Raw genomic sequence first — 108,756 nt, 5'->3', positions numbered from 1 at the left:
ACCAGCATTATTTTTTCTGGAAAGAGCCGTGTGGTTACAACTTCTAACCGAGCACTTTCCTCCCATCCTGTCCCCTCAACATCTGAACTGAGATCAGAATGGTAAGTCCATTCCTGGGTACTGCTCAGTGTGCTACTGTCCTACAGGGGCACTTCATGCCTCCCTTCATCCTCCCATACCTCCCTCAGGCTGTATGATCTTTGGGGCTGGCATATGTTTATTTTCTCCTGTCCTGATTTGTTAAATCTTTTTAAATCTATGTTTGTAAAATTCCTTCTATAAAGCAAGGCCAAAGCACCTTGCCTTTCTTTTCTGATGCCATAGATTACTATCGCTTGAAAGCCCTAAATCAGAATTAGCATTTCTTCAAAGAGACACTCTTTACCCTGCCAAGAGGAACTATTTGAGGCAGGAATTACTGGTTGGAGATTTCTGGCTAGTAAAAATAGAGATAATCTGTCTACTTGGTGGAGGTAAATCTTATTCTAAACATGGATAGTTTTACAGTGACACTTCTTGTGTGGTAATGTCTGCTCATTACATACCTATTAGCCTGCCTAATGCATGCCAGAAACACAGTGGGGAAGTTCAGGCCTCTCTGGTGATTAATTTTTCATTTGAAAACACCAGGTACATCCCGGAGCCCTGGGCTGCTCTGACTAGCTGATTGAAAAGTCCTATATAGAGCTCCACTGTTTTCTTCAATGCAGGAGCTGGATTTATTTCTGTCAGTGCTAATAGCACTGGCATTAACAGACCTGTCTGGAGCTGTGAAGTCAGTGTTGTTCCCCACCCACTAAATGCTTGTTGCTACCACACAAAGCATGAAGCTAATGTGGGAATGCAAGGAGGGGCAGTGAGATGAGTTTACACTTTGGATTAAGCACCAGATGTAAACTGCTAAATGAGCATGTATCACTGGGATGCTGCACTGAGACTGTGATGATGTAGCTTTGAATCCTCTCATTAATCTGGACAAGTGTTGGTCTCCCTTCCCAGCTCTTGTTAGCTCATCTGACTTTTCATGTCGTGTTTGGTGTGGAACGCAGCTGGGCCCCAATTGTTGGGAACATGAGGGGTGATTGAATTAGTAAAGCACTGCACTGCATGAAGGGAGTTTTCTTTTCTCACTTACAACCTCTTGATATGCTGACTTGGGGTACAGCCACTTGTATTCTTCTGCTATACCTGTAAGACACCTTTCTTAGGCTCTCCTTGCAAAAAAGTTGACTTCAACAATTTTATTTTTAAATAAAACCTCAGATTCTCCTTCATGTTTTGAGTTGATTTTACAGATGTGAAAATTAAGCAAAGCCTGACCAGCTGGCTTGCTCGTGGTTGTACAAGAAGTCTGGAACAGAAATAGGAAATGGACATAGTTTTGCTGACTTCTCATTATTCTGTGATGTTTCCGTTCCTATGTCTTAACCACATGCTTCAAGAACCTGACTAGGTTTCAAAGTTAAAAGATATCAGTGGTTTTCCACTGCCTGTTTGCTGGCCCTACTGCTTTCTCTCACATGGTTCAGTTCTTTTCCTGCCCCGTCTTTGGGTGAGGAGCTGCACATTTGTGTGCTTAGATTCCTACTCCTGGTTTTGACTTGGCCCCACCTGAGGCCATGGCTGCCGCTGCTGCTCCCCTCTGGGACCCCTGCAAGCTGGTGTCCTTTGCACCTAAATAATCTGACAGAATTAATCAGTGGTAAATACCCTGTCTCTGAGTATATGCAGATGTTAGAACACAATTAAAAATAAAGCACACACATGCTTCTTGTAAACTCTACCCTTACAGTAACTCTGGGTTCTTCAGTTCCCAGTAGAACACCAGATTATGCAGTACTGATTCATCATATTGTTGTCCGAAAAGCGGATTCATTGCCCGGTGTGCAATAAGCCAATAATTACACACTCAGGAGAGACATTTGTTTATTTATTTCAGAGTTGCGCAAGCCTGGGTGCTCAGTGGTTTCCCACAAATTGAGCACACCCCCCCAACTTTTCAAGTAGCATTTATACAAACAAATTGCCAGATTTGCGACTTTCCCTTTTACACTGACTGGTTAGTGATTTCTTCATTCCCTGGGTCCCACCCCTGCTTCTCAAGGTCCTGGTCAATTAACACTGCCCCAGCTAGGTCAGTAGACGTTATCTCCCAAGGTCCTGAGGAAGAGGACATAATCCAGACCCCTTGATTAACACTGTTTCAACAGTGAGAGGAGGCTTTGCTTCCCAAGGTCCTGGCGCCCAAACAGGCCTTATTTCACAGCCTTGACATCCTCCCTTTTGGAGAGTGGGGCACAGGAATGCAGACTGCTTGTAACTCCCTTATCTTTCCAGCCTGCACCAGCTCTGGGGCCCTTTCTTACCGAACTAGGAGCGCGGCCTAAGGCTTCAGCAAATGTAGCTACTCATGCTAAGCAAGTGTGCGGCTACTCATGCTAAGCAAATTCTATCTAAGATAGAAGTTATCCAAATCTACCTACTTCAAACATTCTTTCTGAGCTTCTCAGGGTTGTCTTGTAACAATATGATCTGCAAACATGTTTTTCCTCCCAAAGCATCAAATTTCTATGTTTGTTTGCATATACAAGGGAAAAGGAAGGAGTTTTATGCAATAAATCCTGCATTCTGTACTAATTCCTTTCTGGTACATGTATCTACATGTTTGACTCTATATGCAGTAGATATATACATGAACACACACAGAGGCAACAAAGCAGACAAGGAGAGAGTCTTTCCACAAAAAGCCTTATTTATGCTATTGGTTGCTTTGTTTGCAATAGCAGAGAAGTCATCCTGTAAATCATGCTGGAAGCTGAAAAATCCTTGGGTACTGCCTATTATTGCAGACTTGATTCCTATAAATTGTTCCTGGACAAAGTATTTAAGAAGCAGTGAGGTGGATCTCGGAGCTCCTGTTGGGAAGCACAGCCCTCAAGCCATCATTGGAATGAACGTGATTTTTACATTAAGGTGCAAGCGGTCTAAGGGCATGGCAGAGCAGTCTGAATTTGAGCTGTGGAGTTTGGTTCATTGCAGTATTACATTTATATCTGTGGAGGTCTGAGGGCCAGCTATGCAGTTACAGAGTCTTTTAAGATCCCTATGTTTATATACCTTTGGTGTGTTCATTAAATTGTAGCTACTAAAAACAGTGTTTTGGGAGTGCACACTACTGTTGTCCGAAAAGCATATTCGTTGCCCGGTGTGCAGTAAGCCAATAATTACACGCTGAGGAGAGACATTTGCTTATTTATTTCAGAGTTGCGCAAGCCTGGGTGCTCGGTGGTTCCCACAAATCGAGCACCCCCCCCCCCCCCCCAGCTTTTCAAGTAGCATTTATACAAACAAATTGCCAGGTTTGCAACTTTCCCTTTTACACTGATTGGTTAGTGCTGCTGACGGATGTGTCTTCATTCCTCGGTCCCGTCCCCGTCTCCCAAGGTCCTGAGGAGCAGGTGGAATTCCAGCAATTAGCACTGCCCCAGCAGTGGCAGTAGGTGTCATCTCCCAAGGTCCTGACGAGGGGCAGAGAGTCCAGACGCCCTAATTAACACTGTTCCGGCAGCGAGAGGAGGCTGTTTCCCAGGGTCCTGGCGCCCCAGCAGGCCTTATTTCCAAGCCTTGACATCCTCCCTGTCAGAGTGTGAGGCACAGGAATGCAAACTGCTTGTAACTCCCTTATCTTTCCAGCCTGCACCAGCTCCGGGGCCATTTCTCACTGAACTAGGAGTGCGGCCTAAGGCTCCAGCAAATTCAGCTACTCATGCTAAGCAAGTTTTATAGAAGTTGTGCTAAGCGGCTACCTCTAGACAGCTTCAGTTCAATAATTTACAGTCCAAGTCCCAAAGTCTTCAGTCAGGGATACATGGACCTCCAATTCTCTTGCCAAATTGGCAGTACGTACTTAGAACATTTTGATTTAATGTTTCTTTTAGGGCTTTAGCAGTTCCAGGATGCCCTTGATGAAGAATGCTTCTTTTCAGAAAATAGAGATAGAAGTTGTCCTAATCTACCTAGTTTAAACATTCTTTCTGAGCTTCCCAGGGTGGTCTTGTAACACTACCACGTAAAGGATCTGCTCTCCCCGGCAGTTAGGACAGGGCAGCGGCGCCAGTTCTGCGCCGATCCGATGCAAACGTTGCCGCTCTCCGTGGGGTTGTTACTGCTGCCAGCCGGGGCGGGCGGAACGAAGAGCAGCCTAAGGACGCGGCGTCGGCGGCGGGGCAGGACCGCTCGGGCGGCCCCTCCTGCTGCAGCTCGCGTCCGCGCCCGCGGCGCCACCCGCGGCTCCCCGCGCCACCGGCAGCGGCTCCGCCGGCCGCGGCGCGGCGCGGGCTGACGACAGCGGAAGCCCCGCGCGGGGGCCGGGGCCGGGCGGCGGCGGAGGCGGTGCTGCCCCGCCCGCCGCGGCGGCGGTGCCCTGCGCGCTGCCGAGCGGGGCCCGGCACAGCCCAGCCCGGGGGGGCGGCCGCCGCCGGGCGCCGCGCCGCTCTGAGGCACCGACCGAGCCCGCTCCGCTCCGCACCCCGCCGCCGGCATGTCGGCGCCCTGCTGCGCCGGGCAGGTAGGGCGCGGGGCGGCCCGGCGCCGGGGGGGCGGCCGGCGGGTCCAGCGCGCCGCGGCCGGGGGCAGCGCGGCAGGTGCGGCCGGGCCGCGCGGGGAGGCGCCGCCGCCGCCGGGGGCCGCTTGCGGGGCGGGCGAGCGGGGCCGCTGCGGGCCGCGCTCCCGGGCGAGCCGCCCCCGGGGCGACGGCGGCGCTGCCGGGGCCCGTGTCGGCGGGGAGCGGTGCGCGCGGCGCCGGGGAGGCTCGCGCTGTGCCGGCCGCGGGGCCCCGCGCAGCCGCCCGGGTTTCGCGGCGGCGGCGTTGGAGCGCGGCTGGGCAGCGCGGGGTGCGCGCACTTACCGCGCTCGTGAGCGCCGCTGCGAGGAGCCGCAGCCGGGCAGCGCGGCGTGGATGGAGACGCGGTATTGAGGAGGAAACCTTTGGGAAGAGCCGTAAAACGAAGAATAATTCCTGCAGGGGAAACGCCGGCAGAACTGCCTGACACGCACCGAGCTAAAAGAGGGGCTGCGTGGTTGTCACTGATACCCGTTGGGGCAGCGAGACCCCACAGCGTGCGAGAAGGGGAATGGCCTTATTTCTGTGGGCCGGCTCCCGGCTGCCCGGCACCCCCGGCCCTGGTGCCGGCCGGGCCCTTCCCTGAGCGCCCCCGCATTTGGCTCGCGGAGGGTCCAGCAGGTGCCGGTGCCAGTGCTGGCGGGGATGCGAGCGACGGGGCGAAGCACGGGGTGAGGGGGCGGCGTGGGACCTCCGCCTTCCGGCATCGAGGAGGTGGTAAATCCGTTCGCTGCATCTTATGGAAATACCCGTCTTGTTGGCTGTGCCCGTTGTGACGGGTGAGCGGTGTGGGCCTGGGGAAGCGTGGTCTCCCAGGGTCCCGTCCAGACCTGCTTCGTCGTTGCGCCCCGTGGAGGGACTTGCGCTCCTGCCAGCGGTCTGCCCGGCCTGTTGCTAGACTGCGTCTCCCCAGGCACTTTATTCTTGTGCTTCTTTTTCCCAGATCTCTGTTTCTGCAACAGAAACCCGTTGTTACCTGTCCTGTCTGCAACAGAGCAGCCAGAGAGCTTATTCTTTCTGTTTTACACATTTAAAGACCTGAACAGTCCTCATTTTGTTGGTGTTCCCTCCCTGGTTGCTCTGCCCACCCTCAGCTTGCGATTATTCTTATTTCTGTGTGCACCATCTGGAACAAGCTCAGATCTTTCTTGAAGCGTGAAATCCCAGCTAGGTTTGCTCTTCCAGCTGTGGTTTTCTCAGCGCCCGGCGGGCCGGGAGGACCTCCATGTGTGCCCGCGCCGCGCTCCCGTGCACGCTCCTCTGCACCTAAGCACACAGCTGTAGGTGGCCACGGGTGAAAGCGGTAACTGCGCCTGCTAATACCGCTGTTAGAGAAGGGGCTCTCCTTGGCTGCTGCCTCCCATGTATTTTGGCAGCATGTGAAACAAGTTTTAGACCGGCTCAACCTCTGTTGCACAGTGTGGAAGTAACAGCAGTGCTGCTGGTAGGCGCTGTTCAGTGGCAGGTCGTGGCTGTTCATGGCACCTTCACTGCTTTTCTGCTGAGACTCCTGGTGAATGATGTCATTTTAGTGTGACCAAACTTTGAAGCATTTTAAAACTACTGTTACTATCTCGTGTAGTAGTATCCATAGTAATGTTTCATTGATACTGATGTGTCACTTAAGAGTCTGGAAACAAACTAAACTCCGTGGTGATGTTGGAGTCTAAGCAAAAGCCCTAAAGCAGTCATAACACCAGAATTATGCAGTACCCTGGGGAAATGTATTCTGCTGGCTCAAGCATTATTTTTTGATGTAAGACTTATCTATGCCAAATATGGCATATTGCTGGAGTTATACCAGCAAACTCCTACTGCGGATGACCTATCTCTAGGCCGAGATAGCTGACACAAAGTGCGTTTCAGCAGTGTGCAATGGAACTTTTCTTTAAGAAAGAACGATCTTTGCATTCACAGGTAGGTGAATCTCAACCCTCAATGGGGTGAGGTTGCTTGTTCAATATTTCTTCTAATACACACACAAAAGGGACAGAAGTTTCTCTTTCTCTGTCAGCCCATCTTCCTCAAATGTTTTATAGGTAATGTTAATCCAGCTAGAAAAATGAGAAGAAATTTAGCCTCTTTTTAAGTCTTCTCCAGAGTATGAAGTTAATCCTGCCTTCAGATATGGAGATGATGTGCTTGAGGAAGGATGAACTTTATACAATGAGTCCTGACCAATACTGGTGGTGTATCCCTCCTTTTCTCCCTGAAAAACACTAGTTCAACTGGTTTGGTATCCCATGTTTTTTTAGTACGAAGTACTCTTGCCCTGCACATCTCTGCCTTTCTCCGTTTCTGTCAGTGTGCTTTCCAAGAGCTTGCTGAGAATTTTGGTGTTGTCCTTGCGAGCTGTAAAAGTGCAGCTAGCGTACTTGGATGTCTGTGGCTGATACCAAAGCAATATTGTGAGTTAATGACTTGGCTGTCCATTTTCTCCATTGTTAATGCCAGCAAATTTTCCTGGTGAGAAGTAGATGAGTTATTATTTTTGTTTTTGGATCAAACTGTGCTAAACATCCACTCAATGATGGCTCTCTGAATAAATGCATTCAGATTTCTCAGAATAAATTCCTGTTGTTAAAGAAGACAGTGGCAAGCTGCCAGACTTCAGTGTACTTCAGTTGTGCTGATTTTGCACTTGAAAATTATTTAAAATAATCTTAATTAGCATTACTATGCAACTTGCATCCTTGCCAAGTAGACCCTGGGAGCTTGCTCTTGAGATACTTGGCCATTTATAAACTTTAGCTTCTGCAACTGGTTTGTGTCGGGCAATGTCCAAACTTACTTTAAAGAGGATTGCAATTTTTAGGTTTCTTTGCTGTGAGAAACTTGCTACATATTTCTGCTTTTTCTAATCTTTCTTTGGTAGACTCTTTTTCAGAATGCGATGAGGGTACAGTCTAGTTTGGGCCTCCACGATATGAGTTTGCTTTTGATTACATAAAAACATCTGCTTAAATTGACAGGAAACAGGATTTTACATTTGGCTTTTCTTCTGTAGTTATTCTCATGAGAATAAAGTTGAGATCATGGTTAAGAAAGCAGCTGTTGCAGAAAATCTTTATTACAATGAATGTTTTTTCCAGAGTTAAATAAATGTAATTTAAATATTTAACATTTAGGTGTTAGGTGGCAATCTCTTGTAGCTGGGTTGTTCATGAAGATGTGTTTTTCAATTAGAACTGGTAATTATTAACATCTAGGAACAGTCCAAAGCTAATTTCATTGGCCTAGCAAATCTTGAGTGCTTTCTTTAGTGCTATTCAGCACTTAGAAATCATATCATGTGATAAATTCAGTAAGATGTGCCACAAGTAGAATATCAGGTTTTTGTTTTATACCCAGACCTCTAACTCTGAGAGTTTAAAGAAAATAAAAAAGCTTTATTTAAAATTATGGCTTAGGGTAGTCTTATGACTTCGGGGGCTTATGGCTTTTGGGTCAAGGGAAAGGCTTTTGGGGGTAGGGAAGCAGAGGCTTCAAAGGGGCGCTTTTCCCTCCGTCCTGCCCTCATGCTCTCCCCCTCTCCCTGCACCGTGCCGTGGCGGGACGGGCTGCAGCCCCGGTGCCGGCACGGTGCCTTCGCCAGCGCCCTCTCGCCACGGTGCTCCAAGGGCCGCCTGCTGCCGGTGGCCTTCCTGCCGCAGAGGGCTTGGGTTGTCGCACCTCACCTGAACCTTTCAGTTTAGGGGGGAAAAAAGGTGAGAAGATCAGTTACGGGTTTTAACCACAGTCACAGCTGTCTTTCCACAGCGGACAAAACACCGCTCTGTCCCACCACCTCTTGTCAGTCGTGATTTAAGATGAAACTACTTAACTGAATCTGAGGTCTGATTTGGAATATCGCCGTGTCCTAAAGGGCTCTTAAATACACTGAGGAAAAACAGGGTGGGAAGGGACTTTTTTCCCAGTTTGCAAAAACATACAGATTTTATTTTGCACAAACGGTTGTCTGAGCAATTGAATTAGCAAAGCCTGGTTTTCTACAGCTTTGTGTATTGAGCTTGGTATCTTATGTCGATTCCTTTTCTAATAGTGACGTTATGTTGCAGCTTTTTCTTTGTTTGGGGTTAAGAGATCATTTTCCTCTGCTAACCCGCTTGCCTGTTCTCATGGAAATTGTAAGAACTTAATATTTTTGAGGCCCCCATCTCTTTGTCCTATTTGGACAAAAATTGCTGATGTATTCACAAGCGACTGGAAAGGGAGGCCAAAGCAACCAGCCGACAGCGAGGTCACAGTAGTGCTGTATCGCTTGACGCTTGCTCTGTTAGATTGATTTCTAAGTAATCCTGTCTCTGGGAAGACACAGAGGCAGAAGATACTCTTTCTCCTATCTGTTGCTGCATAATTTTTCAGCCTTTACTTCTCATGTCCCACAGTGATTGTCACTTGGTTGCACTGTGGTTTTAAAGAGCCCACTGAAATACCCATCGCTCCACAGCCGCAGAGCAAAGGCTGTGTAAGGACAGGACCCTTATCTTTAAGGGCAAGGGAGTACTTCTCTGGGAATGGATTAAAATCGTATTGCTGCTTTTCTGCGAGTGGAGGTGTTCTGGGGTGGCCTTTTTCATTGCTGAGGCTTGCAGTAGAAAGCGTGCACTCATAGTTGCCAGCGCAGCCGTGCTCGTGCCAGGGGAGTAATCGAATGAGAGCATTAGCTGCGACGGCAGCGTGAGCTGAAGGTCCCGTCTGGAGCTGGTGGCCTCTGTGGTCCAAAACGCACACTGGGGTCCAATGATGTTCTCAACAGAGCCCTGGGAAGGCACTTCGACTTCAGGTTGCTTCCAAGGATCTTCTCGTATCTGAATTAATGGCACTTCTGTTTCTTTACCAGCTCTGTAATACAGTTTGACATGTTAAATGCCTGGCTTCCTAGATTTTTGGGACCTGATGGACTATTCTGACTACTTAGTTTGACCTGCTGCATTGTTCAGGGCACCCAGGGAACAGGCTTCAGTGCTAGCATTGAGAGTATTCTTGTTTTTGAAGGATATCCTTGAATTGAGTGCCTTTGTAGGAAACTGACCTCTGTCGTGGAGGCTCCTTCATTTAAAATAAAATCGCTGAATCTCTGCTATTTTGAATGCATGCTATTGCGTCTGTTCTCCCAACTGATTTAAAGCCTTTTCCTGTTTAAAAGTGCTAGTAGGTGGTGTCTGAAGGTTGTTACGCTGCAGCGTGAGGTTATCGGAGTGACAGAGCCGGCAAGCGCTTTCAGGGCTGTACTGTTTACGGTGACGTTTGTTGGGGGAAGTTGGCTCTGTGTTTGCTTGGAAGAGAGTGCCGACACACCTAGTAATCTTGTTATCGATACAGTTAGTCATAACTATACTAGGGCTGATTTTGCGGTTAGTAATGCTCAGATTTTTAGATATATGGAAGAGGTCACAGTCTGAAGATGGCAAGTTTTACATTTCTGCCCAGTAAAACTGATCCAAAATGTATCATCTGTTAAACTAAATTTAAACAGGATCTGTTGTTAACTTCTTCTGAAAAGACTTAACTTGCATGTTTTTCCCTTTTTTATTGCAGTTTAGCAGAAATATTTCAGAAATATTATTCAAGATATTTCTTGAATAGTCATTGTAATGCTATTACCAATTCTAAACAGAAAAATAAGCGATAGGAAGTCATAAACAGGTTCCAGTTTGAATCTATCAAGCTGGGAATGTGTGTGAAGTTGGCTGTGCTGGACACTGGAAGGTCTTTAGCAAAGCTTTGGGCAATTAGAAGGTTTCATTTTTGTTTTAATGTGACTGGCAAGAAATAGTTAACCTTTCATTCCAGTTTGCTGGCTTTGTCAGTCTGTATGAAGGTGTTAATCTTTCCTCCTCTTGAAGTCTGCTTGAACTCAGTACCAAAAATACCTTTTAAAGACAAAACATCTTTGTGAAATGACTTAGAGCTGTCAGTTTCTTCAAAACTGAAGCAGCTGTTCCAGCTGCATGATTTTAAATCAATATATATGGAGATTGTTTTAACTGCTTCCTCACTCCTATGTTTTATGGATTTATGAAATTATCTTCCTTTAACAAAATGTTCTAGCTTCTTTCCATCCCTGGCGATGCACCGTGTTGCTTCACTATATCATTCTGCCTCTAGAGTGCTGGTCTTGAGCGTCAGAGCTAAACTGGAGAAAATCTATCTGCTCATTGGATGGAAACAGTGGCCTTAAATTGTCAGACTTTGCTATTGCTGGCTTGTCTTTAATCTTCCAGTTGCTCTGCGTAGGATCATCTTTGCCGTGAGAGGCAGAGATGTGGCTGCAGTGCTAGCTGGAACCACCTGCAGATAAGAAAATTGTGAAATACGAAATGACAGGACAGGGTTCAGGAAGCTGAGGTTGCTGGAGGAAGTGTCTTACAGCCTTCAAATGAGAGACTGGGACTGAACAGTTTGAGCTCCTTGTTTGATGAACAAGGAGAAAACACCAGGTATTTAAAAGGCTCTCTAAGTTAGCAGAGAGCCTCGGCAAGAACCGCTGTCTGAAAACTGTGGCAGATTTCAAAGTGTTTTTTTTTTTTTTTTTTTTTGCTATTTTTAGTGATAAATATAATTAACCACTAGGAGGGACAGGCTGACCATTTCATACTGCCGTCAAATCCAGACAGTCTGTACTGAGCCCAATAACTAGGGAGTAGCTGTGCTGCAGGGGACTGGGTGATGTGAAACACACTGATACTGGGGTCAGTATCAGACTAAACAATTGTCTTGAAGTTTCCAAAATCATTAAGAGAGGAACACTCTAATTTAGAAATTTCAGTGACGTGTTTTGTTTTTTCTAATGCTGAGCTTAGTCACCGCTTAGTAATGTTTGAGCATAAAGACAAAAGATCCTCATCCTCAGTTCAGTCAAGGGCTTAATCTCTGCTCTGCCAGAGTCTGAAAGTAGCTTGCCCGTGTTTTCACTCCCAGCACAGCTGTCCTAGAAGCTACTTTCTCGTTTAGGTTTTGAACTACTTCCTACTATACGGTAGTATATGCCCCATTGTGCCAGACGCAAACCCTTCATTTTAGAAATTCGACTTAGAGCACATTAGCCTCACTGGAAAGGAGGATTCAGGCAATGTTTGTGCTGGCGTGACTTTTCTCTGAAGTCAGTTATAATTTTTCACAGTTCACACAGTGTGAGGTGTACTCCTAAAAATAGGTTGCTGGTTAATTAAGTGGTATGCTGGTCACAAAATCTCTTGGTTTAGGCCACATGATCAGCCTGAATATTAAAGAAGGAAGCATTGAAAAGCCAGCTAAGACTGATAAAAGACAAAATAAAGCTTCTTCAGGGAATTTAGTTACTTCACAGGGACAAGCAAACCATTCTGCAGTCATGCAACTGCTTGAAGAAGCTTTTGCAAAGCTTGTGTACGTAGCAGCAGGGGCTTCAGTAATGGTCTGACCCCAGATCCTAGCACTTGGGACCCCTGGCCTCAGGCACCTCTCGTTTCTGTGAAGCAGTGCACTAACAGAGTAGTTTGCTTGCTTGATGTTCCTTCACAAAATAAAAGGTCCAAGTGTTGGAGCGTAACCACTTCTAGATATTAGCTGTTCAGGGCATGCTGCTTTGCTCCCTCAGCCTGCTTCGATGCTTCATGTTGCTATGAGAGTTGTTTGGGCATTTTTTGTAGACTTTGCTATTAACAGATCACTGACCACATTATTTGCAAGCCTTATGGCCTGGCTAATGCTGGTAGTCAAGTAATCAAACAATTTATGAAAAACTAAGCCTTCATGAAAAGAAGCTTCAGCAAGGCACATTCCTTTGCTCTATGGAATGGCCAGAAGGCATGTAATCTTTCTGTCTACACTGTTTGGGCAGTAATTTAGAAGGAAAGAGGTGAAGCACTGTTAAGTCTTCATTTCATGTAAGCGTGCATTTTTTTTTTATTTAATCTGCTATTCTTCACTTTGATTTTTACCATTTCTGCTTAAGTCTCCCAAACGGAAGAGTGCTTTGCTGTGACAAGTTTGATACTTTCCTATGGTTTGTGTATATTAAAAATACCAGAGGCTATTTTGGGCAGCGATCCTGGAACTCCTGTACTGAGATACACTTTATTTTAATGGACTTTCTTTTAATGGCTACACAAAATATTTTCAATGATCCTTGGGGTTTTTTTTGGAAATGTCTCTGGAAAATACCTTCCTAAAATGTCACTGTCTCTATAAAAGCAGTAGGCAGGACATATCCACTCTGCAGCTCATTCTTGTATGTGAATAATTATGTGCGTGCTTAGCATTACTGTTGTATCTAGTTCTGCTGATTTATCAGCTTGGATCATAGACTTGCAAAAACTTACACGTGGCAGATGTTGAGTATACGGTGATGGACTATTCATTGTAGGGAAGGAGTAGCTCACACGCAAGATGCTAAACCTGCTTTTACCCTGTTTTGTTAACCTGCCTAACCTTTTTTTTAACCATAGGTGTTCCCCAAGCTGAAATAGGGCAGGAATGTGCAAATATATCCAGGGCTGCCTATACTTGGAAAAAGGGTTAGCCCTGACTAGGGCTGTTGTGTGGTCTGTACTGCACTATTTCTAGTTTCTGATCTTCACTGTGTGGATGTAAAATGACTGTTCTCCTGGTCTGACAGGGGCCTCCTGCACTCTCCTCAAATGAAACAATAGAAAGATACCATGGGAACACGTCCGTCCGGAGGAGGTGAATCGGCTGGGTCGAAGCGCATGGGACTGACCTCTGCTGTCCCCTCGGTTGAAATGGTAGAACTAGTTCTGTCATTGCGTAGCAGATATCATCAGGCAGCTGAGAAGGACTGTTCATTCCCCCCCCCCCCTTTTTTTTCTTCTTTAACCCATCTGATTTCTTGATTTGGTTACCCCCAGCACCAGAAACAGCTCTTATAAGTGCTGGTGAGATGCTGGTGCGAGGGTAGGAGTGAGTGGCTGGCAGAGGAGAAAGGTTGGGGGGAGCCAGTGGCCCTTAAGCCAGTCCTGCCACCAAAAGAGATGGATGTGAAACTGTATATTGAATAATTTTTTAAAAACAAAACAAAACAGAAAAGTTTCCACCACTGCTTTCCACAGCTGGTACTGTGAAGCGAGTGTCAAATAAGCCATTATCCAGCCAGTTCAAATCACTGAACTCTCTGCAAGTAAACTGGATACTCAAGTTTCAGAATTTCAAATACGCTATGGTCGCACACTCTCCGAGCTCCTGAAGGGTAGCAGTGAGCAGAGCAGATAACCAGGCTGCGTTGTGAAGGCCTGACTCCTCAGTAGATTAGCACAACGGGGGAGGTTGGTTATAAATATTTGTGGAAAGCACAAATATTTATGTAGTCCTTGTAATTATTGTCAGACACTGATGCTTGCCCAAAAACAAAGAGATGTAAGACTGGGGAGGGAATTGGGATGACCGTACATACTCATGCTTACTGCTAACTTGTGGGAATCTTTGGACCAGAAGGAGTTTAAGCCAGAATCGCTCGCAGCTGTGACAGACCTCTGCCAGCGCAGCCTGACTCCCTGCTGCGGTGGTGCTGGGCTCTTGGGAACCCAGGGCTCCCAGGGATCGCATCTCGGGATGGCGAGCTCGGCTCCCGGCTCTGTAAGTGTGGACAGGATCCTCGAGGCCTGCCTGCTTGTACAGGTGTTGGGCCTTGGGTTCTCTGGTTTTTGTTCTGAAAACTAGGAAGCATGTTTTGTTCTTCAGGACTCATCCTCTGGAAGAGCGTTTGTTGCTCTAAAACAGGATGTAAGTTATTGTTTGTTTTTTCCCAGAATTTGCGCTGGGAGGTGAGTTTTCAGCTTTTGACTAGGTCTGGCAAAAACTAGTGTTCCAGAGAAATTGGAAGCGATCCAAAACTGTTTCTCCTGCAGACTTGTTTAATGATCAGCTAAATAACATGTAAAAGGTTTGTGACATTACTTGCTTCTTCACAGCCTGTTTTTTAACATGTTAAGAGATTTCTCAGGGGCTTGCACTTCTGCACCTGTGGGTCCCGCGTCCTTGGGCAGGGCAGCTGATCTTAAAGTGGTGAGAAGGAAGAGGTGAGGTGAGCTGGGCCATGCCCATGGTAAGGCACATGGCATTAGAGAGGCTCCACAGTGTAGCTGCCCTTCAAGGTCAACCTGTCTGACAGAGAATTTGCTGTGGAGGTGGACTTGAGCTCTGTCATCCAAAGGTAATGTCTTTGAAACCTCTCAGGCCAGTAATGTGCTGCCGGCATCTTACTTTTTGACACAGAGACTGTTTTCATTTACGTTTGGATAACACCCTTTTCATTGCGGTCCACTCTGGAATGTAGTTGCTCATAGCTAGAGCTAAAAAAAATAGGGAAAAAAAGAGAGAGAGAGGCTTGAGGCTGCGGCCCAATAACCAGCTTTCTAGCATTTCCATGGCTATTCAGAATGCTCAAAGGAGCGCATCTGAAATAAGGTGGCTGCACTGGTATTTTGCATAAATATTGCTAACTTACAGATTGCATGGCAGCTATTAGAAGCTATCATTAAAGTCGCTCTAAATAATGTGGTACAAAGCATAAATGAGTTATGTTCTATTTAAGTATTTGTTGCTTTAAATAGCAGCTCCAGAGACCCAGGACTGGAATAGCAGACACGTTGCTGGACATGAATGAGGTTTCACTGGCAGAGCTGTGTAGCACCTGGCTTAGGAAACATTGTTCCCCTCTCACTCTTACAAATGCCAAAGCTGCATGCCTTTTTAATTCTTTAGTGTAGTTTTTAACCTTATGGTGAATATAGCCAGCAGTTGAAGTTCATCCTGGATAGTTTGAGCACTTAAGTTGATGCAGATTGAAAAGAGCTCTAGTACTGCTATTTTCCTTTTTTCCATAATTCTTAAGTGGATGGCTTATACTTTTCTGATATATTTTTGGTTTGAAATACTATTATTCCATTTGTTTGCTGAATCAGTAACTTGCCATAGCTTTGTTATTTCTTTGTCTAGTAGTTGATGCTGTAAGCATTAACTTAATTTCAGTACATATCAGAATTAAAATATCCATTCAGCCCCCATTGCCTTCTATTTCAGAAGTGCACTTGCACGGTGTGTTTATACACATAGTGCTTTTTATTCTAACTTTGGTGCCAGTGTGAGCCCTTTTTGTTTATTCCCCACAATTTGGACTTTGTGTGTTTTTTTGGGGGGGGGGGTGTTTTTTGTTTGCAGCAGCAGTAGTTTTAGTGGTTGCTTGCTTTGAGGCCGCTCTCTCCTCTGGCGTGAGATTCGGTGATGAGTTGAGAGCACTGTAGAGCAGGAGTTGAGTTGAACTGCCCCCATTTTATTTGCTGTAAAAGCTGAGCAGCCGTCAGTAGCTGAGCCCTCGCGTCATTCGATGCACCCGCTGTGTGGGGCTGAAGGCAGGAAGCCTGGGCGTGAGTATTGCAACTGATAATAACCGCAAGGAAATAACAAGCTGCGAGTCTTTTCAAGACAATTCTTCAAAATGGTTTAGGGCTCTTCGACCAACCAGCGTAGATGTGAGATCCTGTGGAGTCGTATCAGATACACGTCTGCAAACAAACTTCTCAAACCGTTGCCTTTTTCTCTAGGCTGGACAGTCTTCGATACTGAAAGAGGAAGTGTCTTAGGAGGAAAACAGTATGTGATGGTTTAGTGTCTAAAGATGCATATGAGCAAGTGAAGTTTGTCAGGGCAACTTAAATGTGGCTTTTGCTGATTAGGACGTTTCCCTCAGTGAAAAAACAAGCGTGTTTTGAAGCCCTTGGCAAGGGCTAAGAAATGCCTGCCATCGTGTACAGCTCCTTGCTGGGCAGCAGCGGGGTTTCCTGAACGTCTGGGCAGAGCTGCGGCTCTGCCCCTGCGTCACCTCGCAGGGCTGAAGGAAACACGGGCAAAGCGGCCTCAGCGGCTCTTGGCGTGCTGTGTGCCCCTGGCCCCGGCAGCGCCCTGCTGCCGTGCGGGGCCCTGGCCGCAGATGGTCCCTGCGGAGGGGAGCGGTGAGCGGCTCTAGGGCTGCGGGAGGGGGTGGAAGAGAAGGTGTCCCACCAGCACGCACGCTCGGGTGTCTCCTCTGGTCACCGCTGCTTGCTCAGCAGAGGCAGCTTCACCTGGCTCCTTTTGCAAGGAAGGGCCTGGCCAGGGACACTGTTGTCTTACATGAGGGGCGTGTATGTGTATACACAAGCTTCTTTTTGTATATTTTATATATATTTTTATATATATGTATATATATAAAAAAAATTCTATATATGTGTGTATATATGTATACACACACACATATATGTGTATATACACATATATGTATATACACACACATACATATATATAAAAAATATATGTATATAATATGATCTTCAATCTCACCTTTCTCTCGCTTTGTTTGTAATAAGCTAGAAAGAAAATATATTTCCATGTTCTTCCTCTATTGCCCAAGATTTAGGACTGTCAGCATTTTTGTTGTTATTTGTTAGGCAGCCTTGAGCACAACTATCCCCAAGTGTGGCTTAAGCAGTTTAATTAACCTTTAATTTCCTCAGTCTCTAGTAGCACAGAAAGTTTGTGGCAAAAAAAGTGTGTTCCTGTATGTACATACTGCACCTTAAAATGTACAGTATGACTTTGATGAATTGAAAATGCATCTATACAGCTTGTTGTGAAGCAAAACCCATCTCCAACTTGTATGAGAAACCAAGTCATTTTGTCTGTAAGCTAAAAGCAAATATCTGCAATCTGTGTCCTTCTTGCACAGATTTGTTTATTCACCGTGGAGGCGGGAGAGTATATTACAAGAAAGAGAGCCTCATCACTGCGGTGACTGTTCTGTTGGGCAAAACATACCAGGACCATAAACTGCATGGAAATATCAGAAAATAGGATTAAGAAATCAGGAGCAGTTCATACTCGCCTTCATCCTTAGTATGTGGGAAAACTAGGAATTGGTATGTTTAAACATGGTGACTTTTAGTAAACAAGACAATCTGTTTGCACTTCAATACTGATCAGATGGGAAGAGATGACTCAAGAAATTCTGGAGTTTCATAGGAAGTCTCCCAGCTTCCCTTTCTGACTTAGGCAATAGAAAGCAGCAGTGATGATGGAATGACTTATGTTTTTGTCTTGCTTTCCAGCTGGCCTGCTGCTGTGGTATTGCTGCTTGTTCCTTGTGCTGCAAATGCTGCCCCAAGATAAAGCAGTCAACAAGTACCCGGTTCATGTATGCGCTTTACTTCATCCTGGTGACTATCATCTGCTGCATCATGATGTCAACAACAGTAGCGAACGAAATGAAAGTGCACGTAAGTAAGAGAGACAGCTCCGCTATCAGCCCCAAAGAGAAATGGGGCTCCCTCTAGGTCTCTCTGGGTACATGGGCAATCCCTCCAGTGTTTCCTCTGGGGACTGTTCTGCATGATCAAGAGGCAGTCGATTCCCTCCACCCCACCACTTCGAAACCCAAAAGGGACAAGTTTCTGTGTTCTGCCTGTTCCTATCGATTGCTCACCCTTCAAGTGTATTTCACAACGGGAAGAGTCAAGGATCATAGGACTAGTGGCCTTCTTCCTCTTTTGTTGTGTAGAAATCCATTGCAATAAACCCAGCCTACATTGGCTGGGCAGGTGGTTTCACTAGAGTCTGTTATGGGATATGCTACGGTAGAACAGATTATTTTTTTGGTAAACCTTTTCAAATGAGAAACTCGTCAGGAACCTCAGTGGCTTTTAAAGGAGATGTTTTGTCCTTTGGGCTCCGTCAGACAGAACACAAAGTAATAGCAGAGGAAACAGAAAGGGTAGCCTAATCCTAGCTAGTAAAGGCATCTCTGGCATGGGATTCCTCACAAGTTCACTCTAACATTGCATTTGGCTCCGGTAACTAGTTTAGTAGCAGAAAAAAATCAAAGATAACTCTTCCAGGGCTGCATTTATAATTTTAATTCTGTGTTCCTTGATGTTATGTGACAGGCTACCACAGCGCACAATGCTGAATCCTTTACAAAGGGTTTCTTAAGTGTGTGTGAATCACCATGTTCCCATGGCCTCTACCCACAGCAGATACTGTTCAGATCTAATTGTCTTTTTAATTAAAAAAAGCTTCAAAAGAATGAAGGGAGCTGTGGCTAAAACAAGACTTTAAAAGCAAGTTTCTTTCAGAGTCTTAGTATAGCTTTCCTGAGCTAAATGTTCACCAGCCTGTTTGAGGCCACACACTAGAGCTGTTGTTCCATGTCTTTTGGGTTGTTTTTTTAAGCCACCCAAGTCAGTCTCAGTAGCACAAATTCTCTCTCACCCTCTGCAAACTACAAGAAAAAAGTCTGTTTTTTAGGGAGAGGGAAAAATGGTCGGATTTAACTTTTAAAAGTTAAGTAGTGTAGGACTGAAACTTAGCTTCAGCATCAAATGTGGCATGAGGCCTGCTGTGCAGTTGTAATCCAGCTTGCCCTAGAGGTTCAGAAGGACTCAGTCGCCGCAGGCATCTAGTTGTGCGGTGTTAGAGCGCCAGTGGGATTGCAGTTGGGGCTGCTCCTGGTTTAACCGGTTGCTGGTCGTGTTGAGTCTCTGCTTACCCTACGTGCTTGTCTTTGTTATCTGCGAAACCTTCCCTCCGGATCCAGTTGAATTCACCCTGTGAATGCAGCACAGATGAGCTGACTGGCTTATGTCACGGCTAGCTTGAGGGCTTCTGTGCTGCATTCTCAGTGACCTTGCCTGATGGCTGCTGGTCATCAGAGGTTGAGGGTAGCCCTGTAAGAATGCCCAGTACAGACATGATGTTTGTCCATGACCTGTGACTTTAAAACTGCTTAACATGTGCATGCTGAAATTGCTTGCCAGGAATTACTTTGGCTTACTAGATGCTTAGATTGGCAAAAAAGTGGATAATCCAAGGAACTGAAGTGTGTAGAAGACAAATTACATGCTCATGTTCAAATTTCATACAGTCATTTTCCACCAATAGAATGGTTTTAATGCAGTTTATATCCCCAACAAAAAAGAATACATTTTATCCAAACAAAAAAGTGATTCAGAGTCATTAAGCAGCCTTCAACAACATGCTTTTCAGTATTGCCAAATTTTTTTTCCAGTTCTTATTGTTGAAAGCTCAGCCGTAGGAAGAAATGGCACAAAGAGTAGCTGTTAGTGTGAAGTGGAAAGATAATTGCCCTCTTAATTTAGAGCATTTGATGGCTTTGAATGGGAAATGGAGCATCTGAAAGTAGGCTTTCTTTATCTGCTCTCTAATTTAATAATTATGTTCTGGGCTGTGGAAAGTTCAAAGACTCCTGAAGCTAATTCAGCCCAGTTGTAGTAGAGTGCACCTTGAAAGTATCTATCCAGACTGGGAAGCTGAGACTGGTTAATAATGAAATGTGTTTTGAAAGTGCTGGGCACTTATTGATTCCATTGCTTTGGGCCAGATGGTGGAGTACTGTTAGCTCCTGAAGCCAGACTGTATGCAAAAGCTTTGCATGATGCTTCTAGAGCCTCACCCTCTCTTTTTTGAGAAGAGAATTTTAGTTAATTTTAGTTAGATTTTTTTTAATATTAAAATTGACACGAAAAATTGACAAATATTTGAGTGCAGTCCTTTACTGAGCCAGAGTCTTGATGTAGAACTGTCTCCTTTACCAGTCTAGAGATCAAATAATCATCCTAATGTTATGCGAAAGGAATCTAACCCTTGCAAATGGGTTTCTTTGTTTTGTTGGTTGGCTATAAATTCTTAAGTCTGAAGTAGTTTTAAAAGTATTTATTGTAGCACTGTAGCCTTTAGACTTTTGAAATTATTTTGGGAGTAAGCCACAGCAAGTGGCTTTTTGGACAGCTTAAAGAGAGACTTTTAAAGAAGTTTTGCAGTATTTGGACACCAACTGTCCCACAAGTTTGGGTTGGTTTTTCAGTTCTTTTGCAAGTGCCAGCTCAGAGTGAGGGCCCTGCTCCAAGTGCTGTAACATGGATGGAAAAATGGGTGAGCTCAGTTCCACATCCTCACCAGACTTCGTGGGGAGATGAAACCTTCCGTCAATGGGAGGGCACAGTACCTATGAAATATTTGGTTATGGTATCAAAACCTTGATTCCTAATCTAGCTGGCAGCATTTTGAGGGCCTAGTACTGTGTGATGAGCCTTAAGAATTGAAGAAAGAAAGGACACTGTCTTTCTGGAGAGATTTTTCTATGTTCTTTTCAGGCTTCTTCCCTCTCCCCTGAGCTGCTCCTGTGTATATAGGACACCATGGGAGAGAGGCCTGGAGGGCCAAATTATGAAAAATATTGAAAGAAGTCAAGTCATTTGTGTTTTATGTCTGGGGGAAAAGCAAGAAGCAGTGGAGGGATAGTAAGATGATTTTGGCCAGGAAAAAGGTCTGAGTATTAGTGTGCGGAATAGATTTCAGAGGAGCAAGGTTGTGTCTCAAGGAAAAAGATGGGGTACAACATGAATCAAGACAAGGAAACAAAGCAGGACCCAACCTGAGGAAGGACTTCTATGCCTGGGTCCATATGTATTTTTTGCAGTTATGCCAGTTGGTTGAAGAACAGGTATTGCTTTACCCTCAAACATTCTGTTGAATGTTGTGTTTCACAGGGTTTGAAAGAATAATTGGGGGAAAAAGAGAGAGAGAATTGTTTTGGTTTGTCAAAACAGTATTTTGATTTATTTTTCTTAATAAAAGGTGCTTGAAAACTAGTGAGTTTATCCTGAAAGTATCAATGTCTCAAATAATGAAAGAAAATCAGAAAGAGGTATTCAGGAGAATAAACTCCAGTGAAACCAAGTCCACTTGTGTCAAAGCATTTCAGTTTTAGAGGGTTATGTGTTCAGGCAGAGCATGCTTTCTGACTTTTTTCTGCAGCCAGATTTAGGTCTTGGTCCTTAACTGCATTACAGTGTGTTAAAACAAATTTGCCAGAATTTTTTTTTTTTTTAATGAAGCTGTCCATTGCCTATTTCTTGTAAGAATTCAGCTACATATGCAAGATGGCATACGTTTTGAGCAGATGGGCTTTTGTCTTTCTATTCCCTTTCTTAGCTAGTCAAGACGGGTGGTTTTACCTGTTCTTCCTCTTTGTCCCTGCAGCCACGTACACATTTTCTTTTATGTCTTCCCTACCCTTTTCTATCACAAATTTCATTTGCCACGTTCTCCCTGTGTTTGATGAGGACATCCAGATTAAAGCAGTCCGGTTTCTCTGACCCTTTAGTCCTATTCAGACACGGTTTTCCCCTGCTGTTCTCCGCGATGCCGTTTCTTGCAGTCCTGCACTCACAGGGCTGGGTACCGGTGGTCCTGGCTCAGCGGTGGCTGGCACCCGGGAGCTGCGTGGCCGTGTTGGCTCAGAGCCACACGCTGTTATTTGGGGTGCCAGCACAAGCAGTGAGGGCAAAACAAGTTTAGGATGGTCTGTACCTGCTCGTGTGGATCCAGCCATTGCAGCAAAGGGCTTCGCGCTCCGAAAATTGCTGATTTGCCCTGATAACGTTGTTGCTAACGCAGCTGTGGAGGCATTAATGTCCTGCGAGCAGACACAGTTCCTGGGTAAGATGCTTTGTCTCCCGCTTGCAGGCCAAAGAATTCAGATTATGTTGCTTTTAAAAACATAAAGGTAAATATTTCTCTGTATCGAGCTTGCGAAATAACCAATCCATGAGTTTATGAGCTGGCAGAACGACTCAGCAGAGGGAGAGCGTAGCGGCGCCTGCGCTGGGCAGGCTGCGAGGTGGACGGTGCGGTTGGAGTGGCCCGACGGCTGCACGGGGACAGCCGGGCACAGCGAGGGCTGGCGCGAGGCAGTATGCTGGACCTGGCCTACGGGACTTGCATCCGTGGCAGCAACAGAGGCTCGTCTTGGGCTGAGAGGGTCGCGCAACCATACAGCCGGTCCCAAATTACCTCTCCCAACCAGAAGTAGAGTTTTGAAAAGTCGCTTTTGTCTCTTTTGACTTTCAGTGATTGAGAGCCCACATAAGCCTTGATGAATCGTTTCCGGCAGCAGATGACCCTCTGGTGAAAGCATGCCCTTTTCCTTAGAGCAGCCCTTCTGTGCCCAGCCTTGTGCTCACGTTTATCATCTGCCAGGCCCCCAAGGGTTTGCTTTTCTTCATGTTTTGTTACTTCAGGATCACTGGTCTCAGAAAGGGGTGTTCAATCCCACAGGGCCACGTGGCCATCATTTATGAGTACGTAAGGGTTGTGCGTGCTCCATAATGGCTGAGCTCTTTGTTTGTGCGGGCACAAACTCGGCTATTGTTCTTGTGAATCCATCCATTCTCTGTCAGCCTGATCTGTAAGGAAATTACTACAGAATGGAAAAAAGTACGTAGGGTCAGAAAATCCCTTCAAGATCTCAGAAACCTACACAATTAAAGAAGTTACAGTTTACCATTTACAGCTACCTGGAGATCTGTTTTTAATTAGCTAGTTGATTAATCAAGTTCCATGGTATTTTTTGTTTTCTTCTTTAAGTCCCATAATCAAAATGCTGTTTGGTACCAAGTTCAGGTCTTACAGAAATGCATCCGCTTACAAACAAACATCTCAGAAATACTGTTTAGTTCAATGTGATGTGCCTTTTAAATCTGTGTTGCTTGATGGCAATTATAAGCAAAGAATTGAAAAGAATTAATAAACTGATTGCTCTCCCTGGCATTTCTGGGGCATTGGTAGTGTTTTCATTTTTTCAGTCAATCCATTTACTCTTTCTGAATGCTGGCAGAGTCTGACATTTCCCTTGTGTTTCAAGACTGAGGAAAGGTGTTGCTGATGGTTCAGGTGGTTTCTCAGGAGCTCTCTAATAATTCTTGAATGCAAGTAAGTTGGACGGACTCGCTTATTGTGCAGCTTAAGCAGCGCTACTGATCCTTGAGTTACTTCTAGGAGAGTATCTCAGCATGGTGCAACTTGAATCCATTTTTCTAATGTGACACAGCTGCTTTGAAACCTCCTGCTTTTTATCTTCCCATCTGGTTGTAGCCCACCTAGGACCAGCCCTGTATTATAGTTCAGTTTTTCCTCTGTTTCTGTACACTTAGCAAGCAAACGTTTTAACTCTGTGTTGTCACGAGCTGCTAAAATGCCTACTCTTTGGGGGTGACTGCCGAAAAGGTGGTTGGACTTCTGACTGGCTTTGGTTATTAGCAATTGTGGGAAGCGTGCACCTTGGGCTAAAGGAAGCACGCTGTCTGAGCCTGGCAGCTGGGACCCAACGGTTTACATGTTTGTTCCCCATTTCCTGCTCGCAGAGGGCTTTCCACCCCGCGGGGAGCTCTGTCTCACCGTTTGTTCTGCAGCCCTGCCTGTGCTTTCCCTTTCCTGTTTTCATGTATTTACCTGTCTGCGGAAAGAAGTGAAGGCTGGTATTTTTTTTTTTCCTTCTTTCTTGTAAATGTTCATGGATGGTGTTGCCTACAATCTTTGCATATTTTTCTTATGTGAAATCTGCCCTGGCTGAATGCTTTCTGAAACTTTGATTCCCGTTTCATCTCCCCAAGTTACCTATTTGTACAGTGTTTTGTCCTGGCATGCATCGTCTTCTGCCTCCTGTGCAGGTAACCATGATGAATTTTAAAGGCTTTGATGTGTTGCTCTACTAGTCTCACCAGCTTCAGCTGAGGGGTTGTTAGCATACAGGGAGGCCTTTACTTCTTTGAGATGACCAGTGGCTTTCTAATTAAATGCTTCTATTTCTGAGCAGCTCAACAGCTCCCTGGCTGTGAGGGCAAGGGGGGCTTGGCGTCACGAGGATGCCGCACATGCCGGGATCCTGGACACAGAAACCTGCTTTTTGAGCGTTCAGTGTCACGTCCATGTGCTGAAACAGAGGCCAAAATGTGCGGCTGTTTGCTTTCCTCTTACACCACCGGCAAGGCCTCAAAGGCAAATATTTAATGAGTCGAGAAAAAGGTGGAATTTTCCTACCTCTCTGCTAATTTAAAAAAAAATCAGGGCAACTGGCCCAACGCCCTTTCCGAAGCTGCGGTGGAGGAGAGAGGAGCTGCTGCTCCCGTGCCGTTTGGGCACGCTTCAGTGTGCGTTTCTGGTGATGGCAATGCGAGGCAGAGCTTCCTGCCCCGCGCCCCCGGCCCCGGCCCCTCGTGCTGAGAGAGCCGCCAGCACGGCTCCGCGGGAGCGGGGTGATTGGCAAGACCAGGGCGTTTTGTTGTGAAGCGTGCGAGGAAGGAGCGGGTTCCCGGGGCGCGGGAATGGGCGGTGAGGGGTGGCTTACGCCAGCGGAGGCGAAGGAAAGGTAGGTGGGCTTGTACCCGGAGCGCGGGAAAGGGGTTGGCAGCTGAGGCTCTGGAAAACTCCAGGCACTTGTGTTTTACATGATGTTATGTCCCGTGAACCGTTAAGTCCAGGCTGAGGGGTAACCACAGTGAAAGGTGCTAATGTTAGATGAAGCCAGTGAAATATTGGTGGTGCAAAGGCTGATGTAGGCTTGGTTACCGGGAGCCCTGCGTTCGCCCTAATGGCTTGTAACTTGCTGTGCTTTCCAGATCCCTTTCTACGAGCAGCTGTGCAAGGGCATTCAGGCGGGAGACATGTGCGAGAAGCTGGTGGGGTACTCTGCCGTGTACAAAGTCTGTTTTGGAATGGCCTGTTTCTTCTTTCTCTTCTTCTTGTTCACTATCAAAATAAACAACAGCAAAAGCTGCCGAGCCTACGTTCATAACGGGTGAGTATTTGGTTGCTTGCCAAATTTCCATGCCTCTTTCTGGATTGGTTTTGCCTATTTTCCAGTTGGGTGTAGTATGGGGGGAGGAGGGGAAAGAGGAGTTGATTTTACTGCTTCTGTGAGATATAACACAGTCAAGTACAAATTAACTTAAATGACAATCAGCCAACACAGGTTGATTCTCTCTTACTTAAGAGTTGGGCTTTAAATAGAGATTTCTTATGGTACTTGAGTTGTTAATTGCTATTATAACCAGATGACTTCTCTTTTTTCTTTTTTTCTCATCCAGATTCTGGTTTATTAAGCTTATACTTCTGGCAGCAATGTGCTCAGGAGCCTTCTTCATTCCTGATCAGGACACTTTTCTCAATGGTACAACCTTCTTATCTTGTTATGGTGTGCTTCTCTGTACCGCTTCGTGAGCGCTTATAGACCCTAAAGGCCTGAACAGCATAAGCGTTGCTGTGTTTCTGTAAGTAAAGCCAGGACTTTTGTGACCGCTGAAGGCAGAGGCCCGTGCGTGTCTGGCTTGGCGGGCCAGCGCTGTTGCGGTGCAGCTGTGGGGGCTGCGATGTGCAGTGACGGGGTGCACGGTGCTCCGAGGGGGCACGGTGACCGGCAGGGCACCCGTGCTGCCTGTCCTCAAAGCTGCAAAGACGCTTGGGGCCTAGTTAGCTTTAGAGCAGGTAGCGTGAATCTAATAACATGAAATTAGACTTCTTGTGGAGCATTGTAAACCCACTGTTGAGAATCCCGTGCCTGAAGCATTTCCGATTTCAAAAGACAGGCTGGCCCCAGTCAGCCCCACTGGTGTGGGCCAGGTGCTCCGGAGGCGTTCTCTTAACTGGGCTCATACTAAGTAACAGCTCTGGAGAAGACTTCTCACAGGCCTCTTGGGAGTTAGGGGCAAAAATACTGATGATACCGAGATGAGCTGGTTGCCGGGTGTTTGTAAGCCCTATAAGCTTCGGAGTCTGCGGGCAGGTGAAAGGCTCCGTAATCCAGCAGAGAAGCTGCCTCTGCTGGGAAGATGCCACCTGAGGCAATTCCAGCTGTGCTGCCTGTGCACCAGCAGCAGAGGGAAGGGACCGTGTGGTCAGGGTCGCCGCCACAGCTTCCCTGAGCGAGGAGAGCCCTGTTGTCTTGGGGACCTCTGGGCTGAGATTGCCTGATGTAAACAGGAAATGTCAGAATTTGTTTTGGAGGATGTTAGTTTCCATGATGTCTTCTGCTGCAAGGCTCCTGCCGTTTTACCTCAGCTCCATGCTCCTCAGAAGGCTTCTGGGCCTCTTTATTCACTGCTATGGCCGAGGGGGGGGGGGGGGGGGGGGGAGGAATAACCTGCTGCACTGCCAGAGCGCTCTGCTTTTCTACAACCTGCTAAATTTTTGCATTAGCGGCTTTCGACTCCTCTGTGAGTAACAAAACTAATGGAGCCTGACTTGGAGCCTTTCTTCTGCGTGGGTTTTCTTGATGGCCGATAGCTCCACTGCTCCTCGGTGCTCGCTCAGCCAGGGCAGGCCACGGTTTGGGCCATCGGCTGCCTGCTTCTACAAAAACCTGCTGGACCTGTTTGTTTTTGACACCCATCTCCTCTTTTAAAACTGCTCAGGTATTTAAAAAGAGGAAGAGAAGGGAGTAATACGAGGTGAAGTGAGGGGCTGCTTATCCCTATTCCTTTTCTCCAGTAAATTATGAGTTGGCCATATGTTCTTGTCCTTAATGTCTGCTCACTGGCTGGATTAGAAAGGTGTAATGGTTTAATACATTGCACTCACGGGTAACTGAGACTCCCTCTTGTCTTCCCAAGCAACCCTTTGCATGGCAAAAAATGTTCCAGAACTAAGGTGCCCAGGGAAGGAGGGAATGGAGCTTGGGGGGCTGGTCAGGGAACCGCTGTTCTCTGTCTTCACACTAGGTAGACTGGAGCTGAGAAACAATTTTCCTTACACAAATTAGTTCTTGACTTTTCTCTGTAAAGCAGTGTGCTGTATATGGTGCTAGACTGTCCTCCAGGAAGCCCTTCAGTGCAAGATTCACAGAGGGTTGCCAGGTTTTATTTTCCCTTATTTTTTTTTTCCCCTCCTGTCTAGAAACTTCCAGTGTCTTTTTTTTTCCCCTTACCAAAGAACACTCTTGGAGCAGTCTCCTCTCTGTTTCCCTGTTTTTTCTAAAAATAAAAAATTCCCCCTGCCATGATTCCCACACTCAGCAGCACTTTGTTGATCATGGAGGGAGGGGTATTATGTGCACATACTAGGCTTGCATGGGCTCTAGTGTCAAATCCGCACTAGTGCCATTAACCTTATCTACGGCGGCTTTGTAAAACATCCTGAAGTATCCTGCCTGTAGCTGTGTGAGATCCTTACAGGGAGTCTGGCTGTTTAATTACTCACTCCATCGGTGGTCTGTCGTTCCTATTGTGCCTCTCCCAAACACACATGCACTCCCTGTTCCCTGATTTTTCTTTTTTTAAAAAAGCAGCATGCTCATTCAGTGAATACAATAGATTTTGCAAAACAAGAAAAATGTCATTTTTGCCTGCTTTCAGTCAAACAATGAACTTATGGTGCAGTCAAAAAAAATCTCTACGTCTTCTGCTAAGCATAACATGTTGACTGTTCTGTTATTCCACTTTGCTTCCACGAGCTTTTTTCAAAAGGAAAATACAATGTTAGGCTATGGCAGGACTTTGCTAATGCACTTCCTCAGTCAGTCTTCACTGAAATTTGCTGAATAGCTAGAGTCACTTATAGGTTGCATACTACACAGTGTTACAAACTGTATATGCAGCTAAACATTTCAATAGGTATCTATATTTACTCAGAGACTTTTGAAGTTGTGCATGAGGTGTTTGTTATCCAAAGCACCAAACAGTGATCCAGATACATGTAGGTCAATAGTTAAGTAGTCAAATACCCTGAATACCAAGTGTTCTCATTTCTCTGGGAGCAGCTCAGGACAGAGCACGTGTAAATAGATGAGCATGTAAATAGAGGAGCGAGCCCCACCTTTATTTCTCTGTGGTGCTAGGATCTGGAGGGGAAGGAATTGCCATTTTTAGTGCTGGGTTCCAGGACCTTGCAATTTCAGGGTTTAGACTTCCATGAAATGCTTTCAGGGCTTTTTTTTTCTCCTCACATCACAAATAAAGGTTTCAGTATTTTATGTCTGAATATAGCAACTTTGTCTCCACAGAAGTTCTTTAGGTTAAGGAATCTCAGTATGTGTCCTAAAAGGCTTTTTTTGAAGGTGTAGCAGGTTACAAGCTGAATTCATCAGGCAACTATTCTTGGGTTAGCTGACCTGGCCTTTCAGCTGAAATATCTCATCTGCAGCATCTGTGGGGTTGAGTTATTCAGACTGTGTAATGGCTTCATTGCATGGACAATAATTCCATTTTCTCTCAAGGGGAAGGCCTTTGTTTGACCTATTTTCTGCTTGTCTGCCTTGCAGCCTGGCGCTACGTAGGAGCAACAGGAGGCTTCCTTTTCATTGCCATTCAGCTCATCCTGCTTGTTGAGTTTGCACATAAGTGGAATAAAAACTGGTATGTGTTGGGCAAGTAGCTATTTGCATAATATGTCATTTGTGAGTCCCCCAGAATCTCTTGGAACAAAGCATTCAAAAGTTGTGTGGATGCAATTTCTGAGAAGATAGTTTAATATCAATATTTAGAGCTGTGCATCTTTGCTTCACCCACTTTCCTCCTTCCCCAGTGGAAATGTTTCTTCCTTATTCGTTTCTACCCTCTGCTGCTTCATTCTTACCCTGAATTGTTCTGCTTCCAGTAAGCAGTGGTGTGCAAAGGGATGTGAAGACCCCTCATTTTAAGTTGCTTCAGTTCTGCATGAAAACACACCTGCTAAGACACAGAATTGTACAAGAGAATAAAACTGGATTGCTAAACACAGCAGTGAGACTGTGCACAGTGATATAAACCAGTAAATCCTATTTTTCGGTTTGAGCTTAATACACATCAAATGACTTTTTTAAAACATAAAAGTGGCTCCTTTTTCTGCTTTCATTTAACTATGCAAGATTCTGTTATCAACCCACTTACACTCTGTTTTGGCATTGATTTAATTTCTGGTGTGAGTACATTTGATATTACCTTCTTTTAGCTCTTAGCCTCTCATCATGCATTAAAATATGTAAATTGTTCTCCCACATATATGCATTAACTTATGCTTCCCTCTCTTCCCCCCTTTCCTTTCTCCTGTTTCTTTTAGTCTGTTCCTCTACAATCTTTGCTACCTTCTCTTATTCCAGTTAGTGCACTGACTACTAAGGAAGATTTTTACAAATCCCTGGACTTTGTAAGATACGTGTTTATAGAGGAGGAGATGAGAGCTCCTTACACCACAGCTATTTTTACTGTTAATTAATTGCTCCAGCTGCTTTTCTGTGGGTGAGAGATTTCCAGCAGCAGCATTTAATTTTGGCACAATCTACATTAGTTACTCTTTTCTAATATCATGCTACCACAGCAAAAGTCAACCCTCCACACGCCAAAAAAACCCTTTATGCCTGAACAGTCTTTCTTTGTTGGTGAAAGAAGAAAAAACTGATCTTTGCAAGGGGTATTTGGGAAGGAAGGTGAAGAGAGAAAACAAGACAGGCAACACTATCTTGGGAAAGGTAGTGGGATAGAACCAAATAAAGAGGAGGCTTTAGGGGGGAATGGGTAGTAAAACTGTCAAGGTAGCACATGGAGGAAGAAGAGAGGCAGCGCTGAACAAGGGCTTTCCAGTGCTTGTGTGAAAAATATCACTAACAGGCTGAGCCTGCGGCACTCCAACGTCCTGCTGAGAAAATCCCTGTTGTGTTGAGCTGAGATGCACTGAGCTGCCAGCAAGTCTGACAGGCTAATCGGCGTGGCTGGGAGTTCTCGGAATCAGGCTAGGCTATAATTATGGAAATAGCTGGGCTCGATAATATATATGATAAATGCTAATGCTAAGGAATGCTTCCCTCGGTTTCACAAGAGGAACCTTGCAAGGGACTGTGTTGGTATAGTGATACAAGCACTCTCATTGTGCTTGATAATACAGACTATGCAAGTGAGGAGTGTGTTTCTTTTGTTTGTTTGTTTGTTTGTTTGTTTGTTTGTTTGTTTGTTTGTTTTAACTCTGTCAGGGTTGGGGAGAGAAAGATAAGGTACTTGTCTTTGTCTCCTCAGGACTGCTGGCGCAAATCACAAACAGCTCTGGAATGGTTTGCTGGCTCTGGTCACTCTCGTCTTGTACTCCGTTGCAGTGGCAGCCCTGATTGTCATGGCCGTCCTCTACACACGCTCCGAGGGCTGCACGTACAACAAGATCCTCATTGGTGTTAACGGTGGCCTGTGCCTCTTTGTGTCGCTGGTAGCCATATCGCCCTGTGTCCAGAATCGTGAGTGTGCCATCCTCTTTACATCTAGGGTTTCCTGGTGCCTCCACAGTTCACATACCTTGAGACATGTGTTGTGTTTTGGGCAACAAGTCTAATGCTCATATCTGAGATGGTACTTTAGATTTGGTGTCATTCTTGCCCCTGTCCCCGTCATCAGCCCAGCTGCTAAAACCAGAGATGTGAGACGTTTTGAGCATGCTATCAGACAGCCTGTGAAAAAGGCTCACATGCTGAGGGCTGATAATGCACTGAGGAATTACACAACTCTTAAACTGTGGTAACTGTTAAGGTAATAGCTATCAAACACATTCAGCTCTTACCATTTGCTTTCGACCACTTGTGGTGTACCATCCGTAAAGTCTGGGCACGCAAATGAGTTGACAGCAATCAGAAGTCTTGCTCTTTCACCTGTATTTCATGCTTTTCCAGGATATTTTACATGTGCTGTTGGTATGTTTCAGTCATTGGACCAGGAAATAGGAGTAATTCCAGTGGCTCCAAAACAAATCTTGCAGGCAAATAAAACTCTCATGGCAGCCTGTCAGTAGTTTTTGGAAAGCTGGTGCTTTTGGCTAGAGCAGAGGGGTGATTCCTTACGTGGAAATCTTAATGCCTTTCTAAAACAGCCAGCAGAACTAAAGAACACTCTTTTCTCTTTACCGACCAGACAAAATCTATCTAAACTGCCTCAAAACTTATGAACTGCTTGCAGTAAAACATAAAGGATGTTCTCCTCTTCTGAAAGATTTTAGTGTACTGTTTTTAAAAGATTTGAATTTCCCTTTCAGTTCGTTAAAACATCTACAAAAATTGTCTCTTGTCCTCTTTCTACTAAAGGCCAACCCCATTCTGGTTTGCTGCAGTCGGGAGTCATCAGCTGCTACGTCATGTACCTCACTTTCTCAGCATTATCCAGCAAGCCTCCAGAAACTAGTAAGCTATCTAGTGCTTTATTTAAATCCTTTGAGACATGCCAAGTATTAAAAGCAAAAAGGTCTTTAGCAAACCTTAGTACTCATGAATTTAGGAGTGCTGGTTTTGAGCTACTCTAGCCTATGAACAAGGAATTGCTAATACTAAAAATAAATCTATGCAGCGTTTAAGAGACCATGCAGTTGGCATCCTCCATGTATCTTAAATGCTTTGGTCTAGGGGAGCTTAACTTACAGCAGGTAGGTTGAATCTAGTGCACCAGAGCCATTCCAGTCTACTTCCCAATGACAGCCTACCCAGAGTCCTGCAGCCTGTCACTCGTGTGGCAAGTGCATGTCCTCATCTAATAGGACATGACTAATATGTAACAGGTCTGGTCTCGTGATGGGGAAAGGGTTGGAACAAATAGTTCGTGAATGCCTCTAGAAGGGGACAGGAGGCCAGCTCCATCCAAAAGGATAGCCACCACTGGGTAGTAGGTCTCTTCCACCCGGGTGGCTTTGTCCTGTTCTTGCCATGCTGGCTGCCAGAGGTGATAGTAAAATAACTTCTTTTCTCCTATAATTGATGTGCTAGGTAGCCTTAGCTCTGGGCTCCTAATGAAACAAAGACTTGAGAGTACCACTTGTCTTTCACTCTGAGAGGGAAAAGTCCTGAAAAAGGTTTTGGAGTTATGTTGCATTTGTTTAAGATGACGCTGTTCTTAACCCAGGGCTCCTGTGCTCCATGTGTGTTCTTACCATTCGCATTGCAAGCCTGGGGTAGGAAACTGCAGAGTTTTAAGTTCTTAATGCTGCAGAAACATAGCAAGACTTTACAAGTGCAACTTTAGCAGTTTCCTTTTCCCAGCTAACCATTAGATTCAGCTATCTGGATGGAGAACATTCTTTGCACTTACAGAAGACTTTCCTGATTCAGATCAATAATGCTAAAACCTCTTCTTTATTATCTCTTAGCTTTTAGTGTTAAATAAGTGAAACAACAATAACTAGAGGAAAGGAAGGCCACTGACAGGAAGGAGTTGGAAGTTTTGCAAACACCTGTCTGCCCATAAGAAAGGGGAGGGGGGCGAAGCATCTCTCATGCTTGTGTACGTGCAAGTATAAACACACATGTATTCCAGAGCTAAGAACCAAAGAGAGAAAATATTTAGGTAGAAGCTTTTACTTATCGAACTTTTATATAAGCAGTGTTTTTCAGTGAATATAAAACTTTATTTAAATGATATCTGAATTGCTCATAAGACTTGATACTTAAAAAAAAGGGGGGGGGAAACAGTGATGCATTGCATTAAATGACTGGTTTCAGGGCATTTTTGCACTTGTGACAGTCAAAGCCTTCAGCAGGTAATTGCTCTGATTGTGCTGGTATGTGTTGTAAATGTGGTTGTTGTATTTGTAAGAGGTGACATCAAGCGTGCTCTGTCAGACCCTCTGCATCAGAGATGCTTTTCCTTGTCTTTAACACAGACCAGAGAGTTCTCCTGGTTTTCATCAGCTCTTAAAGACACTTCTTTCTTACCTTTCTTTGTAATACTCTCACACTGGCCTGTGCAGCTCTTACAGTGACGCATGCTGATATGCTAGAGAATGTGTGGGGCACTGGCACTTGCTAAGGTGTTCCTATGTCCCACAGTCCAGATTTACCACGCCTGTTGACTTATTCTTCAAGCAGGCACCTTCAAATCAGCCCTCTTGCAAACTGGGCAGGGTGCCCAGAGAATGCCTTCAACAAGTATTTATTCGCAACATCCAAAAAACACAGTTGCAAAATGTTTTTAAAAGGCATGAGCAAACAAAAGGGTTTCTGTTTAATATATGGTTATCACGCTGTGCCTTTGCTTCTTGGTGGTAGACATAGCTGGAAGGCGTGCAGGCGATGTCCTACCAGTGTGTGCCTGATAGACCCAAGTGGGAGACTCCACATGTCTCTAGACAAAGCATTCCTTTAAGTCTTGCCTTCCCTTCATTTACACCCACCTCCACACTGTCCCTGTCTTGTGCTGATAAAGCTGTGTGCGCAGCCCTGCAGGCAGCAAGGTCAGGGGGCCTGACTTCAGGTTTATCTTTAACCTGGGTGTAGCCTTTTTTGCGTTTTGCCCTCTGGCCTTACACAAAGTTGTGCTGCCACAATGGAGTACAGTGTGGCTGCTGGAAGGAAGGAGGAGATGGGGACGCAGTTTGCTTAAACAGCATGGGTTCAAAAAGCTCTTGATTGAGATAAGGTGCAGCAGTAATTGCCTGCTTTGGGGGCGAAGCTGGAGGCTACTACTTTGCTCTGCTTTGACCCAAAGCAGACACCAAAAAGCTGAATGCATTTTTGAATGTCAAGGACTAAACTGGTTTCTTTTCAGGAACCTAAAAGCAGTGTTTGCTTAGATATTAAAATAAAATCTTGACTGTAACCAGTGCATCTCTCTTTATTTGGTCTTCTGTATCAGTCTAAGAACAGAGCAGCCACACGTTGCATTTTTTCACTGAGTATGAATTTCATAGCTGTCCTCAAAGACCCCTGCTGAACGATTTTAAAGATTTATGGTCTGCAGTCCATCCTATCTCAGTGTTAGTGGCCTTTTAGTCTTGGGGTAAAGTGCTGGGAAACTTTCAACTTCTTAGTGCATCAGGCAGTCTTTTTCCATGTGCTTGTCTGTTCTGACAAGCAGAAAACTTCAGTGCCCTACTAACTTGCATTTTTGTCCTATCTGAAACACAGAATCTGCCAGCTCAGGTTTACAGAATTTATTCTGTTTGATCTTTCTAAAAGAAGGAAGGAAATGACTGGAATGTCCTTACCTAACGTCTGAACTAATAAAATTATTTTGCTGAAAACGCTCAGTCTGTAAACTCCTTTGAAATACAATGAAATGAGCTTCAGTAATGTTTTTGTTTTTGTTTTGTTTTGTTTTTGTGAAGTCCTGGATGAAAACAATCAGAACATCACAATCTGTGTACCTGAATTTAGCCAAGGGCTGCACAGAGATGAAAACCTCGTTACTGGCCTGGGTACTACCATTCTGTTCTGCTGCATTTTATATTCTTGGTAAGTCTGGGGTTTGCAGTTACCTCCCTGTAAATGCAATGTCATGGTCAGACTAGTTAGGGCTTGCAATAAGCCTGATGCAAACACGGTAACGGCTAGAAATAGAGCAGAATTGAGCTGGAACATTTGTATTGCTACTTAATTTCAGAATGATTAGATGTTTTACCCAAAACATAGAAGCTTCTAATCTGAAGAAACTAGAAAGGATTCTCCCCAGACAGGTACAGTCGTACAAGCAAGTGATTTCCAACAGCTGATATACTGACAGTGCTGGTTGGTAATTGACTCCTGAAAACAGGCTGCTGTGAGTGACCTGCTACTTCACTGGCAAAGCCTTGTCTGAAACGTTAATAAGTGCTCAGCTGAAGTGCTGGCTGTGAAGTTAATGTAAAAGTATCAGTTGCGCCCAGCAGAGGAGAGCCGTTCTGAAACGCAGATTGGAACGATTCACTGTTGTCCCTGGTGTTTGCTGGTGGTAAATTCACCACCTTTCAAGAGTGACCTACTTTTAAGTTTGTGATCGAGTCTGAGTCAGCCAGTGGCTGTCTGTCAGGCTGGTTTCTACTTGTGCAGAACAAACTTTTCACATGCTTAGCATTCGATGCTATATCTGGGCAATTGCTTAGCTCAAAAGCGAGAGTAGACTGCTGTGGTAGTGAAAAATCACCCTTCCAGGTTTATAGTTACACTGCGGGTTTTGACACTATCTTCTTTTGCTCCTAGTTTGACTTCAACAACACGTGCCAGCTCTGAAGCGTTGAGGGGAATATATGCAACACCTGAAACTGAAGTGAGTACTTGCTTCCTCCCACAAGATTTCTGTGCAAACTTCCTTGTACTATTTTCCTCCTGTTGTTTTTAAGACTAACTGAACTGTAATCAGGTAGAGGCAAAAGCTTGTTCGCAGCATGCATGTTATTTGCCTCTGGGTATGGAATTCCAGAATACTTGTTGAGTCCGCACTGGCCCGTCTGCAGCTCTTGCTAGTCCCTTGGAGGTTAATTTATGAACTGAAATAATCTTCCCATTCTTTCTCTCACTTAAGAGAAAAGTCTGCTGGGCACTAAGAAACTATGTAGATAAAGAAGTGTGGGGCATTTTTTTTTTATTTGAACATTTTCAATCATGATTGTGTTTTAAAAGCAGTATTAGTGCTTTTGATCACAGGTTTTTATCTCTTATTTTTATTTCCACACCTAATTATCATCTTTCTTTTCACCTGCAATTTCACCTCAGATTATTTTTTTGTCCCTATTTTCTTCAACACATGCACCTTCATTCTACCTGCTTATTTCTTTGCCCTACTTACCCTGGGAAAACCCCTATATGCTGGGAGACGATCCTGTTTTTGCTGTGTAGCAGTTATTGCATACATATGCTTGATAGTGTCACACTTTGAAAATATGTATTCTGTTTGGAGAATGCATCTCCATCTCTAGCTCACTTTGCTTTGGTGATATTTTCATCTTCAGTTTTTATTTTTTCAGGCTTTAATCAAAGTTCGAAGTACTTGCAAGCATCCAGAAATGCAGAAGTATCTAATAAAGCTTACATAGCACCTAGTTTAGCATGCACAAGAACTTGCTCTCTGAGTACGCTGCCTATCTGCGTATTGCTCAGGCGCCAGGCTCTGCCTCACTGTTGCACCGACTGCTGTGGTCAGTCACGGAGTGTCGGCCCTTCCCACCCTGCGCTGAGGTGAAGCGAGCGGGGGGGGGAAATTGGAGAGAAAATAGCTGCTCTTCACATGCATCCATTTTCCCCTTTCATTGTTAAGCTGCACAAACTCTTGTTCAAGGACACAGCGACGTGAAGAGCGAGGGTGCAGGGTTGGCATGTAGCCTGTGATACCAAAAAGTGTGTGAAACTGTAGAATGAACAATATTAAAACCCACCTCAGTTCTCTAATTGAGTTTCCTGGATCGCCACTGCTCGATATGCTGCCACAGCGGGGTGTTGCAGCTGAGGAGTCTTTACTGCTAGGGAAATGTATGGTCTATAGCTTCAGGGTTAGCATCCGCTCTGTATCTGCTGCATACAGAGTAGTCGGCCCTGGCTGGTGCAGTTGGAGCTGCCGGCTGGCGGAGGTGGCCTGTTTGCAGAGGAGGTCGAGCTCGTGCACTGCAGCACTTGCCAAGAGGATTATTTCTGGACCATTGGTTTTAAAGAGCGGTACAAGAGCCGTTGAATGTAAATATAAAGAAATGACTGGCAAAGAGCAACTAATTGCATTCTGATTGTCTTCTCTGTGATAAAGGGCCTTTGTCTTCGCACCAGAAATGTAAACATAATTCTGCAGTTGCTTGTATTATACAGAAAGTCTCAGTGTCCAAGCTGAGGACAGTTAGCCATTATGAATGGCTAGTTGTATGTGTGCCAGTGTTGCTAATTGCATCACTGTATGCACAATGACTTAATTTCTGATAAATGCAGCTAAGTTTAAAAATTATTTGGGGGAACCCAGCACTTGTTTCAGAAACCTGATACAGCTGAAAGGAAACTAAACCTAACACTACAATCAGCATAACAGTAGAAAGAACCTGTTAATCTATTGAAACATGAAATAAGATTTTTTTTTAAACTGTCAACCAATCTCTTAGAGTCTTTTTTGTCTTTTCATTAATTTATGAACCCAGAGTACATGTAATCATAGGTATGCATGAGAAAAATGTAATTTGATAGTTCTGTTGGAAATTGAATGTTAAAAGCCTATTACACATTTTCATTTTTTGGATACATTATCAGGCCACAACAAAAATAAACCTCAAAGTGGAATTCTGTCAGAACAAGTAATGTTGGTGATGCGGTACAGAAAGTGCTGCCTTGTACTGTGGTCTGGTGCAGAAAATGCACTTAGTTAAATATTTATTGTACTGTCAGCACCTTTCTTCCCATTTACATTACCACTCAACACAAGAAGTGTCAGACCCATCAGTGACCAATTTCAGCTTTTCTTTTTCTGTTAGCTTAAAAAAAAAAATCCTCATTTAAAAGAAGAGGTAACAACAGTCTTTATTTGTACTCATTCTGGCTCCATTTTGGTACAGAATATGACTACATTTCAGACTTACGATTGTGCAGTTGATTTCCATCCCATCAGCAGGATATCGAAAGTTCCTTGCATCTTCATTTCAGTACGGAAATTTTTATTTAAAAAGCACTTAGATACTAGTTTAAGAAGGTAAGTCCACTCTGAAATATAAATGCACAGCCACTGTAGTGTAGCTTTCCAACCAATTTATCATAGCTTGCTTGCACTGTACTACTACTACCAGTGCTTGATCTTGAATTACGTAAAATGTCTTGATAGAGTCATTCTTAAAGAGTGGTTAATTTGCACCAAGGCTTACTGAGTAGGTTTTAGCAAAACTGAGAAAATGCTGTTGTGAACTACTTGGCTAATCCTAATTTGAGTTTTGTGTTGCTTGGAAATACAAAGTAGATTTTTCCTAAGCTAGTGTCTGTAGTTCAGACACAGCAGACCTTCTTCAGCAGCTGTTCTGTTTCTTGGTTGTTAGGCTCTTACACTTGCTGTTGTCTCTTTCACAGGTAGCTCGTTGCTGCTTTTGCTGTATGCCTGATGGAGATGGTAATTACCTATTCACTGCACAACTTACCTAACTTGTGGCTTTCAGACCCAACCAAAGAAAGTAAAGACACGGCTGCAGATGGAGAGATTCCTGTATCCTAATTCTGTAGTGCATCAAACTGAAGCAGCTGAAATGCTCGAGCAAAACATTAGAGGAGGAAGGGAAACGAGGTGTAATAATACCATTTTAAAACAGCAGGCTAGTTAATAATTTCTTAAAATAAGGCTGTCTAGCAGAACATGCAAAGAGGAATCTCTGCTCTTTGCGTGTGTGTGGGTGTGACTGCCAGATTTGTGGGCTCAGCTGCTCTGTGGCCCCTTCAGTCCCTGTTCCCCATGCCCGAGTTTGAGAAGGGGTGCCCTTTGTGCAGGCCTATTACAATTTAAATGCTCCAAATGCTCAAAAACCAGCTGGTAGGCCAGGAACTTGATATAGGGCAGCATTTCAGTGGTTGTCTCATTTATTTTAATAAAGGCTTAGGCCCATGCCCTAAGGGCAAGAAAATGTTCAAGTGTTGCTCTGTACCAGGCTTTGCTAAATCACACCAAAGACTTTTTGCTTATATCTAATCTATGCTTCATGAAACCAGCTGCTGTTTTCAGTTCTCATTACGTTTGCAAAAGCTTTCTTGTTTCCCATCTCTTACAGCTGATGCTGAAGAGCACACTGAAAAAAGAGGAGGCCAGACTGTGATTTATGATGAAAAGAAAGGCACAGTGTACAGTTACGCCTACTTCCACTTTGTTTTCTTCTTGGCTTCACTCTATGTGATGATGACAGTAACTCACTGGTTCCAGTAAGTGTATTTCTTTAAAGCTGAGAAATGAATGTCTTTGTGCATTTAAGAGAGGGGAGATACGAATGGGAATTCCTACCATTAGATGAGTGTCTCGTCTGATAAAGTAGGAAGCTGGAAGAAAGGATCCAAGTCTCTCCTGGGGGATCCCTGAGCAAGGTTTTGTTTGCAAAGAACTGCTTTCTCCTGCTTCAGGTCTGGGTTAAGTTACTTGAAGTCTGTGAACCACTCAGAAAAGCAGAGGGTACTGCAGTCTGAGATGTGAATAGTTGTGCACAGTGAGTTTATTGCTTTTTTTTTTTCTTTTTTTCCTCTTTAACAGTTATGAAAGTGCTCAGATTGAAAAATTCTTCACTGGAACCTGGTCCATCTTCTGGATTAAGATGGTCTCCTGTTGGGTTTGTGTCTTTCTGTATTTATGGACTCTAATTGCTCCGCTCTGTTGCCCAACGAGACAGTTCTCAGTGTGAAGACTCAGAAGGTGCTTTCTTTTTTCCCCCCCTTCTGTTTTTCTCTTAGAAAGAAAGTACAGCAGTCACTTTATAGTGAGGAAATACCTATTGCCCAGTTTTCATAATATACTAGTTAGTAACTTTTAGTCAGACAAAACTAATGGTTGAAGAATTTTTTTAACCTTTCCTAATTGTCATGAACAAATGGTGTCCCAGGGAATGTCTCTGTTCAAAGATTTTTGTAACACTAATGTGTAGAGCGTAGGAAGCATGATTGTTACGTAAACTGGAATAAGTGAAATGCTTTTAGAATAACTGACAATCTTTCTCCAACTTCATTGGCAAGAAAAGAAAAAAAATGGTGGAAATATATGTTCTTCCTTCCTGTGAATGCTGGGTATCTTCTAGCAAATATGCATTCCTTTTTATAGTCTTTTATTAACTATGTCTTTTACAGCAATTGCAGTGATGGTTTGGACTGCTGTTTTGTACAGCATATAATTCTTTTAAGTAGTCTCCAGATATTTTTTTCCCCAAAAATGCACCTAAATACTTTTGTAGAAATAGAAAATATGTAAGAATTTGACTGCCAAAGCATCTACTAAAAATTGTTTAACTAAATATTAAATATATTAAGTTATTGCAAACCTAGTATGAGAAAGGAATGTACCAATGATAACAGAGTATTTATGCTATTATAACTTAAAAAGGCACCTGAATATTTTATGTAAATCCAAACTGGTCCAATTATTAACAGAAGGGGTGTTTTGCACACAAATTCTTAAACTCTTAATTTTGACCAGTTTTGCTTTGCCAGATCCTTTAACTGCAAGCTGTTCTGTGCAGAGGTATGAGATACGGTACATTCTTTATTCAGAATGTTTGCTGTTGCAGGAATGCTAATTACAGGAACACGAATTACAGGAACATTGCCAGTAACTGATAACTTTAAAAGTGAAGTGCTCAGTTACTACTGTAACCTGCTGTTTCAGCTTGTATCTAAAGATTTCCCGGGCTCTTGTGTTCTGTTTTCATTACCAGTTTTACAATATTTAAAATGCAGTGATAGTCAGAAAAAGGACTTCAGTGTGTTATCTTCCTTTTCTGCCTGTGTTGGTTGGAAAATGGTCTTTCTAACTTTATATTTTTATACTTCTCTGTTAATCAAGTTTTGCTATGGGAATGGGAGTTAGCCAACCACTCCATTAATAGAGACTAACCTTTTTTTGGAGAACTTATGTTCTAAGCAGTGGGATAAGCAGTCAAAAAAATAAAACCAGAAAACCCAAATGTGGCAGCAGCAGACTTAGTAAAAATGGCTGACTTCAGAATATGAAACCCCACCACGTCGCTTTTATTTGCTCTAAATAGATGAGTTGCTGGCAGAACAACACCTCAGACATTTTTAATGCTGAATAAGGTTGGACTCACTTTATATATCCACGTCCCTGTGGGATAAACTTATGACTTATGTTAGTTTCAGAGTCTTCTCTCTCTCTCTCCCTCTCAAACTCTCGCTCTCAAAAGCAAAATATTCAGGATATAAATCAACTTATGTAGCATTTCTTTTCTTAAATACAGTTGAGCCTTAAATCTTCACCCAATGCTTTGTACAGAATAAAGAAAAGCACAACACAGAGGCCCATGAGATGGCCAAAATATTTGCATGTCTTACTTGTTCTGTTGCAGTAATTGATAGCTAATGCACAGCTGGTGAATAACCGTGACGTGCTAGATACCAATCATGCCGTTGCTGTCTGTAACATTTCTAGCTGCCTTGTTGCTCTGGAATCGTGGGGTCCTGCCCTGCAGAGAGCTTGCTAGAGGTGCGATCTTCCCAGCTCCATGCACTCTCACCTCAAGCAAAACCCACAGATCTGCAGTCCTGTAAACTTACAGTACCTACCCCTGTGATCAGGAGCACACCAACCCTCAAAATTCCCCTATCATGTAATCTGATGAGGAGGAAGACTGGGGGGGGAAAGTCTGCCCAGAGGTGAAACTCTTGCTCTTCTACTTGTTTGTTTCTAGGGGAAGAAAGTAGTTGAGTTATGAAAGCCACAAATAGCTCTGGAGAATAGAGGCAGGCTTTTATCTTTTCTCTTTCTTTCTTTTTTTTCTTTTTTGCTTCTGCTAGGAGGTTCTAATCTTGCCAAGAGCTCTGATAGCATGAGGGCCCGTCTCTATGTCTCTGCATTTGAAGTCCAGCCGCACAGATCTTTTTCCAGCAGGAAGACCTTTTTTAATGCGTTAACAAACTAGAAGTGTTTATCTGTCCCATCTCCAAGATGAGAGCTTATGGACTGCGCAATGAAGACTAACAGTCGTCTCTCCTAACTTGTAGCAGTTATTCTGACAAATGATCTTGATTCAATGTTAGAACTGCAACTGAGATAGTCCAGACTCTCACCCCCTCCCCAGGTAAATGCTGCTCAGAGTCTTGCAGGAGTTGCCTTCTGGTCACAAATATCTTGTAGTATAAGAAACCAAGCATATTTTATTAAAATGTTTTTTAAAGCAGAACAATCTGTGGGCAAGGAGCCCTACAGAAGAAGGGCATGCAATATGTCAACTTGTAGGGGCAGGGAACGGTGTAACCATTCTCTGTGTCTAATAACAAGCGTCTTGGTCACAAATGTGGATGATCTTAGTACATATCTTGGTCAATGGGTGTTTTTATTTGTTTACAAAAATGGTTACTTTGTGTAGGCAGTACCAGCCTACATAAAGTCATTGTATGCCTCCTCGTGCTCATTTATTGTAGTTTGTATTTAGGGAAATAGCTTTTTTTATGAAGGAAATAGGGTCATAAGAGGAAACTCCGGAGTGAGGCATGAGTCTGTTCTTCTTACACAGCACTTGCCTTGCTAAGTTACTCCTTCATCCTTCCAGTCCACCTGCTGTTGACCTTAAGTATCAAGGTCTGCAGTATACCTAGGATGGGAATGAGGCCGTGCGAGAGTCCTCTGCTTTGTCTGCTTCTAAGCTAGCATTGTGGGAGAAGACTCCAAAAATAACTTTTAGTTGGACCTGGCTGTCCACACAGAGGCCCCAGATGCAGCTGTGGATCTGAGGCCTTTCTGAGGAAACGGCGCCTCAGTGTGCAAAGCCTCTATTTCCTTAGCGAGCAATGGCTTCCTGCAGGGCAGGCAAATATGACAGACTTAACATTAGTTGTAAAACCTGTACTGTGAACTTCCCACATGCAACTGCTTCATAAAATCCTGAGCTGGGATTTTTAAGATTCAAATGTCCAGTTCATAGATTGTGAACAGTTCACACAAATGGGCTTTTTAATTTTTTTTTAAGTGCCTTCGTACATACTGCCCTCTGAGCTAATAATTCAGGTGGCACTGGAACTGTAAAACCTGACCTGAGCCTGTGGCCAGGTGGTCCTGCCTTGTGCGTTACACCTGGTGTGCACGCGGTGCAGTCGTACTCGCCGTGCGTGTGGAAGACCACGTAATCTATGCTTGATGGGCTCCTGGGGGGGAGCCTGATTTGGGATATGACTGTGCAGGGGAAGATAAACTGGGAAAACTCACAGATAGTCTGATGCTTTAGTAAATAAATGAGAGTAGTTGTTGCTTACACTTGAATTTAAACCTTGAGCAGAACTTTCTCTCTCCACACCTTCAAGTGCAGGTAGCTGCCCTGCTTGACGTGGTTAGCTGTGCCGTGTCTCTGCACGGACACGCACGTTGTACCACAACTGTTCTTGGGATTTGCTCCTGAACAGAAACGGCCTGTGCTGTGTTTCTCTGCCCTAGTATTTTTGAGCTGTGTGAAGTGAGAAAGCTGTCAGTTTTAAAGACAGGAAGACTAGAGATCATGTCCTCATTTCCTCTAGTTTAACTTGAATTTGAACTAGTGTTATAGTTTAATTGCCTCTTGGAGGAACGGGGGTGTTGGCAGAAGTTAGTTCTGCCGGGAGGATGGAATTATTTTATTAGTGTCGTCCTACTTTTTCAAATTCCCTATTGGAGGAAAAGTTATTTGGAAGCTCACTGCTGCACTTCTGCCTGAGACTGGAACAATTTTATTTTTTCTCACAAAGGCAACTGAGAACCAAAATCATTATTGGTTCTTTTCTGGGGTAGAACCAAGGGGACAGACTCGGAGAGCAAGTCTCCGAACCCAAACTCCTGAACTAACAAATGAGACCACGAAATCTTATGAAGAACACATGGAAAACAAATGGATCTGCTTGTTTGCTGTTTACCACCTGGTTCATCAAAGTGTGCGGGCTGCCCTTGCAAGTGGATGCTGGTTAAGGAACTGCACTGTGATTGCAAATCAGAATCATGCTTATGTGATACTTTTAACTTTGAACTTGAAGAGTTTCAATGAGGTTTGAAAAGCTCATGCTTACCCAGCCTAATTCAATAAATCCTTGCTGGATGGGCCACTTTCTTCTGAAACGGGTAATTCAGTGTTGCTAATATATATGTAGTCTGGAAAGAGGGCTTGTTCCTCACAGAATCGTGAACACTGCATGTCTATTTATTTATTTATTTTATGTTTTAGCACCTTTGCAAATCTAGAAGAGCTTTGAGATCATAAGCTATGCACATATAACTGCTTCACCAGCCACTAGTGCAGACATTTTTGGGCTAGAACATTGCTGTTAAGGCAGCCATCCCACTTGCAAAACAGCTGATTTCTAACAACTCTCTATTTCTGACCAATGCATCAGGAGACTTTGGAAACTCCAGATATCACTAGTTTAACTTCAGCCAGCAGCCTGCAATGTTATGGGGATCTCTGAACTGATTGGTAACAAAATAATTCACTGTCCATTTTTATAACATGCTATAAATGATCTGTGCTATGAACAATTTAAGCTTTTCTCCTAAATAAGTTTGTAAAACAAAGTACCAGGAGATTATGTATGAACAGATGAGCAAAATTTTCTGCAGCTACAATTTTATTGTCATCTTTACTTCTGAGCTTTAGAAGCAATTGTATATCTTTTCCTTGCAGACCGTATCCCTTCATTTTATTTCCCTTTTCTCCTTGGGTTTGTTTTTAAAGGCATTGTAAACCTGCTTAGCTTGCACTCTGCTCCCTATCGATTGGGCTGTCTTCAGTGATAGAAACTTCCTTGCCAGCTGTAGATGATCCTTTCCTTTTTATAGGAGGACCTGCAGTGTTGAAGCAAAGTTGAGGATCATGACTTCATATTTGGATCAGTTCTTTCTGTATGAAAACTGTATCTTTTGTTTTCTGAAGTGGCCTGGTCCCCCTTCTTTGCAAGTTCTTGTGGGAGGATAACACGTAATCAGTGCAGTGAAATTTTACTTTGTGTGTGCTCAATTTTGTAAACACTAGTTCAAACAGAGTGTTTCACATGACTGTAAAAGGGAGTGCCAGGGGTCAAGGGCTTTTTATACTCTTAACAGGATATGTAGCTTGGGAACTAATACATCTCTGTCTTTTCAACATCCAAAAGGCGTAATGCCTGAGTGTCCCAAAATGAGGATATGGATAAGCAGAGCAGTGTTTGGAACAGAAATTTTGGCCTTGAGGTCAGAAGATTGGCATGACGACCACTTTCTAATGCCGGAAGAAATTTTGTAGTTTTCAAGTAGGCCTTAAATCCACTTTTCCCATGCCTGGTTTAGAATGGTTCCCCACCTGCTTAATAATACATTATTAAAAATAAAGTTTGAATTTATTTAAAATATGAACCAAATTGGCTTCCCCCATTTCCCAGTCTCTGATAGCTCCGACTATTGTAGCATATAAGCCGTTTGCACAAACTTCTTAGAGTTGCAGTTGTCAGCTTTGAAATCTCTCCAACATCTTAAAGCTTCCAAGGCTTTTGTTAGTCAGAGCTGCGGGGTGCAGCAGGGGGACTGTGGTTTTGCCAAAGAATTCTCAGTCCGAAGCCAAGAAAAATTTTGGAAAACTATAGGGAAATAATGTAATGTTACTCATACCTTAGCTTTATTTTTCTCTTACTGATACATGTCCAGGTGCTTAGGTGGTGTTGGACATCTGTGCAAACTTAAAGTAATGAAAATAAAATTTTCAACTTATCATGTAAAAGCTGGGAAAATATTTATGAGGAACATACAGTCAATTGCCTGCTTTTTACTTACCACAGGTCTGTGGTGTTTAGTCTCTTGTGTGGCGTGTTCAAAAACTGGATGCAAACTATTCAAAATGGAAATACTTTTTCTTAATGGTGAGGGGTTTTTACTTAGTCCTTTTTAAGGTTTTTAATATCTCAAGGGAACTTTTTTGGTGTGTACGTGTGGTTTTACTTTGTTAAGCTGTAGCCCAGTGAAACGGAGGTTAGCTAGTTTATTTTACATTTTTTGCAAATGTTGTGGTCTGTAGTACCTGTAACACTTCTTTGAGACAATTCTAAGAACCTGGTTGTAAAATGGTAAACAGCTTTGCCTTTTTAAAGCATGTTAATGGTTTTTACGAACACTTCCTTTTGTATACTGAGTGAATGTATTGTTATAGATTTAATGTTTAATGGACCAATAAAGTTTTTCTTACGTTTGAAATGAATTGTTGTGGTATATAAAATTGTAAAATCAACTCATTTTAAGAGAAATTTTACATGTATGTGAATATATGAACTAAAGAGTTACTGACCAGGTAAAGGTGCATAGATTGGTCTGTCTTGTTCACAAAGTTTGGACGTGGTCTAACAAAAAGAGGTTGGCCTATGGAATATTATGCGGCTTTTTCTGTACGTGTTGTTTTATTCTCATCCAGAACACGACTGCAGAGCGTCGTAGGCTCGCATGGATTTGTCAGTGGGATTTGTTCTGCATGCTCTGATTCTGAGATGTGTCAGATACTGCTGGAAGTGCAAACAAAGTATTTTCCAGACTAAGTATGGCGCTGAAGCCTGTGCAATTGTGTTAAATGCAGATCTCTGATTTTCTCAGTTGTCCAGATGGCGAGGTAGGCAGTTGCTGAACTGGGAACCTAGATCTGTGCTGAAGAAAACACTGCATTTCTGCCAGCCCTAGTCCCTGCTTTCCACCTTTCTCTGTGCAGGCCACTGTTAAACGGGGTTTCAGCATGTCCTAGCTGCAGCTGCCTTTTGGCCCTCATTGCTGACGTGATTGAGTTCACCAGAGCCTCACCAGGAGCTCGCTTGGTCGGGACACGAGCTTCTCGTGGCTGTGAGTCTGGGTGCCACGTTGTGCCCAGCCGAGCTCGGTGATGGGGCTGCAGGGCAGAGGCGGCAGCTCCCACATTGAGCCGAGGGTCTGTCAGCGCCTGTGGCCTTCGTCAAGCACCTCCTCGGGGCTTGCACACCTTGTCTGCCCCGTCCCCCTCCAGCCCCCATAGGACTTTGGTCTTTTCTCATAGCTCAGCTCTGGAGATGGGCTTTAGGAAACGGAAGCGTTTGAAGCGTATTTGTCATGGTTTTTGCAGCACTCAGGAAAGAGTTAACCTTTGGTGAGGCTTTTGACCCTTGTGTGCGTGAGCTGTGTGACTCCAAGAGCACCAAAGTACTTGCAGATGCTGCGTAGGGCTAACTGCAGCTTAGCGCGTTAGGCTGTGTGTGGCAAGAAGGGATTGTAACGTCTGTACTTGCCAAAGGCCACACATGGAGCTCTGTCTACGTCGCACAGTGGGCCGGGAAGAGGTGGTGGTACAAGTGGAGGTTGTTCGAATGCCTGTACACAGGGACTGCAGGCTGCGATTGAAACTTGGAGGGCAGGAGAGTTTCCCAAGCCTCAAGCATGACCTTGGGACAAGTGTCTGTCTGCAGGAGTGAGACTTTGCTCTTGAATTTGCTGGCCGTCCAGCAGCTGGGAAGGTCCATTGTGTTGATATACTGTGGTGAGCTCTAGCATCCACTTGTATAGTCCCATAATAGCCTTCTGAAACGAAAGCCAACAGGCTGCTCTGGCTGGCAGAGCTCTGACTACCGCCTGTGCTGGCGGGTGAGCAAGCAAATCCCTTCTCTGGCTGGGGATGTCAGAAGCTCCTAGCTGCAACACGCAGCTTTGTGCCATTACTTTTGGCAGCCCAAAAGCCAGAGAGCCGGTAGCCTGTCTTCCAGTATCCTGTCGCCAACCATGGGGAGCTTGGCCGTGCTGTAGGCTGGGAGAGCAGCAGGAACTGGGCAAGCTCCAAGGTGCTCTCCTAGTCGTCGAGCAGGAGGAGAGCCTCCGGCCATGGGCAGGAGGGCTGGAGGGAGGTTTGGCAGCTGGCTTTCCCCCTTTGTGTTTCCCAGCTGGGGCCGCACATGCTGCAGCGCTCTGGTCAGCACGCACAGAGTCTGCTGCCTGGCAGGGAAGTCGGGGATGGCCCTGGCCTGCTGGGTTTGCTCTGCGCAGCCCAGCTGTGCAAGTGTGTGCTCTCCTGGCCAGATGGACCCCAGCTGTGTTGGGCCCAAGATGTACATGCTACGAGTAACTTTGTTCTGCCAAGGCTGCTTGAAAAGCCATTCAGACATGATTTCTGTCTGGAAAAGAGGCTGCATCCAGGGAAATGCAAATGCACGATATGGAAGATGGAAATTTGCTTTATGATCTGGGTTCTAGTTCATCATTGAATGATACTGCAGTTATAGTCTGTGTACAGCTAGAGGAGGGTCTTTGCGCATCTTTTAAGCATAATTTGATCAAAAACATGTTAATACCCTTTGTGTTACCCCCTACCCCAAGTAATTAGGCTTTCAGTCCTCCATTGGAAACTTGGTGAGTGAAGCTGGGTTTAGTGAAGCCAAGGGGAAGGCACTGAAACTGGAGGCTTTGTCACAAATAAGTGTGGTCCCAGGCGCTTGCCTGCCCCAGGGCTGCTCTGTGAGGGGCACTTCAGCGTTGTCCTCATCACGAGACGGTGATGGCTCCCCAAGGGGACTTGGCCCAGGGCTGCCAGCATCGGCATCGTCTCAGAAGCCTTTGCAATGGAAAATGTGGTGAAAAGTCTTCCTGTAGCCCAGTCCTTTGAGAACATCAAAACCTTAAGGGTATTTTTATTGTAATGGGAACAGAAATCTTCTTTTTTTTTTTTTTTGTTTTGATACTGTTGCCTGATAGTGCCCTGCAGTATTTCCCCTTGTCTTGCACCGGGAAACAAGAGTTGCTGGTAACTGTGTCAATGCTACTTGTGATTTTTGCCCCCCCCCCCCCAAAAATCACATTCCTCTGCCTCTTTTCTTTCCAGGTGAAACACTGTTTACTTTTGCCCTTCTTAAAGAAATTGCTCTAAAGCCTGGAATATGCTTTTCTGCAGCTTTTCTTGGCTGTTGTCTTTCCTTCCTTTCCTAGCTCCAGTCTAAAAAAAAAAGGATGTATTAGAAGTCAACAGTCTCTTGTACAATGTGGTGATGAGGCTTTTTTGGGCTTTTATTTTCCATTTCTTTCTTAATAGTTCATAACACTTAATTCAATCTTTGTTTTTTTAACTTAGTGACTTATTTTGTTAAGATTGTAATACCTGTTCAGAGAGCTCAGTAGGTCAAAGCCCAGCTTTGAGTCTTTGAAAGTTAGGATTATTTTCTCTGTAGGGATGATTCCGCATTTATCTCCATGTGTTTGGTTGGGTTTTTTTTGTTTTTTGTTTTTAATCTGGTTTTTCAAGGGCAAGTCATACCGTGTTTGAGATCTGAATACAACTCCCTGCGGTCAGCTTTTTTTGTTTTTACAAGATGTGATAGCGTACTCTCAGTTTTCCAAGGCAGGGGGGAGAGGTCTGCCAAAGGTAACTAAATCTCCCAAGGAGTTAAACTGCCCTAAAGGAGATAAAACTTCTTCCTTTCTTACCAGGGACACTAAGTAGGCCTGGAAAAGGTTACGTGAAGCGCTCCCCTTTGATAAGCAGTGCCCATCTCTTCCAACACTCGCTCCATGCTGGATGCAGCCTCCTCTTTTTCCGTCTCTGTGAAGTCTTAGCTTCTGCCATGTACCAGAGAGACAAAACTGCCCTTTTTTCCCACCACCCTGTTTAATAATAAATCCAAGAGAGCAGTAGATTCAAACTGATCCTGAGAGTGTTTTAAGCAGTTATCTTTACACTATCTGAATCTTCACAGAGTTTAGAGCACCTTTGAAAATAACTAAGCCCAGTCTATTTTGTCTCCTTTTTATTTTCATTTTTATACAAAAAGTTTGACATAGTTACATCAATGAGAAAAAGCTGCGGTCTGCACTCTTGAAATGACAGTCATATAAGGATTTAAAATACATTGTTTTATTGTTTGCAATAGCAATGTTATTTTGCCTTTCCTTAAATATCACCAACACCAAATTGCTGAGCTTGAAATTCCTGAAAGTCCTCTGGGATTGTGTCTGAAAACAGGAAAATATGCAAAAGTTTAGTCTCTTCTAACACAACCAAGGAACACTTAAGAAATTCATGAATTATTCAACTACTTTTTTTTAATTTAAGGTAACTTAGGCCTACATATTAAGAGTGAACTAGGAATGTTTTCAGTTTTAGCCCCATGCTGCTAAAAAACACAGAGGGTAGCAAGACAGTGAGTGCTCCAACGTGAGCCTATAGTGGAGTACTATCAATTTACAAATCACATTTCCACCTGAAAACTTTGTGGCTTCCACTCTTACATTTTTGTTACTGAACACTGAACAGAAAGGAGGAAAAAAAATATTTGTCTTGATCTGCCAGATCTGCCAGATCGGATCTGTGCTGCCAGCTTCTCTATTTCTCATGTATCCTAATTCAGCTTCCTCTCTGATGGTTTTTCATGCTGCAAGAGGGGACAGAAACATTAACCCAGGACCAGTAGTAACTGTTAGAAAATAACCGCAAAATTGGCAAAGGGAGCTGGAGATGGGTCAATGTCACAAGAATAACTGCAGTTTCTGTTTTAACGTTGAGTTTGTAGTATCCCTTTGCCAGCTCCCAGGACTCTTCAGTTAGAGGGATTCACAACAACGAAGCTGAACTACCTGACCTCGACTTTGATTATTTCCAGTCTGGCCCAGGACAGGTAACTCTAGACTTAAAAACACAAAACAACAACAACAACAAAAAACTATATAACCACATACGGTGTAGAAAACAAGTGGCAAGGCCTCTGCTTTTTTCAACTGTTGTTTTGATTTTTTTTTTTTTAAGAAGTGTTCTTCTCAAGCATTTTCTGCAAATGTAGAATCTAGCCTAAAAATGAAAGAAGCGATTCCTGGGAACTCCAGAGACTTCCCCAAGTGGGTTTTATTGACTCACTGCAACACTTGCAGCAAAGCCAGTGCCTGCTGTGACCGACCAATAACCCTACAAAGGCTCAGAGGAGATGGGCAAGGGGAGGTGCCCAAGAAGCTCAGGAATGGTGTAGGATGTGACTTGTTAATCACAGCTGTTCCACAGAGAACTGAATTTATCTCAACACAAAGGGGGCTGGAGGGTGACCTTTGTTTTAGATAAGTGCCATAGCCATTAATTGGACCAGGTGTAAATGTTTCTTCCTAAACTGATCAAAAGAATGTGAATGTCTCCCTGAGATGAACCAGACCAGCATGGGGGGAGTGTATACGTGGCTCAGCCCAACAGAGTATAAAAGCTCAACAACTAACACAGAAATTTTGGAGAGCAATGGACTTGAGCTGGCTTCCACCCACCTATTCCTTCCCTGCAACTGGGGACACCCAGCGTTGTGACAGTGAGCATATTATATAGACCGGTAATGACAGTCACATTGGTATTGTGACTAACTGCCTAACTGTATACTTGTATTGTGATTTCAGTATATTGCTGGATCAGTCTACTAAATCAAAAATCCCATGTAACATCAAATATCTTCAAAGTAAACTTTTATATTAAACACTGCATTCTCCGTAGGTGTGGAATATCTAAAAGAACCTGGTCAGAGAGTCCTGGACTCTGACACCTGCTCACTGCCAGGACAGTCTGTGACTGTGGTGGCAGCTTTGAAGCACGCTCTCTGGGAAACACTGTACTGTTTGGGATTCCTATCAAGTAATTTTTACTTGTAAGCACCATTTTCTTATTTAGAAGTTCCCCTGTTTAACCATCACTCACAAGGGTCAGCCTGTGAGTACCGAGTGGTCTATCACTGGAAGATGCTGCGGAGCCAGGGCCCATCCACACAGCATCTGTGTCCACTGCAGACCTGGGCTTTCTGGATCCACAGAAATCAAACAGCGAAACAATTCCAACTTGGCTGGTAACTTATTTTCCCATGGCTGCCTCAGTCAGGCAGGGGTTGATGTGGCAGGAGAAGTCCCTCCAACCTCTGTGCTATCTAGCTGAACTGCTGCTGGGGCAGAAACAGCTGGATGTGATCAGTTTGTGCGAGTTGTCAAGGTTTAATATACTTTATATAGTGGAAGATCAGGGCTAAGCTGTGAGGCTCTTATCCCAACTGGAGAGAGCCAGTGTGTTTCCACAGAGTCTGAGGAGGATTTCTCCCTGTGTAAAGGGCATCTTATGATCTTGTCCTCCTACAGGCAAGAGCAACTAGCAGGTACACAAGTGATGCAGATTCCTGGTGACTGATCCCACTGGATCTCCAGATTTGGTTTCACCTTGTACTCAGCCCTCAGGGTGTCCTACATGCATGATGTCCTCTGTATGTTGTGCATATACAGCTCCCACAACAGCACTAGCTTTTGGTTGATTGCTTTTAAATAACATTTCTAGTTCTCTGATGACAGCTATACTACTTAGTTGGCACAATCTCTGTAGCGGAGTGACTGCTCTGGGAGGAGCAGCTCTGAGGTGTCAGTTCCCATCTGGCTGGGCTGCAGTGCACTGCTGGTGTCAGGGGAGGTGTTTCACAGCTGCGAGTAACTTGTAAATGAAAAGCAAAGCAAAGGATGCAAGATGGCTTAATCCAACAGCCACAGTACCAACTCTCAACTCTCACTTGCTAGCTGCTAGCTAAAATGACATAGGAGAAACATTACCGTTGCAGCGATATTTCAGGTTGGACCAAATGATGTTTTCCTGAGAGAAGCAGAAAACTCCAAGCCGTCCTCCACGCATAGTGGTGTCTATAGTTACACCAGAGTCTGCCACTAGGTCAGAGCCTTCATAAAATCTTGCCCTTCAAAAAAGCAAACAGAATGGCTATTAAGTCTTTTCTGAGGCTGTAACATTTATGAGTTGTTTCATTATCCATTTTGATTCCAGCTTTGGACACACTGTCCTCCCCCCACCTTTTTTTAGCACAAGGGCAAAAAAAAGCAGTTAAGTTAGCTCCTTTGCAGGTTGGGAATTGGAGCAACACTGCACTCTGGCAAGCGCTGGGGAAAGGGTTTTTTGTTTTGTTTTTTAAACACATCCCACAAGAGCCTTGGACTGTTTTTTCCTGACCTCAGTCAGGCTGAGGGGTTTAACTCCTGAAATTTTCCACAGCTGATAATTATGGGGGGAAGGGAGAATCAGCTTAGATCAGCTGAAGACGACCAGATGGAGCCTGTCTCACACAGTCTGAAGCTAAACTTTGTATATTTTAAAAAAAGTTTCAAACAAACTGTTTGGAGTCTTAAAGCTGCTTCCTTGACTGTGAGACTTGTCTTAAAATGTAAGATTAATTCTAGGAAAAATTGTGATGATCTGGCATCCTGTTAGAAGAATTGTCAGAAAATTCCCGAATAATTTGGGGAATAGTTGCACACTGCCAGATTCCCAGCGCATGCTCTGTACTGAGAGCTCGAGCAGGACCATGCTATCACAGTATCGGCTGCACCATGTCCTCCGCCTCTGGGGTACTGTGTAAACAATGTAAAGGAGGATGAGCCTGAAGGGCCTCATTTTGGATGAGAGCACCACTGTGTTAGGAGCTGGTCTGCCATGCAAGAAAACAAGGAGTGGTGAAAGGAAAGAAAGCTCCTATGTCTCCTCATAAAAGAAAAAGGAAAAAAAAACCCAATTCCTGTTATGTTCTGGAGTTCACTTCCTGATTTGCTGAGGCAGTTCAAAAGTATCTGCACAATGAATGAAGCTTGTTGTCTTTCAGATTTCTGTGGGAGAGGCTGGCTCAAGTGTCTTTTTCCTAGGCCTCCTTGAAGCATCAGAAGAGCTTTGCTAGACATGTTATGGTCTGCAACAACTAGTGTAAATAGCTTGCAGTGAGATGCTGGCAGCAACCCACTTTGGGCCTGACTGCCTTTAGTTTGAAGGATTTCATAATGCTGATTAACACCCCCCAAAACTGAAGATGGCGGCATTTAGGGCAACTAGAGAGACTGCAGCCACACGCAGATGTTTGCTTGTGAAGCAGCTTCACAAGCAGCTTGATTTAAAGAAAAGTTGCCACCTCAAGTCTATACATTACTGCCCTGTGGCTGGGATGGAAAAACTGACAGTCCAAATATGCTTAATCTCTTTTAGCATAAAGTCAAACTTGCTTACTCTAATCTCCCCAGAAGATGCTCTAAGATGCTCTGCAAGAAAAAAGTGGAATTATCATACCACCAAGTTACTGTAGCTCAACTGCAGGGTGGTGATTTCATGAAGAAAACTGTCTTCCTTGTGTTTCTGTTTTTAGCTCTCTCTGAAATATCACAAGGTTGCAAAACCTGGGCTGATGATGCCAGTGCAGTTTATTTTTTGCATTTTACAGTGGTCAGTAGTAGCTTGAAAAAGCAAATTATTAAAGCCAGGAAAGGGAAGATAAGCTATTACTGTAGGGCACAGTTCAACACCCAGATAAACAGGTTTAGCTTGGAGTTGTCTTACCTAGGAAAAGAATTGCAGGTGGAATTTCATAAGTCTAACCTGTTATAATGCTTCATCACTGCAAAGCCCTGACATATTATAAATTCTCAGATTATTATCTAAATTAAGTGTTGAGAAACAATAGTTTAGTTAGAAGTGTATAAATACTTACCTTCTCCATCCTTTGCTCTCTTACCTGATATATCCTATTTGGGGTCTGTGCTGCAAGAACCAGCGGTAGGAGACTTTGTCTTTCCATCCTACATTTCTGGGGTCCTTCCACAACAGCCTGACCTGATCGTTGGTGTCCCCCGTGTGCCAGAGGGAATTGCGGAGGTGCTCTCCAGGGCCTGTCTTTGATTTCACAGCCTGCAGAAATACAGTTGTTTTCCACTACTGACCACAGAGAAATGCCACTTGCAGAAGCTCTAAGTCTTTCTGTAGCAGGGAGGATGTCTGCAGAAGCACCCTCCTTCCTGTCCCCACACCCATAACTGCTCTTTCCTCTGCTTGCACGGAAAAACAACTGAATTTGTTTCTTCTCTGAATACCCGGGACCAAGGAGAAGCAGGCTGCCTGGGCAGGCCATGGGTGAGAGCAGAGGTTTCCCACCAATGAGACTAGCTTTGGCAACACTACACCACTGCTAATAAACACATTGAATTAAATCTCTGAATGTGTTTGTTTCTGTGTTTCTAAAGCTCTGTTTAAATTCTAATTTGACCGATTACAGCCAGGCCATAATCAGAGTGGAGATTAAATGCTCCAGCTGGAGAAGTTCCTTAAAACACTGTGCCACCAATGGGGCTGTTCGGCCGTTTTAACACCCAGGGTGCTGGGAGAGAACGGCAGAGTTGGCTGTCGGGGCTGACACACAGCATGATTGTGTGGCCCGCGGCAGAGTCAACCGGCGAGGCCGACACGCGGTGTGGCGGTGTAGCCAGGCTGTGGCAAACACTTTGACCCAGCTAGGAGCTGCGGCCAGTACCTTTAGCTGGATGCCAGGCTCGGCAACAGCTCTGAAGGGAGTCGCTTGCCAGTACGTCTGTTCAGTCTGTTTCCACATTACCACGTAAAAACTAGAGCTGTCTTGATAACCAAAAATAAAGCCAGCATAGTCATCATCTGTCACCGTGTTCACGTGAAAAGTGCCTTCAAAGTCAACGCCATTAAAAGCTGTGTAACCTGAGGAAACACGCAGGTTAAAATCAAGTCAGCAGAAATGTGGTCACATGCTAAAAGCTCTTCTGCTTAAAACTTGAATTGCAGAAGAGGATACATACCAACAGCAAGGCCAGGATCACTGTTCATAGTCTGCACAATTTCCATGCCCTGTAAGAGTAAATTCAGGGTGGTTAATGAGTGTGCGTGCGTGCGTGCGTGAAGAGCTGTGTTGGCTATGCCTGGCAACCACCTCTTCTGGCCTTCCTCTAGCACCCCCATCATCCCTCTCCTCCTTTTGCTCACGTGTCTATAACACTTGTAGCTCTGAATTTAAATGAGAGCTATAATCAAATCCTAATGCTTCAGGTGCTTGTGTGCAGAGTGTGGAAGAATTTTTCTTTTCCCATTGCAGAACTGGCCAGATGTATTCTGATACTTTTCCCTCCCTCCCCTCCAGTTCTTCTTCTGAAATCACAGAAACCAGCCAGAATTGGAGATGGAACTGAAAAAAAATGGGGAAGAGGGTTTTTTGTTTGTTTGTTTGTTTTGTTGCTGTTAAGTCCTAACTCATACAGTTTTATTCACAGCCTTCGTGATTAAATTGTCTGCAAGGAGTGGGTTAAGGCAAGCATATGCAGCTCAGCAGGCTTGGCAGAGACTTTGGCAATAGGAATGAATTGTCCATTCCTTGTGACTCAGAATACATTAGTCTCCTGAAGACTAAAATGTGCTTGTGTAAATAACAGTTACTGGTCTCCAACTAGGAGCAGATGCTCTGCTACACAACAGGTCCAACTTTCAAACTTTAGGAAAGACTCATGAGACTGCATTTGCTGCAGAGCTAATTCAACAGGTGACAGGAAGGTCTCATGTTTGCCTTCCAAGCAGCAGTGAAATCCACCCAGAATGAGTCTCCCCGCCTGTAATTATTTTAGTTACTAGCAATGCAGCATCAAATTGTCATACACTAAGAAAAAGTTCCTTCATTATAGCTCCTGTAAAATAGTCAGTTACCTGAGAGTTTTGATTTTTCATTTGTTTGCTAGAGGTCCAGCAACAGAGACAGCATTAATGTGGTTTTCAAATGATTTTTTTCAGACAGGTAAGAAGGACCAGAGGTATTTTTACCTGGTTCAGAACCACCCAGTTGGGATCAATCTGCGCATCGCCCTCTGGATCCAGCACCACTGTCTGATAGGCCCTAAAATCTGTCAAGGTGATCTCTGCGTTCTCAGGGCATACATCAATCCGATCAATTACTGTATCCTGGTCAAAATCAGACTCGCAGACATCCCCGACTCCATCACCTGAATGCATCAGAGAAGTGAAAGCAGATTTGTGGAGCAGCAAGAAGCCACATGAAGCTTAGCCACTGGACTGGGGCATCCACAGAGGAGGTGAGTCTCAGCCCCACTGCCTGCAGCGCCTGGGGAGGGGACCCCAAGGAGCTCTGCCTCAGCCAAAAGGGCCCCTGTGCACTGGGGTCCTTCCCAGGACAGGTGCTGTGGGGGAGCGTACCACGCACGCAGTGTCTGCACCAGGGCCTGGTGCATGTGTAACACCTGGGCAAGGATGCAGGGCATAAGCTCCGAAATGGCTCCTGAAGACCCAGCTTACCATTATCATCTTCCTGCCCTGGGTTGGGGACCAGCCTGCAGTTGTCAGGGCCTGGGGGCAAGAGGTCAGGAATGCCATCGTTGTCATCGTCATCATCACATTCATCACCCAACCCATCCTTATCCGTGTCCAGCTGGGAGCTGTTAATGACGGTGGGGCAGTTGTCTGTGCTGTCCTGGTGCCCATCACCATCGCTGCGAGTACAGACACAAAGAAAACCACACACCAACATCAGTTCCTGCTTCTGGATGAGAGAGCACACAAGTACCTGAGCTGGAAATGCAACAGGGGCAACCCAGCAGTCTGTCACTGGGCTCGGAAACGGACTATCAGGGCCACGGGACCTCGTGGCATTCGGATGCCTGAATAGCAAGAAGACACAGAGCAAATGAAAGCCACAACAACAAGGTGACGAGAACATGATGACTAGGCCTGGAGTGATAAAAATTACTGAGGTAAGGAAAAGAAAAGGCAGCCTCACATGGGGTGAGACAAGAACCCACAGCCCAAGATCCCAAAAAACATCCACTCCTAAAGGATGTGCAAGGCAGCCCGGAGACGCAGAAGGGCTCGACAGCTGGCATCCCTTATCCTCCACACTGTGCACAAGTGTCTTGGGGCTCGGAAAAATGAGGGTGAGAGTGAAATGTATGGGAGAATCTAAGCAAGCAACTGAAATCGGTCTTGTTTAAAATAAGCATCACTTTCACCCTCCGGCACACTGCATTTTGTTGTATTACTTTCACACAGGGGAGCTGTGCAGCCCCTGGCATCTCATTCGCACTGTGATCCAGTAGCAGAGAGGAAGAGAAAGTCTGCAGCTTCCCCCAACCCCACACGGCTGTGTCAGCTGCTTACAGCTAAGAGTCACGGGGAACAGTGACACCGACTGTGGAAAAGGGTTTGGGAAGGGCAGCTGCACCGCTTCTCCATCCCAAGGTTAAGTGCACGTGTGCGGGGGGGGGGAAAAGGGGCTTTTAGAAATAACTTGTTGGTGTCAATAGATTTTTTTTTTAACCTAAGAGCATGGTACTACTGTTGCATTTCTCGGTTTCTGGGTGCACCAGCCTTACCGGATTTGATTCCCCAGGAGAGGTGCAGGGGCACTTCTCTGCTTCAGACCTGTGCCAAGAGATCAGGTCAAGAGCTATGGCTATAGCCTGAAGTCAGGTGCGTTTCATACACACACTGCAACCAGAATGGTTTTTGCCAAGAGCAGGCATGTTTGCCCTCAGGAGCTTTTTGTCTAGCACAGGCAGAGCAAAAGTGATGTGCAGCCAAATTAAGGCAGTGCTGAAGCTTATAGCTATGGATATGCCAGCCTGTCCTCCCTGCTCAGGAAAGGTGCTTTAATTTTAGTTCACAGCAGCTAATGCCTGCAAGTTCCCAAGGGAAAAGGCAGCGAGGACCAGGCACATACACCTATTGCGAGGCTAACCTCAGGGAGGGCTACAGCATTTCTACCAGGGGATGCTTCATGCACGTTAGTTAGCTTTGAGGGAAAAAGAAAACACATCCTTTTTTAAACAGGAAGAAACAAAGCCATGTCCACCTAACAGTAAAACAATTGCCAAACACTGGGGGCAGTGGCAGCCGCCAGTCAAGGGCTGGGGATGGCCAGTGCGAAGGAGGGGCAAGCAGGGTCCCCGGCACTCCTCGTCCCGGACTGCGGCACCGCCAACAGCCCCACGCCTGAAACCGTGCAGATGTCTGCAGCTGCTGAAACTCGGTGTCAGCACAGGATTTGTCACTTCCCCTTCCTCCGCATTGAGTGATGAGCACGGGGGAGGACCTGCCACCCCCCAAAGCCGGTTGCGCAGAAGCTGCTTCCAGCCGGACGTTAGTCAGCCTGTCACGAGACACACTCCCCCGAACGCGCAGGGCACGCGAAAGCCCAAGAGGAGCCTTGCCGCTCTTGCCGTGCTAAAGCAAAGGGACGTGTTTTCAGATGTGTTATACTTGATAATAGAATTCTGTTTCTGAAACACAAGGATCTTATGGGAAAACACACAGCCTTAACTGCTTAAAAAAATAAAAAAGGCGCTACCTAACTAAGAAGCTCTGAGCAGTGCTCCCCGGTTTTACAGCCAGAGAACTGCTACGAATGTCACCTCCAGAGGAACTCACAGGATGCTTATGAAAATGGGGATACAGGTGAGAGGCTCCGTTATTTACTGCCACAGGGAAGTGAACCAACAAGGCTTATAAGTAATAATATTATCTTTGAAATAACCAATCTATCAGGAGGTACTGAAATTATATCCAGCCCAGCCTGAGGCAGTACAGCTCTCCAGGAATCAGCAGCGCATTCAGTCCAAGACTAGCTTCTCCCATCTCACTGCGGATGTTACAAGCTATGACACAACATACCTGTCCTGATTGGTATCGCAGGAATCTCCAACCAGGTCATTGTCAACATCCGACTGCAAAAGAAAACAGAGAAAGCTCCAGCACCAGCTGCTGAGACATCTGTTAAAGCAGCAATACTAAAACAAAACATGATCAAATCAAATGCAATTAAAATAAAGCATGAAAAAACATTCTGTTTTGAAGACATAGCCTCTTGTCTGCATCATCTGTCTAACCAAAAAGTCAGTTTTATTAAAGAAAAAATAGACTAGGGATAAACAGGGTTAATCTAGAGTGGAGGGTTCAAGCAAGGTGAGAGAACAAGTGTTGCCTCCGCTACTGGAAAAAAGTACCTCTCATTTCTAACCAAGGTTCATTTCTTGAGGGGCTTTAAAAATGTACCGTGTTTCTGTAAGCAAGCTTCCCACATTCTTTGTTAGTTACAAAGGGCTTAATCAGAGTTGTAAACGTATCAAAACTCTCCCTGATGTCTCACCTAGGAGCAGCAGAGGTTTTGCTAAATAAGGACATCAGGATTTAGTCCTTATGAAAGGAATTATCAGTGTAACTAAGTCACACCATTGTGTGAAGTCTGGCACTGGACCCTGAGGGACTGGAGCAGCCCGCCTTTCAGAGCACGATGGGCGAGACATTGATGAGGGAGAGGGGCTAACAACAGCCCAGTGTATGAGAATGTACCCGGCCGCTCCTCCTTCCAATGTCAGGAGCTTTCAAAGCTCTATAAAATCTTCCTAAACACCCACTGTCAAAAGATAAGCACTGTGGCTGCACTGGCTGCCTCATTCTCTTGCATCTTTTTGGATCTCAACAATCCCTCTCACTAAACGAGGATATTTTTTCGTTCCACCTGCTAACCTGGTTTGGGTTGCTGACGGTAGGGCAGCTGTCACAGGCATCGCCAACGCCATCATTATCCTTGTCCTCCTGGTCTGGGTTGGGGATCCTCTGACAATTATCCAAAAGGTTCTTAATACCTAGGAAAAAGTGGATTGGACGTTAGTTAAAAACTATTTCCTATATCTGTCATTGTACAACATAAATAAAGAACAGTAAAGATGCGATTCATTTTCTGCAACTGCTTTATCCTGCAATGACACTATAAACCTTTACAGCAAATCTTTCTTATCTATTCATTAATAGTAGTAAGAAACATCTTACTGAAGAACAGCTGTCCTGTTCAACCCAACAACATACACTTCATTAATTACACACACTTCATTCTAGCCTGTTCCCTGGGTCACAATTTACAGGATGGGACATTTCATCTTCATTATTACATCTGGAGGGTTGTGATTTTATGACATCTTTTAAGCCTCCTCCAGTAATGAAAATAATACATTATGTAGCTCTTGGGCATCTGGGACAGGCAGCAGCTGGGACACTCAAACACTCTGGGACACGTTTGAGCCTTTAAGCAATTACTGAATGACCAGTGCCCTTAACTTATACATGAAACACAGCTCAGGGTATCTGTTAAAAAGTGTACAGTGCTTCAGATGGAGGCAAAAAGATATACAATAATCTAAACGCGATGATTCCAACCACAAGTCTCCTGCAGAAAGGGAATGTGTTACATGACACTTAGCAGCTGGTGAAAGTTTCCTAACACACAGCACAGTAGGGGCAAGTTTCACAAATATCACAGAAGCTGTAAGTGAAGAATTACCAACCATCTCCATCCATGTCATCGTCACAAGCATCTCCTTTCCCATCACCATCAGTGTCCCGCTGGTCATTATTCAGGACATTGCGACAATTGTCACAAGCATCTCCAAAGATATCTTGGTCGCTATTTCTCTGGTTAACATTGGGAGCCAAGACACAGTTATCCTGCAAGAGACACAGACCCAAATGAGGTATGAGCTGGGCTCTGAATCCTTCATTTCTACTTTAGTGGATTTATATAAGCCTTGTAATTTATATTTTCAGGGAAAAAAAAAAGCAGCAATTTCCAAGCATTTTGACATTTTATGTGAATATTAGCTCTGGACCAGATTTCAGTGGTTCCCTCAAATATCTGCTTTCAACCACACCATGAGAATATTAAATGCAAACATCCAGTATGACAACGCCTTATTTATGACTTTGTTTTCTGGTTCTCCTTTCAGACAGGCCCATGTAAGTAACCTGTTCAGAAGCCCTGGCTCCCTCACATGGTCTGTCTCAAGGGCTGCAGTTCAGGGGCCCTGACAGGTCCTCGAGGTGCTCTTGATGACAGGCGGTTGCCCTCTTCTGGTAGAGACTTGAATCAAAGCTGAAACACTTGGAAAACTCTGCTTCTTGATGCAAAAAGGCCCAAGTCCTATTCTTTTGTCACCTAACATGCTGTTGACTCTCTAGGACCATTAGGAGGCACACGGGGAGAACTATTTCGAAGTGGTGTAAACGCGCCTCCCCCACCCGCACGCCGGTGTCCTCACCCTGCCACGCACACGCAGCAAGAGGCAGAACAGAGCCCAGCAACAATTCACAGCAGTTGCTTGACTGCGAAGGTGCTGACGTTGCAGAGAGTCACAGCTGAAGGAGGATTTAACGTCTTTCCTTATGCAATATTAATACAGCCAATTGCTCCAAGTTGCCAGAATTTTTGTCTTTGCGGCAAAATACCCCAGAACAGACCTTCTGCAACTGCTAGTCTGCCCTAGCTCCACATGGTTGTTTGTACTCTGAACAGAGCATCCTTCTTGTCTTCTTTGGAAATGCGTTAAGCAATACCACACAAATATCTTGATGTGGAATAACAGTGAGGAGTGAAAGCAAAAGAGTTTTTATAGTCTGAACTTATGCTCCAGCATATCCTGCAGTGATATCCTCACGTGGAAAGCTCTTCCTCTTTGAGAGCCTGATCCAAAGCTTTTGAAGTTATTGGCAAGACACTCACTAATTTCTGCAGGCTTTACATCCCTCGCACAATGTGCTGCCAGGTCACTCTGTTCTTTAAACAGAAAGACAATAACTTAAGCAATGTTCTTAAAGGCCAAGTTATGGAAGAGTGCGAAAGAAGAGCACAAGACTATGTTCTGTAGAATGTGTGCATTCTACAGAAAAGCTGTCATTGAGAAAATAAAATTCAATGCTAAAATATAAATAATGGAGCATTCACAGTTGGGATTTAAGGCTGGTGTGGCAGACTTTTTTTTTTTTTTTTTTTTTTAAGGCTTTATAATAGTTAGCCTTACATAAAAGACAGGATTTAGAGAGGTAGTAACGGTAATGGATATGGAATAATGATTGGCAAATGGCAATGGACCAGGTTTTGAAATCACTGCCTACTGCAATAACATGAAATCCTTCTGTTTACACAATTTACACAGACCCCCAGTCCGTGAGATGAACACCCAGATCTACACAGAACCTGCTCATTGGGAATGCCATCTCCATCTGCATCTTCATCACAGGCGTCTCCAATCCCATCACCGTCGGCATCTTCTTGTCCGGAGTTTGGGACAAATCTGCAGTTGTCCTAGATAAAACAAACAAAACAAAACAAAGAGAGAGAAGTCTGTATTCTACGGGTTAACTGAATGCTATCATGGTTTGAATGACTTTTTTCTTTATTGTTTTCATTAAATAATCAAATGAAAAACAATTTATCCAGAAGAATTCAATAACTTGAAAAAAGACGAATACATCTAGTCATGTTTCTTCCATTCTTCTTCCTCCCTCCTTCATGCTCTGTATTATTATGGGATTAAGAAGAACTTCTTACCTTTCTACAGCTTTCAGCAGAGCATGAGAGTTCTTCATTCGGGTAGCCATCAATGTCAACATCTTTTCCACAAACATAACCATCACCAGCCCAGCCGATGCCACACTAACAATAAAACACCGTGCTAGTATTACCAAAAGGTTAATGAGTCACTTCAGCAATACTCAGGAGGGAAACTCCACATCAGTCTTGAAAAGCAGTAATATGCAAAAGGCACCAACAGATGTTGAAGTACCGTGAAGTATGCCTTAGTATCTCATAGTGTGGAAAAAAAGAGCCTGAAGCCTCATTTTAGATGGACCACGTGCCTGCAACACCTAACAATTTCAGTGAGAGCTATAAATTTCTTTTAGATGCTTGTCAGGAGGCAGTTTTTGCTCCCCATATGTCAGTGGAGAAAGTAGAGAAAAGAGGGGACCTAGACAGATGCACTTAGCACCATGGTTGGGTGGCATGAGCGTGCATCAGTATCGCAAGAATATATCTGCAACTAGGGGAAGCTTTAAGAGAAAACTATGTTGACAGCTACTGAGTTTGCATCAGCAAAGCAAGTGCATCTGCAAGTTTCTGCTAGCAGATTAAATTGCTATTGTTTCACTCAAATGCCTAATTTGTATTGTGCTGTTGTAGTTGAACACAGGCATAGAACTACATGGCCAATTCAGATCTCTCCTAATACAAGGACTTACCTAACATGAGTATCCAGACATGTTCCCATTACAACATGAACTTAAAATATCCTAACATCTTATTCTTTCAAACAGATGCACTTAAAAATGAGACCAAAGCAAGTGCCAACAAAAGCACATACTGTAGCCATATTTAGGACACAGGATTAGTCTCGTTTCCCCTTGCAAGCTGGAAAAACTAAGAAATATACTTCAGTCAGACAATGAAAGTTCATATGCCCTTTGAGCTCATCTGCTCCTAGGGCTGGAAAGCACAGTACAGCTTACCTGTGCCAGGAATCTTTGGTCCCCCTTTGGGTGGGCGTATTAGCGTTTATATCAGTAGGCGAATGCGAGCACTGCGGGTATGCAGGCTGGATCCCTGATCACAGCTATGTAGCTGAATGTGCTCCATGCGGCAGCACATCAGGAGAGGAATTTGCTCATGTGATGTTCTCTGTGCAGTGACACTTGAGAATCCTTTCTGAGAAAACTATGTAAGGGGCTAAAAAGGCCCTTCCCAAAAAATTTAGTTACACAGACACTAGCAGCCCACACAGTAAATATAGCATATGAGTATGGCTGCGTTTAGACATACTGCAAGAAGAAAAAAATTGCAACACAGACTTAGCTCAGTTATTTTTGTAGCCGAGTTGGACCAGCATGCCATAATCTGGTTAAAAAACAGAACTGTTCTAATAAAATGGCCACAAAGACTTGCTCAGTTCCAGCCTTATAACAGTTGGCTCTCACTGTCAACGCATGCATGAATTTATCCACTTACAATACATGTCACCTCGCCTCGCCTCTCCTCAATACACCGGGCATGGACACTGCATGGATTGAGGGCTCGACTTCTGCAACTCCTCACAGCCTGGCAACCCCTGGTTTGGTCTCCTGTATATCCTGATTTGCATTGCCCACACTGGTAAGAGCCCTGTAAGAATAAAAAATTACTAGCCAGTCTTTCAACTGGATTTTTTCTAAAGCAGATGTGTGAATGAGATTCATGCCATATTGCTTACACTGTGCAAGTGCAGTTTTTCATCCATTGAGACCTCTTGCACTTTGAACAGACTTTTCTTTCCACATAACATTCAGGTTTGGCTCCCACAGCATGTGCTGGAAAACATGCTCAACTCATGCCTGTTGAGACCAGGTGCCAAAACTTTGTGTAAACTCCTCAGCAGCACCTGCTTAATCAGATCAGCTTAGCCAAACAAGCAAACCTGTGTGGGTGCTCTTATTTCAGTGTAAAAGAGATTCCATCAGTGTATCTTAACTCAGCTGGGGATTGAGTGAAAGAGTGGAAGTGAGACAAGGAAATTCACCATCTTTGCCCTGTTTATTTTATTTTTTTAATCCTAAATGCTTTGAAGCCAATTTGAGCTAAATCTTGTATTTTGGAAAGGAATTCAGGAGTTGAAGATACAGTTATCCTCACTGAAATGGCAGTAAGAATGTCGATGCAGCCTTTTGCATTGGTTTACCTAGAAAGATACATAGATCTTCATGAACTGCCTTTGTGCACCTTCTATGCAAGAAAACCCAAAGAAGCTAAGCCAAGGAATCCCAGTTTATGCTGGGACAATCACTATATGCAATATGAGCAGATAAATGCTGATAAGAATGGGCCTTATTTAGGTATTTAATATGTTTTTTGTCTCTGTCTCACATATCTGTAGATTTGTAATCTAGGACATAAAAGTTAATTGAAAACAAACTCTTTTTTTCTTACAGCGATTGATTATTTTGATATGTCAAAGAACAGAAACGGACAGATCTCTGACAAACTTGTGCATCACCCTTCGTGAAACAGAGGTGCTTCAGACCTCTGTTTTTGCTCATCCCATACGAAGCCTGTTGGATGAACTGTCAGAACCATCCCAGTCCACCATGCTAGAGAGAGACACTTACTACCCAACTGTGCATTATTTTTGTCCTGCCTTTCTAGCTTTGTTCCAAATTTAAACTCTGTGCTATCTGTATACTTTCAGTCTGTATACTTAATAGAAAAATAATCACTGGACCATCCGAATGGTATGGCCTATATAAAACATAATGGTCTGTGCATTTTCTTCTAATTGAAGCCAGATTAAATCTTCTGGAGCATGCTGAGTTTGCTAAATATATTCTCTTCTGTGCATTAAAATAGCCTTTAAGGCAGCACTTCCTGACCCAACAGTTTGTAAAGGAAGACAAGAGCAAAAAAATCATGCTGCTCTGTTTTGACAGCTAGCAGGCTTCCCTTTTCTCTGCTAAAACAGAGACTACCAGCCTTCAGAAGAGGGCCAGTCTTGCAATAGGTACAACATGTGAAAGAAAAGTTCCAGATATCAAAAAAAGAAAAATACAGTGAGCAATGAAAGCAGTCCCTAGCAAGGCAAGGCCGTGCACAAGGAGAGCAGACCATTTGGAACGTCGCTGGTGGCCTCCATGATACCCAGCTGCAGAAAAGACCATCTTTACACCTGTAGGTTATTTTTATCCTTTTTCTTGTTATGAACAGAGCCTGCTTTATGCAACCAGCAGGCTGTGGTAGCAGAACAGTATTTGACAGTGGGATAAGTTAAGTGAAAGCTCAAAATTGCTTCACAGCATTAAAATGGTCATAAGCTCCTTCTGTAGGACCATATCACAGAATGGCTGAAATTGGAAGGGACCTCTGGAGACCATCTAGTCCAACCCCCCTGCTCGAGCAGGACCACCTAGAGCATGTTGCTCAGGATTGTGTCCAGACAGCTTCTGAGTATCTCCAAGGGAGGAGACTCCACAACCTCTCTGGGCAACCTGTTCCAGTGCCCAGTCACCTCTAACATCTTTCAACCCCCCATTTTTAGTTCTGCAATGCTTGTTTTCCTGGATTACCTACCCAGGTCTATAGCTATTAAACATGCTATACCAATTGTAGCTCTCCTGCTCTCTGTATTATATAGAGAGATACCTGGTACTGTATATACCAGATACCCTAATGAAGTGAAGATATTACTCCTACAAAAAGGGCTCATAGGATCGTCTATAGGATGATCCTATAGGGTCATCTTGCTGCAGTAATTCCTAAGTGAGTAGACACACTGGGAAGTAAAGATAAAATCTTTCAAAGGAGGTTTCTTCCCATAACATGCTCATAAACACACATAACTGGAGGGTGAACAGAGAATTCCTGCCATTCTTCAGGGAAAGCTCAGGTGTACATGTTAATGACAAATTAAGTATTGACTATTGTATTATTATTCATGAAAAGGTGATTCTTTGGTTTAGATAGAGCCAAACAGATTACATTATTTAGCTCTTGAATCAGAGCCACAAACCTAATCCTAGCCTCATGGAATTTTAAAACAACGATTTTTTTAATGCCATGAATAAAAAGGTGCTTACCAAAGTGTTCACACAATGGGAATTTGGAACACAGAGTCCATCTCCACCATGCTGACATTCATCAATGTCTAAGCAGACCTAGCAATAAAACAAAACAACCTAAAATAAATCTAAGTCAACTTGGATCTAAGTCTGAAGAAAAGCCACCAAAGTTTAAATCCAAAGAAGAGTCATAGCCTCTCCTGAAACCACTCTAAGAATGGCACAGATATACCCACAAACTTAATTTTTGGATGGTTCTTCAGACACTCAAGTCAACTCTGAAGAGATGCTGTGTGATATAGCGTCAAAATGTCAAACTTAGGATGGGCTTCTAGTTCACCCACAAGAGTGGAGAGGAGAACTATGTCCCCATTGCAGAGCTGTACAGGAAAGTTTATAAAAACAGCAGTAAAACAGACCTTTTCTATCAAACTCTTCCTCTTCCTAGGTCAGAATCAGTTTACAGAAATCAATAAAGCCTCTCTTTAAAATTAATCAGATGTGCCTATGTAGATAATGACATTTTTTCCTGTCTCCATCCTAATCCTGACTAGTAGGCAGTTAATACTCTCATTAAAGCCAAGCAAACACAACAATCAGTTGGAGCAGTAACGCTCTAAGCTCTGCCTAACTGCACAAGGCAACTGTGTAATGACTGAAATACAAATAAAATGCAATATTGATATAAACCAGACCCTCACACTGGAGATTGCTTCAAGGATGCTGCCACTCACCTGCTTATTGCTCTTGGCATAGCTGAGTCCTACCCCTTGCACCATTTGTCCTGTATATCCTGGGGGACAGGTGTCACAACGGAAACCTGGAGCAGTGTTCACACAACGCACTCCAGGGAAGCAAGGGTTGTAACGGCACTGCAAGGACAAGAAATGAACTGAGCACATGCTGATGCTTCAGTAACATCCAGCCACTGAGCACACGCACAGACCTCTCAGGGAATTTGCTTAGGCAATGTTACATGCAAATGTCTGCACATCTTCTGTTCAGAGCTGGCTTGCAGAAAAAAAAGTCTCAGGTATAGTTGACCCCATTGATCTTCAGCTATCTCTGAAATTTAACTGACACTTATAATCTTGCATTATAGCCTGCAGTAGTACCCCAAGCTCTGCTTCCCATCCTTCCTTTTGCTGGGCAGGTTCAGCTCTCGCTGAGGTAGAGAATCCCCCTAGAAGGCGCAGGACCACCATATCTGGAAAGCAGCATAACTGCAGCCCACAACATGATCCTGCCATTGTGTTTTGTGCACTCAAAAGGAGCATCAGCATTTTTCCCTCATTTGTATTTGAGCAAATACTGTAGACAGAAGTAGCCCAAAATACAAGCCAGATAAACGGGGATGTGCCTGTAGCACCCACACCTTTCTAGACCAGAGGGCCACAGACAACCCTCAGCATTTCTCCCAAAATACCACATACCCATACCATCACCCTTGGACTGAAGATGCTGTTGACTTCATTGCCCAATGTGGTTTCACAGAATGGTTGTCACCCATTGGTGACAGTGGTCTTCTGGGTGCCCGTGGGCAACCACATCCTGCATTGCTGCCTCTCAAATATCGCCAGCCACTTGGTAAAATTTGTAAGATTGTCGAAAACGTCAGCATGTCATCATGCTATGTACGATTCAAAGACAGCAATAAGCAAGAAATATAAGAAAGAAATATGAAAGATTTTTAAAAATATGTTTTCTTTTTAATACTTCTTTTTGCCTCCATCGCTAGCAGAAAAACATCCATAAAATGATAGGAGAACAAGCCAGAGAACATCCATGTACAGCGTCAAACATGTAACTTGTGTGCGTGTATAAAATACATGATTCTATATTGCCCAGAGCTTGCATTTGCCCTTTAGTGTATCATCTTTGGAGAGCTGTTAGAGACCAGTAACCACACACGCGCACACACACAGACACACACACACACACACACACTTTTAACGGAGCAGGAAAAAAACAGGTTTAATATCAAAGTGTGTTTGATGTAAAGATTTGATAGAAGTATGTCCAAAGCTAGCATAAGGCAAATGTAAAAGCTAAGACAGACATGTTGTCCCTGAGAGGGTATTATTTAACGTAAATTTTATTGCAGCCAGTAGAGGGCAGTCAAACTACATCATAAACCCAGCAGAGCCAAAGCGCAGAATATAGAGGACATCAGCATGTTAAAATAATGTCCTAAAGCTAGTAATGAACACGGGAGCTTGTTGCAGAGATATCAACAGTCTCAGAAAGACTGATGGCAGCTCCTAGTGGGGAAACTTCTAGGTTTCCCTTCACCAGAATTTGCATGTGAACTCCTATTTAAATGTCCAGGTTTTAGGAAGTAATTTTGTTATTTCCTAAAATAACATGAAGTTCACACAGAAGAAGGGTGTTATCCTAGAGAAGACTCTGCAAAAGCTTTCAAAAAATATTACTTTCCTTACTGTCTTAGCTGACTAGAGAAAACAGAGAACATGGCAAAGTGCAGCTTATCTGACAATGAAAATCTATCAGCATTTATTATCTCTTCCACCCCCCTCCCTTGAGAAACCATAAGTGTGAATCCAACTGATAAAGGATATGTTTTCTGGTGAAGAAAATGCACCACACTAGATGGCGTTTTGGTAGCATTGTCCACACAGAGACCAAGAACTCATATAAGCAAGACTGTCTCCATGATATCATTTTGGCAACATTTCCTCGCTGTTTCTAACGTCAGTTCAGCTCTGCCACCTGGAGCAGTGGTAGGAGCGTGAAGCACACACGTCTCTAGTGGCAGAGCCTGGCTGCTCTGAGAAACCTAAAGTTACCGTCGTGTTACTACCGATCGGTCGCACTTTGCTTTCTCACAGCACTACCGTGGGTAGAGTTGCTCCCACACTGAAAATGGCAGGGAGGAGATCATTACCACGCTCTGCCCCAGCACAAATCTGGCGCTGGAGATGGCAGTACCTCTCCATACGGCTGAGCTCCACCTCGGCTGGCGCGAGCCTCACAGCACAGCTGTCTGTGCCGTGACACTCGCACCGGAGCTGCCTCGGCTTCGCCTCCTGCATCCGCGTTTCAGGCCTTCACCCCCAGGTCTGGCACCTTCTCTTGCAGCAGGCACAGCTCATGCCACGTGAGGCAAAATAAAAGACGTCTCCTACATCTCAGGAAGCTGCAACACTGAACCCAGGTTCTCCCCCCAGCGTCTTCCACAGACAGCAGTAAGCTGGACACACCATACCCCTCTGCTGATGGCCAAAAGGAGCGAGTAAAGCAAACCAGCAGTCAAAGCACATCTCTTGCTGGCTCGGAAGGGGAAAGAGGAAGTGCTTTTGCTGTTTTATGTCATTTGGTAAGTACCCTGATAGTACTGGGTTATCCACAAGCACAACTAACAACCTAATCCTCCTGGTTCCCTGGTCTACTGTACCCTTAGTTTCTCCACAAAAATCAGCAAAGGTAATGGCAAAAATCATCGTACAGAAAAAGCGTGGTGAAGTGGTAGGCTGTTTTGTTTTTTGTGTTAAGTGTTCTGAGTCAACGTTACTTATTTCAATTAATAATTCAGGATATAAAGTCTTCAATACAAACAAGGTAACATACAGCACAAGAAAAAAAAAGATTTAAGTCAACCTTTCCAGCTTTCATTATAACCATAAAGAAGCAAAAGGAAGTGAAACATTAAATGTTCACTCTTTGTCATAGACCTTTAAGGTTAAGCTGAAAGCATGGCAGCTGTACCGGGTGAACAGAGGACTGGTCTCCACGGCTGGTTCAGGAGCACTACAATTTAAAGAAACAACTCCTTTAGGTAACTTCTCAGCTCACCAGGGTATTCCAAGTTTTCACCCATGTAACCTCCACAAAGTAGCAGCAACAGCAACAGCAAAATAGAGGGGTGGAATCAAGTCAGAACATTCACTGTGCAAGCAGTCAGCAAATGCTGAAGAGACCAAGCATTAGCCACCCATTGCTATGTAAAAACCAGGTGGTTTTAATTTTTTTTTTGTTTAGTTCTGTGAGAGTCAGTATTTTACCTCATCGATATCTGAGCATGTAACTCCGTTCCCTGTGAGCCCTTCAGGGCACGGGCCGCACTGAAATCCCTCGGCTGTCTCCGTGCACCTGACCCCTCTGAAGCAGGAATTGGCTTCGCATTTGGGTTTAGGGCGTCTAGGAGGTGGAGTTGGAAAATTCACAGTTCCCAAACCTTTAACACAGAAAGAACAGCTGTTTTAGCGATTAAAAGAAACATCCATCACAGCTTTCAGCTGGCAAGCGCTCTGCAGAGATCCCCGTGGCGCGACTCAGTGGGGGATCGTGTTTCTGCCCCGTGCAGTGAGGCTGCAGGAGCTACCAGCTGCGCTGGGGCTGACGAGACTTCATGCTGGGAACAGCCCAAGCCTCTGGACAGTGGAAATTTAGCCTATTTCGTTAGATCTGCATGCTGCTCTTGACTACACATGGGAGCCCTCCTGCTATGTTTGTCCCAGGACAGACCTGCTGCTGGGCAGGGGAAAGCCAGGGACCTCGGAAGGCCAAAAGGATTCCTGAGAACTGAAGTTTCATGGTACAAGGCACTCCTCAGGCTAAATCAGCAACGCTAGCCCTTCATATGGAAAACTGTGCTATGACTTCACAAGAGCAAAATCTGACCATCTACAACACAGGGGAACAAAGCAGCAGCAGTTGGCAGCAGATGGGATGCACAGCAGGACATGCAGTACACTGGTTCAGATACACAGAGGCCAGCCCTGGGGAAATGCAACATTGCCAGAGTCTCTGGCTGGTGCTGAGCCTTGGTACCGATGTATGGGCTACATCTTTGCAACTGGGTGATTTAAAGACATTTTCTTTGGCACTCGCACAGGAAGTTTAATCTGACTGGAGCTCAACTGAGATAAAATATTTTGATGAGGCTGGTAGTTTAGAAGTGATTAACTAAAAGGCCTAATGAGTTTAGGCCTACTATGCCACCCCAGGAGGGAATATCTTTGGTTTTCATAGCCAGTGTACATGTTTTGATTGCCAGTTGTGTAGGAGGGCCATGCAACGGCATTCGGGAAGGTATTTATTTCTTCCATTTAGCCAAAAGATGGCCAATGTTTCATTTGGATCTTACTGCTGTTAACCAATGATTACCCACTCAGAATCAGAGTATTTTCAGGTGAAATCCATGGGATCTTCCTGAGCTTGAAAATAGCAAGTGTTACAGAACAGGATTCCTCACTTATCCTTCCACTACAACTGGTGATGAGACATTTGCAGGCAATGTCTCCCTCCGGGGGACACATGACACAGCTTTGCGGCAACACAAGAACTGAGATGCAGGTCGAGGTGGCACTGCTTGGTTTAGAGGGTTTAATCCCGCAGTAGGTGATTGTCAGGAGTATAGAAACTGAAAGCTTTTTCCCCAGTGGAAATCTATTTTAAATTTGTGTCAAATATATCTAGAATTTTAGACACATTTTTTTAAAAAGTACTCTTCAGAAACCAAATAAATCTAATGTAATCAGAATTAGTTTTAAAGTGACTTTATATCTCATCTGTCTGCCTTTTACAAGCCATACAGGAATACTCACCACATGCCTGGCACTCAGCTATGGTATTTCTCAGAAAAGTTGTTTCCTTGACCTTCAGGATATAGAAAATAAACATTATTTGGATACGGGCAGCTCCAGTTTGCACCTGGCTGCCAGAAGAACCGTTATCTTCTTCCCCAAGACGCCACTCAAACCATGCAACATATGTACTACATCTTGAAATGAGATACTCTTCCTACTCCATAAAACTAAGCTCAGTGATAATGGTCCTAATTCAGTTCATCCTTCATCAAGAAAGCCTTTAAGAATGACATGCTTAACTAAAGGCATATGCCAGCAAATTCAGCTCTGAGACCCACCAACGACTAGAACAAATTCAATTTCAGTTCTGTGCAAGAGACCTACCTCTGTCTATCAATGGGCTACAGCAGCTGCTGTAGTTCTTCTCCACTTAAAACAGCAGGTTTTCTGGATCTGAATATGCAAGTCACCTGCACTGCCACATTCAGTGAACCTTCACAGCATGCACAGGGCCTATACAGTTACTACTTCTCCACTGTGCCATGCCTCTGGGGCAATGAACTCTACACACTTATTTTTTATTGCTTACATTAATTCTGCCCTGACCCTAATAAAAGTCACAAGCTTGGGGATTTCATGCTGAAGCCCGTGTACAGTACCTGTTGTCTGAGAAGGTCTTTCACATCTCCCAGTATTTGATTCATCTGCATCATCTGACCCATCAGCTGCCTATTAAAATCATCTGCAGGAAAACAGTAATGAAAAGAGTGCACAATGCACATAAGTCTCCTTCATTTGCCATGATGCCATCATGAGATACAAGATGGAATCATCTTAAAGAGCCAAGGGTGGGGGGAATATTACTGTTGCTTAAGTCTTGTAGGAATGCTTAAAGGAAATCAGTATTTAGCTTCATTTTTTGTAGAGGGATTTGCATGACCTCGAGGCTCTTCTGGACTTAATTCCATGGTATAGCCAAGAAACAAGCAGAAAAAGCAAAAACTTCTCTACAGGGAGTAAAGCAATATACTCGTAGCACTACTTCAGCATCTAACAATATTGGCAACTAATGCCACTCATGTTACTGGTTTCTCCCAGGCCTGAGACCTGCAACCCTATGTGAAGCTTTATGGTTTCAAGACTGAAAAGGAACTTTTCTGTGATAATCCATTTGGGGGAGCCAAGAAATATCTGTCCATATAATGGTAAGTAACCCCTTTTAAATACATTTTGTGTCACTACAATCAATTCCTGCTCATTTTTCAAAGAGAAGTTACTCGGCGTTCCAGGAAAGCTTGTAGTGCAGCTCTGATCATGCATCAAAAGCAGCCCCTCTGACCAAAACAGCAGTTTTCATACCTGCAGCCCTCCTTTGGCTCCTCTTCCTACTGCAGCTCATCTTACCATACGCAAGTTCCACGGCTGCGTTTCCTCCTCATTCATAAGGACTGCAGGGCTGCCTCATTCATACGGACTCACAAAACATCTATTCAACACACTTATGAATGTGCACCAAGATTTTCACACAAGACTCATTTGTTAAATGAAACATTAGTTTTGACCGGATGACAGGAAAGAAGCGTAGAGTATGTGTAACAGTAATACTCCGTTCTTTGTGTTTGTAGCTCCCTGCTGAGTTTGTAGCTCTCTCGAGCAGTTATTTGTTTACTTCTCTAAGTCTGTATGTCAAAACAAATTTCATAAATATATGCTTTTTTACATTTTAAGCAGGCAGGGTATTTTGATATCATGTCCAATCGCTCCAGGGAGGTTTATTCATGTGTTACTTGCATGGGTATTGAAAGCTTACATGAAAAAAGCTTTTCTTAATGTTTACCTCATTGTTTTGTACTTCAAAGCATTTCTAACTGTTTCTTGATTTCGGATTTTCTCATCAAAACACTAAAGTTTAAAGACTTGGGAAGCACCTGTTCTAGAACATGCCTCCGTTCTAGTCCCAACCTTCTCTTTATTTGTGGAGGAAGGCAGCAAGACTTAAAATCATTGGTATTTCAGAATCCCATAGTGGAACCTGGCATGCAGGCTGTCAAAACAGATGTAGGGTTTTTTTTTTGTTTTGTTTTGCTTTATTTTTTTAAACAAAGATTGGCTTAGGCTTTATTGATTGCAATCTGCAAAAAAATTCTCAAGATTTCAGATGCTTCTTTGTTGGCTAGCATCTAAATGAAAAACAGATCTATTTTGTAGAGTTAAGTTTTGCAGACTGTTAAACTTTAAGGTGGACTGAACAGGTTGTATTGCCATGAATTATACACACTGCAAATTTAGATAGCAAAGCATTACCACAAACAGAAACACTTCCCATGATATTTTTTTCTCTTGCATTTAAAGCCAAATCCTATGGTAGATACCACCTGTAGCTGAATTACTGATGATCCATGGCAAGAGGCAAACTTCAGAGAGGCCTTTCACAGGACTGCTTGGCCGTAGTGTGCTGCACGGTAGCATTCAGTGGTAGCTTCTCCTAGGACAGAGCTGGGAAAGCCAAAGGTGCAGCCTGAGGCTTTACAGTTACCTGGTCCTACCACCTAGTCTCTCTCATCCACATCCCATCTACTGAGATGACTCCCCAGTTCAGCTTGAGTCCAGTTTGAAACAGTAACGACCTGGATAACAGGATGGCTTTCATGGCGATAATTAAATTCAGAGACAGATCTGAAAAATTACTGTCCAACAGGGAACTGAAGTCTCTTGACATGCTTCTTCTCCATAAACCTGAGGTCATGACAGTGACACAACACACTCGGCTCAAGAAGCTATCCTGTCCTTCTCTTTCCTGGTTTCATACCTTAGGCAGGACCTTTTACCAGGCCTTGGATTTGGAGCAGGTGACCAGCTCTGTTGCACAGCTAATCTGAGCAGGTTGGGCAACACACAAACACTAGCCTGGGAGACTGCAGGCCCCTGTATAAAGCTTCATAGACACACCAGCCTTTCTTCTAGCCCTCTTGGGAGCAGTACTGGCTTGAACACCCCACTGCGGGTCATCTGGCAAAGTCACAGTCATGAAGTGTCTTTCAAAGAGATTTTGGTTACTCAGCCAAAATCAGAGACCCAGTCATGACTAAAGTACAGATGATGGTTGATAAGTGAACAGTCCCCTGTCTGCCTGTAACCTAGTACCCAAAGAAGGTGGATGTATAAGTTGCGCGTACAAGATGCAAGGTGGCATCAAAGGGAATTGTGAAGTGGCAGGTTCCAAGTAAACAGAAGGAAATACTTCCTCAGACATGTAATGGGTTCTTTGCCAGGAGATGTACTCAATCACACATTCAAAACTGACCAGACATATCATCTATTGAGTACAAAGCACAAAGACTCCACCTCTGGGTCACGAGGTCCACACACCAGGAATCGCTGGAACCCGGGAGAGCATTCAGGAAAGCAACACTATAACTGCACTCTCTCTTACACTCTTCTCTTTGGGTCCATGACAGCATACCAGACAAAAAGAATCTTTGGTCTGATGCAACACAGACATTTTTATTCTTCTACATTATGTCAAGTCCAGCTACCCTAAATGAACTAGATAACCTTCAAAGGTCCCTTCCAACCTGAGTGATTTTGTGATTCTGATTACATGTGGCATACTGATCTCTTCTATCAAAAAGAATGTGTCTTGCACCATATTTTCCTGCCCACATGGAAAGATTTGAATACCCATGTTCAACCTCTAGCTGATCATAATATTCTCACCTCACAGCTATACTGCTTAGGTGTCTCAGCCTCACAGACAGCACTGAGGGACTGCTGCTGCCACAGTAGTGGCAATGATGAGGACTCTCAATCAAAGCCAAGTACCGTTATTCAGGTACTAAGCTCTCGCACATGTTTTCTGATCAATATAAAACCACACATACACATGCTTATACTAAGATACATAAGTGTCATTCCCTACACAGCTAAGCACTTGCATTCCTGCTTTTTCTGGCTAAAGAAAAAGTTGTGGTTATCTGATATATTGCTCCTATAAAGGGCACCATGAAACATATACAATGTGCTAGGGAGCTGAGTTAATATTGTTGTTGGAACACTTGCACCTCTTCCTTCTGTGGATTTGACTATGCAGACTTTGAATATATTCATGTGAGGCTTTTTTTACTTAATATGATACTAATTTCATATGAAGGTTATAAGCAATTGAACTTGAGAGGCCAGTCCAAAAAGCTCAGCCAAGTGTAGGCAGCCAGGGAGACAGTATCTCCACGTATTACTATGCTTTGAATTACTGATTAACAAGCAGAAAGTTACAAATGAGAACAAGCGTGCAATTTGGAAATCTTGCTCACTGAGCTCTGAGCTGCGAGTTTTTCCAGGAGGAAACATTGAATTACCCTTCCCTTCTATCTGCAAATGCCTGTTGATTTAAGGGAAGAGAGATCTTTGATAATAGAACCCTTCATATTTTTTGCCTAGGTGTATAAATGTTAAGGAGCAATAAAACATAAGTGTGTGTCACAGACGATTTACATAGCTAAAAAGCAAAACAGGTACTGTCATCACTGCATGGCACTGATGCCCACATTCATGTAGTGCACCCAGGATGGCCTTATATCAAAATTGCGTGGCTTGTTTCCCAACGGCATTGAATCTATTTTAATCAAAAATAGCTACGCTGTAGTTTTCTGGAGGGCGGGAAGAAGGGTAGGAGAGACAGCAAGCTTCTAATGGATGCTCTTTCAAACTTTAAAATCAGATTTTTTGTTTCACTGCTGTCTCATATCAACATACGGCATGCATAGCATGAACCCGTTGCGTTCCCTCGCACACACAACAGAAAGGCAGATTGACACGGCTGGGGAGGGAGTCCAGATGGGGCAGTCTAGCCCAGGTTCGCTCCGTTAAGAGGCTGAGGAGCACCCCCACCATCACCTGGGAGGGCATCCAGCCCCACGGGACCTGAAGGAACTCCCACAGCTGCAGCTCCTTCCTTTCCTCCCCATTCCTAGCCCAGTCTCTGCAATGGGAGGTAGGAAAGAAATTGGTTTTGAAACAGATTTCTGGTCCAGCAGGTGAACAAAAGCATCGGCTAGCTTGCAGCAGGACTAGTTGCTGCCTTGGCACAGCTTTTCCCACACGGACTCATGCACCCTCTTACGGCAGCACCAACTCACTCTGTGGTCCCCATCCTCGCCTCAGGCCTTCCCCTCTCCTGGGTACCTGATGACCCACAGAAGGTGAACACTGGCCATGTGGATAAGCGCATCGATAGGTCTTGCTCCTCTATCCATCTGCCTTTTTTCATAAAGCCTGCAGGAGTGTATCACCTTTAACACTACTTACTGTTTGCAAGTCCCGGTTGAAGAGCTAAAATATTATTAAACTGACACACACAGAGCACAATCACATAAGTTGCATTGTCTTATGAAATTAGGCCAAAAAGCTGCTTTTCATCACCACAGACTCTTCTTTCACTAGGCCAACAACTCATTGCTTTGTCACCTGCAACTGTGTGATTGTTTTCTCCTTCAGACTGAGCTGTGTATAAAATATTTTCAGGATATTATCATGGCTATAATTCAGTCAAAAAATCATCATTACTCATCTACAGAGTTTCTTCACGTTTTTAATATTAACCACGATAGCTTCTTTGCATTGATATCCTAAGGAATCTGAGCATTTTAACTCCCAATTGCAGGCCTTACCGTTGTGCTGAGGAACAGGTTCAATTTGTTGAAGGAAACAATCCTGCAGATTCCCCACTTGGGCAAGTGATCCTCCTGCTACCAGCTTCAGCTCATCTAGTGTATCCTAAAGTCACAGGAGAAATTAAGAGATCACAGTTCTGGTACAATAATGGGAAAAATATGAAATACTGGTAGAAGTAAATTAATTTTTCAGATAGGATCTCCATTTCCTAAGCATGCAGAGCTCCTACACTGTTCCTTCAAGACCACCCATCACCATCTGAATTGTAATAAAATCCCAAATTTTTGCGTGGCAGATTTTCAAATAGCTGTGGTTTTGTTCTGTTTTGTTTTGGGGTTTTTTTTTACTATTTAAATTCATACAATCTCATACCAGGAAGTTGAAGTATTTTTATATCCGTAGTATATAAAAATGATTTTTTGTTGAACTGAATCCAGAGCACTCTTTTTCCCCCTCTCAAACAGGCTCACATTCACATCAGGAATGTGGCACCTTAGTAATTCTCCACATAAACGGGCTCATTTTCTAGCCTGCAATGGAGCCAGGGGAAGGGGCAACCTTCGGGCAGAATGTCTTTGCACCTAATGCATATTTTGCATTAACAGCAATGAAAGATGTTTGTAGAAGAAGAGCTGCCCTTAATGGATCAAATAAGAGCTTACAAAAAGTCTGATTCCTGAGAAACACCTAGACTGCAGCAAAGGAGGCTGAAAATTTTAAATAAGATAAAAATTGTGTTTACAACGAACAGCAAAACTCTTACTGGGTTCAATGAGGCTAAGATTTCACGTGTTCCACAGTGAATTTGTTTACATTTCTTTCACAGATTATTTTAACACTCAAGTATTACTAAAGCACCATCATTCAGAGTTTGGCTGCCGTGAGGGCAGAGGTCTGGACTCAGTGATCCAGAGGGTCCCCACTGGCCCCTCCAAGTGCTCAGGCTGCTTCCAGTTTTCCTGCTCACCTGTGACTTCTTCTGGAAAGTGCGCAACTCTACTGACGCCGACCTCTGAGACAGAGTTGAAAATGCTTTCGGTAGGTCCCGAAGGGCACCTACTTGCACGCAGTCCAGATACAACTCGACAGTGCTCGATGCTTGCTGCAGGCCACTCAGCCTCAGGAGGACAGCATGGGGTTTCCCATCAGCCAGCTGGATGTTGCTGAAGACGACGGAGTTCAGCCTCCCATCACTCTTCAGATAGCGAAGTGCCACTAGTACAAAATATACAGAATAACTGTGGGATGGTAGCAGATAATCCAAGCCTGATCAAGGAAGATCCTGTGGAAAACTGTCATGGCTCTGGTATTTATCCTCATGTCAGCTTTGGTAAATGCATCCCATATGCAGATATATGTGGTAAGAATAAATGGGACATAGACTCCAGAGCTGGATTACCAGGGCTCTTGTGCGGCTCCCAATTTGTAAAGCATTGCTGCCTGCAGAATGTTTTCCACTGCTTTGTCCAGGCCTTTTTAAATGGCTGAATTGAGGAAGCATATGTCACCTTAAAGGGTAATGTGCTAAAATACACAGTGATAAAGATAATGGGCATAGCTGGCACACCGACAGTCAGCACTTTGCGAGGTATATATCAGATAGCCCTAGAATTACTGTGTAGCAGAATTGTACCACCAGAATCATCAGTTGCAGTAATGCATATTGCATTAGGCAAAGCTGACTGACAGCATATCCAACTGCGTCATTAAAGAAACAGAACCAAGCAGGAATTATCTGCATTTCATTGTAACAAATAGTACATGAAAACAAACTGTAAGCCAGAAAAGACAACCTGCCCATAAAGATGACTAACACTCCTCTCAACTCTTTCTTTAAGGCTTCAGTGAGTGACCTACTTGATACTTCCAACACAACATGTTCTCATTTGACAAAATAAAAATGTTCCATCAAAAACACAGCAACAAACAAACAAAAATTCTTACACACTAAGTAATATTAAGAAATGCCTCTTTCCTTAAGAAACCAGATCTGCAAGCGAGATCACTTAGACCTGCTAGCTAGTTCTCTCCATCAAATCTCTCCCTGTCTCTGAATGCATAAGGATATCCACCAAAGCAATGAGCTGGAGCAGCTAGAGTATATAATTATTTTACAATGTTAAACAGATCTTGTTTTAAGGATCCTATTTTAAAGATCCCAGCCTGCATGTCTCTCATATTTCCTCACCTTACGGTTACATGAATTGGGGAGCCAAATTGCACACACGTTGAGAACCTAAATAGTTAAGTGCTGGCTTTTCCGAACATCTGTTTGAAGTTCACAGAGAGCTGCCACTATTGCATCAAGTGAGAGCTCACAAACACTCTGACCTTCAAGAAACACCTAGACTAAAATGAGGTCAGATAAAAATTGTGGATACAGTGGAGGGCAAAAACTCTTAATAGCTTCAGAGAAAGCTTCTAATAGCTTCTAATGTCTAGGGAACTCGGACGCTTTCTATTTGTCTAGTAGCAGAGAGAGACAGGAAGATGATTTGTTAATGCACCCTCCTTGATGCTGTGAGATTTCTGTTAGTAGGGAACATGTAGCTAGTAACTCAGAAGATCTGACAATCCTTCTAATTGCTTGGTCTAATGATTGAACAAACCCAGATTTATACCAGTATGAACAGGGCAGAACATGTCTTCATCTTTAAAGTGTACACTAGTGCTTAAGTCCCAGCAGCTGCGATCAATATCTGGAATGTTTTCACTTCTGTCTATGTTAAAACACTGCCAGAGCTGAGATTTCCGCAAAGGTGCATGAGGTCACCAGTAACTTGCTAAAAGGTAGCATTTGTTGGCAAACTCAAAGATCTGGCAAGACACAGTATGTTGCAGGCATTTTACTTATGTGAATACTATGCACACAGGGTTGTATGAAAGCAAGATCCTTGGATCTGGGCCCTGCATACAGAGGGACCAAATGCAGCTAACAGTTAGTGAAAGAAAGAAGAGATGATGGCAGGGCCCAGAACGGACTGATGGCGACCTGCCAGAATAGTTGCAGGACAAGGAGCAGTCTGGCTTGGAAGGAAGATCAAGAATTCCTTCCTCAACCAAAGTCAAATATCCATCTGGTAAAGTAGAATAGGCTTCTGAAGGGACATTTTGCTGGACCACAGCCTCAGTAAGACTTAACCCATCCCAGCCTCTGCATTACCTGTCTACTGCTAGGATATTCTACACTGACACTCCTGAGAGTGACTCATCCGCACCATTTAAGATACAGATTTTCAATGAAACTATTAATCCAGTAAAATAGGAACTGCTTCACAGAGTTGCTAAGTTACATCAGTTTTATGTACTTATTGCTATTTGTTCCAAGGAATGTATCATTCAAAAAGGACAAGAAACCCCTGGACCTATTTGAGACTTTGCCTCTGTGAAGTACAGTTTTGGTTTAACCAAAACAAGTTAAGCAGTTGCCTAGTAATTCAGATGCACTTAAAACATCTTAACTGAAGCATATATCAACTTATCTTGAATCAGTAAGACACATTTATCATAAACCAGTGAAAGCAAGAGTTAAACCGGTTTACCTAAATTGAATGGATAAAATGGCAAAAGTTCTAACATCGCGTAGGTAAATCCGTGCATCTTTCCAGGCCAGGCAAGACCTTATTATAGATTTAGCAAATCAAAGGCAAAAATAATTTCATATAAAAATTGTGCTGTAAAATGTTCAGCTATTGCTAACCTATTTACAATCAGATATACCACAACAAAACCAGAATGTAAGCAAAACATTTGGAACGTAGTTTTCAAACGTGGCACTGTAAAAGATTGCTAAGGCCTGCTTTGGGCTACTTAGATCAGAATTTGGGTGCATAACTGGGAATACCATGCAGAGGGAGCATTATGCACGCATGCACCATTCCAAAAGCCCAAATATTTTGACTTCAGGGTTTGCTAAGATGCCAGCACTGGCTCACCACTTAAGTGATGATCTCCAGGCTTGAGAGGATCACAAACAGCCCCCACACTCCATGCTTTCAGCTCATGTGATGGCCTCCTGGATGCAGTTTAACTTACCGTATGAAGTAGCCATATGGGACACTTGACACTTCCAGACAAATCACGTGTGAAGACGCTGTGAAACACTGCCTACTACTCTCACACTGTCATACGTCTTAAGCAAGGTGCACTAAAATAATGAGGCAGCAAAGGGATCTCCATGGTACAGCTGAAGAAGCTGAGAAAAGCCTCCCTCTGTTCGGTTAGACCTTTACAACAGGTTACAGAAGTCCTCCATCTACTCAAGGTATAAAGGACAAGGGTCACTGCCAGCACAAATTTCTTTATGTTGCCTAAAATTATGCCCCAATCCTGTCACAGACTCTTCTCAAGTACAACACAACCAAACACACTGAGGACAAAAACAAAAGAAACTTTGCAACTTTGTACCAAAAAGCCTCTTAAGTCTGTTACTTAAATCATATCTATATATGATATATACGGATATTAGGCATGAGGGAGGGGGGGAGAGAGAGAGAGAGAATATGCAATATATCATTTAGCAATAAAGTCAGTCAATTTTAGGAATTGCAAGACAGTTACTGATAAAGTTTCTCAGTATATTAGACTCAGCTGCTGATTATAACATTAGCAGAAGCAAACCATATCAGCAGTGAAGTCAATGGAGCAACAATAATTTTCACCATCTGATGATTTTTCACTGAACCTTAATATTGCAACATATCCTGGATGTGAGACTGATCTGAGACTCAGAGAGTGACAGAGTTCTCAGTTTCTAAAAATCTGCTCAAGTTTCTGCTTCGACTGTTAATGAACTGACTCCCATAAGCAAAGAACAAGCGTTTTAATTCACCCGAAAGGTCCTGTAAGTGCTGGGAATGTTTGTCTTGCACAGTCACATCTAACCTCCGGGGAAGAGGGAACAAGTACTCGCCTTTCATATGCATGAGGCGGCATGTGCGTGTGTCCCGCACATTCCTGAGTAACAAGAACCAGTGATTGTCCCAAGGGGAAAAAAATAAAGACAAACAACTTGACTCCTTCCTCCGATACTCCTTTCTTTCTCTCCTTTCTGAGCATGCCTCAGAGCAGGCTGCACGGCAGAGCGGAGACACCCGGCCAGGGGAGCAGCACGCAGTTGGGGAAGGAAACACGAGGGGAGTGAGAGAGGATGCTCTCAACGCCCTCATCTTGTGAAGAGGCCCAGTGGCGACAGCACGCAACAGGAATGACTCAAGCACAAAGGTTAATCACACTGTTTTCAATGGCCATCCATAACATACCAATAACTACGGATCCAACAGTAGTTTCCCCCTACCCACCCCAAACAACTCACCTTTATTCACCCGTCCCATTACTGTAAATTCAAAATACTTGCTGTTGTCAGCGGACGAATACAGGCCAAATATGGTGGCTGTGCTCTTGGACTGCAGGTTGAATGTTGAGAGCAAGTACACATCATTCAGTGTAGGATCACTGAGTGCTTGTTGCAGAAAGTTTGTTACCATTCTCTTGTTGGAATAAGAAAGAAGATCAAAAACTGAAAAATAAAATGGTTTTAACAGCAGTTTAAATACAATAGTGAGCTAAGAAAAATGTAGCCTGAAGCCTGTTCATCCCCATGCCACCTTTTGAAAATGCAAACTCGTCTCTATTTCTGTATGGATATTTAAACCTATTTACCCTCTCTAAAATGAATAATCTGAAAATAACAAGAAATAATATGAAAATATTATATGGATTTTGTGCAACAGATCATCTGTTAGCAACAGATTCTAGAAATTATTGGTAAGTTTTTAAAACAGAAATATCTAGTCTTCAAATTGAAGTTACCCAAATATTTTCAAGTAGATCTCTAAGATTTATCTCTTTTGAGATGCAACTCAATGGAAAGCTTTTTAACCTGTTTCTGTTTTTATAAATCCAAATGCTGATGCTCACATTTCAGTTAGTCTCAGAATCTGGCACCAGCATTTTCAGACAGGAGATTTCCAGTGTGCTTATCCTAAGAATCATTTTGATGGTGTCTTGGAGGGAATCAATTAAAATGCTAAAAAGCCAGGTAAGCAATGTGATATTCATAACCTCCTTCTCACTTCACTGACTCCTCAGGAGATGCATTATATAAACAAGACTCATCTTTCCTTTTTGGCACAGATAACAAAGACAGGCCTCACAAAAAATAAGCCTGAAGGCATAGTGAAAGCTGCTTCATATTTTTCTTTTCAGTTTTTGCACAATGCATTAGCAAAGAGCCTGAACATTATACTCATAAGTATGTCAGCTACGCCCCTTATGGCACAGAAACAGCAAACTGGGTTTTTCCTCAGTGTTCCTCAATCCATGATGTCTCCAAACTCCGTCAACTATTCCAACAGGTTTCTTGGTTATCTCCTATTTAAACCTACTGCTATTAGAACATCAAATATATTATTCCGTTCCAATAGAGACTAACAAATCACTGTGCACAAGGGTTATTTAAATATTAGGATATATTTAGACAGTCACATGTAACACTGCCACTCCAACAGACCTGTCATAGCTGGGCCACATTTTTCTCCCACACCAGGACGACACCACAGAGCCGCCCCTGCAGAGCCCTAACGCAAGCCAGGCGGCAAAGGCACGTGATAGCACGTCGTGCTGTGTCCTCATGCCAGAGTTTAGCTTCGTAGGCCGGAGAATGGTGGACCTACACAGACGAGCGTCCCGTACCGAACTCCGGTCGGGTCACCTGCACCCCGCGTGGTTCCCCAAAGCGAGCCTGCTGGCCGGGAGGCCAGGGCCATCCCGCTGACCGAGCGCTTCCGCACTCCGCGGGCAGGCGCGGGCTTGTGAGTGCTCGGACAGCGTTACGTGGGTGCACGGCCCTACCCAGAGCCACGTGGCAAACCCTGCTCCCTGAGCGGGAATTAGAGCCAGGCTTCATGCTGCTCCCATTGCTCGTTTGTAGCTTCCATTAATTTGGACGCCAATGTCATTCCCAAGAAAGAATAATGAAGAGATCTTTTCCCTTCTTCTCACAAAAATGTTGAAACGTAGATCTATAGTCTATTTTTAATGGCTTAAGTCTACATTCCCTTGGGGTCCAAGAATCCCATGACTCTACTGGGAGTCCCAGGACACTACGAAAGATGAATGAGGTCCTTGATTTGCATGCACTTGTAATACTGTTGTCAAACCACCAAGAAATGCATATCTGAGAGCGATCTGGCCAAACTGCATGTCCTTCATTCAATTCAGACCTACAAGCTCTCCAGGACAACCGCAGCTCCCACCGCAACCAGTGATCCAGAGGGAGGAGGGGAAAGGCTGGGTACTCCATCATGTTCGGTTCACAGAGAGCAAAGCAACTGCCCAAGCGAAAGACTGAAATGTAACTCGCTACTCTGTACAACAGCATTTTTCAGGTAATAACCATCCACAGAATACAGCTGTGTCTTCTCAGCCAGAACACCAGAACATTGCACTTAGTCTCTCATAGCAAAAAATATAGGCATACACGCCGTTCAGTACTTCTAGCTCTACTGACATATTTTATATGAATTCCGAAGAGACAAATTAATCTTGGATAGAGTCAAACACTTCAAAATACAGGAAAATATTGTAAAGGGAAAAAATTAAACACTGGCACACTTCTGTCAATGTCTATTTTCCACATTTACAGAAAACACTTATTCAAAATTTTGAAATTTGCGTATTTAAATGAATGTTCAGATTGGTTTGGTAGTTGAGCTCCCATAAAGCTCGTACATGCTGCTGAAGGATCCAGTTGCTGCTATCAAACCCTTTGAGATACCTCCACTGACATGCATGTAGACACTCTACGTGACAGAATCCACCCTTTAGGGTAAATTACTCACATGTTAGCTAAAAGTGGCCAGCAGAAGAGCAATGGGGTTATGAAAATGCTACACCTTCAGTAGAGTTTAAGGCAGAGACAGCTTTTAGACTCGATGGAGATAACTGCTTGCTTGGAAGGAACGAGAAAAAAAATCTGCAAGGATTTCAGATCTCACTTTTTGAAGAATAATCCTTTAGTTCCTTTCCTTGGAAAGGCAGACTGGAAAACAAACTGCTAAAAACTGACTGCGAAACCTGAAAGGCACATGCAGCTGGCTTGAGTTCAGGCAGTGAGCAGTGCGGGCTTAAGCTTGCCCCCGAGCACATGCGCGTGCATGCACACCCACCCGTGAGATGGAGCCCACCCCAACACGTCCCAGGGATCTCCCTGCTGCTTTCCAAATTTCTTAGCAAGGACCTGCACACCGTCCTATCATAATGCTGGCAAGGGATCAGCTACATCTGGAGAAAGCGGCAAGTCACTTTTTGCAGATCTCTCCAAAATGTCAGGACTGGCTCTGTACTAACAGACCAACTCTGTAATGAGTTAAAGGACACGGTGCAAAGCCCGTAAAGGAGAAGGAAGCATGTAGAAATAAAATTAGTGTCACAGGAGAGCAAAGAGCTAAAAATAGACCCTTTCTTTCCCCTAACTCTGCTGCAATGTTGTATCAGCCTCTGAGCCGCCTGAAGCTCTGCTCCAGTCACAACTAACTGTAATACCTGCAAACGTAAGCAGTACTCCACTCCGCTCAGCACTTTTCGAAATAATTAACGATGCTTTAAACACCTAGGGTGAAATCCTGACCCTCTGCAAGGATTTCTGACACTCTAATGAGGAGAAAATTTCACAGCTGGGAGGGAGGTCTTTGGCTGTCCACCGTCTCCACGAAGCTGAGAAACCCAGCGCTTCACTGTGCTCCTGTCTTTCTGCCTCTGCTCTTTAAAGCGCTGCTCTCGATAGGATAATTAATATTCTGAAGTGGTTTTAATCAAGAAGGACTTTAAAAGGGGCTTTTGGAAAAGGCGGGTCAGCTAAGCCGACCGGCTCCCTTTTGCTTTACCCAAACCGCTCGGGGGGCGGCGGGCGCCGTCGGGGGGGGAGCGGGGGCAACGCGCCCCCGAAACGGGAGGTCCCGCGCAGCCACGCCGCCTCCCGAGGCATCGCCCCCGGCGTCAAGCCCACCTCGGGCGGGCGGCTCGGGCGCACCGAGAGGCAGCGGCGCCCCGGCCCCGCGCCCCCCCGGGGCTGCCCCGGCCGGGGCGGTGCTCGGCGCTTACCTCGCGGGGCGCCGGGCCGCAGGGCCAGCGGCCGCAGGGCCAGCGGCAGCAGCAGCGGCAGCAGCAGCGCGGCGCCGCGCTCGCACCCCATGGCGGCCGCGGGGCGCGCAGGGCGGCGGGGCCGGCCGCGCCGCTCCGCGCCTTTAACGGGGCTGCCCGGCGTCCGGGGAGGGCCGGCGGCGGGCGGCGGAGGCCATTGGCGGGGGCCGAGCCGCCGAGGGGAAGGGCCGAGCCGTCGGGGGCCGAGCCGGGGCAGGGCCCGGCCCCGCTGGCAGCGCCGTGCCCGCGCAGCCCCCCCCGGCAGCACCGCGGGCCGCCGTGAGCGCGGGGCGCCGTCCAGGGTGCCCTCGGTCCGTCGGGGCCGAGCCGGGTTGTTGCCGCGGCTGGGGCGGCGGCAGGCGGGAGAGGTGGCAGGCCTGGGGTCTCGCCGAGGCCCCAGCTCCCGCTGAGCTCCTCCTTGAGGAGCCCTGGTCTAGAAATGGAACCCGCTCAATGGCGTGACGTTCAAAATGGATGCGGACGCTCCAGTGCGTAAGCTTGGTCTTGGTGCGAATTTAACTTCGCCACTTTTTCTGAGTTAAGAGTGTCACCAAAAGGGGTCGTGCAGATCAGACTGGAGCAAGTTTGGTTTCTAGAAGAGTCTGGATTGGCAAAGTGCAGAACCTATAATCCCTTCTCCCCTGTTTTGTTTAGAGCGCTCAGGAACATTGGGAGAGCTCAACTGGAAAGCGTTAAGGTTACTGAAAAGGTTGCTTCGCGTTAACAGAACCCCAAACCTGATGACTTAACCAACCTGCTTAACAAAAAAACCCTTTCCCTTTCAACTGCACAGATTTTCAGTCTTGTATGTGCCCCCAGGATGTCCTTATTCCCGTGCTCCATCCATCTTTCCATTCTATTCCATCCTTACTCCAGAAAATTCCAGCCTCTGCATTGCTGAAGTTAAGCAAGCAAGCCCCTCGGGGTGAGCGGCCCTGCAGCCCCTGTCCTCAATGCCCACGTGGAGTCTCCCATCAGGGAGGGCACCCTCCTCCAGCACTTTCTGCTTGCAAAGGAAGGGATCTCCCAAGGGACTGCGTGGCAGAAGGACTGCAGGGCGCCTCTCCTGCCCCGGAGCCGACAGTGTGCAGCCGGCTTCCAAACCTGTCTCCTCCTACTCTTGTTTGTGTGTCCCCAGCCCGCAGATGAACCTCTGCCAGGACGGGAGAACGCCAGGAAGCTGTGGCTGCCCCCCTGCCAACCTGCTACCCAGCACACAGTTGGAATAGCTGGAGCTGTCTGGTATTATTTACATCATAAAAAGAAGGACAACAATAGGAGAGAAATTGTACGTTAAATGAACAAAATAGTGCTGATTAATGTTCAGTCACATCAGGCTTGGAATATACAGCTAATGAGCACCGCGGAGAACAGCCCCCACGGGGTCATTGTGGGTGAGTCAGGACCCGGCGCCGCCAGGGCTGGGGCTGGAGGGCTCGCTGCGAGAGAAGGGTCTGGCCGAGTGGCTCCACCACCGCAGAAGGCATAGGTGTTGGCTCCTCCTGATGCAGGGCCAACGGCATTTCCAGTACCTTCAGCTGGCCTGTATTCACATACCCTTTAGCTGCCCTCCCCACATGGTGCATACCCCCATACCCCAGAACACACAATTCTCCTTAGCCTGTTTGTGTGACAGTGTTGTCCCCACTCTGACTGCACAGTTTTTCTTCCTCTGCCCAGCCTCTCCAGGCTGGAGAGTGCTCCCCATACCCAGTGTGCCCCAGCACAGCGTTCTTCCATCCCCTCACCCCCCGGCATTTCCGTATGTGTCCCCACTCAAGAAGATAACCCTCAGCTTCACTCCCTGCCTCTGTGGTGACAGTGACAAGACGATGTGGTGGTGTCAGGGCTGGCAGAGCACAGCACAGCGCAGAGAGGAACGTGGCAGGTGCAGGATGATACGGGGCAGGGAGAGTCAGCGAGGGGAGGCTGAAAGAGCGTAGGGAAGGAGGCAAGGGCATGGAAGAAAAAATGCAGAAGGAAGGACTAACTGTGCCACAAGCTGCCTGGAAGGAAGCCTCAGTCCAGATCTTGTTCCTACCTAAAGGATGGAGACAGCACACAAGCTGCAGAGACTAAATACCTGGGCACAGAGCAGCCGAGATACTGCTCTCCAATCTGTGAGCAATGAGGAAGAAGCCCTTCGTCATCAAAGAGCATTTTTTGCAAACACAGGTTTAAACACCTGAGGCAAAAGCACCATGAAGAAGTAAAATCTTCACGGGTCCATATTAAAGTATTCAGTGACTATAGCCAACAAAAAAGGACAAAAGGATAGTGAGGTTTTGCTTTCACCTCTTTAAGCTAACACTATCAAGTATTTGCAATATTATTTGCTCAATTATGTAATTTGATTTTGTCAAAATATAGGAAATATTTCCTAGAAATATTCCCTTCTCTGTCAAAAATATTTAATAAATAATTTTAAAATATCATTGTTACTTCTGATTTAGTTACAGTGGAGTCTCTTGCGCTGACAGCAACAGACTTTGTGTATTCTCTGAAGTACAAACTCCAGCTTAATTTACTGGAGCTTAATATTTTGAACAAGAATCATAAAGTGGTTATGGGGCAGGATATCTTCAAAAACTTTCATACAGTCAATAACATTATATACGGAAGTTTCTCACAGAAACCTAAGACTAATTCTTAACACAGGATCTGCAAGTAAACCTCAACTCACCTGTTAAATATTTGTCCTACTTAATTTATGTAAATCAACAAAACTCTAAACATAGAGAATACAGAGAAGCTGCCAACACTGTAGATTTGCTTTACAGATACGTACACAACTTGTTCAAATTCCAAGTAACAAGGTAGGGGAAGGAGGCAGCAATCCCCGCTGCTTAATTCATCTTTCATATTTTGCTCCTACTGTGCATCAGGAAGACTCACTATTTTCATGGAATTATATGGATGGCTTAAGGATGGGAATACAAGTAAAACTAAGATACAGAAGTCTTAATACAAGTGAAAGCCAAGTGAAGTATAGCTCCAGACCATGTCCCTCCACATTTACTTGGACACTTATGGGTTTGATCCTGAAACATTTTCATTGAAGAAAAAATGTGTGCAGTACCATTTCAAACACACAGGTTTCAGAGGAAGTTTTGCTTTTTCAGGAACACAGACTTGAGTCCACTTCTTCAAGTCAAGGCATATATTCATTCTCAATGCACCAATCTATCTTTCATTTATACTAAGAGGAATTCCACTCAGGCAACCAAGAGGAAAAAACTCATGAATAGCTTAGGATGGGGGAGGGAAGATGCAGATTGCCGTTTTTTCATCTTTGCTCTGGCTTCTGCAATAGCGTAGAGATGAATTGGGCCCTAAGGCACTGCAAGGAAAGTTTACACTCGTAACTACCTCCTAAGCAGTTTTGCAACCTGCATCAGAGAAGAGCCATAAACTGGCACACGCTCAGTACAGAGCGAGCCATTTAGGATCCGTGCTATCGAGCCACTCCTGCTTTCAGATCTTGCACACCCAGCAAGGGTGATCAGGCCTAAATGAAGCACCCAGAAAGACGGGCTAGGAATTAGCTGGGATGAAAGGAAGAGAAAGGTGTCCTTAAGAACCTTTACTTTACATACCTCTTTACAGGGAGAAATGTAATCAGCCCTTTTAAAAAAACCCACAAATTTCATTACTGTTAATATTGCCAGTTGTATAGCGTTTTTTTGATCCTAATGATCTGGAGCAGAATGATCTCAGATCTGGGTGGCAGGTTTTGATCATGACACTATGCCACAAGTTTTATGCAGATCTGCAACTGTGCAAATTCAAGAGGGGGAAAAAAAAGCTTTGCCCTTGCTCTCCTCTTCTCTTTATGAGCAGAAGGCCTTAATGAGGATGGTCAGTGCGTTTTTTCTTTTTAAGGCAGTGTGGTATTTTTCCTTCTTGTTCAGGAAGTATAAAAACATTTGGTTTGACGTAATATTTCAACAATTAAAAGTGCTACAGAATGTCTGCAGGAATGATAAAATGAAATGTTTAAAGGTCTCTAGTAAAGAAAATACAATTTATACAAAAGACAAAACTCGTACAGTATGATCAGAGTTCCTTGTTTTCAAAGCCAAATTACTGACGACGGCTGTTTACCTTCCATCAAAAGTCAGATTTTCCGTTCCCGTGGAAGGTCGTAACTGTGTATGAAATAACAAATCCAAAAAAACGGGGTGCAGAAATGCAGGCGCCCTCGCCGCCGCCGCGCACCGCGGCCTCGCTCGCAGGCGGCTCTGGCCCAAGGCCCCGCGCCGGCAGCGCGCAGCACGGGGGCGGCAGGTGCGCGGCGGCCCGGCCCGGCCCGGGGGGTGGCCGCGGCCCCCGCGCTGCGCTCCGCTGCCCCCCCCGGGCGCGGGCCGGGGCTCTCGGGCGCCGCCATGCGAGGGCGGCCGCGGCGCGCTTCCCGGGCCCGCGCTGGCGGCGGACAAGATGGCGGCTCCCATGGAGCTGAGTTGCTGGGGCGGCGGCTGGGGGCTGCCGTCCGTGCACCCGGAGTCGCTCACCGTCATGGTAACGGCCGGGGGGCCGCCGCCCGCCGGGGGGGCGGCGGGAGGGACAGCGCCCAGGGCCCGCCTGCCGCCGCCGCTGCTGCTGTCCCCGCCGAGGGAGGCGCCGCCGCCGCCGCCGCCGCTGAGGGGCGCGCCCGCCCGTGGCGCCGGGAGCGCGGGCGCGGCCTGTGCGGGGCCCGCGGGGGCGGCGCGGCCCCGGCCACCTCGCTCGCGGGCTGCCGCGCGGGTGAGGGGGGAGCGGCCGCGGCGAGGCGCCGGGAGCGCCCGGCCCTCGGTCGGCTGGGTCGGGCGAGGCGGCGGGAGGCGATGCTGCCGCCGCTCGCTGCCAGTGCGCGTTGCAGCAGGAGCCTCCGACCGCGGCGGGAGAGGTGGCAGCCGCCCTCGGGTCGGAAACGCGCTGCGCGACGGGGCAGCGCTTCCAGTCTGATCAGCACCGCCGGCCACAAAGCTCTGCTCTTCCTTGTGGCCCTCTCACACTTACGGACGCCCACTAAATTTTGTTTTCTCTGCAATCTTGCAGGCTTATGCCAAATTTTCTGGTGCTCCACTGACAGTGAATGCCATAAATAACTCCTGGAGAGCTCGAAAAGGTACCCTCTCCCCCCCCCCCTTTTTAAACTCACAGTCACTTTATAAATGTAGGTTCCAATTTCAGAGTTATTTCAGAGTTTCTTTTGGTTTTGTGTTCGTGAGTAACCCGCTCCAATTTGGGCTCCTTGCTTTCAGACATATCTATAAATGAGTTTACAGGATCAAGTGTGATTTATGGGAATAAAATAATGGAAGACATAAATAAAGTGCCGCAAGGACACTATTAAACTGCATATGTGTGATGCTAAGTATACACCTATTTCTGTCAAACAGTCTAAATAGGTGGTATAGTAAAACAAGATTTTAAGCTTTCTGCAGTTTACATATTTATAACGATAGTAACCAGACATGCATATGGAAATCAAATTTTTTTAATTATACAAAACTTAAAAGGCTGGTGCATTTGGAAATTGAGAATGAGTCTCAGGGAGCATAACTTGTATCAGTTGGGATGTTTACTACTGCACTTGGTTTGAGAAGTTGAATTAGAAAAGGTAACTAACAACCTAGTTGTCAGATAGGTAAGGTATCGAGAGAGGACTTTTTCGTGTTGGATACTTGTACTTATTGCTTATCTGTTTGCTCAGCATCTCAGTTTTTGTCTAGATGTATTCCACAGAGGTAAAGTCACTGCAAGTTTAAAGTATTCTGTTTTTTATACTTACCATGTGATCAATTTAGGCATTACTATGTCCACATAAAGTTTGGGCCTTTGACTCTTGCTCTTTAGTGTGCTGTTTGCTGCTAGTAGAAAACACCAAGAACTAGCTAGGTATACTTCTCAGAAGTCCATTGTCTTTCTTGATAGTCGAAATACATAAAATCCATACCGCCAAAAATCCAAATAACAGATGTTGCTGGTAACTGATACTTTAATAGTACATAGCAGCACAGTCATGTTAGGCTCATTGCGACAAGTACCTTGTGAACATACTGTGTGTGTAAGATAGCCCCTGTTCCAGAGGTTTTTCAGTCCTTGCTCCTGCAGTCTAAGCGGTAGCGGCAGGCCAGGACGCCTCTGGCGGACGGGAGGTGTTTTGGGTTCCAGGAGAGTTCTGCCTTCTGCGCTGGTAGCTTGGACAGTGGTTGTAGTGAGGCAAGAGAAAACAAGTGGGTAAAATGGATTTGGAAGAGAAGGGCAGGAAGCAAACAGGATGAAAGGATTGGCCTAGGGGTGAGTGAGTTGAGAGGGGGTTTGGACTGGGCTGGGATTTTTGATTTAAGGTAGATATCTGAAATCCAGATAAATGGCCTGGTTCTCAAAGTATCAACAGTCTGTTAGATGACATCGGCTTCAGTCTGATTTGATGTGGGCCCTTTTTAGGTATTGGTGTTAGTTACGGGCGTAATACAATAAAATTTAGTTTATGTGTACACGTTGGGAAGATCAGAGCACGCATTGGAGAGAAGGGAGATAGATGAAGTGACCAATCATTGTGCAGTTACATTAGAAGTCTTCTGTATAAATTCTGTTGACTGTATTGTTCATGCCTTTTAGGAGAGGTACCAATCTTGATATCGGAGGACACTGTTATTTCTCAGCCAGCAAAAATACTAAACTTCTTAAGAAAGCAGGTAGGTCTCTTTCGAGAGATTTGAGGTTTTTTCTGCCTCTTAGTTCATATATGTGTCCGCTGTGTATATTGACACAGGCTTCCAAAAGCCTGGAGCTCAGTTCTGACCCAGTGCTTTCATATTTTCCAGACATGCACAAGGATTGCAAAATGGTGGATTGCAGATAGCTATTTAAAAGATTTACTATTAGTCCTGTGCAAGGTTCAAAAATAGACATGAAAAAAAACCCTGTTCATTGAACAGGACAACAAACTAACCTTAACTGAGTGTTTTCTCACTGAGCACTCTGCAGTTTCATCACATTCTTAATTAAAACGGTTTAATGTCATTATGGCTTTGCAGACCTAGGAGATCACAGTTTGAAAAGTGTGGTTTTGACTGTTTAAATGGGTAATTGTCTCCTAATACTCTTTTTTTGAAGGATAATACATAAAACTTATTTTTGACTTACTGTAGTTTTTCTGTAGCTTGTAGCAGAAAAACATCTGCAAGCATTTCTTGATGCACATCATGTTATTATATAGTCAGGTCTTGCCAGCATTTTGCAGGTCTCATAATGTTTTATTCACAAAGAATAAAGCTATACAGTTTCTTTTCACAGAGTATAAAGATGTCTAATAAAGCATGGCATTGTCTTTTTATTTCTAAGGTGGTCCTCCAGCCTTCTGTTCTGTTTTTTATATTAGAAATTCAGTTCCTGCCTAGTCAAGAAGATTATCCAATGAATGGCATGTTAGTGAAACTTTAAATCTTTTTGGGAGAGAAAAATAGAATATGAAAACTGAGCATTTGAGATGGGATTTTAGACAGTCTTTTTAAAATTCAGAAGTTTCCTATCATTTCAATACTAAAGATTCTTTAATGTTGGGGAAAAAAAACTCAGTTAAAGTACAACAGTGATATGCATACTTTTCAGATATCCAAAAATAAGGAAGATCAGCACCAACCCTTTGCTGTTTCTAAATTAATAAAACTGACCTCCTCTCCCCTCCCTCAAAATTTACCAGCCGTTTTTATGCACCTTAAAAGGATCTTGTGTCAGAATTAAAAAGCTGAGTTAGCTGTAACTGCATTAATCTTGCTGTGTATTTGGTCTCTTATATTGTTGATACCCAATTTTAAAACTTTAAAAAAGCTAATTAAGGGTAACAGATAGGAATACTTTGATTTGTTATCCAAAAATAAAGACCAGGACTTGCTAGAGGTTTGCTACAGCCCTGAGTGCTGAAAAATTGCCTTTGTATCACTGGACACTTGCTTGGCAAGCAGCGGCAGGCACGCACAGGAGTTATTCTGGGAACCGAAGGGTGCAAAAGTCTAGGAACGAGTAAGCAGAAATGTAAAATGCAAGGAAGTGTGACATAGCCTGAAGAAGTAAAGGAAGGAAATTCGAGTGAGCCTGTGCTTTCCGTCCTGAAAAATATTGTTAATATTTGCCTACCTGACAGCTGTTAAGTTTGAAATCATTTTTGGTTGCATTTTTGGTTGCATCATCTTTCTGGAAAGTTCTGTGTAACACTACTTGCAGTATGTATTTTTGTTATTTGTTAATTCATAGAAATACAATGCTGATTATGAATTGTCTGCAAAACAAGGAGCTGATACGCTGGCATATATTGCGCTACTTGAAGAGAAGCTGCTTCCTGCTCTGGTAAATATCGGGAAATATTTATAGAGGGCAGAATTTTGGAAGTGAGTATTGCAAGAGGTGCCCAATCGGAGAAACGCTGAAGTAACACCATCGTCCTGGCTGGAGTGCATTTGCTCTGTTAGTCGAATTTGGGAACTATTGCCTAGCAACTTTTGAAAAGAAAAAAAACAGGGTGGGTGAAGAATGTGATAGAAGGGTAATAATAATGAATCTATGACAGATTTTAAAATTGCACCTATGACTTTTTTTTTCTTTTAGATGCTTTTTGCTAAACAGTATGCTAAAAACAGCTTGCTCTGGCCATTTTTTGTTTCATTTGATGCTTCTGATAAACCTTTGAGTAAGATATAGTATATGTGATGGTGTCTGATGTGAGGTGCACAAACTGTGAAGACATTTATAACTGTTTTGTTGGAACTTTTGAGAAATTAAAATAGCCACTGGTAATTTTGTTTTTCAGTTCTAAATAGCACATGGCCACATGTCCTCACCAATTTAGTGCAAGTATATTACAGGTATAAAAATCCCCAGCCTTCAGTTTGTACAGGAAAAAATACTCTGAGCAAATGTGTCATAAGCTAGCCTCTTCAGCTATCCTGCAGGGCTCTCAAATTCATCACCTCATAATTTCTTTTTATTTTAAGATTTATGTAAAATTCCAAAAGAAAATTCTAAAAAGTTCAAACCTGATCCTGTAGAACTTATGGGGTAGTATCAGACACACTGAAAAATAGAACTTACATACTTTATAGGTGTGTAAGTATTTACATATAGTTTCTGTTTACAATGTGTGTGAGTGTACATATACACACAGTGTGTGTGTGTGTATACGTATATGCAAACACTGTGTGTATGTAATTTTATGCATGTATATATGTCTATGTAACATCTCAAATTTTTCATTTAGATATAAGGTAGCTGTGGCCTTAATTGTATATGCCTACACTCAAAGTATTAATACAATCCATTATGGAGTCTGATTGCTTTAAATTACAACAATTCCTGGTGCTTCTGTGACAGAGATCTTCCACATTAAACTTTGAAGAGAAGTGTACTATTCTTATTCAAATTCCAGTCAGCTCTTGTTCATATTCTTACTTGTGTTGATACAGCTGCACACATTCTGGGTTGAGGCTGAGAACTACTGCAGTGTGACAAAGCCATGGTTTGCCTCAAGGATTCCCTTCCCACTGAGTTTGTATCTGCCTGGAAAGATGTCCAGGGAAGCTCTCAACAGGATCTTGCTGACCAGGGGTGGTCCTCCACTCTACAGTCTCACTGAAGTGGAAGCACAGGTATGTGTCCTGTAGTGAAGAATTTGGTTCGTAAGTTGGTGCTGTCAAAGAGAAGAGCTCAAACAGGTTAACGTGCTGCCAAACAATGAATGATGCTGTGCATACTAGGCTTGCTACACCTATGGCTCTTAGACAGTTTTGTGTCTCATCAGATATACAGGGATGCCAAGGAATGCCTAAATCTCCTGTCGAAGAGACTGGGAACATCTGAGTTTTTCTTTGGAAATACGTGAGTGCACATTTTTTTTAATGGATAGGAAAACGGGCACTACATGACACAGTGAACACTGGGGTTTGTTACCTGCCAACTGTTAAAAGGTGCTGTGCAGTGGGTTCGTGCTTCACGCTGTTATTTCAGGTAAGATCTGAATGAGGGAACAGGATACGAATGAGATCTTTGGACTGATGAAGTCAGTGTCAGTCGGTATATTCCCCCTCCTCCTGCATTTCTTAATAGAGAGGCAGATGCTGCCTACACTGCTTAGAAAATGTGGGGTGCTTGGTGAATTAGTGTAGCACCAGAGAATGCTTTTCTAATCACTGAATGTCACCTTCTGCACTTGTACGTAGAAGAACGCTTTAAGCCTGAGGTGTTGCCACTGCCTCCATGGGAAGAGGCTGTAGGTCTGGGAACAGTCCTCTTTCTGTGGTACGTACACAGAACAGGAAACAGATATTGTCGACAACATAGCTCCAAGGGGTCCCAAAAGGAGGATCTGTTCCTTTAGCCACTGAGGTTGGACCATTTCATGAGAGAGGATTCTGTTCCCCTGGCATACAACTAGTCTGCTTGGCTGTTGTGGTGCCAGAAGTGTGTTTTAAAGTGGCTTATCAGTCTACGTGACATCATGACTGGATTTTAATGTCAAAGTTATTGTTTCAGCTTGCCTCCTTGTCTCTAATTCAGAGGTGCTGAAATCAGTAGATACTCTCCACAAAGCTTTTACCAGATTGATGTGAAAAGATGGAATGCCAGAAGGGCTGACTAAATTCTGTCCGGAGTATGTTTTGACATAGACAGAAAATGGGTATGTAGTAGCGGTCTTAATGTCTTGTCTCAGTCACTCTGTTTTGTTCTGTTACTCTTTCAGGCCTTCTACCTTGGATGCCTTTGTGTTTGGTTTCCTTGCACCACTTTATAAAGTGTGCTTCCCCAGAATACAATTACAAGAGCATTTGAAACAGCTTCCCAATCTGTGTCGTTTCTGTGATGATATTTTAAGTTGCTACTTTAGGTTAGCTGTCTCAGGTAAGCTGTGTTTTCTTTTCCTGATTTTGTCATGTATAGTCAGTTTAGTTTAGGAGTGATGGTTTCCACCTGTGAGCCAAGGCAGAATTAGATTTTTATTCTGTTTATGCTGGAGTTTGTGTGAGTAAAAAATGTTCCAAAGCTGTGCAAAAATGATTGAAAATTAAAACCCAGGTTTAATCCTCACTTTTAGAGCCTGTCAGGCATTGGCAAAATACACCTGTCTCTGTGCTGTGGCTCACACTCAGTACTTCTGTTTGTTTCTAGTGCAGAATGTCTTTTCCACTTACATTCTTTTTAGAGGGGATAAAAATATTGTATGAACTTTCTCTCCAATGCATTTTTAAGGGTTTTGAAAGCTTTTCTAAGAACCTTTTCACTCTTCATCTTTCTGCCTTCACTCTCCAGGCCATTCTCCAGCTGGACAGGATACAGTAGATGCTAATCTGCAGAAACTCACACAGCTTGTAAATAAGGAATCCAACTTGATTGAAAAGGTTACCTTTGCTTCAGTTTCTAATTTTCTTGCTTCCTTGTGGTTTCCTGTTAACAAATATTCTCGCCTATCAACTGCAACTCTACGACGGACATTTTTATTTTAATTGCTTCTTTTCTAATGAGTTAGTTTGCGTAGAGATACAGGAAGAAAATTATGTAATTTGAAAGGAATGATTAATGAGGCCTTGTACTTTGGAAGTATTTTTATTACAATCAAAAGAACATTATCTTGCAACTGTGCATACCAAAAAAGACTGATATCTTTCAGCAAGTGCATATACGAACAAAAAAGAAGGCAAAGGTATTGATCAAAACCCAGAAATGGTTTTGCAAGCTAAGACTAATACCCAGCTTCCCTTGCCTCCAGCTGAGTGCTCTAGTCACTAACCCGCAGTCATTCTTTCTCCTACTTGTTCTACCTCTAGCTTTTATTTCTTTGCATTCTTTGTTTCCAAGGCTGTCACTCAGCACCTATCAAAAGCTCTCTAACTTATGTGAAAAGTGCTTGCGAACAATTAGTCTATTGATGCAGAGACAAAAAATTCTAACTAGAAGGACAGATGGCACTTCTTTTTGGAAAAGATCAGTGTATCAAATAGATTAATTATATACCGTTTCTGTAGCATTAGGTATTGATTGTATCTCCTCTTTGTGGCATTGAAGTGTGGCTGTGGAAGTTTTAAAGAATGGGTTACACAGACATTTGTCAGGCATGATTTAGGTAAAGCTGATCCTACCTTGAGGAAGTGGGATGGACTAGATGACCTCTGGAGATCCTCCCTGTGCTGTCTTATGTGATTCTGTTTATTGTATAGTAGCTAGACTGTTCTTTTTTAAATATCACGCTATGTACAGTGCCTTAGATTGATATACAGTGAAAATGTAAAATCTTTTTATTCAGAGATTAATTTTAACCTGTGTTTGAAAAAGCCTTATCACAGTCTCTTTATTAAATATTTTCTGAAATCTCTAAGTCACCTAAATTCCCCCAACTCCTCCAGACTGTTTCCAATTTGAAAAAGATTCACTCCTGCAAGGTGCTGAGCATGCAAAAGCATCTATTGAGGTTAGTAATTTGACTTCTGATCTGCTTTCTAGTAGAGTTTGACTATTCTACAAAACTGAAACTTCGGCCGCTTTGAAAAAGATAGCCATGTTGCCTTCTTCATTTATCTTGGTCAAATGATTTGGGGAGAAGCACACCTGTTTGCCCTGGATTTGCTATCATATGCTAATGGAATGAATAGCAGCTCTAACACAAGCAGATACTTGGGAGTGAAAAGGAACCAAGGCATCTTTTTTTGGCTAGGACTGAAATAACAGGGTAAAAAAAAAAAGCAAACCAGCATTCATGATTGGACCCACAACAAATAGACTAATGACATAATCTGTATTCTACTGTTTGCCAGATCCGGCTCTCATTATTTCTCTGCAGATGGACGACAACCTTCGTAAGAGTCCTCAGCATCCCCCTCGAAAGCTAACAACACTCAAGCTTGCTGCAGGTGGAGAAGAAAGCAGTCCATTGAATCGTTTGTCACCTTGACAGCTTCTGTTGCCCATACATGTGTGTTTGCCTTCAACTCTTCTGAACATCGCAGCAATTTTTTTCACGTAAATATGGTTTGATAAGGGAAGAATCTGCTAATGGGTATAATTAGGGAAGAACTACAGCTTTACAGTCTCCTATCTGCCTATTCTTTTAAGAAAAAGCATAGTTCAGGCTTACCACACACAAAGCTGAGGCTAGAGTAAACTATTAAACAAGAAGCTTGCTCCTGCAGCAGATGTTAAAGTGATTTCTGTACAGCAGATTTTTGTCTTTAGGCTAGCAAAAATGTTGACCAAAAGTTAAAGATTCCATTTATGGAATGTTCACCTTTATTTTACTTTATGGCTTTTGATTTTACTGTAATCGTGTTATTTTATAGTGCAGCCATGTCACTATGTGTGAGTGGCTGTACTCACTTTCTATATATCTTTCTGCAAATTACAAAGTCCAGTTTTAAAACTGCGGAAAAGACTGGAAGAGAACGAAATGTTGCCCTTCATAGCAGATGAGAACTGAAAGGCAATGAGAGGAAGTAAAACATTTTTTATTGTACATTTTTTATTGTACTTCATGAACACTATTGTGTCTTATATTTTAAGGGTGCATGTATTTTTGAAAGCTTGTCACGTTGCACTTTGAGGAAAATGTTGAAAAGTGTGTGCGCTGTGGGGAGTACAGTGATGTACAATACTAACGCCACTATCACCACTGATACCTGAGTGAAAGAAGCTTAACCTGTGTACTGGATAATATTCCATGCTACGAAACCGTGAGTCTAAATCACAGAAAACACTGGTAGCAAGGTGGAGGGGTTTGCTTTGTTCCCAGTAAGACAAGAGACTTTGATTAGCAGACATACTGCAGCTCTGGACTGAGATGCACTGGTTAAAACTTTGTTTAAAAAAAAAAAGCCGATGTAGGCTTTTTTACTTTGTCACAGATGCCTCTAATTAGTTTTGTCTTACTTTTTATAAGTGCTAAAGTTCATTCAAAAAATAAATGTCCAAAATTTTATTCCTTGACAGTCTGGTCCAGAGTTCTTTTATCTCTGCAAGTGTAATATATTTCAGCACATATTTCTTCTATTTAATTAAGGGACTTAGTGTGTCTCATTACATTTCCTCTTAGCAGCAGTCTTGCCTGTTCTAGAGACCCAAGCAATTCTGTTGTAGAAGAGATACCGTAATTCTGTATTGGTAATGTGCTGGCAGATGCTTCGTGAGTGGGGTCGTCGGAGTTAGTCAAGGAGATTAGCCCAAATGGCGGCACTTGAGATACAGAATTCCCATGGATATATGTATAGGATGACTCTTCTGATTCCCCCCCTGCTGAATCAAAATAGCTTTCAACTTCCCTTCAGCTACTAGTCACATTTGAGATATATAGATAAATTATTTACTATTTATACAGACAAGACTGTAGATTGTGTACATACTGTACTTTTAGACTTGATATCTAAGGAATGTAATAAGATTATCTTTAACATTTCTTAATTATGACTAAAATGGTGGGTTTCTAATGAGCACTTTACAATAAGGTTTATGCTTCATGCTCTTCCTAGAATGTTTGTTTTAGTGATTAGAAATGGATCTAGTCCATACTCATGATAATTGAACAAACTGACAGTCCAGTACATGTAAAAGGAAGTCAAATATTTGAAATCTTTGCTGCCCATATCTTGACAAGGTTTAAATGAAATCATGTCATGTGGCTTTTCTAAGTCTTTTATTTATTGAACACAGCTATGGATAATATGCCTTAGTTTGTTGCTTTTGTGAATATGTACACTTAATCTTTAAAATCTCTTTGTAACGAGTTCATTGCTCCAAGATTAAAATTTGGGATTTTTAATGGAGTTCTGGTAGCATTTTTTTTAATTGAGGTTATGTTGGGTTTTAGGGATTTTTTTCTTATGAAAGAGTTTCTCATCTGTAAAATGGCTCCGTAAAAAGAAATAAAAACACCTGACTGCTAGAACAAAAGATCAAAACCATTCAACGTATCTAAAATATCATCTTTTAAATTTTAATTATAACTCTTAAGTACTGATTGTTTCTTTCAGCGTGTGTGTGTGTGTGTGTGTGTGTAAAACCTGTACTTCTCTGCACTATATGTCTTATTATACATGACCCTTGGTGATTATCAGAAGCACTCTGACTAGGCAGGAATCCCACCCTATTAACTACTGAAGTTGTACAGTCAGGCTAATACGTGAGGGGGTTTTGGAGAGTGATCTGCCATGCTGTGTGACCACGCAAGCTGCTCAGCAAAGCAGCGCCTGAGTGACTTAGTTCACTGGGTGGCAGAGGCTAAGAGGGCTAGAGATCACAGCGTTGCTTGGAGCCACATGCGTGATCCCAGACGGCCCATGTGGCTGCAGATCCACGCGCTTTCTTCTTGTTTACATTTTATCCAAGCTGAATTCAAAACCAAACTCCTTTATGTGGAAAATGCCCTCTCTGGCCTGACAGCTCAGACTTTCCCATTAGTTCACTGGCGTATTTGTGTGCCTGCGTTTTGAAACCAGGCAGGTAGGACGTTCAGAGTGGGATTAATTTGAGTGAGTGTAGATACCTGCCCCTGAGGTAGTCAGCCAGAGCTCCCTCTCTGGCCACTGGAGAAAGACAAGCTTCAGGTGCGATTCATCTCCTTAAATAAATGTCTGAAATAGGCAAGTGAATTGAGCCCTGAAAACATGCCTCTCTCCACTGCATATAAAGGAAGCCTCAGCTACCTACCTTGGATGTAGATCTCTACAAAAGTGGCTGAAAACTTGCCACAATGCCTGGCTTTTCTTCCGTTGCCTGAGATTAATGATAGTCTGCAAATGTAAGTGCCGGGCCCTACTGGCCAAGCCGCAGTGGTGGGGCCCTGAGACCGTTGTGTGCTCTCCTGCTTCCCGCACAGAGCGGTTGGTGGTTGTACACACTGCAGGTCTGCTGTCTTACCACTGTACTGAGCTTTTTGTGCTTGCACCTATATCTTGCAAGTGCAGGAAATACCTGCTTCTGTTGTACTGCTGCTCACAGAGCAACTGGTAGGCCTCCTGCTCCCTTCCCTGCCTGGAAGATGATGTTTGGGACCAGATTATTGCCTCTAGAGCAACTCATGCAGCCTGCCATGTGTTCCCCTGGGGAAGGGCTTCCAGCTGGAAGTGGGGTGAACTGTTTAACGCCCCTGCTATCATGGGGTGTTGTAGCAAAAGCTTTTATATAGATGTTGTTAGGGCTAGTCTGTCTTTTGGTGAGCTGGTTGCAGAAATACGTATATTGCTAAAGGAAGATGAAAAATGTTATAAAAAATTGCTACAAGTATGGTCTGTTTAATGTTTCCAAGCTAGCTTTAAAAATGTCTTTTTTTTCCACTTCTAGAATATTTCTGGGATACCTTAGGCTTTTATATGTACTTATACATTGGTAAAGTCACATCTCTTGTGCTAATGTAGCTTAGCACTACATTAAGAAAGTCACCCAATTGTATTTGATTCCCAGTTAAAACAGTTTCTGGACTGACTTAAATAGGTTACCTCTCTTACTTGCTATTATTCTTGGCATTGAAGTAGGAACCGTTCATAGTGTCTTTTTCATATCAAAAGCCAGACCAATAGTCAGCTTTTTATGTTAGCCTGACAAACGCTATGCTGTAGATCAAATCTGGCTGGTCTGCGCTGTTGCAGCAAGTTGTCCAAACCCTAACCCCATACTTTATCATTCAAAGATCCTGTTGCCTAACAAGACACTGCGTTAAAAATAAATGCATTGATTTTAGCCTCCAGTTTCACTAATCATTTTAGTCTGTTTTTAGTGGTTAACCCAATTCAGCAAAATGCTCCATAATCCCATGTGGTGCCAGCCAGTGCCTGTGAGGTGGTGAATTTTGATGCGCTTGCTGGAGCACTGATCTCACGGCAGCGCTGGGCCCTTCAGCATAGCTGGGGGCGTTTACAGACTGCACGCAGCCCACAGCTTTCCTCCCGCTATCTGGCCACTGTCCTCACGTGGCTCCACCTGCGGTAGCCAAACAGCCCTTCTCCTCCGCCTGCCTTTCGGTCATCATGGGCGCTCTGGTCCGCGTTGTCGGGGGCTGCTCAGGAAGAGCCAGCTGAGCACCAGCTTTCGGCAGCTTCAGCTCACTGAGCGTGCTGTCCCTGAAGCGGGTGAGGGAGCACCCCGGGGCGGTTTGCCTGCAGAGCTTGGGGGTGCTCGTGCTGGCGGAAAGGCGAGATGTGACTAAGTGCAGACAGGCGTCTGGGCGAGAGCCTCTTCTGTGGCCCAGTGGTTCGCAAGGTGCATGCCTGCGTGCTCTGGCAGTGCCCGGCCGGCTCCACAGCAGCACTCCAATCCTGTGCATATGTAAGACCCAGCCATGCAGAGATGATGGGGTGCTTATGCTGCCATAGAGCTCACGTCCTGGTCTGCAGCCAAGCCCCACCACGCTGGTTTCCCTCCCCCAGCAGGAGACATGTCCTGCAATGGGGAGGGACTGGGGCTGCCCATGCCTGTCACAAGCTCTGTGTGTGGGGTCAGCAGCTGCGAGGAAGGTGGAAGATTCATTGCACCACCTCTGGGATGTGAAAAAGCAAGGAGGGGAAGAAGGAGGTCCAATGTCCCCCACATCACACTAGTTTGCTGTTACCACTCAGGCTGAAGCCTCCAGGAACAGATCCCAGGTCCTAAGTGAAATCAGATCGGGTTGGAATGAGAAGCTGGGAGGGAGAAGGGAAGAAAAGGTTAACAAGAAAAGGCATTAGAAAGGTCTGCTTTCACCCACACTGACCCGTTGTCTGAGAGATTTATCACTGTTGCAGTACTTGATAATGGGAAAGGCTGTCTATTCTTCAAAACCTGCAGAAAGTCACGGGTTCCTCCCCCTGCATTTTGCTCACAAGAGCAGTAGGATACATTGCAGCAGGGGAAGCAATGCGAAGAAGGAGAGTTTGTGACATGCTAGGCCAGTCTGCAACTGGTCCCAGAGCAAGACTGACCAAGATAGGTTTGCTGTGAGTTTCACTAAAAGCTAAGTTGAGACCAGGAATCAATGATGGGACAATCTTAATTCCATAGCAGGTAAGATCTTGCAGGAGATAGACCCATGGCATAAGGCTGCTCTGCAGCACTGGTCAGCTCCCTTTTGCTCATTTCCACTCATTAGAGCCACATGGGCTTCTTTTTGTTTTGTTCTGTTTTTACCATGACCATAAATTTTTACAATGTCAAAGTGCTGTATGTGGGTCTCTTGGTTATTTACTCTGTTACCAAAATACAGTGTATTCCTAGTCCACTAGTAAAACCAAGAGTGCAAAGAAATTGCATCTGTGGGTATCAAGCCTGCTTATTAAGCAGTCCTGTAAGCATCTGGTGTTCAGCTGCAGTCAACCCACTTTGCTATGGGTGGCTAGACAATTTGCCAGTCCACACGAACACCTCATGGTTCTTGTTTTCCAGCAGGGTAGAGGCTATAGAGGGAGTGTGCAGTCCGGGAGGTGCGAGGTGCTGCAAAGCTGCAACTTACCCAAAGCAACCTTCAAACAGAGGAGGTGGGAGTCCAGCTTCCCTTGCATTGTCACTTGCGGCCCTGAATGACCACATCTCGGTTACTGCCCACTGACTTAGCTGCTGGGTGCAATAGCAATTGTGCACATGGTAATGACAGTCATGGTGGGAACTGCCCTTCGCTGCTCAAGGAATAGGCAGTTTTCCTCACTGTGCTCAAACGGTGCCCCGCTGTTTGCCCTCTTATCTTGGGTGCATCACTCTATTGACTTCCACATAGCTGTTATTGCCTACCCATGCTCTTATAGGGTTTATGGCACTTGCAAGTTCATGCTTATTTAGGTAATTATTTCAAACCAATGTGGCTGATTTTCTTTTCCCCACGCTTTGTAGTTGTTTTTATTTTAAATCTTAAATGAGGGAGGCTCCTTCTCCAATCTTTCTTCATTCCTGCAGTCAATTATTTCCCCCCCAGCTTATAAATAGCTAGTACTTGAGTGCTATAGCATTAAAGAGTCAGATGCTAAAAGGAAGGGCTTTAGGTTTTGATGTGGGGTTCAGCTATGGCATGTCTTTGTGTTTTGAGAATTATTAAAAGTGTAAACAAGAAGAAAAAAAGAGAAAGTTTTTCTTCTTCTCACTACTGAAAGACAAGACCAATACTTCTTTAAATGAGGCTATGCATGTTCAAGTCAGGATTTCCCAGTGAGTTTTACATTTAGTTCAGATCACAGTGAAAAGCATCTAGAAGTTCCTCCAATAGCACATCCCACTGCTCAGCACCAGCCTTGGGGAAGAAGAAGAGCTGCAGCACCTCCAAAGCCAGCTACACATTTTGCTGGAACTATTGCTCTTGGAAAATGCAAATTATTGAATACATATATATATATAAAAAAAATGTTCTACTAAAAAATGTACTATTTCAGGCAGGAATGACTGCTCGTGCCCAGAATGGAATTTGGAGAAGGTGGAAGGGAACTGGCGGATGAGGAACAGGCACAAATCAGCCCAGACTAGCTAATGGTGATTACTGACACTGACCTGCCATGTGTGAGAGGGATTTCAACTCTCTGTGCTGAATCAAGGAAAGTGAGAACTCATTCTGGCTGCTCCGCAGCTCCAGGCAAGTGTCCTAGCTGGTTGATTAGCAGCTTTTCTGGAGATACCTAATTTTTCACAAAAATCCTTGAAAGGTCCTGTTTCATCTCAGTGCAGGATATGAAAAACTCAGAAATCCCCCAGACTTTTTACGGGGTAAGAAAGCCGTTTCCCGCCTGTTCTCTCTGCTTCCCTAGCTGCTCGCAGGGATTTTCTTGTTTATCTGCGTGCCTTTTTTTAGCTGAGCCAGGTAGCTGCCTTTACAGGGAGAAGACTAAGTGTTGAACTGAAGTTGGCAATCCATCAATCAGCGGCACCCGATTTAGAGGACAGAGCAGCACTGTGACCTGCCAAAAGGGACTGCAGCAGGACATTTTGGGGACACTTAGTTTAATGGTCAGTGTAGACTTTGTAAAGAGTATTTGCCCAGCGTGTTTTCTCTTTTAGCAAGACCATTTCAGTGCTCTGCACAGATTATTGTCAGGGCTTCGTTGCTCCGCTTCCAAGTGGGCCACGTTCCTGGAAGGAGGGTGCTGGGTTCTGGGGGACTCATTTAGCTACATGAGAGGTGGGTGTTCCTGAGCGATGAGAGGGGCTGGTTTTCAGGGCTGAGCTAAAGCACACACTGAGTTTCTTAAGTGATTTGTAGTCTGGAAAACCTCTGCAGAATGTGAGTCTGCTGTTTTATCTGGCAGAGTAAAGGAAGATTTCCTTACCTCTTTCACAGGAAGGGCATGCGTGTGTAGAAAAGTCTTGCCCACGTGGGCATAAGACTGTGTTTTCCGCTCTCAACTTTCTAACTCACAGTTCTGGCATCCGAAATCTCTGCATGCCTGTTGGTTACTTGTGCCTGGCAAAGTCTGACATGAGTGAAAAATCAATTTTGAGAAGTGATTTGTTTGCCATTTGAGTAGAAAATTGTCCAGTGGCATAAAGGGAAGTGCCTTATTTCTTGTATCAGAGCATGTACACTTGGAGGAAGAAGCAGTAAGTGCCAGAATGACATCTGCTCTCTGAATTCTCAGGCTGTACGAGAGGTTTTTGACAACCTTAGAGCCTACGTCATTTCTCTGCATCTGCTGCTCTGTTAAAGCACTATTAAAATTGTGCATTGCCACAAGGGGGAGGGTACAGAACAAGAGCAGAGCACATTTCTTCTGAAGACCATTTGAATGAAATAAAATAGGCTACACTCCTGAAAGTTATCCACAGGATACAAACCATCTGATCTTCATTAAGCAATTAGCTGCCAGTTCTTAATGATAACGATACCCTTTCCATGCCGTTCCAGCCAGTTCAGTGTGGCCTGAGATTTTAGTAATTTTCTTGTGTGTTCTCAGCTTTAGTAACACTTCCTTCAGCCGTAGGTTTATCAGATGTCTCGCCTGGGCCTTGTTTGAGATAATTCCTACAAAATTTAGGTAATTAGCATATAAAGGTGACATACCCTGAAAAAAAATATTGTTATAGATTTGTTTTAAAGATTTGCCTACTTGTTTCTTCTGACCACGTCTGATGGCAGATATATTAACTTGTCTCCATTTCCTCTCCTCCCATATTTTTAAAAACCTGATTTTTTTTCCTCATGCACACTTTCAGAAGCCTGTAATGCTGTCACAGGTTTAACATCAACGCTGCCTTCAAATAAGCAGGGTAGCTTGACCTGGCATAAGCAGCTGCCCTGCTCATCCTCCTCTGCTCTTTACCCTTCTCAGGACCTTCTCAGTTAGTAGCTGAATCCTGCAAGAAGTCACCACGGACCTCAGGTGCAACGCAGGAAGGAGGGCTGGCTGGTGTCTCGCCAGTCTGAAGAAGGATTTTCCTAGGCTTCCTTCGCTAGAAGGGTTAGGATAGAGTGAGCTAAATATTTTTTGCAAAGAAATGGATGCATTTCTTTTGTTCAACTCTCAG

The 108,756-nt window shown here is 44.1% G+C and overlaps 3 protein-coding genes across 8 annotated transcripts; 2 read left to right on the top strand and 1 right to left on the bottom strand.

Moving 5' to 3' along the window:
• The first annotated feature begins 4,279 nt into the window (after positions 1 to 4,279).
• On the top strand, positions 4,280 to 45,972 carry LOC112987066 (serine incorporator 5). 3 transcript variants are annotated; one of them, XM_064500872.1, is made up of 13 exons: positions 4,280 to 4,567; positions 17,704 to 17,871; positions 25,069 to 25,247; positions 25,537 to 25,619; positions 28,704 to 28,797; positions 30,430 to 30,641; positions 31,479 to 31,574; positions 34,487 to 34,613; positions 35,337 to 35,403; positions 38,163 to 38,202; positions 38,852 to 38,999; positions 39,322 to 39,480; positions 44,590 to 45,972. In XM_064500872.1, the coding sequence occupies exons 1-12, from the start codon at positions 4,541 to 4,543 to the stop codon at positions 39,467 to 39,469; spliced, it is 1,389 nt and encodes a 462-aa protein (XP_064356942.1). In that variant the 5' UTR covers positions 4,280 to 4,540; the 3' UTR covers positions 39,470 to 39,480; positions 44,590 to 45,972. The 3 variants fall into 3 exon arrangements, with proteins under 3 accessions (XP_064356942.1, XP_064356941.1, XP_064356940.1); XM_064500871.1 differs by having other exon boundaries at positions 41,589 to 45,972; XM_064500870.1 differs by having other exon boundaries at positions 4,283 to 4,567; positions 39,322 to 45,972.
• Positions 45,973 to 49,505: 3,533 nt separating this feature from the next.
• On the bottom strand, positions 49,506 to 87,516 carry LOC112987065 (thrombospondin-4). Its single transcript, XM_064500869.1, has 22 exons — positions 87,289 to 87,516; positions 83,501 to 83,704; positions 79,154 to 79,401; positions 78,183 to 78,288; positions 73,176 to 73,258; positions 72,535 to 72,586; positions 70,990 to 71,162; positions 67,702 to 67,839; positions 66,986 to 67,063; positions 64,392 to 64,544; positions 62,940 to 63,044; positions 62,586 to 62,693; positions 60,901 to 61,060; positions 60,086 to 60,204; positions 59,231 to 59,283; positions 56,861 to 57,054; positions 56,372 to 56,550; positions 55,363 to 55,411; positions 55,068 to 55,264; positions 54,276 to 54,448; positions 52,324 to 52,463; positions 49,506 to 49,725 (listed from the first exon to the last, which is right to left on the bottom strand). Exons 1-22 carry the CDS (start codon positions 87,377 to 87,379, stop codon positions 49,664 to 49,666), a joined length of 2,865 nt encoding a protein of 954 aa, XP_064356939.1. The 5' UTR covers positions 87,380 to 87,516; the 3' UTR covers positions 49,506 to 49,663.
• A 4,191-nt stretch (positions 87,517 to 91,707) lies between these two features.
• LOC112987088 (metaxin-3) lies at positions 91,708 to 102,110 on the top strand. 4 transcript variants are annotated; one of them, XM_064499747.1, is made up of 9 exons: positions 91,708 to 91,845; positions 92,365 to 92,434; positions 93,934 to 94,010; positions 95,569 to 95,661; positions 96,774 to 96,956; positions 97,109 to 97,185; positions 98,048 to 98,205; positions 98,614 to 98,702; positions 100,139 to 102,110. In XM_064499747.1, exons 1-9 carry the CDS (start codon positions 91,765 to 91,767, stop codon positions 100,247 to 100,249), a joined length of 939 nt encoding a protein of 312 aa, XP_064355817.1. In that variant the 5' UTR covers positions 91,708 to 91,764; the 3' UTR covers positions 100,250 to 102,110. The 4 variants fall into 4 exon arrangements, with proteins under 4 accessions (XP_064355817.1, XP_064355818.1, XP_064355820.1 ...); XM_064499748.1 differs by having other exon boundaries at positions 100,113 to 102,110; XM_064499750.1 differs by lacking the exon at positions 98,614 to 98,702.
• The last annotated feature ends 6,646 nt before the right edge of the window (positions 102,111 to 108,756 follow it).

Source organism: Dromaius novaehollandiae, chromosome W (genome assembly GCF_036370855.1).
Source record: "Dromaius novaehollandiae isolate bDroNov1 chromosome W, bDroNov1.hap1, whole genome shotgun sequence".
NCBI classification, from domain to species: domain Eukaryota; kingdom Metazoa; phylum Chordata; class Aves; order Casuariiformes; family Dromaiidae; genus Dromaius; species Dromaius novaehollandiae.
Note: the sequence above shows the minus strand (reverse complement) of the source record. Positions and strands in the feature narration are given on the sequence as shown.

What these genes read in the sequence shown, in the direction of transcription:
- LOC112987066 (XM_064500872.1), top strand. Translation starts at nt 4,541, where the DNA reads ATGTCGGCGCCCTGCTGCGCCGGGCAG. An exon ending in CGAACGAAATGAAAGTGCAC is followed by an intron (nt 17,872 to 25,068) that starts GTAAGTAAGAGA and finishes TGTGCTTTCCAG; the next exon opens with ATCCCTTTCTACGAGCAGCT. An exon ending in CAGCAAGCCTCCAGAAACTA is followed by an intron (nt 31,575 to 34,486) that starts GTAAGCTATCTA and finishes GTTTTTGTGAAG; the next exon opens with TCCTGGATGAAAACAATCAG.
- LOC112987065 (XM_064500869.1), bottom strand. Translation starts at nt 87,379, where the DNA reads ATGGGGTGCGAGCGCGGCGCCGCGCTGCTGCTGCCGCTGCTGCTGCCG. An exon ending in GCGGCCCGGCGCCCCGCGAG is followed by an intron (nt 83,705 to 87,288) that starts GTAAGCGCCGAG and finishes TTTATTTTTCAG; the next exon opens with TTTTTGATCTTCTTTCTTAT. An exon ending in CATGCTCAGATATCGATGAG is followed by an intron (nt 67,840 to 70,989) that starts GTAAAATACTGA and finishes TTGTCCTTGCAG; the next exon opens with TGCCGTTACAACCCTTGCTT.
- LOC112987088 (XM_064499747.1), top strand. Translation starts at nt 91,765, where the DNA reads ATGGCGGCTCCCATGGAGCTGAGTTGCTGGGGCGGCGGCTGGGGGCTG. An exon ending in GAGTTTTTCTTTGGAAATAC is followed by an intron (nt 97,186 to 98,047) that starts GTGAGTGCACAT and finishes TTACTCTTTCAG; the next exon opens with GCCTTCTACCTTGGATGCCT. An exon ending in CTTTAGGTTAGCTGTCTCAG is followed by an intron (nt 98,206 to 98,613) that starts GTAAGCTGTGTT and finishes TTCACTCTCCAG; the next exon opens with GCCATTCTCCAGCTGGACAG.